Source organism: Genypterus blacodes, unplaced genomic scaffold, assembly GCF_046128005.1.
Source record: "Genypterus blacodes isolate CSIRO-AG114 ecotype Tasmania unplaced genomic scaffold, CSIRO-AGI_Gbla_v1 ptg000076l_1, whole genome shotgun sequence".
In the NCBI taxonomy this organism is placed as follows: Eukaryota; Metazoa; Chordata; class Actinopteri; order Ophidiiformes; family Ophidiidae; genus Genypterus; species Genypterus blacodes.
The window spans coordinates 4,968,996-5,112,843 of record NW_027466885.1 but is presented as its reverse complement, the minus strand read 5'-3'; the positions used below and the strand labels follow the sequence as shown (position 1 = coordinate 5,112,843).

Sequence of the window (143,848 nt, the reverse complement as noted above, 5' to 3'; positions counted from 1 at the left end):
GAGTTTTTGAAAGTTCAGGTGCAGATTCCTTGTGACACACACACACACACATGACAAGTGGCATGATGTCACTTTTTGACCTTAAACACATTCACCTCACATTCATTATAGTTGTGTGTATTGTGTGTGTCCCGCTCAGTGTGTGTTCAGGCATTTCTGTGGTTTGTTTTCGTTGTTACATTTTCACATTTGTTGGGTTGAAAGAATGAATTGATGACAAATCAGTATGTGTGTGTGTGTGTGTGTGTGTGTGTGTGTCTTCATGTGTCTCCATAGCAAACAGACTTTGATAGTGTTAGAAGTGAAAACGCTCCACATTATGTCATTGAAAGCGTTCAGATTCTCAATCTTAGTTTTTTTATAAGCCGGCATGAGTTTGTTCACTCGGAATTGTTTGATGCTGATTATCGTACAATCACAGACACTTTTGCAGTAATCAGCATCAACAATGGAGACCTGGCAACCCGCTGGTGATGCTGAGATGTAAACAACACGAACACCTCGGTACAAAACACGTTATAATGACTGAAATATAGTTGTTTTTTGAGGTATTCACTTCGAATATTGATAGATTTGTAGGTATTTGTTCAGTTTCTATGTGGTATGTTTCCCTGGTGGGGGAGGGGCTGGGGTTTGCTTCAGGATTAGAGCTTCCAGTCACATTGCCGGCCTCAGCAGGTCGCCTCACCCTGTTTATTCCTTCCTCCCTACAAAATGATGGATGACCATGTACAACAATGCGGCCAAAACGACGGCAGAACACATCGGAATTTGTTTAAGTGCGGCCCGGCGCTGTATTATGCTCTCGCGTATCCATTAAAATATTGCGTCGAGCGATAACACAGCGCAGGGACGTGGCAGCGAGTCGCCTTCTGTCTCGGTAATGAAATGAGAGAGAGAGAGAGAGAGAGAGAAGACGAGGGATTCCCCTTCGCCAACAGATGTTTGTGAAACGAGGGAGCGAGTTTGAAAGAGGAGGAGGTGGAGGAGGGAGAGGAGGGGTAAGAACAGGGCGAGAGTGTAATCTGGAGATGGAGGCGAAGTGTTTGAATCCTCTCTGGGCCTGCGAGTGCCTGGCCTGAGAGCACAATGGACGAGGCGGATTTCTGCATTGTGAGCGTATTAAGAGGAGAGAGCCGCAGTCGGGATCAGGACTGTACAATGCCGCCTCGCCTTTATCTCGCCGCCGCACGACCCGTCCGCCGGGTCCCCAGAAACGTGCCGCCGTCCTTCGAGTGCAACTTCATTACTGTGTGAAATGTGCAGCAAATACAAGTGCAGCCACAGCTGGACTCACACGGGAGGAGAGGAAGGAAGGAAGGAAGGAAGATGGAAATTAGATGAAAAGACGACAATAGCAAAATGAGGGCATGGAGGGAGGAAAGAAGTAGTAAGACGTTCAACCTGTCCAGCAAGTTGACATTAAACTACCACAACCTCCCTTTGGTGGAGGAGGACCCTTACTCAGGTACTAGTACCTCAAATCTCCTTGAGGTTGTTTGTTTACTTCTCTCCTGTCACGTCCTGTGGCAGAAAGCAGATGTTTGTGATGCTGAAAGAGTGTTTCAAGTGTGTGTGTGTGTATTAACCACGACCTCCAGCGGCTCAGCTTGACCTTCAGCGACGAGGGGGAAACATCAGACGAGGCAGAGGAGACGGAGGAGATGGAATCACGACGCCCCCCCCCGCTGCTCTAACTCAACCAAACCAACGAGAAGAGGAAGAAGAAGAACGCTTGTTAAAGTACTCCACTTTACTGGACTGCAGCTGTCACATCTGATCAAGCTCACACACACCGAGAGAGAGAGAGAGAGAAGGAGAGAGAGGGAGAGCGAGAAAGAGACACCCCGGGGGGCAAGCGGGAGATTATTGGGTGCCAAACCTGTGTGACATCTCGATGACAATGAAGATGATGATGATGCACTTTCTTGACTCTGACCATCATCTCATAAAACGATGATGTTTCAATCCACAAACTCCAAACTGGTCTAACTGGGCTTTATCTGGGATCTGAACACAGCGATCACACCCGAGGGAGAGGCGCCCAAGTGAGTCTGGATCAACCACATATTGATCTATTGATTGATCTAGAATCAGATAGTTTGAAGTGGTTGACGGATGATTGATTGACTCTTTGTTTGTCTCTTTCATTCACAACCTAAAGAGCAGCGATGAATGAAATCCCAAGATGACAAACTTTTAAAATTTCTGAGTTACTTGTGAAAAAACATTTCTAAACAAAAAAATTCAGCTTAGAAAATTTGCAGGAAAAAAAATCTTAGAAAAAAAATCTTCAGAAAGTGAACTGTTGACTGATTTTCTGCAAAGTTCGACAAAGGGAAAACAAAAGTTGACATAAAATTCTACAAAACCAGAAAGAAGAAAAAGATTGAAATTAAAGAGAAAAAAACAAGCAAAACAACAAACAGGAAAATAAAAGGAAAGGAGAGAAGGAAGAAGGAAATGAAGTAGGAAATGAGCCTCGCCTGTTTTATTTTCTCAAAAAAGAGACTACATCATTCATAAATTATTCATAGGCATTTGGTAATTTGCGGCACGTTATGATGATTCCTAACCTAATACAAGAGTCGGGAATCTGTGAAATGAGTTTCAAATTTTTACCTTTGATTCCTTCACAGTGAGCGTTACCGTTATGAGACGGAGCACGTTCACGCACAAGAATTGGTCTGGTGGCAAAGAATGACAAATTAATTAAAAGTTTTTGACGGTTTTGCACCTGTGAAGTCTGAGAGGGAGAGAGAGAGAGAGAGAGAGTGTTGGATTCTTCAGATTCGAGTATCACAACTGGAAAAAAAGGCAAATAATTAGATGTAAAAGTTACAAAGACTCTCCTGCATTCCTGGGAGAGCGACGTTCCTCGCTCTCCCCGGAACACCTTTGGAGTTTTTAATGCCGGGGCTCGTGAAAAAAAACCCTTTAAATGAGCGAGTGAGGACCGTTGGCGTTGGATGTGGAGTGAACGCATTAGCGGTGTCTGACAGATGAGCCCTAATTGTTTCCTCTGGCAAATGAGACTTCACAGGAGAGAACAAACGCGACGCTCCCAGCAGCCCGTGTGATGCAATGTGACCGTGACCTTGCTGCATTGCACCCGACCGCCTGATCCTTAAGAGTTTATCCTGACAGACTCCCAACCACCGTCTCTCTCTCTCTCTCTCTCTCTCTCTCTCTCTCTTCCTCTCTTTCTCTCTCTTTCTCGCTCGCCCAGGTGTCGCGCTGATAGACCAATTCATTTAACTCTGTCACGATCCGCGGCTTTGGAAGCTGCGGCGTGATGAATCCCCATTGTTCCTCCGCCTGTCTGGCTGCTGGAGGCGAGAGACATTACTGCTTCAATAGCCCCTCAGACTATTACCGCCGCAGAAACAACAGGCCCATTTTCAATAAACAGTGCCGCGGGTCCACGGCGGCAGAAATGATACAAGCCCGATCCTCCGCCAAACACAGCAGAAGATTTCAGGCAGAGGCGTCTCAGAGATGACGGGAAACTCTTAAGGGTGAGATGACCCGAAGCAAATCTGATGAGGGATTGACTAAATCCCCTTCAAATCCTCAAATATCTCCACGGATTTGCTCATTTTAAGACTCAAAGCTGACGGAAACAAGTTTATTTGTCTTCTAATTCTGCTCATCGACGGAGTTGAAGTCACATAAATCCCATTATCAGATTGTTATCAGTGTCAGATTAGTTAGTTCAGGCATGAAGGCGTGATAATGGGAGTCTGCAGCACGTCATGTTTTACATTCACAACCTAATCTGTAACCATAGAGATGTCAGATCATCTTCTAAACGTGCGTGTGAGTCTCATTTTCTTGATCAATGATTGAGATATTTTGTCTCCTTCCAAGAGATGGGGGAATTCCTAAAACAAGTTTGGGAGTTGTATAGGGGATAATGATTCACCGATTTTGGATTTTGCCACTGCTGTTCAATCCACTTTGAGCTCAGACGTGTTGTTGTTAGCTGTTTATTACATGTGGACTAAACGTCACTAAGTGCCACTTTAACTAAAAGCACTGACCGTCCTTAAGCTCATTAAGGCACTTTGGGCTCAACGACTGAGGCTCTAACATTGTAATAGTAAACAAACATGTCCCCCCCGCCACTTCCTCTGGACAAACACACACACACACATCCCCCCTCCCCCCGCTGCTGCCTCACACACACTTTTTATTTCGCTCTGATTTGTCACTTTCATTCGCCCGCTTTCACCAAACCCAATTTTCTCAGCAGCTAATTTTCCATTGGGGAAAGCAAAGCAAAAAAAAAAGAAAGAAAGAAGCTCAGACTGGTGGAAACACATCTTCCCTCATTTTGTCGCCATCCTTCCTTGTAATACATCAACACGTCGCCACAAGTGGCTGCATCTGGCTGTGCAAACTCATCTCCCAGCAGCTGGACGGCCTCATTGCCAGGCAGGGGGAGTGTATGTGTGTGTGACTGGTGTGAGTCGGTCTCGCCTGTTTCGGCAGCGGGAACGCGGGTGTTAGATGAGGCATTGATCCTTCCCAGCCGGCTCCTCCCTCACAGGCGACTCCTCTCCCCTCCTCTCCCCTCCCCCCACACCCAGGCATTGACTTTCTGCCACGATGTTCCGCTGTCACGCCGGGACCTGACATTTAATGATCCTCTGATGGAGTAATGTCACATTTATCTCCCCGCCGGGCCGAAGTGACGGAGCGAAATCTGAGGGACGGGTGCGGGGCCGGAGTACGGCACAAACAATAAGGAGCTGAGCTGTGAGTGACAGGTGGGGGAGTAATCCAGGGAGAAAGTAGCCCAAAATGACTCTGCAGCCTCTGTGAAGACCTCAAATATGACAGATTCCACCAGGAGAGATGAAAACAGAACATCAGGAGACTCTCCAGACCTCTTTTGAAGTTTATTGGCTCTTCAGGCAACATCTAAACTGCATTATTAGGCTCTTTCCCAGACGACTGCTATCGATTTGTTCCTACGCTGGAGAATTTACGAAATCTGATTTTCAGGACACAAGATCACTGATATTGTTTTTGTTTTTTTTCCGAAGTTGTAGCATTCAGGAGATATTTGGCTTTGGCTCGCCAGATCCTCTATGGATACAGACGCGGCCCGTTTAAGCCCCAGTATTTATCTTAACTTACACCTCTATGTAAAGGAGCTTAACAGGTCTAAAGCTTGTTCATGGATCTGCTAAGTGAACAACTATCTCCCGAATTTTACATATGAATTGACAAATATGCAAGAATACGACGATGGATGGATAAATGGATGATGTCATACTTTTTCCAGAGATTGAGCAGATCAGTTGGAGCTGAAAAATGGATTGTAGTTGAAACCTTCACGTCTCAAACTCACTATTTCTCTGTTTTCCAACTGAAATGAACTTGTTTCTTGAATTTCCTTCACCCAGCGAGGCTTCATTGATCTCCGATTGCAAACCGAGATTTCAATGCAGTGCAGCGGATCAAAGGTGTCAAGCTGGGAACATGGAGAACAAAACGTGAAACTGTGAAAGGAAATTAAAAGCAGACATGTACACGCTGGTGCTAACTAAGACCTTTCGTCCTCAGTAATGGACGGGAATGACAGGAGAATACCGGACATTGTTCCTATTTGAAGTTGTTCTATCTGAGTTTCGACCTGAGCTATGCCGGTGCAGGAGCGGCCATGAAAGCACCAACAGCTCCGGGTCTCACTTAAGTGCTGTGTGGGAGCAGAGCAGCAGAGAAAACTCAATAATATATATAATATGTGTGTGTGTGTGTGAGGGGAGGGGGGGGTTCCTAAGAGAAGTATCTGTGCTTTTGTACACAGTGGGCACGGACACACACACACACACACACACACACACACACACACACACTGATCTGAGGCTACAGCCAGGTTTTCCTCACCTGAAACACAGTCCCCACATTCCCCACGCAGCCGCTGTGACTACAAACGCCTCCCGAGTGACACCCCGCCTTGAGCAAAGCGCTGCCAGCCCAAACACATACACACACACACACACACGCGCGCTCTTGAGGTCGAATCATTATACTTCCTTCCATGTGGCACATCTCCCCCCAAACCCTCACACACACACACAACCTGCCTAACTAATTCAGCTAAAGGAGAACGAGGGGGAAAAACACAACAACATGGAAGGACACAGAGAGAGAGAGAGACAGAGAAAGAGAGAGAGAGAGAGACGTGTTAATTTAGCAGCAGCTTGAGGTTGAGTTAATTAAAGCAGCCGGGGGAGCCCAGAGAGAAAAGTGCTGAGTCCTGCAGACACACAATATTTATTCATCAGCCCATTAATGTTTAATTCCTTTATTCCTATTTTTAACAAAGGAGGGAGGGAAGAGAGCAGAGGAATGTTTGAACACTTTGACCTTTCATATGGCAAGAGTGTGACTCCTGGAGGCCTCGGGCTTCGTCTCAATCATTAAGCACACGGGCAGGAAAAGGTGCATCCGTGAGAATACACACCCGGGTAACTTTCACCGCCGTGCCAGAGCTGGGGATCATCGTATAGAGGCGGCGGATGAGGTCGCTCTCTTTTCATTACACGGGGATATTCTTACAGACTTTTCACCGGAGTGTCAAACCTGTGTGCGGTGGCATGTTACTCTGCAGGTGACCTCTGCCGGGGAACGTTTGATAATTGCTCCGACACAAATGAACACACGGCGGAACACGTTAGAGATTAAAACTCCATCAGCCGAGTCGCGTTACCCCCTGTCCAAAAAACGGAGAGAATCGCTGAGGATGGGGGAATTCAGGGTGGCGTGGATATCGGCGAGGAAAGATGCAGATGGTGAGACGATTTGGGAGACGGTTTGAGAGAAGCGCAGATGTGGAAATGTTCAAATCCTGCAGAAATGTGAGGATTACACGCGTTCAGATGGGTGTCATGTGTAGAGACTGTTACTCACCGCTTCTTCACACTTTATAACCTGAATCTCTCAGAGAATTCACAATGTTGAGCTCTAGAAAAGCTTTAGAGAAAAGAGACAGAGGTCATTGAATGAACCACAAATCTGTTAAGTGGTGAAAAGGAGTCATTTTAAAAGGAATCATTCCCTCAAAAGAATCAAAAGATATCAATATACTGGAATCTGTGTGAAATAGCTGAAGGTCTTCTTTAATTTTGTAAAAGTTAAATAATCATCCTGGTTTCGAGTATGAAGATTTGCTGAGACCTCAAACAGGAACTTTGAAGACAATTTATCCATTTAGTTTTGAAAGAAGATCAAAAAATCTGAATAATTTGAAAATATGAAAGATATTACATTTATTTTCACTCAACAACAACTTGGATCGTTAACTTCTCTGTCGGATTGCTATCGGATCTCTGTCACAAACGCTTCTTTGTCCTTCCTTAACCACAACAGGTGAAGATGACTTTGATCCTCCGGTGGTTGACGCAGCACCTGACCTCCGTTAAAGGCGCGGCGTCTCAGGCTTTCCCCCGCGTACGTCAACGACGGTCGCCGGGGCTCAAATCCATCTGCGCGTTGTTGCTAAATACGTGGCAACAAACGAGTTGCCAGTCAGGAGAACACTAACACATTGTCTGTCCTTATCTCAGGAACTCATCAAGTCGACCCAATTAAAAGCAGCAATGAGAGAGACGTCGGCTGGAGAACGTCGGGCTCTCGTTCACTTAATTCATGATTGCCAATTAAAATAGAATAGCGTGCAAAGTTGTAAAGCTGTCAGGAGGGCCAGGCTAAATTACCCTTTTCCACTTTGAATGATAGATGCGTTCATTGCTCTCTCCCTTATCTTATTTATTCTCTGGGAACAGGAGAGGTGGGGGAGTGGAAGAGGAAGAGGAAGAGGAGGGGCGGCTTATGAAGAAGGTTTCCTCTTTCGCAAAAAACAAACAAAAAAACAGGGCCAATAATGGAGCGCTGTTGTGTGAAAGAAATCCTCATTATATCTCATGCAGATGGTGTGATTCCCGTCACCGCGCCATTCAGAACCCTGCAGATCCGGGACGGGAGCAGATATCCCAGATAATATGAGGCAATTTACGACTCTCCGCTCGTGTCAGGAGTGGCGGCGTAGAAGGCACAGCGGCGGCCCCGGCGACGGCGACTCGTCCTCGGACGCGTCTGTCGCTCCATTAGCCGCTGTTGCCGCACTATTGATGGCCTAATTAAAATGTGTCAGGCTGAAATATGTCATTTTTTTTTTTTTTAAAGGCTTGAAAATTGATAGCTCACATTAATTTTCACTTTCTTCAAAATGACCTTTCATTCCGCTCTCCACACTGTCTACAGTGGCACACCCTCCCGTTCCCGCCACAGAGAAAACAATATGTCAGAGCTCTTTGACAACAGCGACGTCGCTCGTAAAGTGGAGCGGCGGATCCTCAGACACGAGCCAATCACAATCCAGCTGAGTGAACTCGGCATCACTTAGAGGCCAAAGTATTCAAACAGCATTCCTGTATTGAAATTAATTAGAATTAGGATTTCATCTAGATCCTAATTTTAAATGAAGAACATCCACAAATTGATCTTAACAGAATTGTGGTGTCATGTCAGACCAGTTCAAGGATGACGTCGTTATCTTCAGACAAGCGATTTCACACACTCGTCCTCTTATTGAAATCTCTCTCTAACATCAGTCAGGCTCAGATACAAGGTTTTTATCTGATGTTTACAGCCATATAGTTCCATTCTGCCCTTCAAATGTATCAACTGTGATTGCTCTTGGGTTTCCTTCACTTCTCTTCTCTTCATCATCATCTTCAGGATTGTTGTGCAGCAGCGTCCAACCAGCTGCTGGAACCTGATGGAGTTTGTCCCGGTCCTCTGGGGAGGCGCTCGGCGGGTCCGAGCCTCTCAGCAGCAGATCAAAAGAGGGTGTCACTAATGTCACCCACCCACCCAAGGGGCGGAAATCAGCGGCACGGGGCGTCGGAAATGAAAGCTGTGACGGACGCGGGCGACCACATCAGCTCCCTGTCACCGCCCGGCGCCTCTTCATCCTGGCAGCTGCCCAGACCTGAGGGGAAGGGGGAGAGGGACTGTCAAAGGGGGGGGGGGGGTTACAGGGCCGCACACGCTCAGACCCTCACCCTTCAACTCAATCAGCTCCTGCCACTCAGGCTGAGCTCCGCCGCCGCCGCGCCGCTAAGAGCAGAAGGCGTGAACGACGTCTGCCGCTGTTAGAAATGCCGGCTCGCTCTCACACACGTGGCGACAAAAGTGGAAGGAAACAGAGGGGAACCGACGCTCTGTCCCACCAACACCTTCACGCTTCATAATTTAGCCTTTATTTGTGCTTTACTCATCGTTACTCAGACACTTTTGCTTTGCGTTTGTAGGAATCCACCCCGTCTCCAACTGTAAATGTTAATAAGTTATTAATAAATAGATAAATGGACTTGGTAAGCTGTGCTGAAGGAGGATACACAAGATTTTTCACAATCTGGCAACCAAAATATGATTAATGGTTAGATTATAAACGGCTTGAAGAGAATTTAAGTTATAATAAATGCAGCTTTCAGAACTTCAGGAACCCACGATTTCTGTCTCAGTTTGCTTCTTTTACAAACTGACCATGTATAAAGAAAGTAAATGTAGCTGGGAAGCGAGCCGAGACCCTTCCGGTGCTCTGAGGTGTTTGTGACTGATCATGTGTGATTAAAGGACAGACAGTCTCTTGTTTAGCGTCTCGGCAGTGTTATTATCATCAGACGAGTCACTCGCTCTGATCTGGGTAATCGTCACGGTTGTGATCTTTAGACCTTCTTCATCAACCGCTACTTTGTGCCGTGAATTGTGACATATTCATTATCGCAGCGGCAACGTTATGGACGATAATCAGCGGCTCATTGTTAATCATTCTTAATTTCCAGACGCTGATTGCAGCCGTTTCTCAGACGAGCGCTTTTTAATCGTGATTTGAATCTGAGAAAGAGAGAAATTGTGCTCGTGTGCGTTTGTTGTTGTTTGTGCCGTTCGAACGGCTCCATTAGTAGGGCGCCACATTAGGAATCGCCATCATCATCATCCTCGCCCCTGCTTCTCCCTCCGTCTCCCTAATGTCTCTCACTTTGTGCCTTTCCCAAAGCGACGCGTTGCTTCATGTTGGCGTCGTGTTTTCAAGAAGTGCTTTTTTGGAAAAGCGATCGTTTCAATCCGCTCGCCCACTGAGTCTGCAAGCGTTCACCATCCCATTCACATAAAAGAGAAGAGGAAGTTTAACGGATGGAGGAGAAACTCTGGCGCTTAATGAGAAAAATCTGAACTGTGCCTCCGATTGTGCGAGCAAGTAAACCTGCACAGCTTCTCAGTATTCCCGAGTTTCCTGCCACTCGTTAGCCACAACTGCAGTCGACCCGGCTCTCCTCCTCGCCGAACCATTAGATGATCGCTACTTCTCTTGAAATTAGACTCTCCGTCGTGTCACCGGTCAGCTTCGGCAACGTTTGGTCTGACGCGATGCCACCTGTGCTGCTCGCTTTGTAAGTGAGGAGGAGGAGGAAGCAGAAGGGGGAAGGAGCTTGCTTGCTTGTTTCCTTGTTACGCGTTGGCCGGGGAAACATGCCGGCGTATTGAAGCAAACAGGATGCAAATGCTGGAGCTGTGTGTGTGTTTGTGTGAAGAGAGATGTAGAAAGTAGAGGAACGATCAGACGAGGGGATGGGGGATAACAAGCTGTTTGCCAGCCAGGCAACCATGAGCTCTATTGGAATGAATGCAACAGGCCTGCGTGTTTCTGCCTGACTACTGGAGCACACACACACGCACAGACACACACAGACACGCGCACACATGCGGGAGAGCAGACTGTCATGACAAAACCGATGCCTTTGCCTCGTTATTCCTTTTACTGTCCCGTCCCGCTGACGTCTCCGTCTCCGTCTCTGTCCTGGTTCCTGTCTTGTCTGTGTTCTCGCTCTCTCTCTCTCTCTTTTCTCCGTTTCCTTCCTTTCTCGTTCTGTGTAACGCGACTTGACACTTTTTTGTCTTGAAAAAATAAAATAAGAGGGAAGGGAGACAAAAAAAAGCGTCTGGCTGGCTGTCGGCACACAGCAGCGCTCGCCACCTTTCAGGGAAATGCTAATTGAAATGCACAGAACAAATGAAACAAATGTAATACAGAGGCAAACAAATGTTGCGCAACCACCGGGGAGCTTTTCAGAGGGAAATGTTTGACTTCTTACTTCACTGCAGAGATCTGACAGAGAGTTTGAGCTCTTTTAGGCTTCAGATTTGCATTTTGACATGAGATAAACTGACTAATGTATCTTTTATCTGTGAAATATCAAAGGAAACAGATTAACAACACGTCTTTAAGTGATTCAATCCACTATTTCCCCCCTTGCTGGCTGTGCACACTGAGTGAAAACAACCCATTTTGCCAGTGACTGTCCCTTTGACCCTGTTCTATCACAGGCCTTGTCCTCAATAGTCCTAAACTATCAACTTATTCCATAGAAACCAAGCAAAATAACAAAAAACAAGCATAATTAATAGTTGTATCATTTCCCTATTTGATCATCTGTGTGATTGCTGCTGTCTTTCTCTGGTGTTTTTCCTCACGAGCGCCACTGCAACATATTCCGCTCAATTACAGTGAAAAGGCGATCAATTATTTAATCTTGCCTCTTGAATCTGCAGCCTCGGAGGGAAACAAGCCGTCAGCCCCGCGCGGCCCTGCGAGCACACACAGTTCCTGCTTTTACAAAACGAGGGAAAAGTTTGAACGGCGTCCTTTGGCAGAGAGACATTCCCTCCCTCTCTCCTTCCTTCTCCTCCCTCCCTCCCACTGCGCCGTTGCCGTGTAACTTTACGACTGTGTTGACAAGGAGATTCTTCCCTGACAGCTTTACTGTATTTTCCTTTTTGGTACAGAATTTGTAGCGGCACATCCGAGTGGGGATTTGAAGGAGCATCCCGGAGCTGCCACGGATCTCCCACTCGGTTGACACGCCAGACAACTGAGTCGGAGCGCCATTAGGATTCAGATCAGGATCCTTCCACCCCCTCCACTGCCTCCCCCCACCCCCCGCCTGAGTCGACACAAACCGAGGTGAATGAACACGTCTGTCTGCGGAGAGAGAGAGAGAGAGAGAGGGAGGAGAGACGGAGACAGAGATGTTTCCTTCTTCAGAACCTGCTGTGACGAGTCTGGAGGGAAATTGCTGCGAATGACCTCCGAACCTCCTCTCATCCGCCACTGTTTACCCACACTTCCTCCTTTTTTTCCCCGACCAAACGACGAGGAGCGTCTTCGCCGGAGTGATGCGGCTTGATGCAGCTATATGAAACATGCCACAAGTTCATGATAAACTTCCCGCGACATTGATTATTCACACCGGTGCGGCGGCTTGTCCTTGAAGAATGACTTCCCTCTGCAGCGCTGGCAGCTCGGTGTCACCCGCCGCCGCCGAGTCATAATTTTGCCTCGGCGCAAAAATTGCATCTGCAAGCATGACATTTCCAACGTAACCGTATATTAATGAGGATTAAGACAATCTATATACGGGGGAGGGGATGCAAACACCCAGTGACTGCATGTTGCCCAATCCCCTCCTAATGGGAAAATGTAGGGAAAAATTATCTAAAAGGGGGGACGAGTAAAGTTGATAAAAACCTGTTCCGGTAAATTATTCCGAGTCGAAGTTCTAAGCTGCAACTCAGCAAGATTGCCAATTCCTCCTCCGTAATCTATTTAACCCCCGGGGGAGAGGGAGAGAGAGGGGAGAGAGGTCCGGGCTAAATTAGTGTAATCTGAATGGGGGGGGGGGCGTGGGGGGGCGTGAGTGTGTGCCGGTTTGCAGCCAGTGAGCGATCGCATCCGCCCGCAGCTCCTGTGGCCTGACAGACAATGAGGATATGAGCGTCCCGATCGATGCGGCCAATCCCCCGTGATTAGGTCGTCCATTAGTTCACTTGATCTTTTGACCCTTGCTCGCATTGCGTCTGATGAAAATGTAATCGCTCAATGCTCGCTGGATGATTAGTCTAAATCCCTGTTTCCACCCCTCCCTCCAAAAAAGGGAGGAGCCACGCTGGTTTTGTTAGTGGCGTATGCAAATGAGTCCGGTTTTGTGTATGGGTCGTGGTCGCTCTGATCGCTGGTTTTACGTTCAAAGACGTCACTTTGCCTCCAAGCATCTGGAAAATCGATAAATTGAAAGAATTAAAACAAAATAAAGAAAAATTAAGAGGGAGCATTTCAGGCTGGAGCTGGAATGTCTCCGTGCCATTGCGAGCCGGTCGGAGACGGAGGGGCGAACTAAATGGAAATCCAGCTGCATGATAAATCAAGATCATACTGTCAAGATCGCGGTGTGAAAAGGTCACTCGCTGGGAATCATCGCCGCCAGACGACAGAGGAACGGCGAGACCAAAGCGTCCGGCCCGCAAATTCACTTCCGATCAACTTAAATCTCTAAATGAATGAAGCTGCGAGTGCGGGAAAGTGTCAGGAACGATTCCCCCCTCCCTCCCAGGCAGGAACATCCCGTTTACAGCTTGTGATTGAGTGCAGCCGCTGCTTCCGTGTTCCGAAAGGTGAAAGAACATTATTATGAACGCCGCCGCCACATGTTCCTCCACATGGTCGCTGAGGGAATCGATACCTGGTTTACAGCGGAAATAGACCCGTCATCTCTTTCCAATGGCAGTTATTGGAATCATAATGTCAGTTTTCATTTAGCAGGTGTTTATTACTTATCTCTATCTACCGTTACCTTGCTGTTGTAGCCATGGATCAATAAACATGTCCTGTTGCTGCTGCTGCTGATAGCCGGTGGGCAGCATGTTGTTCTGCAAGACCACCAATGGAGACAAGAACGTCTTAAGATCAATTTTTAAGAGGATTCATTGTTTGATTATTGATTTCACCCTTTCAAACATTGCTCGTGTTCTTTTAATATTTGACAACTCCCCCATGAGTAGAATCCAAAACTATCAGTCATCATTTCAAACATCTCTAACTTGACTTTATCTCATGTATCCATCTAATTGTTTACATATTACTATAAACTAAAATACTGAATACAACTTCAACATTTTTTTCAATATTTTGTAACTGATCAATTTCAGCTCCGACTCCTTTATTCCCTCACAAAGAATTCTTCAACTAATACAGACAGAAAATACAATATGTACTGTGCAAAGAGTGTGAAAAGTAAAGTAATACAAGAAAATACAAACCCAGACTTTCTCCCTACTGTGCACATGGGGTGAAAACGGGCAAACGCTGGCTTCTGTCTGATTGTGTGAGAGTGTCTATGTATATACGTGCACATTTCCACTGACTTGCATCTTTTGTCTGCAGCTTGATTAATACGTAACGCAGCATGAAAGTCAAACCCGTCCTGAGCGTCTCTGCGTCCTTGAGGGACACGGTCCAGGCCGCCGCCCCCGCCGCTGTTTCTCTTGTTAGGCTGTGGACAGAAAGCCCCATCAGGCCCGGTGTCACAGGGGAGCTGATAACTGTGGGCCAGGTGAGCGGAGGTCAGAGCATCCATACGCCCGGTGCGAGTGTGTGTGTGTGTGTGTGTGCGTGTGTGTGTGTGAAGGGGGCAGGGCGGGCTGTAATAGAGGCATGGTGGTTAAATGCCGGGGCCGGCCCTGGGATCCAGGGGGAGCGAGACGCAGGCCACATCACCTCGGGCGTCTCCTGACCGCGGAGTGATTGATGGAGAGGAGCTGACGAGCCGAGAGCCCAATGTCACTCTGCAATTAAATAACTCTCACCACTGAACTGCAGCCTCCCCCATCCCACCTTCACCTCTCTCCCTCTCTTTCTCTCCCTCCCTCTCTCTGTTCTTACTCTATTCCACCATCAACCCTCCCACTCTCTCTCTCCCTCCCTCTCTCTGTTCTTACCCCACCCCACCATTGCCCCTCCCTCTCTCTCTGTTCTTCGCCCATCCCTCAACCTCCCTTCTCTCCCCCTCTCCCCTCTCTTGCTCTCGCTCTCGCTCCCCCCCCCCCCCCCCCCCCCCCCCCTCACACACACACACACACCCCCTCTCTCTGGTCATCCCCATCCCATCATCAACCTCCCCACCCTCACCTCTCCCTCTCTCACACACACCCTCCCTTCCTCTCTCACTCTGTTCTTCCCCCATCCTACCATCCACCTCCCTCCCCCCTCTCACCTCTATCTCTCGCTCTCCCTCGCACCTCCTCCTTCCCCCTTTTATCTCCATTCTTCTCTCCCCCCCTCTCCGGTATCATTATCCTCCCTTCTTTTCCCCCCTCCGTGTCCCTGTTTCTCTCGCCGTCTCTCCGCTCTCTTCTGTCCTGTGCATTGTCCCGTGTCTCCAATTTCATCTTTTCTAACTGCTTTTCCAGGTATGACAGACAGAGGCTGCTCTTTCTATTAGTTTGGGTCAGCGCTCCCTTCTTTGGCTGACAGTCCAGAGAATGCAAGAGGAGCCAGACAGTTGTAATATATGTCTCGGAAAATGCAAATGACACGGCGAAAAAAGAGATCATCCATCCCTGAGTTTCTATACTTGAATGAAAATTCTCTGAATGTTTCCTGGGTTTTTGGGTTTATGTGATAACAGGAGTGCAGCCTGGATTCCGGAGACAAATGTCCTTTTATTGGACGTGATATCCTCCTCATTTAGCCGCCGCGACATCAGCACAGGGCCCCCGCTCACACACTGACACCGGAGATTAAACGGGTGTGTTTTGCATTCTGTGCAAATGTGTCGTTAGTGGGAAAAAAGTTTGATCTGCTGTCATTAATTTCCCAAAGCGCTTAATAACTTTGTTTGTTTTAAAGGTCTAATGCGGCGCTGCTGAGGGGGTCAGACTGATTTGTATTCACTCTCACCAAAGCGTTCCAGGTGTGGCTAATTGGAGGGAAAACAAATCTCCCATTCAGAGCAGGAGACCACAATATCCACGTGCCACTGGGCTGGAAATGAAGATTCTCCTTTTAAAAAGTCGGAATTATGCAGAAGAAACGTGGAATCGATGCAGCGTTTGAAGATGCTGCTTGATTAAACCTTTTGCACCCTTTGCACATTTTAATACAAACCCCTTGGCGTGCAACACATTTATTTCCAAAATGATTTAATGGACTAAGAGGGTCACGGGAGCAAAGCCCAGTCCCTCTCTAGGTCTGGAATCCTCCATGATTTGAGTCTTTTTTGCCTTTTTCTTTCAGGCTGCCACCAGAAACAAGGCTCATCATCTGACAGCACACATGCCATCTGCTGACAAATACTTGGCTCGGTTTGGGAATTGGCTTCTTCATCCCTGCTGCCAAGTGTTGCATGTGTTTTTTGGCTCAATCCCGCCAAATTATTTTGGTCAAACTCATCTGACAGACTCGCTCTACTCCAGACTGGAAGGAGAATTTTTTTTTTCAGATTTTTTTGGCACAGATGGAAGCATCTCTCTCTCTGTCTCTCTGTCTCTCTGTCTCTGTCTCTCTCTCTCTCTCTCTCTCTCCCCATCTCCCTCTCTCTCTCTCCTGTCCCTGTGTCGCCTACGTGGAGAGAACATATACCCAAAACCCTGCAGCTGGGGTTTCCTGCACACGGGCAGCACTGCGCAGAATACGGAGGGAGAGAGAGTGTGTGAGCGTGAGCGTGTGTGTGTGTGTGTGAGAGAGAGAGAGAGATCACACTCGCTCTCGTCGCATCCCAGCCAAAGGTTGATCCTTTTTACGCACGATCCGCGCCGCTGATCCTCCAGTTGATCATCGCAGCCGCCGCGGCTGCACCGTGGGACTAATTTTCTCACCCGCTTGAAACTTTCTAAGTGTCCGTTAACGGAGCGCATCGTACCCGCGAAACATCCCAACTTTTCCCACCTGACACGGTGCGTGGGCGGCTAAAGTTCCGTCTCCTTTTCCCGGTGAGTAGAACCTGAAACTAGCTGTGTTTGTTGAGTTGTGGAGTGACCGCGACCGTCTGCAGCTGCCACGATCCCGCGGTGCATCTCCGGCTGATTGACGCTCCGTGTTGTTGTTCCAATCCGTGTTTGTGCTCCCGATGCTTATATTCGGTCATTAGTATTCCGTGGACGCCGGTTTTCATGCGGCGGTCGCTCCGACATGTTTACCGGCTCTGCGTTGACATTATTGCGCGAATTTGCGTCCCGTTCCCCCGGTATGTATCTGCGAATTCTCCCAAGTTGACGCGGTTTCCGTTTCGTGTTGTTTTCCTGATCAGTGCCGATTTCCCGATCAGATCGATCCCGAATCAGCTGCGCCTTCAGAACTTTTCCTGCGTCTTGCGTTTTTCTCTGCAGGTGTCTGCAGCTGATGCGTAATGATCACCGGTTAAAACGAGTCGAACCGAGCGGCTCAGTAGAGCTTGAGGAAGAGGCGGTTTGACCGGTAACACCGCAGAAGAACCAGCCGGGGGATCGTAACTGAGCTGACAAATCTTTATCTTTTACCACGAAACGCGTGAAAAAATTAAGCTCAGAGTGAGAAACTTGAGCTGGTTTGTGTCTCCGCGTCGTTCCGGAGCGGATCCCTCTGCTCCGGCATGCCAAACACTCCTGGAAATTTTGGAAACTAATGACATTGCGGTGGAAACAAGTGGGAGCTGAAATCGAGCCATTTTTGTTCAATTTCGTGGCCCAATTTAAGACAGAAATGACGGAATAAAGCCCCAGATTTCTTGCAGTTTCTCCTTTGATTTCAGAAAATTAGAGCTCATAACTTAAAGCTCATAACTCACAAAGAGCCAAAGACTGCGGAGAGAATTCAGACTCTGTGCCCTGTCAGGCTGGAAGCTGATGATCTCTGCCTACTGAGTGGAATTTGTGATCTATGACGAGTTTGATTTGGCACTTTGCTGCTTAAAATAGCTGGAAGTTGTTGCGTTTGTGGTTGGAATTCTGTGTGGGAAAACAAAGTCTCCAAATAAAGGGAAGTGTTGCTTTTCCTATATTGGGGAAATGAATGAGGAGTATAATAACGCATATGTTTATTTCATTCTCTTGGCATATCTCAGCTGTTTTAACTAAACTAATTATCCAAGTGTGCTTTGGAAGCCACTTGTGGAAATCTGGTGTATAAATTAATAAATAAATCCGTTGCCATCTCCTCTCTTGATATCCCTTTACAAAAATGCTGCCAGATGAATTGTAATGTACGTTGCTGTGTCAGTGATCAGCTCTCACACAGCTCAAAAGGGGGGGCAGCTGCCTGGACCACCCTTCAACCAAGCGACCCCGGGTTTCAAACCCCTGCATCAGCCATCGCCTGGCCTACTTAAGTGTCCTTGAGCCAAACCCCGACAGAGCTGACTTATTGTTCTGTGCAGCTAATTTTCCTCCAGAAGGAGACAAAGCAAAGTGAAGGTTCCCAAAGCCAAAACTGCTGCTTTCATTCCGACCAGAGACTGAAAATGTCACTGCGTCCACTCACGTAATGTTTAATTCAAAGACACTTAAGAAATAAAAGCCCTAAGTATGAATGAAAGCAGCATGTCTCCATAGTTACACTCCGTACACGCTTTTATGTTTCCTTGGTCACATGGTCTTTGATTTGTCTCGGAGCATTAATGACTTCAGGTCACTGCTGTTTGTGTTTGCGTCCCTGGAAACATGCGGCGAACACAAACAAGCATCGAACCCAATATGGATCAGAGTCTGAATGGTCACTAAGCACTGCGACGCTGGTAATCCTGTTGTGAGACCGCCAAATTGGATTAGAGATGTGTCTCTGTGTGTGTGTGTGTGTTTGTACGAGGAACTGGTGGGAGGAGGTTCCATTCATGGCTTTATGAAAAGGGTTTTCACTTAATTGAGCGTCGTCTCATCAGCAAAGTAGATTAAGCACGTTCATCCACATGTGAGACGGAAGACAATAGGGAGAGGCGAACATGTCGGACAACGCCAAAGTGCTTATGACTAAACGTCTTTTCCAATTTCTCCTTTTGACACCAGAACTGTTCATGAAATATTTAGTTGCAGTTGTGGCCGGAGGACGATGTCAGAGGTAAAGACAAAAGCGAAATGACAAAAAAACACAGAAAGAGCCTGAAGGCCTCAGTGTACAGAAGAAGTGGGAGTAAAGAACAGAGTGGAACACACACACGCACTCACACACAGTATACTGAAGGCCTCAAAGGAGCCATATCACATTGAACCGTTCTCTCCTTCACCTTCTGCACACAAGTCGAGTCGTTCACCCTGAAACCCTAATAGAAGACTTTGTGAAAATGTCAGTTTCCAAGGAGTTTCCGACCAATCACAGCTGGGTTCATTTGCATACGGTCGACGCCCACCCTAATCAGCTCTGAGGGCCTGGAACAAACATCATAAACTCTATTGCAAGAGCAAAAGGTAGCTATACTAACTGGCTAAATTGGAGCACAATATGCTCAAGAATCTCCTCTCTCCAGTTTCTGATGTGTGTTATGTGGAGCAGCGGCGGTCAGTGGGAGGAATGGCAACTATAGACGGACCGTAAATGAAAGCACAGTGAAGGAGCCTGGGTAAGTGTGTGTTTGTGTGCGCGGAGGCCCAGAGCGTGCCGCACCAGGCAACGAGATGAAACAACGAGCTGGTTGAACGCCACGCTCGAGAGCCCACCGCACTTCAAAAGAACGCGCCGTCGAAGTCGTCCTGGAACTCTGCGTGAAGTACAGTCCCGGGTTCCTACGCCCCCTGCTGGTTGTCCCTTCCACGACCCCATTACAGCCCATATAGAACGATGAAAGTAATCGCATCTTTGAGAAGACGCCAGGTTGCAGCGTTTACTCTTCTGATCTGTCAAATCTCATCACTTCTGTCTTTTAATCTCAGATTTGGTGCACATGCGGGAAACAAGTGTTAAAAAATGTGATTTTCTGGGTTTTTGTTTTCTCGCTCTAGATTACTGAGCTGTTATGAATGTCAGTGAATCAAGTTAATGCACGTTATGGTGCCGTCCTCATCTGTAATTGAAGGCATCATTCCTGCTTCTCTGACTTTTACACCTGAAGTCATAAAGCTTTGAATGTTACAAAGCCAAATAGGCAGAAATCTGGCGATTCGTGCAAGGATCTACAAGCTGGCCCCCCTCCTCTCTCTCTCCCTCTCTCTCTCTCTCTCTCTCTCTCGTCGCTCTGGATGTGACATGACTTGTTGCGTGGCAGCATCTCGAGCCTTCTAAGAGTTTCATTTCCCAAATTACCTTGCCAAAAACAAAATACGACAAATTCGGTTTCCTCTCTGGCTGAAAAGCGTTTGAAGCTGCACACACACACACGCGCACACACACACACACACACACACACACACACACACAGACACGCGGAGCCAAACCTTTAAAAGCACACTAATAACATTATCTGAGGTGGGCTGCCAAGCACTTTTAATGCACCTGTTCAAAGGAAGAGAAATGTGGCTCACAATGAAGAGAAATGGACACTAGCGACTGTTGGAGATGTGACAGTGAACGCATCATCGTTCAGTCGGGCGATATCAAAGCCGCCATTCAATCCGCCACAAGCCGGATAATCGCCGTCAGCCCTGAGCCCTCATTTGGTTTCTGCTAATGTGTCCTTGTTGTTGTTGTGAGTCTGAGCAGCGTTTGCATACGGGCGCCGCGTCACGTTACCAGTCGGGAGTCTCGGGGAGGAAGTAATCCCTCCGTATGTGTCGCTTTACACACACTTGTTACGCCCCCCTGCTGTCTTTGGCGAGATTCGACACCGTAAACAAAACCATTTCAAACAAAAAAAAGCTGTAAATGTTGGCGAGTGATCGGCACGCACATGTACTGGGCCGCTAAATGAACAGATAACGGGCAGTAAATCAGCAATAATCGACACCTACACAGAATATTGATTTCCTCCTTTAATTAAAAGGCAATATTGGCTCGCCGATGCATCGCCGCGCCGCTGCTCTCTCGTTATCGACGCGCACAGCATCTGCCGCCACGATTCCCACCTCGCCTGTAGTGATGAGGATTTAGCAAAATGAGAGGCATTAACTGGGCGGCACGGCTGCGGCCTGACCTGCTGCCATCGCCGCTAACGCTAACGCTACTGCCGCCGCCGCCACGGTAACCTGCACTCCACTGCTCCCTCTGCCCTGCAGCCAGATCTGCTCCACTTTCCACCTCGACCATTAAAATCGTCAAGCACAGGCAGTGACTTTGAATCCGTTGCTATAAATGTGTGTGTGTGTGGGTGTGTGTGAGAGGGTTCCGCTTGGTGTATTCCAGGTCGTACTGAAATATAAGCGGAGCAGGGGTTGTGTTTTCCGTGACTTATGTAGGGAAGTTTCGGCTCGAGGAGAGTTCGGGAGCAGGCGGACAATAGAACTTATTTGGCTAATATCGATTTCCGTGTCAATTATTCCGATTTTTTCCAGGTACAAAATCCTCCAAACTCCAACGGGCTCGCTCGGGATGTGTGTGGAGCGCTGCTTTCATTTGGCTTGAGGGAACGGAGTGAAATGAGAGGTGGAGGATCCGTGTGGGAAGAAAGAGGTCACTGTATGCCGAAGCAATTATCTTCTCAGTCCACCGCTCTGCTAATACGCCGCGTAGTCCAGAGCACGAGCGAGGTCAGCGTCGGAATCGGCACACGCGTGGTCAAATTCTCAGTTTTTTCGCAAAGTGCCTGCTTTTCCAGGAGACCTTGGTGAAGTTCTAGTGTCAACTCGGACTTGCCGCTGAATTTTCTATTTAAATTAACTGACTAATCAACTGAGCGGGTTAAAATGTCTGATTTAACGTCAAGATTGAAACGTGTGCAAGTTTTACAGAACTTTTGGCCGTGTTTTACTCCGACATGAAAAGAGGAAACCGCCGCATCTCTAGCACGTGATGAATGACCCCGCCGCGGAGGCGATGACACGATGACGTGTCCCGCGCCAGCTTGCTGTGTTGTGACACAAGGAGCGTTATCTGTCACGAGCCGACACCTCACTTTGCTTTTTTTTGACGCGTCGTCATCTTCAGTCGTCTTGGGGAATCTGTCAGATTCCAACCCCTCCCCAACCCTGCCCCCCCCACCGCACCGCACAGCCCGTGGAACAGAGCGCAGGGAGTGGAGGTCAGGAGCGCTTGGTCCATCAAGATGCTGACAGCTCAGATTTATTTCTAATCTGGGCCGATGAGAGCCGGCCACACAGATCATGTGGCTTGTTAGTGTTGAGTGGCGAGCCCGGCCACCATTATGCCTTGCTCTCCTACAAAGAAAATGTGACAAAATGACGACCTTGGTAAGGTAAAGCCCGGATAATTGCCAGCCTGCTGAATGGCGTTTTGATTGTTATTCCACACGCCAACCGCAGCGCCGCCGGGTGTGAAATCTCTTTGCTTATGTGCAGCGAAGAGTCAGGTCATCTTCCTCATTTTTAGCCTTATTAACATTGTGACCTCACCCGCTCTCCTTGGCGTGTGTGTGGGTTAGTGTGTGTGTGTGCGGTTAGCTTTCTTGAAGGACGTTGTGTTGATTGTATTTTCCATATTTACTGTCTTTTCATTTGTAATCAATTTCCTTGTGATTGGTGAAAGATGACATAATGGTTGCCTCAGCAGGCTCATGACTTGCTGTCTAAAGTGACTGTGCGGTCACTGAGGTAATTCTGCTGACGCCGCCGTCTCTCGCTCGTCCTCACTTTGTCTTTGTCTCTTCTCTCTCTCTGTGTGTTCTGATAGGTGCCAGTTATACACCCTGTGCGTTGACGACTCCCCCCTCCCCCTGCCCGCCGCCGCCGCCGCCGTTGACCCTTTAATGACAGCTCCTGGGCTCCAGAGTGGACGGAATTATTCCATTTGTGTTCTTCAATCAAGACAGAAGAAGAGCAACGGCACAAAACTCTGATCTTCACCCTTGTTCAGCCCTCGTTGTCAGTATTTGGTGAAAGACGTCGGTCAGGACAGTGTGGATAAAAGACGTCAGCGCCCTTTTTTCCCCCCGACTTTTGTTTACCTCGCTCTTCCTCTTCCTCCTCCTCCTCCTCTGGCCTGGGTGCGCTCTGGGAGAGGCACAGATGCTGCGGAGGTGTCGCTCAGGCGCGTGCCGAGCCCTGGCTCTCCTGGCGCTCCTGTGTCCCCTGTGGGAGAGGGGCTGCAGGGGTTTGAGTCCCGCCTCTGGGGATACGGAGATGTCTCCTCTCTCTGATCCAGACCCCTGGGAGGTCCAGAACAGGCAAAAACGCAGCTGGGTATGGAACCAGTTCTTCGTATTGGAGGAGTACACCGGCAACGAACCGCTCTACGTGGGCAAGGTAAGCATCCACGTCACACCTCGATGCCTCTGTATCAGTCAGCAAGGGTTAAGAACACGCTGGAACATAAGGTTGAGAAAGCCGTTTCAAAGGTGCTGTTGAGCTTATGCCTCGTTAAAAACACTGTGATTAAGCGATTCGCACATTCTCACATTTGCTATATTTATATTCCGGCTGCGGCTTTATTGCACCTGTACAGTAATATCACATATCAATAACCTCAATAACCATAATGGCCTGCAAAATCTGGGACACGGCGGGGTTTTACGGTGTTGTACATCTTTTCAAAGCTCTATATTAAATCACAAACCAATGCAAAGACAAAGTGCAGGCGTGGCGGTAATCTATTTAGCATTTTGTTCTGGTACAAATGTGCATTTTTAGGTGTAAGCCGGTGCACAGCGTGAGAAGGTAATTTATGCTCTAATCACGCCAGGCGAAAGCTCCATGTTTGCTCAGCTGTGCCTCGCTGCTGCTCCGAGGTTGCTCTACAAGCCGAAGGATGGCAGAAACCCCCGAACGCCGTGGGAAACTGTGTTTGTGTCTGCGTCGGTGCTATCGTCGCCCGACAAACTTTGCAGACTCGCGGCAACTCGGCAACTCAATCTCACCTCGTCTCTCAGCGGTGGAATTACCGTATATTACAACATGTAATGAAACATCTCATTGTAATTCCCCCCCGCTTCCAGTGCCGGGGCGTGCAAATGGACAACTCCTGCTTAGCGAATGGCTGTTGCGCGCTCGTTGCGGGGCCAGATGGGTCTGGGATTGGTCTCCAGATCCCTGTTATCTTGGAGAATTTTCTGGTCTTATTATTAAATTACTTTTCATCTTTGCGCTCATCCGCGGGATATTCATTCTCATCTGCATGTATTTGCCAGGTCTGCTCTCCCAAGCCCATTTCCTCGCCGTCTATGAACTGGATTAGCGTCTCCAGCTGGAATTATGGCACATTTGACTGTCCTATTGTCTATCTATTTTTGCCAGAGGAATGAAGCGGGGGAAGGTTATAAATCACACTGAGCATATTTGTGACACGACTGGAGTTGAACTAAAGGTCATTTCTTGTCCAGGCATCCACATATCTCTAACAATAATGTCTCGTCCGATCTAAGCGGCGCCACATATCAGTTATATTTGACTACAGGGGAACATATATTCAGTCTGTGAACACTTTCCCTTTCTCGGATTCAGATGTTCCGTCCCTGTCCTGTGTGTATTTCCTGTGATATTACATGCCTGTGTGTGTGTGTGTGAGGACGGTTATCTTGAAGTCTTGAAGGGCGTGAACACACTGATTACCTATTCATGGAAGGGGAAGAAATCGCCATTGACATGCACAATACACACACACACACACACACACACACACACACACACACACACACACACACACACACACACACACACACACACACACACACACACACACTCCTGTCCAAGCCATCACAGGTAGTGGACCAGTTTAAGGTGGACATGTCGTGTGGTTGGTTATTTCCCCTTATTTGCATAGTTTAACATAGCAGGCAGCTCAGTCAACATATAGCTGAGCTAAACTGCCCTGAGAGCTTCACATGTGATTGGTCCTTTGATTCTGGAACACGTTTGTTGATGTAGGCCATGTAGAAGCACGCCCGGGTGGACACGCCCACCGAGCGTGAGGCCAGCAAGTGAAGCGCTAAGGCAGCTGACCAATCAGAACAGACTGGATAGCCTTAAAGTGACAGTACCTCAAAGTAGCTTGTATTCACTCAGTGTGCACAGTGGAGGAGTCGAATCAGATGAGTGTGTTGGGAGGCAGTGGCTCAGTGGGTAGTGCTTCCGCTTTGGAACCGGAGAGTCGGTTCGAGCCCCTGCTGAGGTGCCCCTGAGCAAGGCACCGAACCCTCAATTGCTCCCCCCTCTGCGAAGGCTGGTAATGTAATGTAAGTCGCTTTGGATAAAAGCGTCTGCCAAATGATCGTAATGTAATGTAATGTAATGTGTTGATGAGAATGTTAGCCTATATATGTATTGATTAGAGGGGCAGGGTTTGTTTGTTCTGCCCACTTTTATCAATTGGCGCAGGTATAGATCTTATCCTTACATCCTTACTGTATGTCTGACCTGGTGTCCGTTTCCCATCCGAATCCGTTCAGAAATCTGATAAATCAGATTCATTTATTCCCCGCAGGCGTCGCTGGCTGCCCGGGAGCTGCCCGAGCTGCCCGAGCTGCCCGAGCTGCTGGAGCTGTCACAGTATTTGTTCCCTGACATCACAGTTGTCACGTAGAGTGTTTGTTTGGTACCGCAAGGGCACGCAGCTCCGGCGGCGCCTTGACCCCCCCTGACTTGGCGAGAGCGACGCAGACGACTGTGGCGCGTCGCACAGACGACCTCAGTGGAAATATGTTGTTTCTATAAACAGTCAGTCGCAGGCAGCTGGTTGCACTTTTTTCAAACATCGCAGAAGGTTATGGACAAAAACAGCAGAATGACAGGGACAGTAATTGCCTTTGTCAGATACTTCCAGGATGCTAAAATCTGACAAACAAGAATCCGTGTCCAAACAACAGTCACACTCGCTGCACACTGTGGTCATTTGTTTGGCTGGAAGCAAAGAGAAATATCATGTATTTGCCTAGAAAATGGAAAGTCATCGCTTTGGCGCGGCTTCTCTCCTCGCATCTGCAGTCTGCTTGGCTTTAATGCATTCTGTCAGATTCTGAATTTCACAAACCAAATGTCTCATTAAGCTTTGGCACGCCGCCTCGGGTTAGCGCACCGCACTGGAATCAGCCACAGCCGCGGCGGAGCCAGTGGAAACATCACAGTAAAAAGGGGGGCATTCGAAAAGCGGCGCCGCGCTTATTCAAACAAGCCAAACGCACGCCGCAGCTCATCCCACTCAGCAAACACTTCCTGGGAAAAATGCCGCCGTTAATAACGTCTTCGGCTGGCTCAATATTTGCAAGAGTCGGGAAAAGGCTCTGGCTTGTGCTGAATTAGTGATGGGCGTCCATGCTCGCTTAATTTTTAGCAACTATTCTGCTGTCACGCACAAATCTGCCACCTGGCCACTTTGCTTCCCAGCGTGGGGAGATTTTTTTTGCATTTTATAACTTTTCTGATTGGAGTGAAGCATTTATAGAATGTGCTAAAACGCTGCCGGGCAAGAATCTTTATTTTTAAGTATATTTATGAATCAGTAACTCCAGAAATTCTCCCATTAGCCTCCAGGGCAGATCGCAGCCTCACATTAGACACAAACGCTTCGCTCCGTATCTACTTATTTAAAGGGATGTTTTCGGAATCGGCTGTCTGACTAACCATCCGAGTAATGGATGGACTCACTTCACCCCGCGATTGGGCAGCATTAACCATCGCTCCCCTGCCACGCTCACAAAAGGATTTATTCCAATAAAAACCCAAAATAAAAGCACACTCTCTCAGGTTTGGCCGCCAAGGCTGTAAAAAGCAAACGTGGTCATAGATCATAGGAGTAAACAGGATTTGCCTTTTTAGTAAAGCCGGACCTCTGCCGGGGCTCTTAGCCTGATGGGAGCCTGAGAAAAGCAGGAAAATATATAAATAAATCAAATAATAAATAGTACCTCCCGAGCGGTGAGACTTTGTTTACCTAAATCCTTTGTAAGGTCATAAGTAAAACAATTATAATATGAGCAAAACCTATCTCTGCTAACATACTGTACATGCTGATGCAGTTGTATGTCATAAGTGGGCACATAGCAGCGTTCCGACGTGTTTCATTGGTTGAACTTGTTTGTCGTAATAACCGTTCGACCTTTAGAGCAGCGCCTCTCAGACGTCATTTCTGACCCGGTCGCAGGAACCTGATGTCCACCGTGACAGTTACTCAACTTAATAATCAAACAATATGCATCACAGGCGTCAGGCGCGGCCCCACAGATAATTACATCGGGCTGGACAGAATGCGTTCCGCTGCTGCGCAAGCGAGTTCATTAGCATTCAGTGAGACCGTCACTGTCAAGCGGGTTAGAATCACGGAGCGCGGGGAGCTACAGCAAAGGTCAGGCCTCAGTATAGCATCGCACTCGCACTCGCCGGCGCCACCAACACGCCGCCGCCGCCGCAGCTTGGGGAGTGGCGAGAGCAGCGTGTTTCAGATGGAGAGCGGGGTGATGCAAGCTGACGGGGGAAGGAAACAAACCCACGGTGCACGGGGGAGGAGTGAGGTGGGAGGGGAGGGGGTTGCTCATCTGGCATACTGAGGGTCTTTGGTGCTGGGGGGAAAGCCTACATCTGATCCAGGGTATCAAAGCGGATGAAACCAGCAGCGCATTCTGCACTAGAGGGTGCAAGTCATCTAGGGGGGAAAGAACAGACAGAAGCATTGTTTGCGCTTGTGCTCACGCTAGCAAGGGGGATAACACACAGCACGGAGGGGGGGGGGGGTTTGTCCTCAGGTCCTAACAAACACTTAATGACACACAATAGAAAATAACCAGCACCATACCGCCACGTTGCCATAGTAACATAATCATACGAAAAAACCGTGTTCTCACCTGCAGTGATGTTTGGCAGCGTGGGGTTCACACTTATGAAGACAACCCGAACTAATGGAAGAAGTTTGGTTTGTTCCACGGCGTTACTTCCAGCGGCGCGCTTTGCGTCTCTGCCCGTCTTTTTTTTATTTATTTAACTTTTATTATTTACCGGTTGTACCTCCGCCTCACCCTTTGGCAAGGTTCTGCAACTTCATGATATTCAGATGATGGGTTGCTAAGTAACTGCGGTAGATCACGTCGGTGTTGGGATGCACTGAGGAGGGTTTGTATGATTTAGTGATATTTCAGCTCCATTAAATATTGAATTGACTTTCGCGGGGCGCGGGCGTGACGCTAAAGAGTTGTAGCTTGTGTTTTTATTTATTATTTCATTTTCACGGTCTCTCTTTCACGCGCTTGTCTTTTTGGCCGTGGCTTTGAGAACACAACGCGGCGTTCCCCTGAAGTTTGGCGATACCGTTAATGTATTCAGATGCAGACGTCCGCAACAGGTCTGATGTTGAATAATTCACCGGAGGTCTTTAGCCTGTGCTGAGATCGCCGACCTGCCATGAATAAAGAGACACGGAGACACAGGAGTGAAGTTTTGGACGTCTCTGTTTTCTCCCCTCTGCTAAATGGATAACAGTTGGCCTGGAGACAGTTGCGTTTGGTATAATCGCTGTTTCCGAGCCTCCCCGCTTCCACGTCGATGAATAATGTAACCACGACACGCAAGCAGCCTGCATATATCAGGCTGCAAAAGAGGAAGAACGCAAAGAAACACTCCGGCCGCAACATCTCTCAGTATTAAGATTGAAGGGGTGACCAGAGACCCGTTCGCCAATTTCAATTTGGGGAGAATGAGAGAGGAGGCAAGCGGTCAGGTGGCATCCGTGTAATGAGGCCTCGGTGTGTTTTCAGGTACCGATCGAGCGTCTTAATCCCGACACTCCTCAGAGAGAGAGAGACTTTGTGTTTCTGACTTCTCAGACACGCCGACTTCGTTTGTTTATTGTCCCGGCGTGTGTTTTGATTCATAATATATCAGATTTAAAGGGGACTTGTGCTTTGTAGTGTCAGCTATTCATTCTGCTCAGCGTCGGTGTTGAACGCGGTCAAACTCGCAGAACAATTGAGACACGGGGCTGAAAGCCTGAAATCAATTCGTAGTTGTTGTCAGAAACGCCGCAATTTGTGATCATTGTAATCATCCAGGCAGGTGACGATCGCTGTGGAATAAGGAACCAGTTAACCTGTCGGGTCTCAGGTTATTATGTTTCATTTGGACGATGTGTCATCCAGCGTATTAAAGGCGATACGGCTTCGTCAGCTCACGCATGATTCATCGCGGCAGCACTACGCCCTGACAATTTGGAGCAGCGGACTTCCTGAAGGCCCCGTGAGGCAGATTACCACCTTTACCCCAGTCGCTCCCGCTCCTCCTACATAAACACAGTGATCGTACAAATTTAATGAGTTTCATTAAATCACAGCTTTTTTTGCCGAATGGTAATGGCCTAATTACAAGTTTGAATTTCAATGAGATGAATTGTGCGACGCTACAGTGGAAGCTCAGTTTGACTGCTGCTTTACTTTGATTACATGTTCACATCGCGCGGTTAGACACGCCCACACTACAGCCACCGCACAGAAAACAGCTGGTTTTTCTGAAGTGAGGGAGTCAATACCCAAACCGCCTTGTTTCACTCAGGTTGCCCTGTGGTAGCAAAGTGGATCACTGGTGTTTTGCCGATTAAATCACTGAAAGGACCCACGCCAAAATGAGAAATTGCAAATCTGTTTAATTTGTGATGTTGACTGAATTCTGAGTGGAAAATTCAAAGTTCTTTGGCATAGTTGGATTCAACTTATCGTCAATTAACTTGAAGACTCATTTGTCAAAGCGTGCAAAGCTCCAACAAGTTCTAAACTTCTGCTTGTATCCACTAAAAATGATTGGCATGAATCAAACATGCATGCACACATCTGTATGCAGTGCAGGAGGGTTAAATCCCACCTGTTTCACTTCCATCTGCTCGTGCACGAACAAGAGGCTCATTTACATAAAGCAACGCCCCCAAATTACCATACAAGGTAAACAACACCCCGATAGTGGATCTGGTTGCGTAAATGTACGGCTACACGATGCTGAGCGCGAACAAAGACGCGGCACGCTGCGAATGTCCCGTCACCTGTAATCACCGGAGCGGCAGAGGTGAAGTAAAAACGGTCTGACCTGAAAGTGACGGTGAAAAGAAAGTAAATGTCAGCACACAAAAGACGAGCACATCGTTACCGCGGCGCTGATGTAGGCTGACCGCGGCGCTGTGTGCCGCAGGAGGCCAATTTAAAAACGTTAAGAGCGAAACATCAAGCTGACGAATGTTTGATTTCTTTCTTCTGGCAAAATGCGGCGGTGCGACCTTGTTTTCATTTCAGAGCAGCAACGTAGACACAGGAATTACATGAAACTCAAATCAAAAATCCCAAAATCGACCCATGAGTGCACTTCAAATTTAAGATTGAGAAGCTGAATGTTTTCAAAGAAATACCTTGAAGGGTTTTTATTGCTCACTCCATCAAAATGTGTGGATGACACGGCACTGCAAGGCCAGGGACGGACTAATGTTTCTCTTCCATTATTATATATAAAAATGTATTACACAGTTCCATGATTGAATAGTTCGGTCAGAGAAGCTTCTGGTATCTCAGCAGCGGCCCTGGTTAGAGGTCACAGGTCACCAGCATCACTCTCGCTCGCATCGTTGTTTATCTGATCTGAGAATTCACTTTGTCGGCACATAAATGCATAAACAAATTTTTTCCCTACCTTAACCTGATAACTGACAGTAATTGGAGTACTATGTGTGCGTGTAAGCGTGATCAAATGTGTTTAGAATTGCAGCTGTGCCCAAGTAACCTGAAGCCTTATACCTTCTCCCCACACACACACGCACACACATAAACACTCTCCATCCTACCCCCACACCTTCCTCACTTAGCATGGACTGGATGAAGGGACGGTAATATGCTAAAACCAAGAATGCATCGGCCACCTCGCCGTAATTAAATTCACTCATAATGAATCATAGCCTGTAATCCTAAAACAGGCTTTATTTCCACAGGGAGGAGAAATGACCTACATGTAGAGGGGAGGCTCTTACTATAGCCGCTCTGTGCTCGCTCTCTCTCCCGCTCTCTCCCGCTCTCTCGCTCGCCGTCGACCCTGGAGTCACAACAAACACATCGGCTTCATTCAAGGCAGAGTGGCAGACGCGCTTTCACATCAGCTTAGATTAATTTCCGTCGCTTATTATCTCACAGGTGACATCACACCGTTCCCGTAACAGCAAAGGCCTGATGAAGACATTCACCGTCATATGGTCCAGTCCCCTTTTTTTCCTTTCAATACTTATCCCGGCTCGGGGTCTCAGCTCTCTGCTTCGTCGCGGCTGGCATCTCTAATCAGCCGCTTGCGATGTGCAGATACCTCCGTTGCTCTGCAGAGGCGAGGGCCGCCGCGCTCAGCAACACCAGGCAATTACGCCATTGTGCCCCAGCCGGTCATCAGACTAATTTCGCCCCGTTCACAATAGACGCTCCTGCACCTTTTTTTTTTTTTTACCTCTTGGAGGAGTGTTTTATCTTCCTGCCCGGTCCGGTCGGTTGCAGCCCCGAGATGCTGTCGCCACTTCATTGTGTGAAAATGAGGCTTGGCAGCGGGAGAACGAGGAGATACAGACGTCGTTAATTACGATTTTTATCTTCTTTTTTTTTCTCTCCTCCCCACTGTGTTGAATTTATTAAAGTTGTTTTTTATTCAAATACGCATAGTCAGTAATTACATCATAGAGTTAAAAATTTCGCCGTTTAATTACAGCTTTGAGCGCTCAAGCTGGTAATAATGGGCCACGCTATTAATCATATCATGCTGCAAAACAGATTTTTCATGTTTGTTAGGGCGGATTCTCCTTTTTGGCAATAACATATAACCCCCTCGCTAGGATTAAAAGTGGAAATCTATGGAAGGGAATGTTAAGATTCTATCATGCAGCTTCATTGTTCTTCACTCAAAGCGCACGCAGGAGGGCTTCACGCCGTAATCGATAATCCGAACACGGGAAAACGTGACCTCCTGCTCTCCTCCGCCTCCTAATTACATAATTCCCAAAAATCAGATGCACCTGCGGACAAAACTAACCACTCATTACTCACTACACATTTTGGAAATTTGATCTACTCGCACGCTGGGAGCCCCAAGGCTAATCCATGAACACACACACACACACACAGCCACACACAGACACACACACTCACAATAACTGCTGGCTGGATCGATTCTGTTTCTTTTGAATCTTTTACCCTGAAGCTTTTCTTTCCATCTCAGAGAAATCCAGGATAAGTTGAATTTGGCTTTCGCAGAAAATGTTAAGCAGTCAGGTTCTGTTACAGCGCGGCGCTTGTGCATTCCCAGTTTGTAGCGATCGGCATCCAAAAAGGAGTAAATGTCCTTTCAGTTTCCTTTCCTCTGTCCTTTCCTCATTTTTAACAGCATAATCAATGACATTTTGCTCTCATTTTACCTCCTAAGTGTTCCCTTAAGCCCAGGCGATTGGTCGTAACCTTTGCACGACGTAAACTTAAAGCGCAAGTTTTCCATCCAGGTTCATATTTCACTTTCTTCCTCCACGCAGCCCCCAAAAAGATTGAGCCAGGGCTGAGAGCGCTGCAAAGCACTCTGGGAGGAATCCGTGAGTATCGGCGTTCCTTGGATCGGAGCCCATTCGTTTTCCAACGGAGGAGATGAGTTCATAGTCTGACAGTGTTAAATGACGCCGAGCGGCTCAGGCTATGCAAAGACCATAGGATGAATCAGAGATGGATCGGGCTATGATCTGAGGTTGTTATTGAGTTTGGCTCGTGATATCCCTCAGAATGAAGAATGGAGGCAGGGAGGCGATGTGCTCCTTTTTCCGAGGGCGGAGACTAAATATATTCACTACTGGAGGGATTGTGTACACATCAGAACTGGCGCGTCCCAAAGGCCCTCTCATGTTGGGGTCTAATCAGGTACTTTATTGTTTGAAGTTGTGCTGTTTGTTTGAGTTGTTTCTAATCCCTTTGGATGGGAGCTGCACGGTCGGCAGTGTGAAAGAAGCTGCGTTATCCTCACATTGCCTCTTCAGTTACACGGATAATCCAGGTTTGTTGTTTTGTGCGATGTGTTCCCTCGGTGAACTGGAGGGAAAAGCTGGGCCAGGAGTCCATGTGTGGACTTCAATGAGGGGGGAGGGTGTGTAACATGTGTATCACTTATGGAGCGTAAATACAGAAAACCCAGGAGGAGATGAGGCGTTCGCTCTATTACCGGAACGTGTGAACAATCCGAGGCCTTCGGATCGACGGTGCAGGCTGTGACCACTAGAGGCGCCGTAAAGCAACGTGTGTTTGTAGAATTCTAGCATGAGGCAACTGTATCTGTATCCCCATCGATCGGTGAAGGCAGCTGTAAGAACACGTAGAGGAACTTGAATTAATGTAACGTTCAGGGGACAGGACGATAAACTTCACTTGTTCAGGAAACAATGGCGGGCAACCGGCGCCGGCTGATATACGAGCGAGCGGACACCACTACATGCATCAGCCTGTGTTTACTGCACGCTACAGGCTTTCACCGTAATTACTTGTGGACTTTGTGGGGTCATTTGCCTCCGTTTTATTTCCCACCGATGATCAGATCCACTTTACATGGTATTCCATCAATTAAAGTACATATTATAAAGCTGTCCGACCGCCAAGCGCATTTACATACAAACTGTGTTTAAGCGTCTATAGTGGATTGGCTAAATGCAGGATGCCTACAGGTGGCTAATGAATCACCATGTTAAAGCCAAAGGGGTCCTCGCTTCTTATGAATTTAAATAATTGATTCGAGGACGTGCTCTGTTTTTTTGTGAGATTCAGCACTTTTGTTCACCTTGCAAATTAAAACCTTTAATTTCATGTCATTATCTGGAACGTCTCCTATGGAATCTGTTGCCCCGGCTCGAACAGCACGGATGCAAACAAAGGAGACAAAAAGCTTTGTCTCCTCACCTGCGGCTTTGTTCTTTCTGGTGTATGTCTGTGTTTTTCACCGACAATTGCGGTGGTATAAAAAGTGGCATAAAGCTGTGACATCCCTGTAGTGGAATTTAATAATAACGGTCAGCAGTAAACAAACGGGAGAGGAAGTTTTTCCGCGGTCACCATTTGTCACCAACACTCAACAACCATACAAGGAGGAATCCATCAAAGAGACAGAGGTACCAATATCTGCACCGTCACTAACCTCCGTAGACCAGAATGCACTGCAGTGACAGATGCAGCCCCGAGGAGCCGGTCCATCCCTCATCTGTCCGTCTATCACTTTACACATGAAGTCATCAGATCAATCAGAAAGGGCTCAAAGCGAGATGTCTGAGGCATTCTGGGAAACGATTCTTCGGTGAGAGCGTGCGGGGCGGACGAGGCCGAACGCGGGTAAAAGTAATTTACGACGCATCGTTACAAAACAGATCTGGGATGCGAAGGACGTCAATGATTGATGATTTGCCGCGCGCGTTTTGCGTAAGCGAGTCGGGACGTAATGAGATATTGAGCTCTGCTGCGTTTCTTAGTTTTGCGTGCGACGCCGCCGCCGTCACACGCTGCACTTTTGGCAGAATTTATTGATATTTTTAGACGCGTCAGCTGCTCGCTGCGAAAACCGAATCAGATTATTCCCCCAATTCCAAACAAACGGCCATAATGCTGAATTCACGGCGCATTAAACGCCCACCAAGCACGTCTGAAACTCAGCTTCCTCTCCCGCGGCGAGGGACAGGCGGGGAGAGAGACGGAGCAAGAGGGGACGATTTAATCTATTCATGGTTCCGTCTCAGGTGGCAGGGAGGTAAAGCGAAAGAATAGTTAGAGGTGCCAAGTCGTGCAGTTCTGTCTCCTGGAAGAAATGAAGCTTGATTTGAAATTACCGACCAGGAGGAGTCGTAACCAAACTTTTGCTGACTCTTCATCTGGTGGCCTCGGGGTCTTCTTCGGCAGACAGTGACATATACGACACAGGAGTCACCATCACTCTCCTGCTGTCTGGCACACTTAAGCCGACGGCGCTGCAGCAGGAGCAGCGCGTCGGCTCCCCCACCACAGGCAGGCGGAATCAAAGTTGACTTCTTCCTAGCAGCAGCAGCATTCCCACACGACACCTGAGGAGCAAATGCAATATCCATAATACCAATACTGCGGCTTATTTACCACCGAACAAGACACACACACACACACACACACATACACACACTGCAAGTATGTCCAAGGGGCCAAATCTTAGGCTTTAACCTGAAATCTATCAACAGAATAGCAATACTTTCCTTCAGTGACAGACTACTGCTTTGCAATTGTTCCTTGAGTTTAAAGAGTTATTAGTAATAACTCGTAATTTAAGGCATAATGTACTCATTCATTGAAAGTAAAATAAGGAAAGAAGGGCAAAAGTAATGTGGGAAAGAGACAAAGAAGGAAGGAAAGGATAGAAAGTAAATGAGGAGGAAGAGGAAGACAAGTCATATCTCTATCTCCGTCTCTCTGTCAGATGAAAGTAAGCGAGTGAGAGGTCTTCTTCTTTTGCTTCTTCTTCCTCGTCTTCTTGGTGGCTGTAGCCCGTAGGAGGAAACGGTGCAAACGCTCCTTAAGTGCAATTATCGGAGTCAATTCTTGCAGGTTGTGAGTTGTTGTACTTCATTACTTCCCACCTTTGCTCTTAGATGAAGTTGAGCTCCTCGTCAGTAATTAGCTCTAAATATAAACACACACGCATACACACACCTGATGATGTATTTTTTTATTATTATGAAGTGCTTTTTCCTCGCACGTGATGTCGTGTAGTAAAAGTGTGTGAAAACATTAAATGTCGAGCTTATTTACTCTCAATTAGCTGCGCGGCTGATTAGCATACATGCTATTTGGAAGTGGTGCTGGTAGAGATTGGACATTGCAGCCTGGGAGGTTGCTTTGACGTGAACTTCCTGACTTTAACGGCCTATACGACTCACGGGCTCATCAGGAAACCTGTCCACGCTTCAGCTATGACTTTTACTAAAGGCCACTTTCAATAAATGTCAGGCTGCAAACATCGGTAAACAGTTAAAGCTCTGATCAAATTCCGGAGGGACGTGAGCGGCGCGGCGTGGCGAGCGTCGGCGCCCGCAGGATTACAAGGGTTCCACTTCTGAAATGGCACTTTAGACAAATGGAACATCTCCCAGCGGTGATGATAGTATTTATTCCCGCCACTGAGGAGTCCTGCCCTTTCGCTTCTCCTCCCACTGCTGGAGACTCTTGCACTCCTCCTCCTCCTCCTCCTCCTCCTTCACCCAAACATTCAGCCCCTTGCTTTGCCAACTCGCCAAGTTAGAGCAGAATAATCGTGCTCTCATTGCATTTCAGTGTTGTTCTCACACCCATTCCGCGGTGACTTTAGGTTTGGATGTGACAATTAACGACATAGAGATTGCGTCGTGACAAGACTATGTGATGGAGGATGAAGCGGAGAAATGTTGTTTTCAGCGTTGCAGCACAAGAACAAATCAAACAAGCCCTTCACAGAAGCAAAACAACTGTAGGTACTTTTACCAAGAGTGAAGTTTACGTCTCAGCTGTCAATCTACAGTCTGTTTTTAGCTTCTTTTATCAGGAAAAATGTGTTTTCCTCATGTTATATTTCGAGAAAATGTCATGAAACGCTCTGTGTTTCATTTCCAAACTGGCAACTGCACTCCAGTCAGACCCCGCATCTGCGTGGAGTTCTATAAGGTTTCGTAAAGCCAAGTTGATGAATATGTGCGATAACAATAATTCTATTCATCTGCGTTGCTGCTCGTCTCTCGCGTTCGGCTCCGGCGTAGTCGATTATGAACCTGGCTTTTCAGAGACACGAGTGCTCTTCAGTCAACAGGTATCTAATCACGTCCGTGACACATCGCGGACCTGTTTTGTCGCTGAGAGCACTCCAGCCCACGTGAAGGGAAGATCTGTAAACAAACATACGCCATTCAATTACCCTGTGTAGTGTGACATCCAAACACCAACACGCCAGCTCCTGCTCCACATACGGCCACTCAGTCACTCTCAGGACCTTCAACAAGCACAATTTAGGATGAAAATATCTGAAATATCCTCTTAATTAAGACCAGGAAATGTTTGTTTTTACTGCACAAACCTTAGATTTTATGATCAATTCTGCTAGAATTGTTTTTCATCATTTCTGTATCCAGCTATTTTATTTAAATCGCATATAATAAATACAATGTATATATTTTATACACAAACACATTTTATTACTCATAAGAAATAAAGACATAAGGTAAATAAGAAAGCAGGAGAAATAAAAAAACTAATTAAAAGGAAACAAATAAAAACCAACAACAAAGAACTAAAATTGATACTGCAGAAAGAGAAACGTCCCAAAGTTAATAATAATAAAAAAAACTAATTCCAGCCGAGAGGCAACATAATAATAATCTGGATTTGAGAGTTCAGACCTCTGACCCCCTGGACGTTTGTTCCTGATATATGGAGCTTAATAAGTGAACGCTGCTTCTCTGCTGTTCTTTGTTTGGTCCCTGCAGGCTCACGTGACCCCTGAGGTCTGCAGGGGTCACAGCACAGCAGCAGATCTGTTTTGTCCCTCAGCCTGCACACCGAACCTGGACTGAATGTTTATCCCACCTGCGAAACCCTTTTTATGAAAGCCAATACCTGCTTTTGACAGCTCTTCACACTCTAAAAGCTTAATTCCGACTCTGTTTTGAAGGTGAAAGCAGGCTGATGCTGTAACTATTCCAAAGATTTCTGCTTCTTTTTTAATTTTAGTTTTTATGACAGAGTGGATTCAAGGTGAGCGCTGCGGTTCAATCGCTTTTCTTTGATGCTGAAAATGATGATTTCAAGCTTTCTGTTTCCGTGCTTCACCGCAGGAAAGTTTGGTACCTTCCAATCACCCGTTTCATCGACGTGCACTTTCACTGATTCTATGGTGCTGTAATCACTTGAAGTACACTCCCCTTGTTTATTGTGTTCCACGTTAAGACACTTCGACGTGCATTAGTGTGTTTACATCAGCCACTTACACCGGGCAATCAGGCTGCATTGACTCTACAGGGTTTGATTTTCTCTTCGCCAGGCTCTTTACGTCTTCAGAGACGAAGCGCAGCGGTGGGTTCAATGACGTCACGTAATCACCTGTAAACAATGATTCAACTAGCAGCGAGCGCGGCCACTTCAACCCTATATGAGAACAAAGAAGAAGAGTGTGTACGAGCTGGAAAAGGACACGTGAACCTGACGTGGAACCACTTGCTCACATGTCTCACATACATGCTCACATGTCTCACTCACTGCGTCTGAATTGGCATCAATCGATCAATTCATCAATCACATTTAGCACAGTTCAAAGACTTTACATCGTTAATTGACATAATAAAAAAAATAAAAAATAAAAAATAAAAATAAAAATAAAAAATATAAAAATATAAAAATATAAAAAATATAATGTAGAAAGTGGAAACAATAATACTGAATATGATAAAATGTTAAACACAAAGTCAAAATAGAGTGATAAAAAATGTATAGAAATAAAGAACAAAATCAGAAAGTAATAATATTTTCAGGTGAAAGGAAAAGAAAGGAATAAAATGAAGAAAGATGCAAAGTAATACAAACTGATTTGTTCAGTGATTCTCTCACTGACTCGATGTCTGACTTGCTCTCTGACTTTCTCACCAACCCACTACTTGACTTGCTACCTGACTTGCTTCCTGACTCCTCGCTCCTTGATTCGCTCTCTCTCACTCACTTGCTCACACTCGCTCTCTGACTCGCTTCCTGACTTGCTCTCTGACTCACTTCCAGGTCCATACGTGGTCCAAACACACTGCTAAGTGAAGGCCAAGCGTCTCCAGACTGCTGGTGCTTGGAGCTGTTGTCCAGAGCTGCAGGCTGCCCTGGTATTGATCTCCAACACACACCTACCAATCGATCTGTAGTTTCTGTGGCTTTAAATTCTCCTACGCGCTACAGAAATACTCCACTCCATCAAGGCAAACGCTTTTCGGGCATTAACACCTCCTTTCATACTGCCAGGGCTTTCTTTTTTTTTCCCTGCGTGAAAGCCGACGGGGAGCGGCCACGAGACAGATGGAAAGCAGCCACTTTGGAAAGTTGTGTTCCCTGGCACGCCGGAGCACTTTGGAAAGTTAAGAAGTTCTTAGAGGAGACCAGAGCAGGAAAGGGACAGGAAAGCGTTGAGGATTCACCTCACGCAGCTCCGAGATGGCAACAACATCAACGAGCGGAATGAAAATGATGAAAGTCATTAATGCGGGAGACGTTTGTACTCGTCACTTTGGGACTTTCTGGTCGCTGCTCCACAGAAACACCTTGTGACTCACGTTTGCATCGTCTGCAAATAGGAGCGAGTGAGCGGTAAACAAATATCCGAGAATCCAAACTCAAATTAACCTAAATCATGAAAGGTTCTCGATGGCAGGGCAGCGTGATGTTGTTATGACGACCGCTTGGGTTCAAATGCAGCTGCCAGTTGATGTAATTTCATGTTTCTTTATGAACTTCCCTCTGTTTTTGTTGTATTTCTCTGTTATTCCTCATCAACTATTCACCGATCGTCTCCTTCTTCAAAAACCTTCTCAAATATATTTATCTTCAAAGGTCCCAACAGGAAACAAAGCAATGAGAGCGTTTTCATCTAATTCCGTTAAATGTATTTCCTTTTCTTTGACTTGTAATATGTAATATGCCTTTCATTTACCACCTCAAAAGCTGCACTGTAAAAAAAAAGCCCGAAAACGTTGAGTTCTATATCAAGAAGGTTAAAAGAAGATTTTATTGAATTCATAATATTTTTCTAGTTGTATTTTTTTTAATTCTTTATGTTTTGGTGGGGAATAACATCGAATGATTTATTAATGTGAGAATTGACTGGATCCAATCAATTCCAGACGCTTCTTCTCTCCAGCTGTGACTTTAAAATGTGTTTTTGAGTTTTTATTTGCATTAGTGGAATTTGATGCCTGCAGGGACGAAGATATCAGGCAGAATGTGAGACAGGAATGAAGAAGAGCGGTAGGATGGCAGTCAAACGAGGCTTTAGAAGGGAGCCTGTACAGGTCTGAGCTCTCCTCTTTAAGCAGGTAATCCTTACTTTGGTGCGACACAAGAAGTCAATTTGGACAGAATTATTAATATACGGGGGCGTGTGGCGGTAATAGGGCGAGATAAGGGACCGCAGAGAGGCAGAGCGGCGGAGAACACTCGATGTTTGGGTGAGTTTCAGCACGAGAACTCACCTGGGAGCCGAGGTCAAGAACAGGATGTCAAGTGGTATTTATAGCTTCCTGTAGCCTCTTATATAACACACACGCAGCACTAAAAATCACTAAAGCTGGGTCCTTTGCCTGGTCGGCTTTATACGCTTCTATATGTGTGTGAATTCACCTCCAGCTGAATTATCATCCAAATTAAAATGTTATGCGGCGGACATAATGTATTATTCATGTCTCAGTGTTCTTATTTACATTAAGAGGACGGTTTTGAGACCTTTGCAATGCTCTAACGTGCAAAGAAAATCAATTGCTAGTCTCCCTCGTTGGAGACTGGGTTTCATACATGTAGCATGTTACAGATGTAAAGGAGCGATCAAAACAAAGCTTTCACAGGACCTCTGGGTTGTTTATGGGTGATTATTGCCATTATTACAGAGGTAATCACTAATATTTTTCACAATAAAACAGATTTGTGTTACTGGATGGATCTAAAAGCAATTTTGACAGTATTTAATATGTACATCCTGCTCTATGGTATATATATGTACTCTACTACTGCTATGAAATGAGCACATGTCCACTTTAGGGTTTTGATCAATGGAAGGATGCCAAATCATTCTGATAAAGTGAACAAAAAGCACATGTCCCACTTTATTATATACACAATATTATATACAATATTCACCTTTATTAACTGAGATGAGATTCGATCCTAAACTTCATCTCATTATCTATCGATTTGTTGTTTTCTCTGCTTTTTCAGTCCTTATCTGCGTTCGCCAAAATGGAACCTGTGGAGTCAGCCAGGTTCCGCCAACGCTAATTGTATATCGACATATAGATTAAATATGTTGCGACACATGTGGCGTTTGCATGCGAAAACACTGTGGCCTTGGCGCCGCCGCCTCACGTGTCAGTGTGCGGAAAGGCGCTTTGATTACACCCCCGTAGCTCTTTGAAATGGATGCATATTATTGTCATCTACGTCCCTGTGATGAGGGCCAGCTGAATGCCACACACACAAATTAGTAGAAGAAGAAAAAAAAGCTTTGCTCCCCCCTGATTGCTAGCTTGATTACTTTCATTGATGTGGATGACAAATCGGCACAGCGGCGAGGACGGCACAGCGGCGGCGAACAGAGGTCCAGGGGCGGCGTGTTGAAAAGGCCGGACGGAAGCTCCTCTGCATGTCTTTAATTAACACGTGTGTGTCCAGGGCTCCTCCACACAGGATGATTGTGCAAAAGTAAATTGGAAACATTTTTGATTAATTCTAATTGGATATGATATTTGGAAGGCTCGTGTTAGGCAGCTGGGGATGCAATGGCTCCGATTAATATTGGTGTATGTGTCGGTGTGTGTGTGTGTATGTGTGTGTGTGTTTTAAAGGTGTACAGTCGCCACCTGTTACCAGCTCTTCAGTGTCTTCCTTTCCATTTGGCATCAGGTGACGGATTTGTCTGACGGCCCAGCCAACACTTTTAATGACAAGCCTTTTTATGTAATGAATATCCTCCCGTCGCGAGCATAATCGTCTCTCTCTTGCGGAGATTTAGTGCCTCCCGTTAATCAGTGAACTGTTACGCCATCGATTTAATTTCAAAAAGTGCGATGTGCGGCGTGTGGGCGACTCTGTTGCTCTGTAACTTTCGCCGCTTATCGTGTCATCAGTCTGGGTTTCAAGTTTGCTGAGAGAAACTTCATCATCAATCAATACTTTATAAATATAACTTGAATGTGATGCGTAACTGTGTGTTCTTTTATTTAATGTATTCAGGTAATTGGCGGGCAGATTCATATGAGAACAAATTGTGCTTTTTGTTATTTTCACTCATTTTTGAAGTTTGATATAGCAAGACGTTTGTCAAACTTGAGGTTTCTGCCTACAGAAATGCATCTAGTACGTTTTTCATCAGTCAAAATTACTGTTTTCCCTCAGTGTGCAAGGTGGTGCTGCAGCCAGAGAGCGTAGAAGTGTAAATGTGTTGTTTTTTTGCACATTAAAGTTGAAATGAAATGTCATTGACAACACTAATCCATACACTGTTGTTGCTATTGTTTATTGGTTCTGATTGGGTGTCAGAGCGCCTGAATGAAACGATTCAGATGTGAAGTTTCAAAATCATCTTCTCCGCATGATAGAAGAGCGATTGTGCCTCTGGTGTTGTGAGTCGGGCAGCAGGTGCGGACAGGAGCGGCTGGCGGGCAGAGGTCAGAAAACCGCTCCCGACTCTTTGATTGAAGGGAACCTGAGACGGGGCCTCATGTGTTTTCACTGGTTTGTCCCCCGAAAAGACGGCCGTCCCCAGGTGCTTCGTCCCGGCATTAACGTATATTTGCACGTTAAGTAAAGTAAAGTAAAGCCTATATATATTCTGACAAAACACAACCTCAAATACGGTCACAAAAGCTCATCTCGTCTGAGCCATCGATGCCAAACGCTCCTGTTATCGTCCCTTTCCTGTAAAATATCTCTTAATTTGCTTTTATTGCTAATTTGATTAATGTTCCGCTGAGTCTGCTCTTAAATCCCCCCCTTCCCCAGCTAGGTTGTGATAAGCAAAGCAAATCGTCTCCCCTCATCAGCGTCTGATATCAGCCTGTTTGATTTGGGGCAGGGTCTCACAGTCATTATCGGGAAATTGACTGATTAACTGCAAATGAGTCAGAAAACAATGCCGCTGCCGGGAGGATGCAGAAAGCCTCTCAGACAGCTGGAGGCGGCGCAATTTCACCCAGATTTGGCATCTTTCGATAAATCTATTAATTTGACTCCAATTGCGGGCTGGTTTATGTCGTTTTGCACGCCGCCCGTTTGTCTTTATACGCCGCAGCCTGCTGTGGAATCCGCCCTAAATCAATCCAAAGTGATTTCATTTAACGTTTCGCGATACGGAAGCGGAATGTGCTCGCGCTTGTTTACGACGTAGCAGCGCGTGTGTGTGTGTGTGTGTGTGTGTGTGTGTGTGTGTGTGTGTGTGAGAGATCCCTCCATCCGCATACAGGCTTTCGCAGTTAATGAGACAGGATGGCGGTAACTAATTAATGGGTTCATATTGGGAATTTTGTTATTTTTCCACATTTTTATGGTGTAATAAAGTCGGAAATGTATGTCGACTATTATAACAGCTGTTAAACTTGAGGATGAAATCAATAGAAATGCATCCAATAAGGCCTGAAAGCTTAAATTTAATTGGTCGTCCGTACTCCTGTAGCACGTCACTGTCCCCGCACAGCTGGCCAATCAGAACAGGGGTGGGGGGGGGGCCCTTAAAGAGACAGTAACCTTTTTCACTCGCAGCAGTGGATTGAGATATTTTGCTTTGTTTTTTTTGCACCTCAATACATTGTAAAGGCTTCAAAATTGACCCTTAAATGGAGAAAGAAGACGGAAATCTACGACGCGGTTCCTTTAAAATCCCGTTCAATTAGTTTGTCATTGTATTTTAAACTGAAGGATAAAACTTCCGTGACACTGAAAGGACGGCAGCACTTTAAGCATTTATTAAGAATGAAGCCTCGAAGCCCTTTAAGTGTAAATCAGTGTAATACGTCCCCTTTCATGCAGTACACCGTGTAACACTGCATATCATTTACACAGTAATCAGGTTATTATTGTGTCCAGGTTCCTGTCTCCCTCTAAGGAATGGATAGTCGTCCGTCTTTCATGTGTTGTTTTTGACCCGTCTGTGATACCGCGCCCGGCTGGCTTCGATTCTCTCGGCGCTCTGAACCGCACGGTGAAATATCCAGAGGGCGATTGTTGATTAAGGGCTCTCGAGCAGCAGCGGCAGACAGGATGGAAGTATTGCTCACAGGTCGCCTGTAGGTACGGACTTCTTCATCCATGCTGGATTGTGCGGCCCGTTGAAAGGGAGAAAATGTGCTCCTTCTCCCCCTCTGGAGAAACGGAAACGCAGTGCTTCAAACATGCGTCTTGGGGTTTGAGCCTTTTTATATATAGTTGTTATTTTGTGTTATTTAAAGGCCTGTGCTACTTTTTTTTCTGCTATGAAGCCGAATGTGTGTAAAAGAGCAGAACATAGATTTGCACACCTCAAAACTATGAATACGGCGTGAAACTGTAAATTTTAACACTGTCACACGTCGACAACTGTGTGCAACAGTTGTAGATATAGGAAATGCTTTAATTAGCCACTATGTGATTGAATATTTCATCTTTTATCATCAACTCAGAAGAGACTTTGGTCGCCTGCATAGAAAGCCACGATCAGCGTCAGTGTTGATTCCAGAAGGGTTCGTGTTCAGGTAGCGCCCCCCCCTCCCCCACAAACCCCCTGCTGTGCCTTTAAGACACACACTCTCCTGTGCAGTGCCGCTTGACTTCCCACATTACACACAAACACACACACACACCTCAGGGGAAGCAAAGGAGCGAATTAAGAAGAGTATTTACATTTTTGCCAGTGAAGCAACCGGGCTTCTCTCTCTCTCTCTCTGTGTGTGTGCAAGCAATAGGAGCGGAAACTTCAGAACGCACCCTGAAAATGAGCGGCGACAGTTTTAAAATAGGCTGGAGTAATGAGAGAGGAGAAGTATTTAAGCTGCGTATACGTTTAATAAGCCCTGCCAAGTTATACATATTTTATGTGGTCCTCCATGTTGATTAGATTTAGAGGTAAAATAAGTGAGGCCAGATCCTGCGCCGCACCGCACCTCAGTCTGGCTCCCCTGAGAGCCTCTGGGCACAAAGCTGCAATGAATTTGATGAAGGAAGTAACACTTTAAAGGTACACGACACCCCGAGTAATTACTAAGGAACATATCATGCCTGGCGTGACACTTGACCGCTTTGTTTTCTGAACTCTTCTTCTTGCGTCACAGGAGAGATTTGGGAGATCGTCTGGGCCGTTTGTCCGGCTTTTGCAGTCGGCTTCGACCTGCCGGGCGTCATTCAGCTTGACATTGAGAGGGATTGGGCCGTCTGCCACATTAGGGCTGGAATTGGGCTTTATTCGTCCGTTCTCTGCCTGCCTTAAGGAACAAATGAGGAGCTAACTGCCTCGTGTGCATCGTTAAGTCGTTCTTGTAACTCGGATACAGGAATTAAACAGCAGATAGGAAGTTCCCAGTACTTAGACTTCTGTGAATCCTGCATGAATATTCCCTCATCAGTTCATCTTTAGTCCCATCACTGACTTCTTTCTTATCTATTATGCACCAGCCAACTGCATCTGAAACATGAACTAACTTACTTACACCAGCATCAGTGTTCAGGATCATTTAAAGGATCTTATTCTGAAGTTATTTGGGGACTTTGTGTGTAGGAACCTATACTGTAGTGATGGTGGAACAATAGAGATGTGCCGTTATTGCATTCTTGAAGGGAAAGCCTCCCTGCCACTGCCGGGGAGAGAGAGAGAGAGATTGAGGAATGGAACAAGCCAAACAGTTCACTGAAAAGACCACATAGTGCGCTCGACCCCTGACCCCGGCTCCCATGATTCGTGGGGCTGTCAGCTTTGTCCTCCTTGTCCGCGCCGTTTACCGGAAACAAACGCGCCACGGATGGCTTCCTCAAGATTAAATGTTGACTCTCGCCCGCTGCTGGCTGACAATTCACCTCAAGTTCGCCCCTGACAGCAGGGGATGGTGAGTAAACACGCCGACCTCGTTAAAGGGGGCCGGAATATGCAGGCGGGGGACTGGAGCGCGGAACTGCCGGGGTCGCTGTCGCCGCGCCCGACCTAGCATCCATCAAGGCACTGACGGGTTCCATTAATAAAGCATCTCTGGTGTTGTAGCATCTGTCCAGAATGCGAGGCTGCAGCAGAGCCTTCATAATCCTGAAGTAATCACTCTCCACCCCTGCAGCGTCGTCTTAGAGACAGGAGCGCCGCCGTTATTCACTCTGTAATGAGGTGTTGACATCCGCAGATGTAATGAAAGAACAGTTATAACAATATTTCCCTGTGTTCCCTGCATGGAGACATAAAAAGACATGGCGTATACGCTGCTCTGTCAATAATTATCACCAGAGACCTGTGCTTAATTGAATAGCGTACATACATAATGAAGGCGCCCTTAGTCATACCCACTGTGCTCGCCGGAGAAACACTAACGGTAACAATAAGCTCGGCGCCTAATATTTCAACTTTTAACTCTCGCCATGTGGACGAATCCATTTTCGCCGCTTGTATCCCAGATCGCCATCTTTCTTCAACAGAGACATTGTAAGACTGTATTGCAGGATATTGATTACAGCAGATTATAAATGTGTACTCCATCCACTGGCACCTCATTTCCTTATGGAACTGTAGATGTTAGATGTTCCGCAGGCGACCCCACTCCATGTTTCAACGTAGAATATGAAGAATCAGCTAAACCTGCACGAGTTTGAGATCTCCTCTTGGCGCTCGGTCAGCAGGCCTTTGTGTTAATTGAGGTGACGTGATGTAGAGAAGATAGATATTTGCTGCGTGCTGATGTATGAAAGTCACGAAAGGAAGTATGGGAGTTTCTGTCATTACTCTCGGTGGCGTTCTGACACACTGATGAGACTCACGGCCACCATGCAAACATTCCGCTTTACCGCCGCGGAAGCATCAAATGTTGTTTCTGTTGACAGGTTTTGATTTGGAGCAGGAGGTCACAGAGTCGTCTTGTCCCGTGTGATGCGTTCCTCCTAGATTAAGATTCTGTCACATGTCTAAAGTTCCTGTGGTGACACCAAAGGTTCAGTGACAGCAGTGCATCTCCTCTGATTTTCTTTGTCTACAGAGCACAACAACACCTTTTTTTAATACATATTTTATCCTATTTTTAGCGAGTCAAACAAACAAGCCTTCACATGAAAGTGAGATATAGCAATATTCTGTCTGGCAGTCGTATCAAAGAGGAAATAAATAGAAATTATAGTATAGGTGCATCAATATTTGTGTGTATTTTTGTTTGCTAACACAGCTATAAGTGTCAGACTCCTGCTCGTTAAAACCAACAGCGCGTTTCTCATCCTGGTTTCAAAGTTTGATGTGAAACTTGGAAGCCTTTTGGCCTAATGCGGAGGACAAACTTTCCCCGAGGAGACGCTCTATCTTGACATTTTTAATAAAAGATTTCTGGACAGAAAACAAGTGAGAGTTAATGGTCCGATTAGCTTATCTTCATTTCCAGCATTGTTTTATTGATTCAGACATAATTTATACTTCAACCACAGCTCTGATCTAATTTCCAATGAGACGAGCTCGTTATGGCTGCAGGTTTTGAAAGGAAATTGTTAGTTTGATTGTCGAAGGATTCGATATCACAGAAATAGGAAATATGTGAATATTTTTGGAGTGTTTGTGGCTGAACTGTATGAGACAAGCTGGACTGAACTGCCTCCAACTTTGCCCGACACGCTGCTTCTCCATGTGGAGCAAAGGTCATGTCCATAATTTTGGTGCATTGTGGGCGTTTCTGCAACCCACCTGGCTTTGCCAGAGCCCTTGTTGGCCAGCGTGTTTCCAGCTGGTCTCCATGGCAACCGTAACAGCCCAGGTAGTAAATTACTTGCCATGCATCGCCCCAGACCCTCCGTTTCTACCTTCTGCAATGAAGAGAAGGGGGTGGGGCTTTAAATGGGACATATTCCACTTTTTCCACATTATTTTCCCTCATTTCTGCACGTTTACATAGTAAGAATGTCTGGAATATGGTCAAAGATACAACACTTACAGCACATCAACATACCTGTTGGACACACACACAATCTTGTCGTCCAATCGGAACTTGGCACTCATTTGGAGGAAGCGTTGGATGGATCTGCGAGTGTCTTTGGGCACGTTAAAGCAGTGCAACGATTCCAGAATAGATCTCTAAATGAAAATACCAACACGGAAATCAGAGCAATACGTCCCCTTTCAATCCCTGCTGGTTCAATCTCGCCTGGTATGTTTCATTAAATGCTGAAATGTGCAAGACGTTTAAGTGAAGTATCAAATCCGCTTGTGTAATCAATACTGAAAGGATTGTAGCACTTTAGCATTTATTAAGAGTGAAGCCCCGAGGTCATTCTTTATTAGATCTGGCAGTAGCACTTAGAAAGGTAAATTATTATTGTGTCAGGAGATGGTTATTTACATTTCCCATGTGACCCTTTTCACACTCCTGTGCTTCATCCTCCCAACAGCTGCACTCTGATGTGGATAAAGGAGATGGCAAGGTTAAGTACGTGCTCTCCGGCGAGGGCGCCACCTCCATCTTCACCATCGACGAGAACACGGGAGACATCCACGCTACGAAGCGGCTGGACCGGGAGGCGCAGGCCTACTACACCCTCTCAGCTCAGGCGGTGGACCGGATCACCAATTTGCCCGTGGAGCCCCGGTCTGAGTTTGTAGTCAAGGTGCAAGACATCAATGATAACGAGCCCAAGTTTCTGGACGGACCGTACTTGGCGGGCGTGCCGGAGATGTCACCCTTAGGTAAGCCGTTTCATCTGTCTTGCCTTTTGTCCCACATCAACTCTCTCCTTCTTTCCACTTTAACCCTCTTTTCATCTCTCTCGCCCTTCCTCTCTCTCTCCGTCGCCTCGGCTCGCCCTCGCTCTAACGTCTGTATTTGATAATTTTCCACCTCGCTGAATTTCTCTCCATCTCTCTCTCCCTCGCTCTGCTCAGGGTCATGTGGGGTGAACGGGAAGTTTGCGGGATTCATTTCTATACGGCGTCGGTTCACTTTTCGATGCTGGAAATGTGCTCACCGCGTTGGTTCCATTATATCACACTCATTATTGGAGAGCCGGTGCCTTTCATACCTCGGGCAACTTGGATTTGGCTATTCCTTTTGCCAAATCGTGTGGGTTCATTGGAAACCTTGGGCTTGTTTTCATCCTTTTCTTTTTGGCGCGGTGCTCGACGCCGCTATTGACGTTTCTCCTTTTCAGGCCTTTCTGCTTAGGTGTTGCTTTTAAATACCTCAGATTCATTTTTTTGAAGGAGCCGTGGTGCACAGAGATTGAACTGGCATAATGCCCTTGGAAGGTATAGTAAGGCAAGGGAACTGTGTTCGAGAAAATAATTCACACAAAGACCCAGGGCATGAAATAGAATATAACAGGATAAAGGAAGAAAAATCAACTCAAAAAGACACAAAACTAAAGTCCAAATTTAAAAAATAAAAGTTTATTTTCAAGGGATTGTGAAGAAATGTATTGACTAAAAAAACTACATCTTCATGATACAAACAACTTGATAGTGTTCTTAGCGCCAACTAAAATCATGAAATGTCTTTTTCTCTGAAACATTATTATGCATTATGCATTCCTCCGACGGCCTGAATGAGGTTTTGCAGCGTTGTGCCTGGAGTTTTCGCCGCTAAATGTTCCTCTTTTGTTGTAGCGATCTGCTGAAGTCAGCGTTTGTATCAAATAACGTTCTTCATCGGGGAGTTCACTGACCAGTCAAAAATGTTTTACAGCCTAACGAATTGCTGCCAAGGTGTGCTCAGGACTTAGCCATTCATTTTCTATTTATAACTTCTGTATTTATTAATGTGGAGAATGCTTTGCCATTGCATAACTAAGCTGAGGAGAGAATGAGGAGGATGGCAGAGAACAGACCCAGCTTTCTGTTTGTGGTGCATTCAAAGTGGATTTCAACAACTTCATTAAATTCCTTTGTTGTTGTATTTTACATTGGTGTGTTGTAGGAAGGAATTTGAATTTTGAGTTTACTGAGAGCGGCCTCAAATACCTTTCTGAGTGAAGGGAAGTTTTCACTCAGTTTGCTCAATTGTGCTGCAGCAATTGAGAGAAGAATTGGGTCCAATGCAATGCAACGTCTCAACATAGACCCCTAAATGCAAATAGAAATAAGGATATCTATGTTGTATCTTTTGTTTATGAGGGCAACAATGATCAATAGGTAAAATAATCTAATAGTCCCTTTAGCACCTGTTAGCTATCCTCCTGCCTCAGGTGTGGCAGGTTACAAGACGTGGATGATGTGGAACATGTGGACACGGCAGCTTCCATATGCCGAGAAGCAGAAGGCATTAAATCTTTAAGAGCAAGAACAATAAAGCTTTGATAAAGAAAAAACAGATCATCAAAACCACCTATTAAAAAAAGAGTAAAGAAACCAGATGCTCTTAAAATGGCTTTTAATTTTCATGGTGATGTTAAGTCGGTCAGGATCTGTGTCTGCTCCGTGTACAGTCAAATGTGCCCTAATTTGCATATTTATCACCTCACATATGCCAGCATAGACCTCAAGGGTTTGGGAAACGACGCTGCTTTAAAAAAAAATCCAACTCCAGCAAACGTGTCTGAATCAGGATTCAGGGCCACAGGCGCTCCACCGCAAATGTTTGACACAGAGGTCACGGCAGTCAGTACTTGGAGTACTTGGAGGTACTAAAAGTGTCTTGACAAATTTCTATCCATCCTTTTTCTCGCTTCCTCAGAGTGGCAGCAGGGTAAGAGGAGCAAAGCCCCACAGCCTGTTCCTCAACAACTTTCCTGCTCTTTTCAGGCAGACGTTTGAGGAATTAACTTTTTGCTGTAAAAAAAAAAAAAAAAATAACCCAAAGATCCTGCCTGGCATGTGCGATTGATACCCAAAGATTGAGATAAAGCTGAAATTATGTTTGCGATAAAACAGATTTATTACCAGTTGAAGTGTTCCTGTTTTGGGTTGTTCATCATTGAGAGCATCAACACATTTCCTTTGTTCATTTACAAGTTGAGAGAGTTACGAGCTTTCAGAAGTGCGCTGACAGCTTGCCTCCTCTGCAAGCAAAGTAAATAAAATATCCTCATAATTCTCTGTGTTTGGTATAAATAGATGCTGTCCATAAACCAAAATCGCTGTGTTTGGCATTGAAGTTGGACAATTCCAGAGAAACGTCATCTGCATAACGACCTCCATTACTCAACTCATTAGCTGCATCAATTAACGGTCTCCACTCCTGTCCCTAGTCCTGTCTCAATTCCTGTCTCTACTCCTGTCTCTACTCCTGTCTCTACTCCTGTCTCTACAACTGTCTCCAGCTCTGTCTCTAGCTCTGTCTCTATTCCTGTCTCTACTCCTGTCTCTACTCCTGTCCCCAGCTCTGTCTCTAGCTCTGTCTCTGGTCCTGTCTCTGCTCCTATCTCTACTCCTGTCTTTACTGCTGTCTCTACTCCTGTCTCTACTCTAGTCTCTACTTTCCACATGCACCAGGGGTTTTGTTTCGCTCTTTGCTTCTTCAAAATCAGTCGTGGGCAATAATCCAACATTTGTACCCTGAGAGTCATTTATTGGAATCCTTGAGGCGTCTTAAATGTTCTCTCCAACTGTAGAAATGGGAAATTGTCTCCAAACAAACTTTTTAACTTTCTCTCCCAATGCCCCAGCATGGATACTTTTTCCGAATGACCCCTCACCTCCCTGTAAACACAGTTACTATTCGGCATTGCTGGATGCCAAGATTCTCTCTGAGAACATCTCTGCGGCCTATATGAAACCGGACTGCAGCTTTTGTTAGATGACTGAGTTTGACTCAATGACCAGTGGAAGAAGCAAACTAACTATCATGAAGTCTTCATCACATCTAGTTTGTATCAACACGTCGAATTTTCTGACTAATGGCAAGTAACCAATTGAAAGCATGTGAGAGAAGGTAACGTTTTACTAGCGCTCCCCTTAAAACCAAAAACCAACAGTAAATCCCTTTCCAACTCCCTGTAGCACCTCAGTACCTGAAACACACCAGATCCTACGCAGATAGAAATCGACAAAATCAAAGGTTTATGGCCGTTTTTAGTGTCTTTTTAGTGGAAATGATAATTACAGCAGACATACAGTAGCAGTGGGAGTCTTTCCGGCAGCAGTTCTTTGCTCACAGCACACACAGCGAGATCTCTGAAGGATTACATGCCGAACTGTCGACGGGGGGTACAGAGCTCAGGCTTTAAGGAAGTCATAGGATTAAAGTACAAGGACTTAGAGTTTGGTGTCCTGCCCGAGATAAGACGGAAACCCGTTGCATCAACCGGCGAGGAAGTTGTGATTGCTGCCAAGACACATGCCGGGTCGCCTCGCCGCGTTGTTTACCCAGCAACTTCCTGTGAAGGTCTTGTTGCGTCATGTCGCGAGAACAACATGTGAATAATGTATCATTTGCCCTCTTTGTAAATATCTGCTCAAAGCAATTATCAGCGCAGTAAAGAACAGGGACGGGCCAAGCACCTCTTGTCCTCAATAATTCCTTTATAGATGTCCTTAAATCATTAATGGTCACAGCCTCACACCGCTGATGAATGGGTTCAATTTAGAGGAAATCATGAATTTAATTAATTAAAGTAATTAGAGGCAGCTCTCCTCCGTACACAGGCAGACCTTATGGCCCCGAGGATCTCTGAAGGCTTTTGTCTTAATCACGGCGGGGATGTCAAATAAAAGACAAGAGAGCTCGAGGACAGTTGGAGGTGTGACAATCTCCCTCTCTCCCACCGCTCGGAGACGAGGACCCGAGGAGCCGACCGAGGGCTCATTACAAGCGAAGAGAATGTAATGTCAACCCAAGGCCACTGCTCTTGAATTTACTACTCCCCAGCCCCTATATCCAGCTGTCATTGTTCCTGTCTAATTCATGAGACCCCAGATCAAGGATGGTGGAGTTGTTTCATTCTGGAAATGAAAAAGGTGTTCTGGCTAAGTGATGGGGAAAACACATCTGCTGTTGGGAAAATTGATCCAAATTATGCTTTTCTTCAGTGAGTAAATGTCTAATCAGGAAGTAATTATAGGCAGAGTCTTTGTGTCACGATCTGCTATTTATTTTTAACTCTAAAACGCACTGAATACACTAGGTGATTATTAAATGTCTTTGGAAGTTCTCCATTCATTTGCACACTGGCTATTTAAAAATACTAAGCAATGGTTCGACGAGCAGGGAGCAGGTGTGAAAGTGAACGTACACAATCAACCTCATCAAAGGGATCAGCTGCTAAGAATATGGGTAATTACTGCGTCCAAATTGAGAATTTGATCAAAGTTCTGACAAAAAGTGACAACATTTCTTTAAAACAGTGACATTTCCGGCATTTCTTTTTGATCCAAGTCCGTTGTGACTCTAGCGAGCAGTAAACTGTCATCTGTCCTCTGAGAGTCATTCACACTATGGGTAGGGTGACACCTTCGGTCAGATGGGAGTCCTTTTAGGGTCGTTAGAGTCTCGCTGCTGTCCTTAGAGTCGCACCTGGCAGGAGGTGTAAACGACTCTCAGAGGTTTCCTGCCCATAAACCGAACAGAATCAGCTTCTTGTAAGAGTGTCCAAACTCAGCAAGCTAACTCGTTGTAGTGAACTACTGATGTTACATATCCACAAATTAGACAGGGCGTGTGCAGTGTTGCAGTGGCTACTTTGAAAAGCTACACATTTTCTGAGTATATTTTCAAAGCCACTCAGAAAATGTGTACTTTTGAAAATGTGTAGATTTGAAAAGCTACTGCTGGTAGCAGAAGGTAGCCACAGTGTTTTGAGAATTCGTAAGCTAGGGGGAACAAGAAGCTAAGTTAGTTGCTGAGCTGATTGTAGCTAATTAATCCCCCAACCCTGGAAATATACAAGTTAAAATGTGTTTGTTTGAATATAGAGCAAGTTTACATTCATATACAAGTCACATCACCATTGTCACATTCCTGAAAACAAGCGGGTAGCGAATTTGCATTGAGTGTGCATTCAGAGTGCCGCGTTGCACTTGACAGCTGGATGTGGCTGCCGTGTGTGTGTGTGCGAGCGGTTGAAGAATGCCTGTCTCCTGTTCGTGTTAAGCACGCCACATTTATTTTCATTACGAGCAGATGACAGTTGCTCAACCAAGATGTAGAATTGATTAGGAAACCTGTTCTGTACACAGCTGCTCGGAATGAATGAAATAGGGAAAAAAAACGCAAGGGTCTGATCTGTCATGTCAATGAAGACGGACGTACAGTATATTGATGGGATGTAGACGGGGCGAATTGAGGAGCGGGTGACAGCGCGGCCAAGCAGAAAGAATCTATTCTAATTCTAAGATGTGCATCTGTTTTTTGACATCTTGCTGGTTTTTACCTTTCAAACTGATAATAGTTGTCGCGAGCAGCATGGTGTTGTTGTTGTTGGACTTTGGTGAACTTACCCAACTTGACAGACAGGCAGGGCCGAGCGACCAGGATGTAAATCTCTGACAGCTGTCCTCCACCTGACTCCACATTTAATGCTAAGCTACAGCCCGTCGTCTCCACCGAGCCTGTGCCCGGTGATTTTAACTATCATCCTGTAATAGAGATTTAGGCGTCGCCTGAGTTCTCTTTCACACAGAGTCATCCTTTGACCTTGACGTTTTAAACTACCTGTAATATAACCTGTCATGACTAAGAGGTGATGATATAATCTAGGTGTCCTTCCACAACCGGCCCGGTGATAACTTCTCCAGCTCCGCCGCGCTTTTTTTCCCCTTCTCGCCCCCATAACATTGTTCGCGTCCAGGGCCAGAGCCTTTTAATTCTGCTTTATGGCTGCAATGGAGGACTCTAATCTTCAATTTCCATGATCACTTCATTCTGTAAAAGCCCGTAAAATACATCTCACGTTAAAAAGTGAGATTTTTACGAGAGTGTTTGCCTCAAAGTAAAATATCGCCAACTTGTAAGACGGCAATTTCTCTCATATGCCACAAAGCAAGAACAAACGCTGTCATATATGTGCAGGTAGCTATAAAAGTGAATTATTCCAGCATAAATCAGCTGTGTCTGTTCATGTGACCAGACACAACTATAAATAGCTCACTGGTGATAAAATGAAATATGTTTATTTTACAATAACTCCAGCAGTATGTGTTGTGATCGTTTGGCTGTCGCCAACTGTGAGACTACTGTAGACGTCAGACCAACAATGACGTATGGTCTGATAGCAAAAATAGCCTAATCCCAGCAGATGTTTGGAGGGCGAGTGCTGTTTGATAACTTCTGAACCTGACACAAAGAACTGAGCAAGTGTGATGTTTTTTCTCTGTGGAAGTAAGAGGATTCTTTGGCTGTGTTTCTGTGTGTCGGCTGCATTCCATTGAAGACACACCGACGCTCTGTGAGTCATGTAAGATGGATACAGTATAGATACAAAAGCAGAAACAAAGATGTCTGATACCTGCTGGCTGCTTAACCTGAACTAGATCAGCATCCACCCTGCCCACCTGTTTGGGATACGATGATATCTGCGTTTGGAGAGAATTGGCAGAAGTGTGAGAAGCTGGGAGACGATGGTATTGAAGAATAAGACAACTTGGCTCAAAACTTATCATTCAACTGTTACATGACGCCTCCCTTATTATTACATGACTATAAATTCTTTCACCAGCTATGACCCAAATTGCTTTGCCTGCAAGAAATTCTATATTCACCAAATTGAGCCCAGCTGGAACAGCCATACAGTGTTTCCTACTGTAATGAATGACATATTGAAATTGAAAATCGTGTGATTGGCACTGATGACAAAATGGAAGCATTATCTTGCTGGAATCATTAAATGCGTTTCTGTCTCGCAGCCGTCAGCATGAGTCACATTAAATGGCAGGAAGCGCCTCGAAAGGCTAAAGATAATGGTAGGTGAGCTGGAGGCAAAAAAGACTGAAACCTCAAACTGATCAACATATGGAGCATTATTGCCTCGGAGGAAGAGTGGGAGAGGACAGTGTGTGTTTGTTGCAGAGCCGAGGGTGAGAAATTAGACGATGAAGAAGCACATACTGTACTTACTAATCAGCTAAACAAAACACCCATTAGGCAAATTATGCGCACATAAACTATAGAGAGTTTGGTTTTCAGGCGTTTTACAGACTTTGATAGAACAAAAACCATGATAAAGTCACTACAATTATAGACATTTAAATACACATGCTGACGGTGCAAAAGTGTCAATGAAACAACATGAAACTCTCAAAATTCCATGTTCATGCTCATTCGTGCCATTTTAGGTACCGTCTCTTTAAGGCTCCTCCCTAAAAGACCAAACCTCTTCCTATTGGCCCGTCACATCTGGCCTCACCTGGCCACAGCCACAGACTGTGAAACACTGAAGTAACAAAGTGAGAATACCTGAGTAGGTTTTTGGAGAACTTGTAATGTTGAACACAAACAAGAGAAAGAAGTAGAAACAGCCTTAAAAAAATAAAAAGTATCCTTATTATATCATAATATATTATGCAGTATTTCTTTGATACAGCACTTATACTTATCAGTTCTATTCGAGTTTGATGGTACAAAGGAATGCTTAATAACAAAGAGTGAACAGAGGCCACTGCGGTTTGTGTTCCATAAAGCCTTTGTACCTCCAAACCTCTGATTTTCCTCTGCTCATGTTCCGTTTCCTTAAAAGCCACTTCACTATAAACACAACAGCACGACCATTAATGGAGCCAAACGTTTTACCATCCACATGGGGGAAGAGTTTGGCAAACCATCCAAAACAAAACAATACTCAAAGTTGTGCTGCAAAGCTCTCACCTTCAGATCACCTATTGTTTTCATTGTTTTCATTGTTTTCATTTTCACCTCTGCAGTTCATCGACCATCATCCTTTACAGGGTCAGACACTGTCTACTGAATGGTTTACAATCTGTGTTTTGCCACAAAGATCGGAATTTCAAAGCGATTTCACTCCATTGTCTTACAATTCAACCGGAGAACAAATTCAAACACTTTGTCTCTCTCAAACTCTGAGGGCAGAATTGGGGAAACAAAATGTTTTGGGGTGAACATAAACAATGATTTGATTTTCTGTGTGTTTTTGAGTGGTTCTGAGTGGTGGCGGCCCTCTTTAACATGCACAGATGGATCTCAGAACTCATTTGGCTGCCGATTTAGGATCAACAGATTGACGTTAAAAAGAAAGATGCCGCTAACTGATCTGCAGGAGGAAAATGGAAACTAGGAAAACAAAACGACCTCAGAGGGGCTGGATGTTGCATTTGTAATCCTGCCGCACACAACCCGGGAAAATTATGGCAACAAGAAAAAGTGTTACTTGCGCAGACTGATTGACAATTCTGAGGATTCCAATGAAAAACGCCTTTAAACGTGCAATCTGAGCTCAATATAAACTAACAATGAGAACAAAGAAGAAGGGTATAATGACTAATGCGACTACTTTCCGCCTCAGATGGCAGATCTTCACCGCCCTCCGTCTCCTTGCGCTCAAGTGGAATTGGTCACCCGCTATGTTGATATGATGACTGTATCCAAATTTAGCTCTGTTTTGATTTGGCTCCTGCTCGTTGTCTTGGAAACTAATGAACGCCTGTGTGCTTGCAGGAACCATGGTCGTGCAAGTGGCGGCCACGGATGCAGATGACCCAACATACGGGAATAGCGCCCGGGTGGTCTACAGCATCGTGCACGGGCAGCCCTACTTCTCTGTGGAGCCAAAGACAGGTGGGTCCCACCAGAAGGTGTTGATTTCCTCACTGCTGCTTCAGGTTTAATGTACAGATACGCCAGATTGCGCTCAGGGGTGGACAGTAACTAAGTATATTACTGCTAATTATGTTTAGTTTATCCACTCCTGAGCTGTGGAGGGCAATAGAGTGTCATTTAAACCCACACCTCGCACCGTACGACTCTTTGGGACCTCCAAAGCCTCACAAACGAGTCCCCGTGTGAGGCTCTGAAGTTGTTGCAGGTACATAAACGAAAGGAGCCCGAGTTTCTGCCAGTTGCAGAGAGGCAAGTCGACCAGGAGCGAGGCGTGAACGACCCTCTGAGGGGTTGTCGGGGCTCGTGTGCAAATGTGAGGTAGCAGCCAGGAGAAGGACCCTCATAGGACTGACGTGTCGCTCTTGACAATGCTCATGTGACTCCCACGGGACTCAAAGAGTCACCGGGTGCAAGGTGTGAACGAGTCTCTGAGCGTCTCAGAACAGAAGACGCTCCCAGAGATTCAACTTTTCCATCGTACTTGTAGCTGAAGTAGAGACCCCCGTGCTATTTCCATCTTGGTATTCACATGCTGGAAGAAAACACCTGACCTAAGTGCCTTGATGCATACCGCAGAAACATTCATTGACACTTTAATGTGGCCATCAACAGCTGAGAGGAGGCCGAAGCATCGATTTGGAACAGATAGCATCTCCAGAATGCAGCTGACGACCAAATTCTGTCACGTATTGTCACCCGGTGCAATAAAGATAGCGGTAATTAAATTAGAAAACCAGGCGGAATAGCTCGGAACGAGGACTAAAATAAGTCGGGAGATAAACTGCAAGCGGCGTCGGTGTTTTTGGACTGAGTAGTGCAGCTGCAGTCTTGCCTCAGCTCCGTCCTCGGCTCATTAGCCGCTGCCCTGCTGAGGCTGGGCTACTCAACGCAAAGCCCGCTCAGAGAAGGAGCAAAAGACCAAATATGAGACATTCACACAATAATGGGATTTATCGCCTGTTTCAAGAGCAGCACACACACATACGGCTTGGATTCTGGAAACCGCAATGCAGAAAACGCACACAAAAGACAGAAAAATTCAAGGAACGCTCTGCAACTTAAACATTAAGTGACCCCTGAGTTTCATTTTAAATATTCCATAAACTAGTGGAGTCAAGCAGGAATGTACATCAGGAACGACGTCACACTGCATTGTCATTGTAGCTGCAGGAGGAAAATCATTGTTGGGATTCAAACTTTTGGCCGAACACAGCAGTGAAGCCTGCACGGCGCTCCAGAGGCCCCGGCTGCTGCTTCCTCTCTTTTCTGGAGGTTTTCTCCGGACTAATGAAGGCTCCTGCTGAAGCTTTGATTGGAGAACATCCCCTTTGCTTCCATGTTTTGGGTGAACACTTGCATGTTTCATGAGCTCTAAAGGAACAGAAAGCGACTCATGGGTAGTGTGTGAGCCCTGGCAGCTCCAGCGGGACGTCTTTGAGGCTGACATCTTTGATTTAAGTCGAGGCTTCCTTGTGGTTCTTCAGAGGCTTATGCTGGCTAATTAATGGGTTAAAATGCAGCAATCAGCTCACTAAAATGAGTTGTTATTCACTGTTTGGCAAGTGTGTGAGACTTTAAAGAAGCAATCCTGACTGACGGGCCATCTTTTGCTTTTTTTTGGTCTACTTTTTATCTAATTTGATAAAGTATTCAGAGTGCTGCTGGAACAATTATAGACCTGTTCACTTGTTAATTATAATGAATTAGCCTGTCAGCGAGTATGTTTAAATTGCTTTGCCAAATTTGCATTTCAACGATGCAATAAATAATAAAAAACAAATAAAACGCTCACTAAACGTGCCTGTTAGCAATTCTATTTCATTGTTTCCATCATTTAAATGCAATTTTTAATTCAGCAATTTATAAGACGTTTTTGTAATTAATCAGTTAGATAAATGACTGCAGTTCTCCCGCTCTAAACGTCTTTATTTGTTCCAGTGCCACACTTTAGATCTTACACGGACATCCATTAACACACGGCGATGTCATCAATCATACAGGATTCTACATAAACATCCAGTTTTACCTTTAATGTGCAGAGCCCAGGTGCTTCCTTTAAATTGTTAAACTGAACTGAAACCTCAGAAGCTTTTCAAACCTCCTCCTCCCTATTAAAGAACTTAAACTTGTGATTTAACTTTTTTAGAATGGCTGTTTTCACCCAGTGAGCACTAGGCAAATGGCTTGTTTTCACTCAGTGGGCATTGGGCAAGTTGACTATTTTCACTCAGTGGGCACTAGGCAAATGGACTGTTCTCACTCAGTGGGATCGGTCAAATTGCCCGTTTTTCCTCAGTGGGCACTAGGGATGTCACATTACGAGGTTTAGATGACGCAATCATGGTTTGACAATTTCTTATTTTGTAATGTTTGTAACATTTGTTGCTCCTAAAAATCAATTATATTACTGTAGACTCAACGAACTTAAATAAAACTTGATTTTGTTATTATAACATGATCAAATGAACAAACACATCATCAATAATCAATTTAGTAGTTAATTATCAAGTAATTTGTTTTACAGTATGTAGGGGTGATTAGTTTACAGTCAATATAAAGTATAGTTTAAACAAATTGGTGCATCACTTAGAGGAAACTGCTTCTTCTTCTTCTTCTTCTTCTTCTTCTTCTTCTGAGCCTTAAACCTGCTTTAGCTTGACTGAGGCTGCATGTTAAAGCTGGTGAGTGTAGACCGCCGCCATCCACCAATCAGAACTGCGTTTTACAGAGAGCTGTAGTATAAGCGTGATTAATAGTAGGGGGGTTAATCTCAACATCCCCAGTGTGCACAGATGTGCTGCGGTGCGACGGCTTTTGCCCATTAACGCTTTCCTAAGGTCTCAAATTGAGCTCCGAAATGAAAACATGGAAATCAGTCTGATACGTCGGCGTTAAAGCAAATATGCAGCTCCTGTCAGTCCTTTAGTGTAAAGCGTTCAGTTTTCCTAATGGTGTAAACTGTCACCCTGCAGCAGCCGTTTGAAGCTGTCAGCACCCAAAGTTTCTCGCCGAAGCTTTAACTTTAGAGCACGTACAAGGAACACACATCGATGCTGTTTTGTAGGACAATGGCTGCTTTATTAACCTGTCAAACCACGACACAGACACACAAACACACACACACACAGAGCCCTTGTGCCTGCGCCAGCCACCCCGCTCCCCTCCTGCCCATCTCTCCTCCGATGATGTCGTCTCTCTCTCTCTCCTTGTATACGCCGGCGATTGGCTCTGGCAGCTTACGAGACACGATATTGGCGTCAGAGCGCAAACGGCATGGCCGGCCATCGGGGGGGGTGTGACCCCCCCCGGCGCAGGGAAGCATAGAGACGCCGTCCTCTTGTTTGACAGGGGGGGGGGGGGTAACCTTAATAACCCGTCCATCGCCGCTCGTAAAGGGGGACGATGATAAAAACAGCAACCTGCGTGTCAAGGCAGGATGCTGGCGGGCGTTTATAGCTCCGGCTTTACAGTGAGGGTGTGTCTGCAGGGGCCTCAAGTCTCCCCAAGGCTCCGCTTTTATACGCAGAGCAGAACTGTAGCCGGGAGAAATATTAGGACGCGTTTCGCCGGTTATCTTCATTTGGTTACCTTTCAAAAATAACTACCTCGGGAAATAGAAATTCATTAAAATGTTCCATCTGTTTTCTTGTAAAACCACAGCGAGCTCTCATTCTGTCATCACGTAGCGGCATTGCAGCACCTTTTTTTTTTTTCGTAGATATTTGTACTGTTTTGTGTTAGATATTTCTCTTCTGGAAAATCTCCTCCGCAATTTAACATTTGTCACAAAGAATCCATTTCATCGTGACGATTCATCGGGCTTATTGTGACATCTTCATTTCTCCTCCGCGTTATCTTAAAAAAGATCACACGAATGCGATTACTATCATCAAGGACGGGACACCAAAAAGCTCCCCCCTGATGGTGAGACACCCAGCAGAGGGGGTTGGACCGGTCGCTCCTCCTGGCTGCTCAGTGATATTTAACAAAGTTTGAACCCATCAAAACGACTCGAGCAAGACGCCGCGACACCGAAAACCAATCAGAGCGAGAGCAGACATTTACTTAAGTGATGTTCAAACAGGATGTCTGCCCCATAAAGTCGTCATTACTCCAGCTTTCCAGTTTTCTTCCGTTTTTTTTTTTATTTTTCCTTTTCAGACCCATTCAGCTCGACGCCCGGCACTTTCACGGCCCCCAGAGTCGACTTGCTTTTCATTAGCTAAGTGGATTATTGAAATCCCAAGGTTGATATTTCAAACACTTTTAATGGGTTATGATTTCTTAAGTGGTGTGTTTAGGTACAATGTGCTGCTAACCCTGATTTAATGTGCGAGGGGTGTCATAGTGCGTACCGAGCTCCAAATGCAGAGGGAAACAATATTAATCAGGGTGACAGATGAGGATCTTCAAATCTCTGACAGTCAACTCGCATTCTGTCGATCTTCATTCAGGCTGTCGGTGTGTTAAAACGATCAGCCACATCCTTGAATACGGAGAGCGGCGTTCCCTTACATGTGGAGGCGGACAGGTGTTTGCATCTTGACACCATTTTGCTTTCAGTCAAGCAGCGTTTTAGTAAACACGGTGGGAAATCTGCGGCGGAGAAAACGATGAGAAGCAAACGCACAATGCGCCGGGAGTGAAGCGCCGTGAGATAAGACGGAGTGGTACGTGCCCACTTTGAGCCTCCGGAATGATTTTCACTCTTCCCTTCTCCTCCGCTTCTGCTAACACCAAAGTCACAGCTGCCGAGTAATTGTGTTCAGAATCAAATGCTGCACCTGAACAATGTTCCTCCTCTTTTGCTTTCGTGAACCTTCTGTGATTATTATTGCACATTATTTCCATTCCCTCCTCTCTATGCTATTCCACTTGAAATTGCTGCAAGTATTTGGGACATTTGCTCTTAGCCGTTCCGAGGTACCTGACCTGCATGTACGGGTGAAAACCAGAGGCACCATGAGGTCTTTAAGGTTCCATCCGGATTCAAACCCAGAGACCTCTATGCGCATCATTCATGCAGGTGGTTCCCTTCCGTCCGCCCCCGCGTGTTTGTTACTGATTGGCCGTGAGATGAACAGCGACGTTAGTGGGGGATGACACGTTAGCCATTACTTCTAAACACCTTGTCAATAGCGTGTAAGTCACAGGGAAGAGTCGCCGCCTCTGAGACGGCGGCGCACGATCGAGTGCTGCGCTTCTCTCTTTGCAACCTACTAATTAGTCCCATTTGCAGTGGCCGCCCGGTCCATCGTTGAGGGTGACTTTGACAGAGTGCCTGAGCTGGAATACACTCCGAGGCCTGCACGCTGCAAAGCCACAGCCACGATTAAGCCGCAGCGGGCTAATGGTCAGAGGGGGGGAGGGTGTGTGTGTGTGTGTGTGTGTGTGTGTGTGAGTGAGTGACCTGGTGTTAGTTGGGTTGCATCCTAGCTCAGATTCATATAACAAGTCTGCTTCACTCTGCCTCTTAATCCCAAATTGAATCTGCAAGGTGCCCTTGAGAAAAGTACTTAATCCTGAAAATCTCCTCTAACTTGCGAGCGATGCACAACGCCGGCAAAATACACAAGTTGCCGGCGCCTAAAGGTACTCAGTTAAGACAGCATTCTGTAATATATCTTGATTGATAGCGTGTAGTTTAGTTTGAAGGTGACGCTGGAACGGTAATGGCGGTGAGGTCTGCGTTCTAATTGATAGCAAGCTGAAGGAGCTTTGAACAGCTGCCTGGAGCTGCGTTCACCTCGGCGATACGGCGAGTCTTATTATTCACACACATTAACGCCGTCAGGCATGCGTGCATACTCACAAACGCCGATGACTGGAATAACAAGAGGGGAATCTAGTTAGCAGGAAGTAGCAGGTGCCTGAATAAGAGTGTTAATTACATTGTGGAGGGTCTTTACGCCGCGGCGGGCAGGGCTGGACCCCGGACAGACTGAGGGTGGCCTGGACGGACCATTGAATTAAAGTGAAAAGGCTCAAATAAAGTCTGATGCCAAAGTAAACACGCTGCGGAGGTCAGCAGGTTTACACTGACTCGCCTGTGATTCGCTGACGTCACACACAGGCACCGTTTCCAAGAGGTTCCACACCTTGATTCTGATATACGGACATAATGCACTGTTCTCCAGCCTAAAACCTTTAGTTTTCCACGTTAAGCTTTTTCAGGTCTGCATTGTTTTCAATTCATGTTCATTTTTACATAAAGTTTAAGTCTTTAACCTTTTATTTTGTTACTTTTTTACTTTCATTTTTATGGTTTTCGCTGTTAATGTGTACTGTAACTATTTTTTATTTGTTTTTGACTTTATTTATTTAATGTTTTTTATATATGTTAGTTATTGAATCTACAAGTTTCTTAATCTTTAAAAAAAATATGTATTTGTGCATGGATCATTGATTTGATTGTTTTAGAATTAATATTTGATCAGCAATGTATTTATTTTGAGTTTGTTTATCCTCTCATGTTAGAGTGTAACACTTTGCTCTCATTGACTCACAGTTTTCGCTGCGATTCACGTGACACGTATTTACATTGATAATCATCGGTGACATTAGAGCCTTTATCAACACGTTTTTTCCCGCCATCCGTCTGCAGCAGGAGTGTGTGCGTTTGTTGTTCCTTTCCGCCTGCATTTGTTGTGTCGACTGCACTAAATCGAGAACATTACAGCTGAAGGCGAGATATAAATCTGGCTGCCTCCTGCTGCTCAGGCAGGTAATAGAGAGAAGGCTGTGCTATTTCTTTTCTTTAATTCTAATCAGAAACTCCACACGCAGTTGCACACACACGCACACGCACGCACGCACACACACACACACACACACACACACACACACACACACACACACACACACACACACGCGCACACACAAACACACACACACACTCCCTTCAGCTTAACTCTATAAATGGATGGATCCTGTGTTCTCTACTGTGCTCCAGTCTGTATTTGTCATGTGTTTGAGCACCGATGTCACGATGATGTATCTCTGCGAGAGCTTTGTGCTTCCTCCGCTCACCTCGGAGGATCCCCGGATAGATATGCCGCCCCGCGACGGGAGTGCGACTCCGCAGTGTCACTGGGTAATAAACTACCTGGCAGGAGACTTCATTCCCTGTTTGTTTGAGCGGCTTTTCTGTTATGGGACCTGTTCCCCGTAAGTGGACCGCCTGAAGCTTTGGCGGCAAATCACATCCTGCGCCATTCATGTTTAAGTGTTCATCACCTTCATCATTACTTCTCATCGCAGCATACACGGCTCGAGGCCTCTACCAAAGTCTGCACTTTTTATTTCCTCCCCGCTAAGACAAATGTCAAGTATCCGGGGCTTTAGCAGGGAGCGTGGCCCACCCGTCTGCCGCCAGTGGTGTGGAGACAGCTAGATAAATGCGCGGCTACAATGCGTCTGGCTTGCACCGGAGGCGAGGAGTCACGGCGCGATGCGAGGCCGCGCCGTGATAGCGACAGAAGGGTTTTAATCATCTCCTCTCCCCAGGAATGACACCGGCGCCGCATGGGGTAACAGAGATAGAGAGCGAGGGGGCTGGCACCCAGCAGACAAACAACAGCCTCGCAACACTGCCGGGTGGATTAGCAGTGTGTGAAGCATGTGTGTGTGTGTGTGTGCGTGCGTGTGTGTGTGTGTGCTTCTGGCCAGGCAAGAGGAGAAACATGTCATTGTTTTGTTTTTGTTTTTTTTTTTTAAACTGAGCTGGAATCAGAATTCATTGCATCATTAACCACAGCCAATATCTCTCAGACTGCAACACGCCAAGCTGATATTAAATAAGTGTATCAGACGTGTATGAAGCTTATGTGTTGTTAAGTGATAGACTCCATCAGTCCGTCTCACTGCTGGCTGCAACAAACCCCGACGGCTCTTTCCCGTGCGGGTTTACGTCACCTTTCTCCACAGCCTCTCCTGTTATCCTCTCTTGTTATCTTCTCATGTTATCTTCCCGTCATTACCTCTGCATTCCTGCTCAGCTCCTCCTGAATGTTTCACTCTCAAACGGAAAAACAAAAGTTAGACTTGTTGTTTTGCGCCAAGCCGGCATTAAGGGGAAGCTTGTGGGATTGGAGGCTTGAAGGAACCCGTTCTGATGCAACACGGGTAAACAGGGTTCACAGGTGTCACAGCGGGAGACACCAGAGCAGTGGTGCTGCTCTTTAATTGGCTACTGGGTTGCACAGTGGGGGAAGCAACAGAGCTCTGATGAATGGATGGATGGATGGATGGATGGATGGATGGATGGAAGAAGGATGTGAGGGATAAACAGAGCAGATGGATGAATACTCATATCTGCCGCGTGCAGACGGATGCTTAAATTCTGCACATAAAAGCTCCAGACGTGTTTTTGACTTTGTCGCCGAGGCCTAACGAAAGGAGAGACGGAGTGCCGGCGTTTTTCTCCCCTCGGTGTCGTGTGACAACTTCCACCGTTCATTACTCGATGCGGGGTTGAGACGTGTGTGTGTGTGTGAGTGTGTTTGTATGCGTGTGAGTGTGTTGGCGGTTGTGTTTTTTTTTCTGCAGAGCACCAGCAAAAGATTATGGCTTTATTGAGCCGCCCCGGCCCACGGCGTCAGCCCCTTTGGCAGGAGGGCTGGGATGAAGGAGTGGACAGCTCGCTATAATTTAGCTAAGCGAGCCATTTAGTTAGAGCAGCCAATAATGTTTTTCAGCTGGAGGGAATGTAATGACGTTAATAAAGTATGGCAGGGGGAGAAAATTAAACACTTAATGGAATTGTTTATTTTCAAGTGCAGCCACGGTTTGACGGTCAAAAGACATCTTCATTTTTCTCCCGAAGTCTTTTTGACACACTCTGCTTAATTTGTTTGTCCTTCATCCTTTGTGCCTGGTTTGGGTGTAATTGCAGAGTGTGCGGGTGGGTGTGAGCGCTTACTACAGGCGTCCTCGCGCGAACCACTTCACTCCGGCATTAGAATGTTTTGACACCAGGAATGAATTGCATCCCCCCCACACACACACACCCCCGCTAGAGGAAGTAGTCTCTGTCAAACGTCCACTTCCTGAGCGCGTCTCGTCTTTATGTACAGTAGGAATCAGGAAGGATTAACGTCTCAGCCCGTCACGCTGCCCCCTGATGGATGTAATGTTTAATCAGGCAACATGGTGGACAGATGCATAGGCATTGTTAGTATCTACTATAACATTACTTTCAAACTAGGTCGCTGATGTATTCTTAGTGATATTTAGCGCCCTGTACAACAAACCCACAGGGAGCCACAGAACACCGTCCACACATGGAAACACCTGGAAAAGCCACTTAAAGCTCTTCTATGTGACGTTCTGTTAGATCCTACTGGATTTATTGTTGCCTCAGACCTTTAAACGATTGTATTTATTTACCAGTTATAGCTAAATCATAGAAGTTGTATGTGTTCTGTGTGTCCTCCTTGTTCTCCAGTTCAATCAATCAGAGCAGCAACATGAGACTCTCAACGGGAGAATGAACGTCTAAGTTGTTCATGTGCTCAGTTAGGACAGAGATCAGAGTTAGTTGAGCCGTGTAGCGATGATGGATTGGGAGTAAAGGTGACAGGAGGTAGAACATGTACAGGGTGTTTGTTTATGGTGCATTTTGTTGCTGCATCGTCAGTAGAATGAAAGAACAGATGATGACGCGCTTATGTTTGCCTCGAGCCGACGTGCGCAGAGTTCAAACAAAAACAACAACAACAGGGGATTTCATTTATTTGCTGCTAAAATCTACTGAAGACTGGAATTAATCTCTGTAATTTCACATCTAAAAACAACAAAGTCGCTGTCAAGGTCGACGTTTCCGTGCATAATGTGCAAAATGAGTGCGGCGGTGGTTCGAGTTCTCTGCCTTTCCTCCCGGGAGCAAACCTCAATTACATGTCAAATTCCTGTGTAATTTAAAGGATTATAAGGAATTCTTCAGGTGCCAACTATAACCCTACACACACACGCACACACACAACACACATACACACACACATCTCCACCCCCATTTGATCTGCTCCATCAGCCTCTAAATGCGATAAAGCAACTCAAAAAACGATTCATTTATTCAGGAACTGTGTGCAGCGGCTTTGTGCGGTTCTTAATGAGTAATCTTCTACGTTCTGTAGGAATCTTTAATAAGTGCCATTTAATGAATGAAACACATTGTGTGGTAAGTCATTAACTTTGAAAGCAACAGTGATTGCTTTTGAAGGATTAGGACGCTTTTCTTTGCATTTAAATGCGTTAATTTTTGTGGCATTATCGCTGTCGTCTTCGAGAGAGAGATAAAGTTACGATCGCCAAGAAATGTCATTAATGGAAAGATTTTGTCGCCGCCGCCGGCTTTTTGGTGTTTTGTGGAGACTTTGATTGGCGCTTCACACGAACAGCAGGTGCAAACTCACCCGCAGACAGGTTCCAGGCAGCGTGTGAGACAGACAGACGGGTGACGTCTGACATGACAGCTAACGAAGTCCGACATGAACCACACATGCACAGACACACACACACGCTCTGAGGTCCCAGTTACGTAGCAAAGTGTGACTCAGATCCATGATTCATTTGTGAAGAGCCACTGACATCACAAAGACCAAAATGATCAGAATCAACCTGTTTACTGCACAGTGTTTATGACTGAACTGGTCATCGAAAGGCAACATGAGGAACAAGGACTGAACCGTACTGGACCTGGGGTGAGATCAGGGTCTTGTTGTTGTTTGGGTTTCCGCAGTCTTCCGGAGAAACTGCAGCAGTTGTAGTTTCTTTCCTGTATTGTGTCACAGCAAATTCCAAAAGCTTCTGTGACGCCGACTAAAGCCTGGAGGTAACGATGTGTAAGAACTGGAACTGGATCTTAGATTTAGGCCTAATTTCAGCCTCATGGGACGTGGTTTGATGTGAAGGGTGAGAAGAGAAATGGAAGACCAAGCAGAACACTAAAGTGTACCCTCTCTTTCTCTCTCTCTCTCTCTCTCTCTCTCTCTCTCTCTCCCTCCCTCTCTCCAGGCGTCATTAGGACGGCTCTGCCTGACATGGACCGGGAGACGAGAGACCAGTACGTGCTGGTCATCCAGGCCAAAGACATGGTGGGTCAGATGGGCGGCCTGTCGGGCACCACCTCCGTTACCGTCTCGCTCACCGACGTCAACGACAACCCGCCGCGCTTCACTCACAGTAAGACGCCTGGTTTCCACATTTCTTCTTCTTCTTCATTTCTTCCCCTACTCAGCAGCTCCCCGAAGCTTTTGTCTAGTCGGCTTCTCCTAGACGAAGCAGTTTGTTTCAGGTTTCTGCCGGAGAACCACTTAACTACGAAATAGACAGAGAATTCGATTTCTTCTCCGGCTTTAGTATCAACAGTGTTTGTAGAGCTTCCCAATTACACATTACAGCGTCAACTTAAAATCTCAATCCATTTCCCAACAAAGAACAGTGAAAACAGTGTACAGTGGCCGTGTACTCAGGGCTTTACTTAAATAAATAAAAGGAGGAGAAGAAGGAGAAGCGTGACAAACAGATTCCCACTAAAGCAAACAACAAAATCAGCACAGTTGACTCTGGTATTCCTGTTCATGTTTTACATTGGACTGAATTTGAATCCCTCAAACGTGAGATGCAAGTTTTTTAACCTGACAGGACGGAAACTACTTCAGCAGTGAAACAATGAACAATTTGGACTAAAGAGCCTAAAATCCATTGTGATTCAAATCTAAAAGAAAGCAGCGTTTGAAGAGTTAATATGCAAATGAACTGGCAATGTGGTGAGATGCAGCTGAGCACCAAATATACAGTAAATACTCGAACACAAACTCAGATACTGCTTTGTGTTCTGATTGTGTGAATGAGGGGTTCTGACCATGCAGAGCTGTTGTACCTCAATGGGACCTCATTGGTTGAATAATGGATAAATACTGTAAAAGAAAAGTACTATACTATACTGTAGAAGATTAAATTACTTTCCACTCTTGAATACAAAACCACAATCAATAAATGCTCATTAAGCGACAAATCCCCCCGTTAGCGTTCCTCTTCATCCTCCTTATTAGCCTTTTATCTTTGTAAATTCCTCGCATGTGTATTTCTCAGCACAGCGTTTCCTCTTTTATAGCCAAATTAAAAAGCAGCTTTTCTGCTAAGTGTGGACCTCCCCGCTTGTGCTCCTCATCAGAGCCGCGGCGTCGGATCCCAGGATCAATCAGCCTCCGTTTTTTGTTGTCAGCCTATTTCACGGGCTGCTAATGGGTTCCAGGCCTGGCGTCGGGATTCAAAGGCACGAAGCTCCTCTCATGATAATCCGGAGCGCCGGCCAATCGGTTTTCCCGCCGATAGCTGGACCGCTGTCGGTCGGCCCGCCTGCCTGCCGCGCTCGCCACTGGACCGCCATGAAGCCGAGTCAATTTGCCATCCCCCGGGGGGAAGAAAGGGTTGAGTTTGCACAACAAGTCATCAATGCGGTTTTAACCCAGTGCTGTCACGCTGGGAAGAAAGAGACTTTGGAAGAGTTCTGGGGTTTTTCCTCCCACTGTCGCCCCGGCGGGGTCACGGGTCAGAATCGATAGCCCATTATGGGGGCCGGGCCTATATCGAGTCCTTGGAAGAAAGCAGGGAAAGGAAACCAAGGTTAGACGAGCGAGAGGGGGGGTGACAGGTTGGGTGGTGGTGGGAGGTGGGGGCAAAATGAAGGGAAAAGAGCTGGAGTTCTTTTTTTTTTTTGGTCTTTTAAAGAGCTGCTATTCCACGGCAAATTAAAAAGCCATTACAAAGATTACACGGCGGCAAACAATGTCAGCCAGATTAGCATTTAGACGGCGGTGGAGGGAGACACTGCGAGGAACACAGAAAGGTCTGTAATGAGCTCGGCCATGGCGTTTGGGGAGATTATGATTATGAATACGATTCCCTTCTTTATGCGTATGAAAGTGCTTTAAATCCAAAAGGGGGGGTCAGACAAAAGCTGGCTGGACACAATGGAGGATTCCTCCCTAATAGAATCTTCCCAAGTGGATGTTTTATCCCACGAAAGGTGCGAAAGCGATCAGAGCACCAGTTGGATTTTATTGTTGCAGAAGAAGAACCACGATCACTAGACAGGGTTCATACGTTTCCACACCCAGAAAGTAACTCAGTACAATTATACTTACAGTACATTTACAAGTACTGCAGTACAAGTCAAGTCAATTTTATTTGTATAGGCCAGTAACACATACAATGTCTCAAAGAGACCCACGAAATTCCCACCCCCGCCCAAAGCTCTTTAGGAAGACGAGGATAAACCCCTGAGAAAATCTTAATGTACAAGGAAGAAAACTTGGGAGAGGCAATTCCAAGAGCGATTCCCTCTCCACTAAGAGCTTGGTGTGCAATAGGAACTTCCAGTGGGATTATACAAAGGTACAAAAAAGACATGCAAAGCAGTACACACAAACAGTCATGCGTTAGGGCAGTGGTCCTCAAACTTTTTACATCAGGTACCACCTCAGAAAATATTTGGCTCTGCAAGTTCCACCACTATGGCCGATGTTAAAATACAGTAGCGTAGGCCTACCCTATTCTGCTGCTATGCAAAATGCACACAGGAAGCACATTTCTCCTCATAAAAATGTATTTTGACCTTTGTTAGTCACAGCCACATTGTACAAATTGGTACTAGAACTCTCTCATATGAACAACTCTCCTATATGGGGCAGTCCCTCTTACACTCACAGCGTGTTCACACACACACTCACACACACACACACACACACACACACACACACACACACACAAAGACACACACAGCATGTGAGAACATTAATAACAACTGCATTTCATTCACAAACACGCATACATACAAACACACACACATGCTCATATCTGACATAAACCAGTAAATTGGCCAAACCTGCAATATCAGTAGTCTTGTCCAGTTCTAAGGAATAATAGCGACAATTTTTAATGCGTTCAATTAGTGTCTTCCTAACGTCATCTGCCATAGCTCCTATTCTCTTCGACACTGTGTCATTTCAAAAGGGAACCAAATGTTACTGTTTGGCGACCTTTTTGCCACACATTATGTGTACCGTCTCTTTGGCTAATGGTAGACACTGCTGTTCGCCAATTGTGTACGGCTTACCGGCTTTCGCATGATACGAAGCCTCCTGTGCTTAACCACAAAACTGAATCGTGCATTTGGACTGCCTCAGTTCATCACGTTTACGTACAAAAAAATCCACTGGTGTGGATTCTTTCAGTACTGTGTGTTTGGTTATAAGATGCTGTTTAAGATGTGATGTGTCATGGATTCATTGCTGAGAACATCACCACATATCACAACACTGTGGCTTTGGTTCTTCCTCCGTCCTGCTCCAGTTGAATCCAAGGTTGATGTAACTCGTGTCATATTTCTGTAATGTTTTCGCGCTTTTTGCAGCCAGCTACCGGTGCTGTGGACACTTCACTCCCAGTACTGATGAAGCTGCTAATGTTAGCACTTAGTTCACAGTCGTCGGGGCTGCTTGAAATATCCTCCTCCTGATCTGCAGATTTCATCCTTTTAGGACGAAAGGAGGACTTTACCCTTAGATGAGACACTGTTATGTTACGTACTGTCATGTGCCCCTGTCTGTCCCCTTCCAGAGAACTATCAGTACACGGTGCAGGAGTCGCTGCCCGTGCGGTCTGTGGTGGCCAGGATCAAAGCGGTGGACGCAGACATCGGCTCCAACGCGGAGATGGACTACAGGATCATGGACGGAGACGGGCTGGGTGTGTTCAACATAACCACCGACGAGGACACTCAAGAAGGCGTCATCGTCCTGCAAAAGGTACGGCAACAAGAGTCAGAGTGACGACCCAACGATCGCTGTAGGATCAAACCTGTTACACAATAATGGTTGAAGCGGTTGGAGATGATCTGGAGTTTGACCAAGACGACCTACTTAACCTAAATACTAACATACACTATGAGCAGATCCTACACCTTTGCTGAATTCATGTAGCCTGTGAAACATTGTAGGTTGAAAGCTGGATTATTGTCACTGAAACACTAAAACACAGAACACTCACACCGAAAAAACAAACTTTTCTTTATTTTTTCACTTTGGAAAATGAAATTATGTTATTAATAATAGAAAAGCGGCTTTTGAACACGTCTGATGTATTGAGGCATAAACCCCTCAGTCACTTCAAAGCTTTCATACCACAATAATGTAGATGTTTGGGAGGCATCATGAAAGGTAACGCTGTGAGGAGACTCTTCACAGGAACACAGGCTTCCTCTCAAAAACACACCAGAACCACGGCGCTATAAATAACGCTATTGACTATCTGCCTTGGGGAATAAATAACGCTTAAGTTAAATGTGTAATGAAGCTATTCTGCTGGTTTCCAGAGGGATTCATTGGACGGGAGAAAGCGTCCTGTGGTCTCTTTCTCAGATTCATACTGGGTGTTGAGGCTCATGCTTCACATCTGAGGGCTTTAGAGGCCTGAAATGCTCTCGGCCCAGATAGATGTGACACTTCATTGCCGCGGCTCTTTTGTCAGAGAGAGAAAGCCGCCCTTGGCCACGAGCCACGTTTGTCAGATGGGCCGGTTAGGAATATTGTTGGGTTTGTTTGTTTTGCACCAGACACAGACACTTACAACGTTGAGGGGAGTCACTGACAATGAAAGTGTCAAATCAATGTTGTTCTGCACTATGTTATGCCTCACAGTGGGGAGCTCAATAAACCAGACAAAACCACAAAAACACTACTCACCTCACAATGTCTCTCACAAAGTTGTGCATCTTTCTTTAAAATCAATAATATTGCTTTTACAAAGTTTGGATTATGTGTTAGAGAGTTTTAGTCCGTCACTTGGCGTCAGACCTTCAGCATTAACGCACAATCAATGACTGAAAAAATGTAGAACAAGCATTGTGGTATGAATCTGTCATGGAAGCATTGCAGATCTATTCGAGCCTGAAAGGGGAAACCTCTCATCCGTGTTATCCCTTCTTCACGCTCCTTTCTCCCCGTAGCCGCTGGACTTTGAAACCAAAAGCAACTTCGCTCTGAGGATCGAAGCCACAAACAGGAACATCAACTCCAACTTCTTGAGCTTGGGCCCATACAGCGACACGGCAGCGCTCAAGCTGACGGTGGAAGACGTGAACGAGCCGCCCGTCTTCTCCACGCCCCGCAGCAGGATGATCGTTTCCGAGGACGCCAGAGTGGGAACCTCCATCGGCAGAGTCGCCGCCCACGACCCGGACACCTCCAACAGCGGCATCAGGTACCGCAGATTCGCTCCTCAGCTATGAAATCACTTTACACCCTTTGTTCTCTCAACCCCGGGATTAAATCTGATACATTGTCTGTGTTAATCAACGGGTTAACATACTCCGTTATTACACTATATCTTGGAACACTGCAAATGTGTGTAGTCTGGAAATGGCAAACTCCCACGTGGCAGCCTCGCAGACGGTGCCAGATGGCGGCGGCGCCAAGGAGTGCAGCATTTGCAAAAGTGAAATGCCATCTTGAACAAGAGAAGGGCATTCCTGCAAGAGGGTCAAGGCTCGGCGCTCCTGCTATGGCATTTAGGACTCAAAACAAGCACTCGCACGGCCAAATCTGCACCCTGCCCACTCCCTGAGGTCCCTGACCGCTTTTTGCATGAATCCGAGCGAAGTGCGACGTGGCGTGCAAGCTCGAGCCGTTAGGATTGTTGGTAATCTTAATCACAAAATCAAATTACTGCACCATTGTAGCCGCAAATTGCTTCTTTTTGCTCTTGTGACCGTTATCGCCGCCTGCAATTTACTGCAGTACATCTGTCGGAATTAAAATGATTGTGGAACTAATGCAGCCACAAGAGTCAAATTACATTACAATAATACCCTTTGGACGTCAGCTAATTGAAGTTGTCATTTTTCCCGAGAAATATGAGTTGCTGTGTGTTGTGTCAGAGGAAAAAGCGCATTTAATATGATCAGAATTGAGTATAAGGATTCGTTTCCAAAGCTGGAAAGTTTGAAACACACTTTTGTTCTCTGCTGCGTTTATTAGTTTTAATTGTAATTATCAAGTTGTCTTAATCTTAAGTCTTTTTGTCTTGGAGCAGGAATGCTTTGCTCTATTTAAAGTGTAATAATGGATTATACTGTATGTTAAAACACTTAAGTAAGATGATTAATGCAGCGTTGATTACGTCTCACATTTTAGAGATGCACAGTGTGAACAGAGACAACTTTAAGAAAGGTTCCCTGCTTTTTTTTTTTAATCTGTGTGTGTGTGTGTGTGTGTGCAGGTATTCCATCGACAGGAACACAGACCTGGAGCGCTTCTTCAACGTGGACGCTCTGAGCGGGATCATCAGCACGGCAAAGCCTCTGGACCGGGAGGCCAACTCGCTCCACAACCTCACCATCTTCGCCATCGAGAGCCGTGAGTCCGAGAGGAAAACCTGCTTAGCTCGTTAGTGTCACACACGCACGCCCGGCAAGGAGGAATTAGCCTGGGACGCCTGACGGTGATCTCTCTCGGCCCCCGTCGTCTGCCTCCCCGCCCCCCTTCTGCCCCGCGTCCACAAACTAGGGAGGACATGTTAGGGGTCGCGTTGCAGCTGACGGGGAATGTTAATGCGCGCAGGCCGGGCGCTCTGACCTCCAGGTCTCCCTGAGCCGTGGTGTGTGTGTGATGAGGTGCTGACTCAGGGCAGGTGAACTCACACACAGGTGATCTATGGTAATGTGATGTGGAGGATCTCTGCATGCCGTCTCAGAGGCTCCAAGGACACACATGGCCTTTCTTTCCCCCCTTTTACCACCATCGTACCGACACAGTAGACAACCTGAATACTTGATACTTGAATTCATTGACCCAGAGTTCACCAACATGGATTTCAATCAGATTATCACATTCATAAAGATTATTTACTGCCTTCAATTCAATAAACGCACTGATTGAAAAACCTGTAATGGAAGATATACGTAGATCCTTTAAATAAAACATAATCCATTACTCGGATTAAGATACAAGTTATTAGCAGTAAAAATGTAGAATCCAAAGTGAAATGATCTGCAGATTGTGATGGAGAAAGAAGAATAAGAGCGATAAGAGCGAAGATGAAGGACCTCACACATGTAACTGTACCAGAGTAAGGTGTAGTTAGTTACCCAGGTGTATGTTGACAGACAGACCCTGTACTTAGCCGTGGCTGTGTGTGAGGTGTGTGTGACAGCCTCCACGCTGCGGCCAAACACTCACTCTGCCCCTCAACTGCTGTGCAGAGCTCAGTGAGAATTTGATGAGAGCAGCACTTTTTTTTTGCTCCTCCCTTTGTGATTGATTAAAAAACACAAGAGAAAGATCAATATTCCATAATTTGGCTGAGTGCATCAAGCCTAAGTTAAACTAGAATTAAAGTGTTTAAAAGAAAGTTAGCTGAGTTCCTTTGACATGCACACACTCACTTTCTCTCTCACTCTCTCTCTCTCTCTCTCTCTCTCTCTGATCTTCATCTCTCTCTCCCCTCCAGAGGACCCCACACAAATTGGTAAAGGCATCGCTCTGGTCACGGTGCTAGACGTGAACGACAACGCGCCGGTCTTTGCCATGGACTACGAAACTCTCCTCTGCGAAAATGCCTCGCCGGGACAGGTGAGGCCCTTGGGGGAACAAGCGGGGGCGGGGGGGTATTGCAGTTAGTCCAGCTTCTCTGCCCTCCTTCCTATCTTCCTCTTTGATGTCTGACTCAAAGACAACCTGCTGACTCTGAAAGCCACGGAGGCTCTTTCACTGTGCATCAAAACAACTTCTCTGTTCATTGCGGGTCATTGCAGGTAGTTGCCATCATTGGTATGAGATTCATCCTAGCAGGTTTCGCAGGTGTCACCGTTCAATATCTTTCTCTCTCTCTCTTGCTCTGTCCCATGAACGGTGCCACTTCTGTCCGCCTGCGGTCTTTATCCCAAGCGCGACTACCATGCCTCGCCTGGATGGAGATGCTTTCCGTCTCCGTCTGTAGCGGCTTTCTAAAATTAGACGACACCCACAGAGGGCAGCGGTGTAGAAAATGCATCACAACAACGACGCAGAGAGAACAAAGACTTATTCAGGGTCCAGGTCCACAGATTGCACCCCCCCCCCCCCCCCCCCCTCCTTCATATTTAGCATTTGGCCTCATTGTCGCTAAATGACTTGTGTGTCCGAGGCAGCGATTCGTCTGCTCCTGGCATTTGGAAAATACAATCAGAGGCGAAGGCTAAAGCAGGCGTGCAAGACCTGAATGAGGACAATTGATCAGAGTGATGCATTGTATTGGAAATGGCTGTTAGGGCCTTTTTAAATATGTTATTTGCATTCATACGTGTCCGCCGTTAGTCACTGCGCTCACAGGAGGCTGGACAAGAATAGCAAATGATTTCATTAGCAAAAGAAAAAATCCACAGAGAATATTTCATGTGTAGTTTTTTCTCTCCTCAGTACCTTTGGCTTGTCCACACTGTGGTTCTGGTTCCTATTAAGGTTGCACAGGTGCACAGAGCCGCTGGCCTCTGCTGCTGCGTCAGGGTTCCCTGGTATTTTTATGTCTATGTCTCTTTTTTTTGTTTGGAGTTAAAATCACATAAATGCAACGTGAGATATTTGCTGAGACCATATTTCACCATTGTCATCTCGCTTTGTGTGTGTTTCAGAGCAAACATTGACCCTCTATTAGCTGGAGACGTCACTGCTTTACAGAAGCTTCCAGAGCTGAATGCACAATACGTTTGAGTTTACAGCAATGCTAGCGGCTATTATCCAGCCATTCTGATTAAAGACATCATCCTACACCCTTATTGTTAACCTTATTGTTATTTTCTCAGTAATAAGTGGCGGTGGTAATAATAGGCCGCCGTTCACGTAGCATAAGAGTTTCTGCCATTCCAAGCTGGCTTCAAACTAGCATTTTCTTGATGTTTGAAAAGTAATATAGTTGTTCTGTGCAAACTAGATAAAACATTTAAATAATTTATAAAAACAAAAGGAAAGTAATAGTAAGTAGAATAAGTAAGAAAATATAGAAAATCATCATACTGGAGATAATTAATCAAATCCGTAATATAGTGGGCTGCTCCTATGTTGCTAAGCTAGCAGGTTTGACTCAGCGCTCTCAGTGTTTACATAGCAGCAAAGAAGCAGCAATGGGACTAGTTTTACTCAGAGGAAGCTCGTAATTAGCAATAAATTGATTTTAAATGAAGTAGCTGGATAATAAGAGGAACAACATATGTGTTGGCGGGTGATTATCACGGAAAATAAACAAGACAACAATGGTGGCTAACAAGACCTGATGGCCCCGCTGGGTTTATTACCTGCTTAGAGTAGGTTACCCCTCACACACACTCTGACTGTGGATCGTTACAACATTTCCACCACACAACAGCCGCCGAGAAATAATGGCGCAGACACGACGGCAACACTGAAACAAAGTCGTTCCCCACATACAATCAGCGCGGCTCCCCCCGGGGGAAACGGCAGCAGCAGCCACAGCCCATGACAGCATCATCAGCAGGAAAGGGTTATGACTCAGCCGGAGCCGACAGATTGCTTACTGGATGCCAGTGATAGCTGAGCCAGTAGCTTCTCTCTCTCTTTCTCTCTCTCCCCCCCTCCGGTGTAGCTAGGAGCTACTTGGGCCTCTCAGAGCAAAGACACGTCGCTGCATTCAAACGGCGGTAAAGAAACAAGCCTGAAAAGAGAGAAGGATGCTTGACAGACGCTGCGCTAATTAGGCCCTGTTTTAACCCCCGACTTGAACTGGAGTTCAGGCTGATCAGTTGTGCTTTAGCCAGATTTGCTCAAGGAGCGAATTGCCCAAATGATGTACAACTGAGCGATTCAACGTTTAAAAAGTCTTTGTTTTCTTTAAGCCATGATCAGAGTTCCTAAAATGAGTTCTTGCTTTTAAATTAAGCCTTGTAAAGAATCTGAATTAAACGACAAACAGCACCTTTGACTCCCATTTGCAGTTTCTTTAAGCGATGCATCCTTAAATCCACTTCTTCCTTTGTAGTTTTAAGATCAGATGGTGTTCGCTCCTTTGAAGAAATCTTGTGAAGTTATTTTGTTTACCAAAGCAGTAAAAATGTTCTCTAAATTCCTGAATATTCTCCTTGTTTCTATGACATGAGCTTTGTAGCATTCTGCTCTAAACTCGTTTTCAATGTGCCGACACTCAAGCCTCACTCAGTATTCAGCAGCAGTATGTGTGTGTGCGTGGGTGTGTGTGTGTATTTGTTGAAGTATTTTGCTCATTGTTCTCACATTTCTATTCAGGTAAGATGAATTGTTTCTCGCTCTTCTCACAGCCTAAAACATGCATGCAGGCATTTAGCCAATTCAATCCCGTCCTTGATTACATAGAGACATTAGTTTGCTTTCACGTCTCCTCATTGTCACAGTTAAGAATGATTTTATGCTTTACCACTTCCAATTTATTATTACATTCAATTTAAATACAGTATAAAATCCTCTTCGGGCAAATCCAAAGTACCTTTGGAATGATTGATGAAGTCATGCCAAATTTCCCCAATGAAACTTTCACCCAAAAACACATTTATAGCAAAGAAAAGGCGAGAGATTTGACATTTGAATGCAAAAACGCTGCTGGAATCATAATCAGGTCGTGTGTGTGTGTGAGTGTTGGCAGACAGGCTGGGTGGACGCGTATCCTGTCAGATGTTCACCCACCGCCTCCTCACTTCCTTATTAATTAAAAATGTCCCTGTTTTACATGTGGAGCAGCAGCGCCGATCAACATGCGGCGGCACTAACCGTGGCGCTCAACAGCAGCGTTGTTGGATTTGCGGGCCGCCCACTGGCCGACTCGTCCGCTGCTTTCTGATAATAACATTTGCCAGCCGGGGCCACGGGTCGACTCGGTGACTCGCTCACTCTCTCAGAGTAACAGTGAGTGCAGGGTTGGAATAACCTGCCGTTCCTCAGGCCTAATTAAGGCCGTCTCATGGCCGCCGGCTCTCCCCGGGATGCCGCCACCGCTACGGATCAGCGGTGTGTCTGTCTTCTGCCATAATATTAATTGATATTATGATGGGGTGGAGGGAGCAGGGGCGGCGAGGATGAGGGGGTCAGATTGTACAACCGCTTTAGTGTAACCATTACATACATGAGTGGTCTTGGCATCTGGCTGCCCCCAATCTGCTCCTCGGCCCCTCCCCCACAGACCCTCAGCATCCCCTGGGAGGCCTGGGGTTGCAGGGTGGTCACGTTCCTCTAATCAACACTAACTTTACTGACACTTCAATCAGGAAAAGCGTCATGAATCGCAAATTCAACAAAAAGTCTTCACAAGTCACACCTTCTCTCAATTAGCAGTTAATTAAAGGTGTTGCATCAAAGCTGAAAACAGACATGTGGAGGCGCAAGGGACGTAGGAAACTGGGTGTGTTTCAACATATTGACTGTTCTATAAAAAATATAACACGCGGAGCAAATTTAATCTCAGATCTCACCAGGAAATCACTTTAGCTTCAGCAGTTCAGACTTGTCATATCACGCCAACAAACGTGTTCTCAACAAGGAGGAACTCAGCAGATGATTTATAGGATCAATATGGAATGAGAGAGCTGGCATATAAAAATGAAAAGAGATTGAAAGATGACATTTGTCGGACGGGCGTATTGATTGGCATCAAAATTGATATGTGTGCGCTGGCGTGCGGCGTTGACAGCGAGAATGGGTGCTCTGCAGGGGCTGTGGGCGCGCTGCGGGTGTTGTGGGTGTCACACACACACGCAGGGTGGTGTTCGGGGCTCTAACGTCAAAGGAAACCAGAGCACAGCAGTGACTGGTGTGAACACCGCAGGCCAGCCACTTCCCTCATCGACACAACCCCTGGTGACAGCTGTCGCATCACCATGGCAACAAGTGCCGCCCTTTTGGATGCAATCCTTATTTATTCTCCCGAGTTCAGCTTCCGAGTGCTGGTTTGATCTTATTGTGTGACTCATCTGCTGATTGGATCTCTGGTGGCTTAAATCAAATATTTGATCCATACACACACTCCCAAGCAGCTGCACTTTACATTCAATAGAATGTGAGATACACTTCAAGCAGAAGAAGGCACTTTGTAATGACAGCTTGACTAAAACACCACTTGGTTGCCAGATCATGAAGAATCCCGAATAAGAAAGTAAGAAATCTATGACAGTGGTTCATTACACAAGGTTAGGATAGAAAATAGTTTAAAACTAATTAAAATTCTTTGCAGGGTAAAGAATCAAAATATGTATATTTTAATTAATTTTTTTAATCATAAAATTGTAAAAAAAGTATTTAAATTTTGTAATTAATCATGTTTCTATTCACTCATTACTTACTAGAATAAGAGAGTTATAATTGTTAGTAAATCGTCAAACCGTTCCACTACGGTAATCAATGCAATCTGCTGTTGTAAATGTTAATAAGTTGTCAATTATGTCCATTTAAGGGTCCATAAAGCCTTAACAACCTCACCCATAACTAGAGCCAGTTAGTATAATCTAAGCTCTGTAACTCATCCCATCACTCTGAACAAAGTAGCATTCACCTGTCAGTCTGACTCACTGTTACACTTTCGTTTTTATGGCCGCCACATTTCAACCCGTCACACACACTCACACACAGGCCAGCACAGATGCGGCGCGTCGCAGGTACGGTGAGTTATGATCGCTGTAGTTTGCTTACATGCGGTTTGGAAAATTAAATCTGTATCGTTTGAACGGCAACAGCTTGGATTTGACACAGTAATTGTCGTGGGATTTGTGCTTGGCTTGAACGCTCAGCTTTTGTTTGGCTCTGACTACAAATTACGGTTCAATGCAACACTCCTCTATACTTTCTTCTCTCTTCTTTTTTTTGTGCTCCTATTAGACACGTATCAGTATATGTCATATCATCATAAACAGTAAATAACCCATGGAATCTGATATTCCCAGAAGATACACCGATACACGGAGCAGAATTTCATTTCCTTGTTAGAACTCTCATCGCAGTGGTTACTGAAGCATCAGACAAGAGGCCTGGGATGTAAAGTGATCTGCAGTGTGAAGGCCCCAGTATAGTTCAGAAGACAAAGGCAGAAAGGATGAACGAGGAGGCAGTTAAACACTGTGTGCCCTGTAATCCAGGAGGAGTTCCTTCCATCCATCCATCAATCCAGGCATTTTACCGCACCTCAGCCAGATCAGGCAGCGAGCAGAGCAGCTCAGACGTCCATCTGCCTGACTGCAGAGGGGAATCCCAAAGCGTTTCCTTGGCCAGATAGGTCTTTCAAAACCCTCTAGTGCATTCTGGGTCTGCCTGGTGGCCTCCTAACAACATGCTTGGGCTTTAATTTGTCCAAATCGCTGCATCTTGAGACTCTTGAGGCGTCTCTTTGCCCTTAGAGCGTGCCAACATCGCAGGCAGGGGCCACTTGAACGCACAGAGAGCACAACACGTGTATCAGCTGGTGATTTGGTGTGAACGTAGCCGTTAGATTTGCACGCCGTTTCCTCAAAGCTCAAAAGAGGGACGGCTTTCTTCCTTTTATGTCCTTTTGATCTGACGCCCCTGCATGTTTACACACAGGAAACTTTTAACTCCGTGATTCATTGGCCTCCTTCGTCTCGCCCGGCGACAGGCACCAGTCTGCCGCCGCCAATGTAAACGTCTTTCAGTCAGGATTTATGTCCACATCCATGCTTTCTCTCCTTCTGTCTCCCTACTCAACCCATTAGAGAATACCTCAGTAAAGGTTTCTCCGGAATGCATTGCATCAGAGGCTCACTAATGAAAGGCATTATACATTACAAAGTGTTTGATTTAAGGATGATTTACAGTCTGTTCCCCGGCAGCGAGGGATGGAAGCCTTCCTCGAAGATAAGCTCGGGAATTCATCTGCTATATTCAAAGGACATCAAAGGGTTGAAATTGTGCATAGGATTTGTCGTCGGGCGTAACAAACGTATCTCTCAGATGTGAAATTTCAATCATGGAGTTATTATGCTGTGAGAATGGGCGGCAGCTTCTCGTGACAGCGCGCCGGCACGGTGCGTGTTCAGGTGCTCGATTGTTGCTCCGCCGCTGATCTGTCTGCGAACGCAAGATAGCCCCGGAAACGCTCCTCGCCCGCAGATAACCTTTGAATGGGCCGGCATCTGTGCACTGAAACGCCCGAGAGGTAAACAGGAAAGCTGATGAAAGAGGAACTATTTCACTTTTGTCAAGACGCAGACTAAAATATTCATGAGTTTTTCGCCCTGTCTGCCAGTTTTAATAATTGGCAGGATGACGTTTGCCACCTACACCAGCTCGTTATACCTGACAGCGTGTAACCAGCAGCGTTTAATCACAGCTGACAACTGATAATCCACATCTCTGCTCTGATGGATCTCTGACTTTTATTTTCTCCCTTCCTGTTTTTGTCTCTGTGTTTGGGTCCCGGGATGTGTGATAACTCGGGTGTGAGTCTCCTGGATGGCGTCCACGAGTGCCAGTTGTCACCGGTTTGGAGCTTCTCGACGGTCCACAAAGGACGCGGATGGCTTGATCTAAATTTATAAGGACAGCGCCCACTTCCATGGCCGTCACGGTGGCTATCATTCGCCGCCCATATGGCGTGTTTGTGTGTGTGACACTCTTCTCCTGTACAGCCTGTACTCGGTTTATTTAAGACGCTGGGAAGAAAGCAATCTTCCACAAATATCGTTGAAAAAAGAAAACTTCCCTTCGCCTGTTTGAATAAGAAATCATCGCTGTATCTGCTCGTGGGTGTCAATAAATGGGTTTATTTTGTAATGTGATTTGCTCTTGTTGCTGTTGTTGTTGTTGACGCCGGCGTCATAAATAACGGGGCGGGGGAGAGATCCTGTTTCGTCGTTCAGTCTTCAGAGGGAAATAAAGTGGAGCGAAAACAAATTGCTCTCGCCCGTTTAACGCTCAGATATGAACGCGTGTCTGGCGTTGCCCGGGGCGACCTACGAGCGCCTCTTATCACGACTCACTTTCATATGTAATAATCAGCAGGAACGCCTGAATCCACAGAATTTAAAACATAGTATAACACATTTCAGCGCACTGACCTCATGTTATATTTATTTCCAACACGGTGGTGATCACAGGCACTCATGTCTGCATTTAACCCTCGCCTGAGGAGCAGTGGGGAGCCCAAAGGACCCACACACTAGTGCCTTGGTCAAGGGCACTGGGGCAGGAGTGATTAATGTGCATGTTTTTGTGGGTTGGGAGAACAAGCGTACTCCACACAGAAAGGAGGACCAGGGGGGATTGGAACCCTGGACCTTGTTGCTGTGAGGCAGCAGTGAAAGATGAAGTGAGATGAAGCAGTAGATATTAATATAATAATAAAGTGTTGTCGTATTAATATAAGATTGGAAATTATTGCTAAGCGTGTCGTGGTGTCAGTGCGGTGACAGGGAATGGAGTCGGGTAAAGCACTCACCCAACACTTCGTCCCCACAAGGTTGCCAAATAAGCACTTACTTCGAGTGATAAGTGATGTAAACTGTAAGCCAAACATTATAAAACAAAATCTTTCATTAAATCATGAGTCGCCGCCATTTTTTGCGCCTCACTCACGCCGTCGCTCGGGTGTTTTTAAGGGAGATTTATGAGGCAGCAGAAATTAATCCACGACCCGGCGAAAAGTGATGGGATGGAAGGTTTGACAGGGTGTTTCCAAGCGGATCCAAGCTTCTGTAAACACACACACACACACACACGACGAACAAGTTGCGACCAAATCGGCCAGCAGGTTCACATGAGGTGGACGTCTTTGGAGAGATATTGCAATTTAGATCCATCAAGTTTTGGACTTTGGAAAGGAATTTGGAATCAACCTAACTCGAGGCCCGGGTCGAATAAGTAACCAATCATAAACGTGTTTGTGTTCTATTGTCCTCAGGTGATCCAGACCATCAGCGCGGTTGATAAGGACGAACCTGTCAGCGGCCACCGCTTTTACTTTTCCTTGGCTGCGCCCGTGGCTGGCAACATGAACTTCACCCTGCGAGACAACAAAGGTAGGAAGCTGGTTTCCCTCCAGGGTGCCTCCAGGTTCACTATACTATATGTTCTAATTTAATTGCATAGCCTAACGGTCAGACTGGGGGCTCATTGAGGACTTGGTTGGAGACCTCTACGTGATCCTTGGTCTGATGTGCTTGGAATTCCAAATTCCCTGCTACAAGGCAGGATAGAAACCCTGCAGGGCTGAGGCTCATTTAAGGGCTGAAGGTCAAGACCCCTGTACCTACGCTCATGTAAATGTGACCAGTAACTGACCTTCATAGACATATTGCCTGGAGCTGATGGTGGACTGAGTCCTGGACCTCTGCTGTAGTATATATATGATATTACATGGAAGGTTTAATCAGTCCTCCATCTCAGTCCCAAGATCCTTAAGCAGACAGCAAAAATCCCTTTAGAAGTCACAGATCCTTAAAGTGGCTTTGTGAAGAGTGTTAAATTAAAGAGTCTATATACAACCTGAGGTGAAAAGAGGCACGTGGTGGCAGTGTGTCAGCAGGTGTTAGCATGTGGCTGTCGACACCACGACTCGGTATGACATCAAGGTTTGGAAGCTTGGCAAGGGGTGTTTCAAGTCGGGAGAAAAAGGGAAAAATATCAAATTGCCGCAGGAACTACATTGGTACCATTGATTCATTCACTTCCTCACTGATCCATGTGATTTTATTCATCACAAGCTCTGTTCACAATTTCATTCATACACCTGTTAGTCTGCCGTCTAATTGAATGAGCTGCTTGTGTGCAGCTGCGACATCATAGTCTTGAAGTCCCTTTGAAGGGGTTCCTGGTCGCCCTTACACAGGTTTCATACAGTTTATTACAGCCCTGTAGCCATTGACACTTTGCCCATTGCTCACTGCACAGGTCTCTGCGACAGACACGTTTGTAGCCGCGTGTCACAATCAGATGCAAAAACAAACTCCCCTGCGAGAGGAACGCATTCAAGATCAGTCAGTCGATCTCTGACACCTTCCAACGCCCCACGATACTTTTGTTTGCTGTCGAGATTGCATAACAGCTTTAACCTCAACGTGCTTGCTGAAACTGCCTTTGTGCAAGCGTAATTGTCCCAACACCTACACACACAGCAGCGGGTGGAAAAGGAAAATTAACTTCCCCTATAGGGAAACATGTAGCTATACAGAACCTTGATTCCTTCAACAAGTACTTGCCATTTCCTGCTGCTTTAGAAACATTGCAGAGCGATTAGAGGCTCTGTGAAGGTAAACACCCTGTAACGAGTGGACCTGACTGCATTTTAGCATGTGGCGACGTCTGTAAGGAACCTTTGGCTGGATTTAGAGCAGTTTGTGTTTTTGAGAGCTTCATCAAAGAGAAGGAGGGTTGTTTCCACTCAAGGTTTGGTTGGAGTCGGTTGGTATTGTGAGGATTTGCTCCTGGGACAGTGGCCTAACAACAAATCAAACGCAAGGATGCAAGATCAACCACAGAAGAATTCATCAGGTTCCTTTTAAAGCTGATATTAAGTTTCATGTTATTCTTCAACGATAACTCTCATTTAACCTTTTGAGAGCCAATCGAGATAACAAACCGCCAACACAGTAGTTGCAACAGCCATAGACGAGACTGAATGTTTACATAAATGAATATAAAATAAGGAAGAGAATAAAAAGGAAAATAAATAGTTTGCCGATGTTTTAAAATGCACATAGATTTACTGTTTTAGTCATTTTTATGCCTCATACCAGCCTGCAGGGGTTCAAACATCTTGAACCAAACAGAAATCTATACGTTGGAGCTGTAAGATGCACACACACACATCTAATGTTTGATAAACTCCATCGACAATATTCCGAAAATATCCCTTGAATATTTTGAACCACATTGCTGTTAATTTGCAGCTATTAGTGTTTTCTTCTTCACACTAACCCATCATGGTTGCAGAGTTCATCCCACTTTTCTGCCGTCTCATCTGTGCCACATTTGAGGCTTTGACATCCTCTCTCTCCGCCTCATATGCCTTGATTTCGTGAGGGATCTCAGCGCCAAACCCAAAGCTGTTATGAGCCGACAGGTGGTCAAGATTGGGAAGCGACACCACAGCGTGTGATAATATGAATTGTGTTAATGACACCATCTGCTAACATGCCTGCTTTTGATCCTTTACGCCGAATTTGAGCTGCACAACTATGGCAGCGCAATCACGGCGGGATGGAACACAATCCCCCTGATGCTCATACGGCAAATGAAATTATTTGTTCAATTAAAGTCATGAAAGCTGAGGTGTAAATGAAATGTAAGAAGTTGGTAAATAAAGCTTTTTTTCCTCCATATGTCTTCCAGACAACACGGCGTCCGTGCTGACGAAGCGCGGCGGTTTCCGGAGGAGGGAGCAGCCGGTGTACCGCCTGCCTGTGTTGATCGTGGACAACGGAAGCCCCGCCCTCAGCAGCACCAACACGTTGTCGGTGCGCGTGTGCGACTGCGACTCGGACGGTGTGGCCCTGTCCTGCGGCGCCGTAGCCTACACGGCGACCGGACTGAGCACGGGGGCTCTCATGGCCATCCTGGGCTGCATCCTAACACTCCTGGGTGAGAGTAAGAGCAGGATGGTGTGCATGTTACCCCACTCACGATTCTGCCCTGAACGCAGCATGGATATATAGTCGGGGTACTCACATGTTTGCGAATCTTCATCCAGCTGTCGAAGAAGTTGCTCGGATGTAAAGCAAAAGTGAATAAACAGGCCGGGGATTGTATTTAACCATACAATCTATTCATAGTCTGAGAACAATCTCTGGTCTCTTTGCTTAAGTCTCAAATCTATATGATTATTACAACATTTAAGTGTGTGACAGCCCAGCAGCTCCTGAACGCCATAATGTGGATTTTCATTGAGAGAAAGCAGCGCCTGCAGGCAGTCTGAGGCGATGATGAGATTTCCGATTTAGATCATTTTCCCTTCATAAGAACACGGCATAGATGGATTCCCACTTTTAGCGTATTTATCCACTTGATTAACTGCATTATTTCGCAGAGGTCACATGAAGCAGCAGGAAGGAAAAGCTGGATTTCAAGGACGGGGACTAATCGACTTCTTTTCTAAGTTTTACCCCGTCTTGTTGGTAAAGATGGGCATAAATGAGAATTTATGAACGCGAGTACCGATGCAGCAGTGAAGCAGCACCAACAGTCTGCATTAATGCTCGTAAAACCCACAGACAAAGCATTACCCATCAGGCCAGAGTTACCGTTTCACGCTCAGGCGACCCTCAGTGAGAACGCAGAAGGATCTAAACACCCTATACAATAACTGAAATGAGTTTCTAGATGGGGTCAAACTTTGCTTTTTATTCCGCTCCCCTTGAAGTTGGCCGAGGCTTATATTGCCACGCAGAATACTTTTGGGTGATAAATGGAAACTTCGCAAAGAGCAACAGAGAGGGGAGGCGGGGGAGAAACCTGCCATCGCAAATGAAAGGCGGCTTGAGTCTGCCTCCGGCCACAGGCTTAGAACTAATGTCCTCCAGTTTAATATAGCTCCAAGTCACCCCCCCCGTGTGTGTGTGTGTGTGTGTGTGTGTGTGTGTGTGTGTGTGTGCGCGCGTGTGTGTGTGTGTGTCCTGTTCTGTCCCCTATCGGTCTGTTTTGCTCAATTGGACCGGCTTCCTTTCTCTTCCTTCCTTTTCTGTCTCCTTTTGTTCCGTCTCCTTGGTACCCTCCGCCCCCCCCTCTGTCCCCCCGCCCCCCAACACACACCCTCGCATTAACAGCCAGCGCACAACCGTTCAGCCCCAATCCATTATTCTCCTCCTTTCCTCGATGTTCCTCCATCAAGGCCCCTTTCAATCGGCGAGGTGGCAATTGAAGCCGTGATTGCGCGAGATTGTATTGTTTAGGTCGAGAGAAGAGGAGAGAGAGTGAGACGGTCGGAAAGACGTGGCCGACCGACGTCATCTGCGCTTGCCGTCCGCCTCCTCTGATTCCTGTCATCTGTCTGTATTCAGCCTAATGATCCTAATGTTACACCTTGCTCTCCGGTCATCGTCGTATCGGGCGCCCACTGTTGTGTTTGTGGAGCTTTGTGCGCCTCAGCTTTGGCTCTGTGCGCTCTCAAGTGGATATTTTTAGATTTAATGACTGAATATTTCCTCTTTTCTTGCTTTAAAAAATGTTTCATAGACTGTATATATATATATATATATATATGCAGTATATATTGTTTGAAATCTCTTTAATGATATAGCCGGTTCTGGATGATGCGTTCAAGTACTGAGACAATCATTATCCTGTTCAGATCTGGTACTTTTTCCCCCAGCACAGGTCAGGTATGGCTCAATCCTCCAGAGGGCCAATTAGGAATTTTGAGCACACAAAAGCTCCAGACAGTTATTTCTGGTTTGCTTATCAGACACATTCTATAACTGTGTATCTATTTGTCAATGCATTCTTATTGTCTGCGTTTAAGTTGGAAGTTTTTAAAACGCTGTAAATGTTCCCAATGTAACCAGGGAACGAGTCAGTTAACACCGGCCAAACGAGTCAATTAAAAGCAATTTGTCATCGTGACAGCCCAGCAGGAGCAAAAATTGATTTAGAAAGGTAATCAGGAGAAAGGTAAAATAGAAACACAGTGGCGTGTGGAGAGAATGCAGAGAACGCAACGCAGACAGCAGTAAATAAGCGCAGCCAGTTTGAAGAGAACGCGGTTAATTGACAGCTAACATCAGCAAGAGAGACGCGCAGAGGCAAAGCAAAACTTTCAGGCAACCATACAGCAGCGTTGGTGGAGAAATAAACAAGGCGATCTGGGCGGTTTGTGGAATCTGACAGTTTGTTTACTGCCGCTTATCGAGTCCTGGTAAAGGAAAGACGTTTCTGCTGTGTTTCCTAGGACATCAGGCGTGATGAAGTGTCCTGGGCGCGGACGTGGAAGTCACAGATTGGACCTGAGACCCAAATCTATTCGAGGGCGCGTGACTAGTTCCCGTTCGTGTTACTACCAATCAAACGGCAGAGCGAGTTCATAAGCAGATAGAACGAGACAGAAAACACGAATCATTTGATACGAGCTTAATGATTTGTTTAGGACTCCAATCAAAAAGGTTTGGACTCGACATCTCACAAGTCATCAGAGCAGTGGAGAGATGGCAGACTCGAGAATCGACCCGACGCAATCAAAGAAAGAAGTTTCGCAGCTTTCACTTTGACACCACCGACTTTGCTCGGACTCGACTTGTTTCATATTGGAATGCATTGATGCCGTCAACGAATCTCAGAGTAAAACTTTTGTAATTTAATGATAGCGACACATTTGAAACAGCTGAACTTGAAAGTTGAGTGAAAATCTGTGCTGAAAATACACGATTTTAATCAGAGCAGGAAAACCAGGAGTATTTCTGTAGTAAATTCTGTTTTTCACATTACATTGCTGCTGTGTTTTGTTTTTAACTTGGTATCTTGGAGCGGAGCAGCACCACAGACCTCATAATTCAACTTCCCGCCTTGGAACGCTGCTCAAACACGAAACTTCCCAGAGTTTCTGCGCACTCTGCTGTCGCTGATTTATGTCTCGGTTGTAAATCGCGACGGGCGCACAGAGATGTTGGAAGTGTGTGGGTGACAAAACGACTGAATAATCAGTCCCGGGTTCACCGGAATCGCACGGAGCGTGAACAAATTACTGTAATGAGAAAGTGCATTACAGTGATGCATGCTGGTAGGGAAACTGGCTCGCCCCTCTCTCACCATCGATTGTTCTGGATGGATCATTGAAACAATTCAATTACAGCAAATGCCAGAGAAACACTAGTGCGATTTCCTTTAATGCTGTTTTTCATTTATCATAGATCAGTTGTGTTATCAACATTTGGGACTGGAGCTGCGTTGTGCAGATACACAACAGGAATCACCAGGAACCGATCTGGTGTTTGCAGGCCCATCCGTCCATCCTCCCGTCACATAGGACAGGACATGTCTGGACTTTGGCTCGCGTCCAGGCATTGACGTAGCCTTCTTCTTCCTTCAGGGCATTCAAACCCCCCAAAGAGGTTCTCTGGACAGCATTGAGAATATTCTATTTCTCCCTGCTGCTTTGTAATTCAATTTGGACACGACTCCAGCTTCTGAAATCAGGGAGATCTTTGACATTCCATCTAAGAAAACACGTCGGGTGTGTTGGATGGGAGGGAGCGCCCCCGCATTCCACGAAAACACGCCGAGCAGCCGTGTTATTATTAGTGTAGCCAGTGTTGTTGTTGTTGCGTCGCAGTCATCAAATAGCCTTCAGAGGGCGACCCATTCATCAGCCTTTCCCTGTGACACTTTCCTCCCTTCCATCTCCTCCATTTGCTCCCTTATTAGGGGTGTGAAGTGGTGTTTGAATGTGGTTCCTGGGCCTCCGTCCCTCTCCTGCCCGTGGAAGCTCGACGCAGCGCAGGAAAAGAAATATGGGCCGGTGGAACGATATTTCACTGGCACCGGCGTGACAGTGATGGATAGAGGATCATTAGACATTTGCCAGTTTGCTTGGGCGTAGAGTTATTTTCAGCGATAATGTATGGGAGAGGGAGCCGCGGCTGGAGGAAGAGGAGGAGGGAGGGGGGGGGGGAGGGGCTCTGGTCGGATCTCGCCAAGCCCGTGACGGTGGAGTTTTCTGCAGGTCTCCAAGCCAAATGTAGGAAGTAGAAGCCCGAGAAGAATCCAGATGTCATATGTTTACATCTGTAAATAAGTTTTAATCTGCTAAGCACTGTCATCAGATTCAGCATCAGGCTACCTGTCATGTAGGCACGTACGCACATATATGCCACGATAATTATCCACTGACAGAAAGTAACCCTGCATGTTGTGGCAAAGAAATACATAATTTCACACTGTATATTATTTTAATTACAAGCTTTCACTTCGAAAAATGTGTCGGACAAGCAACTTCACTGCTATGTAAACAACGTAAACAACAGGCTATTTAGAGTTCAAGTTTAAGTGCATTTTCCCATTAAATGCAAAATGTAATATAGTGAATCTGGCGTCTTTAAGATTGTTGGCCTTGGCGTCTGGTCGTTTTTCAGTTGAAAACCTGCCACGTCTTCTTGAAGGCAAAGCTAGTTTGTAGCGGCAGTGTGAGTTTGTGGATAGCGAGGAATGTTGGCGGATGTTGGCATGATGATACAAAGTGGCTGGGCTATGTGAAACCGCAGTGAATACTCGTACTCGGTGTCAGTCGGCGAGGATGAAAGAAGAACTCAAAGTACCACTTCCACCATGGACAAATCCTCAACTATTAGTACATGGACAGAATACTGACAGGAAGCAAAAGAAACTGACTCCATTATCACAAGCTGATGTGACTTTTCAAAAAGGCACGAAAAGCTCATATGCAGGATGTCAACGCAGCGAAAAGTATCAGTGTTTAGACACATAACTCTTCACAGTACTTCAGTTCTTGAGTACTGTCGGCCAGTATTGATTGTCATCTCTCTTTTCTTCTGCAGTGATGGTTTTGCTGATTGTGACGATGCGTCGGAGGAAGAAGGAGCCTCTGATCCTGGAGGAGGAGCGAGACGTCAGGGAGAACATAGTCCGCTATGACGACGAGGGCGGAGGGGAGGAAGACACGGAGGCCTTCGACATGGTCACCCTGCGAAACCTCAACGTGATCAGAGACCCCAACGTCCGGCGAGACGTCACCCCGGACACGCCCACGTTCTTTCACTACCCTACGGCGGCTCGTCCGTCCTATAAATCCCTGCCGGATAACGTGGTGTTCAGAGAGTTTATCTGGGATCGACTCAAGGACGCTGACGTGGACCCGTCGGCTCCCCCGTACGACTCTCTGCAGACGTACGCCTTTGAAGGCAGCGGCTCCGTAGCAGAGTCATTAAGCTCCCTGGAGTCGCTAAGTACAGACTCGGATCAAAACTATGACTATCTGAGCAACTGGGGCCCGCGCTTCAAAAAGCTGGCTGACCTTTACGGGAACAGCGACGGCACCGGCGTGTTCTCATAGCCCCTGAATATCCCTCTTAACATTTCCTGGACTTGTGAAAAAGTGAAAAAATAAGAACAGTAATTTATTGTCAGCTGAGAAAATGAGTTTGTCTGCCTGAGCGCAACACAAGAGAGGGCGAAGAAACACTTTGACTTCAAAGGTTGGGGTTTGTTTACCTCCTTGTATGGATTTTCAAAAGCGCTCCGTGGCGAGTTTTGACACTAACTTCAAAAGTTGCTGGAGTGAGGAGGAAACCTTGTGCGCAAAAAGACATTAAAGGTTTCAGATTCGGGCCGGAGTCCAACCATCGACTGCAGAATGGATACGTGTCAGAGTATTCTTCTGGGGAGCTACCTGTCCTTTCATTCCAGCGATGGGCACCAGCCCAGCACTCGGGCTTTGATCCATTCCTTTGCTATTTTTGTGCTCAAAAACAAACCACGGAAGTTTCTCAGTTTCCCTGGCGGATAATCAGTGGTGACACCGTGCAGTATGGGTTTGTTCGCTTTGTTCGTTTGCTCGTTTTGTTGGTGGGGGTCGAGGCGATGCGGAGATTGGGTGGGGTTGTTTTTCACACTCATTTAAATAAAGATCTATTATTATTCATGGACTCAGTCATACCTCTCAACACTATATGAAAAGTGCAATGGCACATACAGTATAAACAAGTAGCTGTTTGATGTGCTAAGGAAGTGATGTGAAGACATAAGTCGTGCAAATAATAAAAAGAATGACACTCTCGTCAGTTTGATGTCTCCATGGGGTAATAACAGGAAATTTGCTTCTATCCTCCTGGCGAAACATTCTGCAGATGTTGCAATGTAGTGTTTGTCTGAGTCTGTTTTCTTCCGCCTTTCTATTGCCAAGTTCAATGTTTGATTTCCGAGCTGTAAAAACATCGGGATTCAGTTGTTCCTTGCTTTTTGTACGAGGAGGCCAGGGAAAAAGCGCCCAGCCAAGGATCGGCGCGTGTTTGTGCTTGAAGACTCACGCCGCACTAGAAACTAGACGAAAAAAAAACAAAAAAAATCACGTGTTCCTGAAGTGACCAAGGTGAAGTTATGTAAGTAATGAATTTTGCTTCTGTAGTTTGCAGAGTCCAGCATATATCGTCATCCAGCGATGTCAGAATGAACTCAATAATGTCCATGTTTTGTTTATGGATGGTGAAAGTCACACTGTATGATAATCATATTGTGCAGATTTCTTTTTCAGCCGTTATGTTAAACTTGGGTGTCAACATGTACAACAGATATGTATTATTATTTATTTTCAAGAAGCAGAACTGTGCAACTGATGTTTTTATCCTTTTTGCTGAAAATAAAATGAACATTCAGTTCCTTTAATACTGAAGGGCTTTGTTATTTCAGTCCACTTCATCATGGGGTCGTAATAAATAAAGGATTTAGTGTTATTATTTATTCAAGAACATAAGGAAAAAGGAATAGGGAGACATAAATTTCACTCACCTGAAATTTCCTAAAACTCCAAATTCCAAACTGAACGTCAACATTTTCCACCTGTAGTGAGCCAATTTAAAATGAAGATAAAACCATCAAAAACCTGCTTCTGTTACATCAAACGCCTTTGAACAAACACACTGAATCACATCTTTGAAAATAATGAAGCAGGCGTAAGTGGATTGCATTTTAGAAGTGATATAAAGACACATTTTGTTTGTCGCAGCAGGGAAGTCAGGTGTAAATCATCATCACATTGACGATGTGTGAGAGCAGTGAAGCAACTCACACACGTCGTTAATGTGATGAGTTACACCTGTGTTTGGACAAGCTGCAAATCCTGAAGAATGCAGGACAAAGTCAGGGAATTCAATAATAAATCATCATCATCATCATAATAAAATTAAAAATGAACAAAGTAAACAAAAGTAAAACAAAAGTATATACATATATATATATATATGTATATATATATATATATTTGTATATATATATATGTATATATATATATATACAGTATGTAAGCTTTTTAGGAAATATGGCCTCAAGGACATAAAAAAAGGGTATGAGCAAAGGAAGGGCTGAAGAGGATAGGAGGGAACTTATTTAGGACTGCAGAAGACAAAGAATAACGATGAAAAGATATAATTTCATACTTTTGTGTCATTTTTTAATCTCCATAATGACTGTTGTCCACTGTGTCAAGGTGAATTACTCGACAGCACTCACACACACACACTGAAGGTTTGCGTTATGGAGACTCCCACTGCATCACAGCGTTTCTCTGAGGTTGAGGAACAACAATTGACAGTTCTAGAATCCACCATGATGCAACCGTTTGCAATGAGCTTGTTATGCATCTTCACTCGAGCTGGTAAATATGTTGCCTGCTTACAGGTACTGACACACTTTCCCACGCTTTGAACACAGGCGAAAGTAAAACGTTTGAGAAGTTTAACAGCGAGTCAGTAGGGACCGAGACCACCGCGTGTTCTAATTATGATGCAGACCGTGCCAGCCTGAAGGAACGGACGCCTTCTCCTTCACAACTTCACTGCTCATCATACATGATGGTCCCCAGTATCACTGACTCCAAACCATGCAGATTAGATTAGAGCAGAAGCAGATACTGAGCTATGTACTAAACAGAAGGATTTGTCTAGGAATCAACATGTAAAACTTCCTGCCACAATAGTGCAATTCAAAAACACTCTAAGTTAATGAAGTCATCCATACTTATGAGTAGTAAGCGGAAAACAGTGAACAATGGGATCTTTTGAGGACAAAAAGCTCTATTCACCAATTCCAAAACCTCATCCTGACTGGAAACAGGATGGAGCTTTGGGGCTGCTTTGTGGCCTCAGGGCCTGGACAACAGCCTACGGGGAAAGTGGATTCTAAATTTCATGAAGACATTATAAGATAGAATGTCGGAGTAGTTTGCTCACTCTCTATACTGCTGTATGTATATGCTGCTACAAAAAACACAATATAGTGTTTTGTTTTTCAGGAGAGTTTGACCTTTCATCCAAATCTTCCGCAATGTTTACGTATTCATGCCAAACGTCTGTTATGTTCTGTTATGTTGTTTTAGTTTCAATGTCAATTTACGTGTAAATCAAGTCTTTCCTCATAAAGCTAGAGAGAATTTTTGCAACCATCGTCCTTCACAAAGAATGCTAGTCAAAAAGAGCAAGTCCATTTAGTATTTGCAAGCCTGTTTTTTTTTTGCTAATTCTGATTTATTTTTGCAAGACTCACATCAGCACCTTCAGCATTTCTCATTCCAAAACATTTTCAGCTTTCAGATTTAAAAAAAAGAAGATGTTTGAATGTTTGGACAAGCAATGACAGTTTCAATCAATATTAAAGGCATCCAAACAAGGCTATTTGCAAGTATTTGAGTGTTACATTAAGCTCATATGTTCACCTCCATATATTTTTTGCTCTGCACGTCAAAGCTTTGGATTATTTAAGATTTAGACAGATGGTAAATCCAAACCTGAGAGCTCCTGTGGCCAGATGCTGATTTACACTACCAGCTGTCTGTCAAAATCAGCAGAATGTGTCTTAAACGCCTGGTGCCTGGGGCTACTTATGAGCAATCAGAGACCCTCTGCTATCAGGGGCTCAATCTGGACCTGGGCTGATTACTCGTGTTGGCCCCGGCAACGCGGCGAGGGACACCCTGGGCAAGTACCGACACTTCACTCAATTCCTATCATAACTGTGGATCATCAATAAAATACCCCCCCCGATAAATGAGGAGGAACGCGCTCTTCCTCAGATTGTCTGCGGGAACATCGCTAATAGAGTTTGACCTCTCGGCTGCAGAGAAAAAAAAAATCATATTGTGCCGTCGTCTTTGGTCTCCATGCGACCACAGGTGTCCCAAATCATTTATCGTCCAATTATTCTCCTGCTTTCATAAGGCTCTGGAAAGAACTGCAATATATTATATAATATGAGCACTTTGATCAGACGCATAATCAAGATGTTTAAGTCGCTTTATTAGAAGGACAAGATAATATATTCATCCAGCAGCTGAGCGCTTCCTGAAAATTTGCACTGTAAAGGCCAATCTCAGCGTGCTAATATTGCCGTTTATAAGACCACGTTTGGCGTTTACAGAGGGAAAATGAAGTACTCAATTTATGGAATTGATTGATTGATCGAATTTCTGAGAATCTGCTGTCATTTCCTCGGTGTCCATGCCGTGATCTGCGTCATAGAGCAGCGGGGGATGACATCATTACTGTCTACTTCTTGTAAAAGCCAAACCAAAGATTATAAGAGCGTCTCAATCAGAGTACTAGGGCCAAGAAAAGAGAGATTTTAAGAATAGAATCCTCATCTTTTTGAGAGAGAAAGGTCATAATGTCTCAATGTCTCAAAGTATTTCCTTACTGGAGCAGTTCAACTTCACAAGAGCTTTCATGTGCTTCAATTTTTACGAATCGGAACAATGTCAACGTGTAGTTTTCTTCAAAGATCGAATCATATTATTTCCTTTATTTCAACATTTGTAACTTTGAGACATTTGTCGGTGCTGTATGAATGTAAGAGGAACTTTGTGGTGACCTGAAGAGGACCCAGGTGCAGGTGTGTCCACTTACTGATTGTCTAATTGGAAGCACATGGCAGTGTGTGTGTATATAAGATGTGTGAGTGACGCACGCGCTGCCTAAAGAAACACAAATGCAGTGCTTGCTCGTGTGAATGGCATTGCAAAAAAGCTTTTCATTTTATTTGTTGTTGAATATTTTTTGTAGAAGAAATCATTTGACATGCCAACTGAGCATGCAGTTATGGGACATTTTTGGATGTTTAGCTTTTATACATGGAGGGGAAGAAAAGAAAAAGGAGGAATATGAATGAGACCATGAAAATGTGTTACACGAGGACTGGGTGCAAAAGGAGACATTTTAATTTCTTTGGTGTTGCAGTTACTGAGTCACGCGTGTGTTTGGCAGTTTCACAAACAAACCCGAAGTTTAAAAAGGCTTGATAGTCTAGTTAAACTGGATTAAATCAATCTGTCCTTAATATTTCTTGGATCTGATTGGGGTTTGTGCTTTTATGTTAAATTCAAGAAATGTTTAGTCATAGTTCTTGCGTGGTGAAAGCATATTTTTTGCGTTCCTCCAAGTTAAAGCTCCTCTCTCTGGCCCTGCCTCTGTTCAGCTCAGAAATTAGATGAAATATAAGCCTGACGCCAAACCAGCTGGGGATTTAGTCCTCACATATTTATGCATGAGGGTGAATATTTATTTCGGCGATTACCCAGCATGAAACAAAAACTCCAAAGCAAAGCCGCCTCCATTTTCTTCCTCTCACAACAAATACGCCATATCACCCATCTGCTGTCCGGCCGTCCTGGCGAGCTCGTCGGTGGCGGCTAAAACAGCGGCGCCATCAACTGGACGACTCCTCGCTGCTGCTTTGAAAAAGAGAAAAGCAGCGAAAGGGAGATCAAAGTGCCATGTGGCGCCATGTTTTATTCTCTCTTTCTTAAAGATGTCAGACCTGAAGTTTGTGTACTCTATAGTTCCACCCAAATTAGACTGGTCCCAGACCTGGGCAGTATAAATAATTCTCTTGAGAGGTGTGTGTGGGTGTTTGAAAGTGCCACAGCTTGCTCCTCGACTGCCTGGGGAGCACAGGCAGTGTAAAAGTAGGTCAAAGAGGCAGGATTGGGGTAAGAGGGAATGAAAGAATAATAACTTGGGGTTATAACTTCAAAAGAACTGTTAAGTGATTTATCAATGATCCAAAAATATGCCTGGAAAAATAAGAGGCCAGTGGAAATGAAGGCATTTTCCATCATCACTGTCACTGAAACGTTTCAGCTTTCAAGCTCTGCTCATCACAAAAAGGTCAAACACAACGAGATGATGGAGAACAGTAAAGGGCACGTTTACAGATTTAGCTTTTAAGAGGAAAAACACATCGATCCACCTCTCCTCTCCATTTGCTGCATCGCTGTGCACACTGAGTGAAGACAGCACTACGACTTTCTGGAAACCTTGTCAGAATATGGGCGGCTGGTAACAAAACACTGTCTGAATACTCACTCTCTAGCCTCATACTAGCTGGGTTTCTCCACTGTGACGGACCAATCCAAGGCCAAACATTCCTGGTTGTATTTCTGTAAATAAGAAAGTTTACATCAGAATTAATCCAATACTACCTGCTGCAGTGTATTGGATTGTAGCAATTAGGGGGGGGGGGTAACAATACAGAAAAGCATTACATGTATTTAATTCAGAGTTTAATCTTAAAGATGAAGTCCCATTTCTCTGTCAGTTAATCATTATTGTAAATGTTGCTCTTTGTTTACGGTCTTGCAATAATTACTCCTGTAAATGAACAAACAGCCTGAGTAAATGTTAGTCCATTTAGCTGCTGTGTATTGTTAGCTTGTGTCATAAAGAGGCTGTCTGCATGTTTGAAATGGCAGATTGCAGCTTTCGAATTTTAAACCGCACCTCCATCCAGTTCAATCTACTGTAATCAAAACGCAAGTTAGGCCGTGACGACATGTATGTTCTACTCTCCTCTTCCCCTGTACACATGTGACCGCTGGGCCAATCCAAACCTATCTGCGCCGGGAGCATCGGTACAATGATGAATTAAAGTAATTAGAAAATGATGCACTGAAGGCCTCCACAGTGATGATTGGCAAAAACATGTCAGAGCAGCATCAGCATTAATGAGCCATAATCGACACAGACCTAATTAGCTGCGCTTTGTACTTTTACGTAGGTTTATCATCATTAGCCAAGCCTGGCTTGATATAGCACTGAATATGTGGGTGGCATAAGTGTTTGTTTATTGTGTCGACATGGAAAATAGTTACATGCTACAGCAGCTTCAGTCGACTGTGTTTGCATGTGTGTGTGCGTGTGTGTGTGTGTTTCCGTAGGCCTACATCTGCCATCACAAGGTGCTGCAGGGCTAATTAGATCTCAAAAGACTGAAAAGTGTGAAAGGAAACATGCAGATTTAAATAAATGTTTAAACTTGGGGTTTCTCTTTGTGTATTTATTTTTATACTTTTTTAATGAAGGGGACTAATAAGATCGTCAGTCACACACATGAACCTCTAACACCACCACAGCATCTTATATGCATGTGTTTGATGCTGCTTTACAGACAGAAGTACTCACTCTATTAAAGTAGAGTAACAGTGCTGGGAAGTAGTCATGTACAGGTTGGGGGTGGGGTTGTAGGAAATGAGTAAAATTAATGTAGGACACTAGGACAGGACAGAAATATGTGAGGGAAAAATGAAGCGCAACAGAGAAGGAAAGAAGCAAATGAGCAAGTAAACATAGTGGCAACAAAAGGATGTTAAGAATGACAGTAGGAAGGAAAGGAGCTAAAGATTAAACAAACAAGGGAGGAAGGAGGAATCATGGAGGGAAGGAAAGGGGCAGAAAGTTAAGACACATGCATGAAAGGACGTAGAAACCATGGAAGGAAGAAAATAAGTAGAGAGGGAAGATAATAATGAAGTAGGGATGGAAGGAAGGTGAAGTCCAACACTTACCTCTAAAATAAAGTCTCCCAAAGTGCGAATATACATGTACATGAGCTTTAGTACATGCCTACATGAGTGTATGAGTACGTGCACTTGGCCCTGCACAGTGAATCTCAGATGTCCCCTGCTGATCTGTGGATGACAAAATGAATGCGGCTGTTCATCGATCAGGCGTTCCTCCATTTACTAATTAACATATTTCTACATTAAGCAGCCGTCCCGACCCGAGGGCCCGGCCGCCGTCCCTGCTTAATAATTCACCAGCTGTTGTCCCTTTTGTGTTTGCAGATCTGGAGGTGCGAGAGGCGCCCGGCTTTATTTTCCTAATAGAACCAAATGGGCACGATGAGAGGATGGAATTATCCTGCTCGTATTTAATTGAGTTTGACCAGGTCCCTGCTCGGTGTCTGCCTAATCTCCCCGCAGTGCCCTAGTCTCTCTCTCTCTCTCTCTCTCTCTCCCTCTCTCCCAGCGAGACAGGCGAGGACGATAAACTTTGAAGCCGGAGCCGAGAACCTGCTCGCCGCGCCCTCTGCATTATTCATGACGCAGGGACGGGAGCATCTTCAAATGGCCTGTCATTTCCTTTTATCCTCCATCACAATGGCCATATGCTGGAGACACTGGAGAGGGACGGAGGGGGGGAGGGAGGGGGGGAAGCAATCTGCAGCTAAGCCAAGCCAAACAGGATCACATACATACTAACGGATGCATTCGCAGGTAAAAACCCACGCGGGGGGAGACGTACAAGTGCTGGAGGATTCTAAATCTGCTGCAGCGTGTTTCAATCTTGTGTGAAAGCTAACCTCCTCCCACTGTCTCCCCTCCCCACTCCTCTCTTCACCACACACCTCCGTCTGCTCAAGTAAACACGCAGAGGTTGCGATAGCTGTGCATTCAGTGACGGGAAAGAAGAAGAGAAAAGTTTGGAAAGATCAGACGAAGGAAACAATAGGATGTTTATGAGGCAGATTTCAAAGAGCCCAGAGTTCTGTGCTCCATTGTTCTCGTGTGAAACAGAAGACGCAGTTAGTTTTGATGGTTTTTTTTTTATCCCTCAGCTAAACGCAGCATTGATGTGCGATAATCATCACTGCAAACAAGTGTAAAGTGGAGGAAAATAGTTGTGTAACGATTACACTCACAAATAATTGGTTTCAATATGCAAGTTATTTATTCAGCTTGAGTTAACTAGAAATAAGTCTGATGTGGAGTTTGGATAATTAATGCGCTAAACCAAATATTTGTCTCAAACCAACATTTGGTCCAGAAAGTGTGTTTTGCTTTGACTAAGAAAAGAAAACCCTGATTTTAACTTTCTCTCAAAGCATTTCAACTTGCTCTTAAAGTTGCAAAAACTTGTCAAATCCTTTTTTTTCAAAGTTATTTATTGTGCTTAATTCAAGCTTTTCTTATTTTCATCTTTAGGATCATTTTGAAACCAATGCTTTACAACAAATACAAATTCCTTGCAGTGACACTGCTGTGCACATTGAATGAAAACATATTAATTTAGGGACTTCCCTGAGAAGTGATTCCGTGTGATCTGATTGGCCAGCTGCACCCACAGGCTGGGAAATGCGGGTGCACATACTAAACACTCACATAATGTGGCTCATTTTCTGCGTCTGTAAGTTTGTAACATTCTGAGCATTCCCACCAAAAAGCTTATTGGTTCAGTACTTAAAAAGTGAGAATCGTAGCTGGAGAAAGATTAAATTGTGTACAAACGCATTGTATTAACATGATGCAGCTTACATGGTCAACAGGAAATTGTTAAAAACCTCTAGAGTAAATATATAAATAAATAGATAAATCAGCTTGACACTATTCCCGGGGAAAGAACAAGAAGAACAACCGTTTTACTATCCCACGACTGAGACATTTTGGGAAATCAGTTTGCAAACACATGATGCAGTTACACGATACAGTTACATGAATGCAGTCGATGCAATCACATGAATTTGATGAATTCACGACCCCTTCTTAAACCCGTGGAGCAGTTTTGGGGTTCGGTGCCTTGCCCAAGGGCATCTCGGCAGTGCCCCGGAGGCAAACTGGCAATTCTCCAGCTGCCAGTCCACGCATGGTCCACAGGGGAGTCCAAGTTTTAGTTTTTTTTGTATTATTCTACCCCCCCAACAAAATGGTGGATATGCGGGCCACCTGGCTAGATGGCATCTTGGCAGTACCTACGGATACTGGGTCGTATTTGTTCCAGAAGCAGAACTTTTTAGTTGGAGAAAGCAGCAATTTGTGTTACGGAAACAAATCAAATTAAAAACAAATTAGAACCAAACACCTCCAGCTGCTGCACTCCCTGCTGTATTACACTCAAACCGGGGAGAAAATATGGCAAAACATTATATTTCCCCCTTTAAAACAAGTTACTGTGGAATGGAGGTTCTTATTTAGGTACAAGCTAACGTCACATCTTCCCACTTTACGGTCTTCAGCGTCTCTCCTCTCCGACATGTTGTCAGCCCCCCCTGAGCTCCATGCGTTATTTGTATTTACCGAGTTTGTTTGCGTGACCAAACCACACCAGGCACGTCCCTCAGAGGTAATTGGGATTGCCGTCATTTAGCCTCCCTAATGTCTGCCATTCAGCATTAACATATCATTAGCTCTTTCTGGGACCATTCACTCAGAAAATTAGAGGTCTCAGCAGACCCTCGGCTCCATCAATATGGCAAACCGGTTGACACCTTTTTGTTTTGTTGTTCTCAAGAGATGCCAGAGTGAAGCTGGGTTGAGGCAGGAAGACGTGTTTTCTACATGATTATTGATGAAATTGATTGCGTTGTGCACTTTTTGACGGCCCGCTGAATGGATCCCAGTTTCTGTTCGAGATGAAAATCCATCACGTTTCTTTATACTGACCTTCACTGTGACATAAAAAGATGGAGCAGGCAGATTGTGGAACATGATAAAACTGCATAACTGTTCCCGGGGGCTGACAGGGGGGGAATTCTCCTGAAATAACATTAAGATTAAATGATTCATTAAACCAAAATAGTAAAATCCTGTCCTTTTGAATGGTTGAGAAGAGCTGCATTGCTTTCGCTACCTGACAAACAAAAACATCTGGTCGATCGTTTTGGCGCCGTGATAAAAATTGCTGCAGCCTCCTCATTTAGTCGTGGCAAACGCACTGTTTTGACACCTTTTAACAGCAGGAAGTGTGACTTGTTTGTGTTTTTGGCTGGCACACTAAATAGGTAGCTGTTACAAAGTGGGGCCGTTGCTCTCTGAGGTAATTAAAGGTTGGAATTAAATCCAAGTATAAATAAAAATGTGCAACGCCACAAATAACCGTGTCTAATGGGAGTGTGGCAGCCCAGGATATTAATGTGAACATTCCGCCTGAATCAGAGGTCTTGCTTTGTGCTTGGTGCCCGTTTCAGCCTCCTCACTCTCCTCTGCTCAACATATCACTTAAGTATTTGAAAGAGGAGGGGGAGTTGTGGTTATGAGAACAGCTGGAGTGGCAGCCTTAGTTAAAGTAGTAGGAGCCTTGGTAGGAGTATTAGCCTTAGTAGTGCCCTTGAGAAGAGCAGTAGCCTCAGTAGTAACCTTGGGAGGAATAGTGGCCTTGACAGTGAGCTTGGTAGAGGCCTTTGGTGTGAGTAGCATTGTGACTAACACAGCAAACCACTTTGTTTGCAACGTTCCCCTCTTGGCCGTTCCACTGCCAAGTTCTGAAGTGTGTCTGTGAATAAACTCAAAACAGTCCAGAAGGCAGGACTCCATTTTATAATTTTCTATAAAGTGAAGGAAGGAAGGAAGTGATGTTTTTTGATGTCCAGCAATCAATTGTCAGACAAACTGCAGCAGCCTCTTTAACTCTTTCTTGCTGTGAAGCACGTTCTCTGTCGTACAGTTTTGCTAACATAGCCGTGATACAAGTAATGATGGAGAGATGCAGAGCGAGGGGGCTGCCCCTTGCAGCAATTTGGGGGTTAGGTGCCTTTCTCAAGGGCAACTCAGCAGTGCCAAGGAGATGCGCTGGCATCCCTCCAGCTACCAGTCCATCTTCTCTTTTTTGATCCTTTAGCAACCGGCGACACTTCGGTTCCCAGCTAAGTCCCCTGCAGACTGCGCCAAAGACAAGAGAAGAAGCCTTTGATGTAGCCTTGGTAGTGGCTGTAGTCAGAGTAGTAACCCTGGTAGGAAGAAGAAGAACAGAAGAAGAACGATACTTTATCTCACAGTGTGGAGATTCTGTTGTTACTGAACATATACAGACACAGGCCTGAAATACATGCAATGATGCAATGGAAGTGGGGAGGGAGAGGGCTGCTAATTGAAGGCGCCCGGGAGCAATTTTGGAATTAGGTGCCTTGCTCAAGGGCACCTTGGCAGTGGCCAGTTCACCTTCCATATTTCAGGACTGGAATGAAAGAAAGCCCAGGAAGCACAAAGGGGAGGAAGAAAAGAAGCAATCATAGAAGGATGGTAGGAAGGGAGGAAGGAAAGGGGAGGAGACGGGAAGAAAATTATGAAAAACTGAGGGAAGATGAAGAATACTGGGAGAAATGTTCATATTTCATGTGACATTTTGAACCTGCAATGTAAGAAATAACTGCTGGTTCAATATCCCCCCCCCCCCTACCCAAAAGGCTGCATGTGTATTTGTGTGTGTGTGTGTGTGTTATTTCAACAGTTGAACATTTCACTACATTTCAGTTTATTTTGCAGCGTGGCGTCATTGATATTTCATTCACTAACAGACTGAAAGAAAGGTCAGGACTGCATAGAAATCAAATCATCAAAATATCCTGGCAGAGAGCGAATGAAGCTACGGCACAAATTCAGACTCCTGATAGACCCAACAGACACAGGCCCACCAGATCACCTGTGAAATTCCCCGTATACGAGAGGCTGTGCGATTCCTCATGCCGTGTGACTCAGCAGACAGAGGGAAAATTGATCCAATTCCCAGAATCCTGCAGGACACGGATGCGTATTTCCTCCCCGCGTTGATGAAACAGAAGCCGAGCCGCCCGCTTCCATTAACAGCCCCTCTGATTTGACGATGTGCTCAACCTGGTCTGTGTGTGGGTGTGTGAATATGCAAGGATGGAATGTGAGGCAAAGCTCCACAACCAGGAAAAACTGTGGAAACCGGCTAAATCTTCTGTATCCTGTCATCTAATGTGATTTAAGAAAGTTAAGATAGTTTAGCCTCGAATTGGGAGTTGAATCAGGGGAAATTCCAATTAAATTAGATTAAAATGACATCATTTGTCTAATTCTGGTCATTTTAGAAAACATCCCAAGGTGACAATAATGAGCTTCTTGTCATTTCTGCCTCAAATCTGGCTGGTGTTTTTAAACAATGAACGATTTAAGACCCATAGTCCTCATCCGTGGACAAAAAAAGCCTTATTGTGTGCCAGATGAAACGTTTAAGGTCCAGTTCTGAAGTGAGAAGTAACCTGACCCTGTAAACAGTAGGTATTATAGGAGTGGGGTCTGTTTATAATCCACCTTAAATCATTTCACAGCTCTATATCGTTCTTACACGCTGGAGGGTCAATGCCAAGCAAACAGTCGAGTGCCTCAAAATCCTGTTTTTCATTTTTATTCTGTTATACATGAATCTTTAATGGAAAAATAATTGGACTCCTTTCACCAGCTCACTACTCTTTTTTCTATTCTTGTTTCTGTTCGCTCTATTAATTTTGAAGAAAATAACAGGATAACAACGAGGCAGCAGCGATACACCTACAGCCTCCAACTCCTCTACATGAAGTTACGTTCGATACAAATGTGCTCGCCTCAGAAAGTGCTGACCTTTGACCCTGAATGTCTGTATTTGTGATACGTTTCTCTTAACTTCAATCTGTCTCTTAAATGCTCCAATGTTCAAAACAAAAACACTATCAGGGATCTTGTTTAGACACAAGTTTTGGCACATCAGGAGTGAACTTCCCCCTGCATGTTATGACGTGATGTAATGTAGAGCGGCCCTGCTGCTCGACTTTCCCACATCATCGTTAACCTGCGTCAGAATCCCGCAGACTCCAGGCTTTAGCTAAATGCCACAGCGTGTTCGTCTCGGTTGCGGCAGGACCAATAATCCACGCAGCTTGAAGGGCACGACAACCAAAACACTGTCACATTCGCTCCCCCCGCCCACCCACCTCGCCGCCGTGACGTTACGCACACAGGATGGTTAACTACAATAAATGGCGGGCCGGAATTCCGACGTGCTTGTAATGGCGGCTTGAATCTGGTGCCCTTTCAGGCCCGGGGAACAAACCTCCTCAATGTCAGCGCTCTCTCCCCACATGTTGACTGCTTAGTTTGCCATGCAGTACAAGATCTCCAAGCCTGTTTAGTATTCATCCACTTGAGTTTCCTAAAGGTTACCAAACCTAATTAGACATTTATGCAGGATCTTCAAAGGTCCCTCCGTTATTAATGATGTGCTACTTCTGAGGACTGCATCGATGGATTTTTTTTTTTCTTTCTGACTCCGAGAGCACACTCCTCACAATATGTGCATACACAATGGAGGCACACACACACCCTCCCTAAATGCGAGAAGAGACAGGCGGCTGCGTGATTATTAAACACACACAACATATTGGATTTGCCTGTAACCTGAAATCCCTACAAACAGATTTTGTTGGTGAATAGTTAATCTTAAGTATATCAAAACAGTATTGTTTGCAAGTAAGTGTAAGAAAGGTAATCAATAACCCGTTTTTGGTACTAGAACTCGCGTCCTTGAACCATCCAGCATCTTTTCTTTACTTCTACACCGAGCTCGCAAGGCCGAATATTGCCGATAGGTCCGACTCAGGCGACCCCAGGCTGTTCTCGCACCGTGCTGACTTGAAATTAGAAGCTGATGGATTCCGAGAGTGTCAAAGCGAGATGCAGACACACTCAGCAAACTGTGCGACAAGATGTTTGCACATCTCACACATGAAAACACGTTTGACATCCACATAAAGTGGGGCTGATGTGGTAGTTGGTGTAAATCCTTTCAAGGTGTTTATAGAGCTCACAAGCTTGACGAGAAAAACACGAAGCTCTCGCAGGCGTCCGTGTTGTTCCAATCAGAGACTACGGAACGCCTTTAATTAACACGGAGTGGGAAACTCACTCTGGAAAACAAACTTTCAAAGTGCAATCGGAGGCATCAAAGCTCTGTAGTTTACACAACAAAAACGTTGCATTTCAGTTCTTCTCTCTGTTTGCACTTCTCACCTGATGATCCAAATCAAGTCATTGACAAGACAAGTTTGAAGTATGCAGAAGTAACACAGTCACACAATCTTCACAGCAGCTGAAGTGTGCTGGGAATCTAACAACAGTTTCCCCAAAGACAATAGTTCCTTATTTTGCCTGTTCATGCGTTTGGATCGTTCCTGAATCCAGATCCCTTGCCGGAGAAGTCCAGATCGGACTTTTTCTTCCGCCCCTCGTGGCATTTCCAAGAACTTTAGGGTGGACTGGGGAAAGCAGGACAGACAGCAAAGCCAGGCGACGACTGCAGGCTGCCTCTGCCCTTTAACATGATTAACTAAATACGATTGGCAAATTATCAGGCAATTATGCAGCCATGTTTACATCCAGTCTGATAGAGCCCAAGGTAAGTGTAAATGACACGACGTTCCTAAATAAAATTCAATTTCCATTTATTATTTACATTCGGACTTTAATCAATTATGAATGACAGCTAATTAGCGGCGTGCCAGAAGCATTCCTCTCGCCTGGTGTCAGTCTGCTAAATGCACTGTATGTCACGCCGGGTGGACTTTGATAAAAAACCTTTCACCGCTTTACAGATTTGGGTGTCTTTGGGCTGAAGAGACGTCACTAATCACCTGTGAAAGCCTGCATGCGAGGCGCAGGCGCGTGTGTGTCTGTGTGTGTGTGTGTGTCTGTCTGTGTGTGTGATAATAATAAGGCCAGCGAAAATGAAGAGGAGCTAAACTGTGTAAGTCATTTCTCATTTCCGTGCTTCAGTGGCTGTCAGAAGAAAGCCCGGCATTCTGAGTGATGGCGCCGACAACAAAAAGTGAACAACAAACCCTGTGGCGCTGAGGAGAGAAATGGAGGAAAGAAAGAGGGGAAGGAAGTCGAAAACCCCCAGAAAAAGCACATGAACACGCTTGGAAAAAAACGGCGAATACCCACTTGAAGAAAATAATAAAAAAGGTAGAAACAGATGTAGAAACAAACAAAGTGAGAGATCCTGCCATCCGCGCCTTGATAATTCCTCTTTGCTCTGAGAGTGAAGCGTCTATAGTTTGGCATCGGTGCAGTTTGGAAGAACCTTTCGAGGGGCTGATTTAATGTGAGGGCATCAATCCTTTAGCAGCACAGGGCCCTGACAGCCAGTGAAAGTAATCTCTCCTTTATTAATGGGACTTTTCACTTTGGACCCGAGGCCTTTGGTATTCCATAATGGTAGTTTGGTACTACAGAAAGAACAATATGAAATTAGATCAAGTGGATGTGTTGTGAATATTAAGTAGAAAGTGAAGAAGAGGAATCTAAACTCTTGAGAAGTCTCGCGGCCTTGAATAATCAAATGTGACTTGTCAAACTGTTTCTTAGTTGCTTTATTTTGAAATGTTACTTCTTGCTTTTAAATTTGACTCTTGTTTCTACTGATCAGAAAAGTGCTTGAACACTGCATGGCATAAAAAGCAGCATTTAAGATGTGCCAAGCTCCCACTTGAAGCCTTTGAAAGTGAAAACACTTAAATTCAAGGGACTCTCTCTTTGAGACTTTGCTTAAAAGGCGCAAAGGCTACAAAGCGGAGAGAGCTGAAGCTTTTTAAGATAGGGGGCCGGGTTTAATGTCCAAATGATGTAACCATGAAACACAAACACGAGCCTAGCTGGACCGTAGACGCAGCCTGTTGGGAACGCTGGTCGTAATTGAAGTCAAACCTCTGGTCTGTGGTCTGAATCGGAGAACGAGCAACAACATCAAAACAGGGTGGAGTTACAGAGTCTGAAAAAGCATCAGACATGAAGACGCTGGCACCGTGGGGCATCTCCGCGTCTGCAGAATGCGAATACCCTCCGAGGCGACGTCTCGAAAACCACTTATTGCTCAGCGAAATGCAAAGGCGAAGGCCCGAACAGGAGAGCGGAGAGCGTTGTCTCCCGGGTTTACCCTGCTTGTCGCTCCGCATCAGCCCAGAAAACAATCAGCAGCTTGCTTAGATCGACACTGCGGGGCGTTCGGGCTGGTTCGGCGGCGGACCAGGTAGACTTGCTTGGGGCGAGTGAGTGTTCAGACCTGCTGAAATGACCCAAACTGTCCAAAAACGTCCAGTTAAAGCTCCCATAACACTCATTGGGCCTCATTAGCATCAATCACTCCACTTTTCCTGAATCTACATATAGTATTTTGGGACGTACCGATTGGATTGTCAACAGTTATTGGCCACATACAGTATTAAGCCACTACGATGCTCAGAACCCCCATCAATAATAACACTCACACTCTGTAATTATGTTCACATTACCACAGTGCATAGAAATGATTTGATCTGTCTTTAGCCGAACCTTCAGGCTTCTTTGTTGCAAATGATTTTATTTAATGGGTCTCAAAATCCTTTCAGGCATCTTTTCAATCAGACCCGCTGTCTGCTGCCAAATGACAGCCCCCCCCTCCAAAAGACCCTCTGGTGAGCATTGTGGTGCTGTGTGATGACTGCGGCGCCGGGGTTGAAAGGAGGAGTGGAATCTATAACGCGTGGCGGCGAGCAGAGGACAGAGACAGTTGACGGAGCGAAATCCTTCACACAGCTGTAATGGATATAATTACACAAAGAAAAGGGCTGTTAGGTTAAATTACCCGTGATATTCACCACAGGTAATGACAGAAATCCAGAAGGTTAAATGACACCAGGAGCTGAATGACTTTTGACATTAAGGTACTGTTGAAAAGCGAATTATAGCGGCACATCCAATAGCCCACATGTTGGACTGTCGAGATCCATTTGAAAGGAATTTAAAAAGGCACTTTTGGTGAACACCCGCGACTCCCAGACATCATTGTTGCGACAGTGATTTAGTCTAAAGAGCTCCGGCGTGATAGATTGTTTCCAACGGCGGAAGCGTCGAGAAGAGACGTGTCGGAATTGTCTCACCGAGCGCCCTAGAAAAGACTTTGGCAATTAGAATGTTCCAGCCATCGAAGTCGTCGCATTCCAACCACGTAGCAAAAGGGGTCGGCGTGTGAAATTCTGTTATTTTTGCGGGGAGAAGTGTATTCTCTGTAGTACAAACGCTGACCTTCGCAGACAGCAAACAGCCCAATTAGTTGACGAGAAGGTGAGGAGAGGCCGGACCTTAAGTTCGCCGTGCGATTACCTCCAGTCACCCTGTGAGCAACCGCCCACACATCCAACTGCAAACAATATACATTTACCAATAATGCTACAGAGGACGTAGAAGAAGGCGTCGGCTTTGTGTGTGTGTGTGTATATCCACTCTTTCTACACGTCCCTTCCAGCTGTTCTACTTCTCTACAGTTTCCTTCCCTTAATACGTTTCCTATCAATGCCCAGCTAACTTTTCACTCTAAATCTCCACTTTGTTGAAGTTTTGCTGCATTCCGCTGCTTTTCGTTGAGTCTAAACACTCTTTGGCTCATCAAAACAAAGCAAGGAAGGAAGTCACACATGACACAGCACATATATATATATATATATGTTAAATCATGATTTAATAGATACACAAGGCTAATTAGAAAACGGTACAATTCTTAGAAAAATAAGTCATCATAGACATATCCATGGGAAATATACATTATTATCATTATAATCATAATGGAAATCAGTACACATGTAACCATTACGACCCAATAGGTAATGTGATGAGAATGTATGGATCTTCTCTTGTAAATATGCTAGTGTCACATGCCGTCACAGGTCAGTAAGGTGTATTATACAGTCAGCGTTATACTGCCACACTGCATTATGCGTAAGAATACCTCACATTGTTTCCACACACACACTCCACACCCACACGCCGCCTTGCTATGCATTTGTGTTCAGCATCCGGGGGTGCGTTCCAGGTGTGAGGTCGAGCTGCTTTTGATACGCCGTTATTTTGGTTTGTGCCTTTTCAAACATCTGTCAAAGAGAGAGAAAAAAACCCTTCTGACTCCAGCTGCGGTGTGTGAACTCGCTTCTCTCAGCGACGGGGAGAGGAGGCGTAGGAGGACGGAGCGATGATGAAAACAAGTGAGAGTTTTAGAGGAAGTTAAGAAAGTCTGAGTTGTGTACGGTCACCTGTCTTGTTGCTGTATTACATAATGTTTAACTGATCCTATATGCGGAGAAAAAGATCAAGAGTTCTCCCTGTTGATGAATTATGACATGAGGTATCGTACTTCATTGCTGTACAGAAACTTTCTATTAAAGGAGGAGATGCAAATCATTCCAAATGCACGTTGAGAACAAGAATCTGTCAGGAGTTTACAGCAGAGTTTCTCAAACTGTGCGCCATGGCTCTTTTGGGCGGTATGACCACGTCTAAAGTTTTAATCTTGGGTTCGCTGTTAATTTGGCGGGAGAGGAGAGGAGAGCTCGTTCCCTATTCATTGCCCCTCGAAACAGAAGTGTGTTGGAGCAGATGTCATATAATAATAATCATTTGTTGTGATTACTGGAAAAGCACTGAACTGATTGATTAACCAAAGGTGGCAGCTGTTCAGAAGAAGGTGTCCTCGCCTGCTCCCCCGTACCACGGCGACAGTCTGACTAAGTAGGGTTTGGGTTTGTTGTTGGGCTGCTCGGCTTCGGCCTCCAACGTGAACGACTCCAGCGAGCTCAGGGACCCCGTGGCGGACCCCGAGCCCTCGTACGCGTAGGTTCTCAAGCAATCGAACGGGGGCACGTATGGATCCTGATCGGCCTCTTCCAGCCTGTCCAGGATGAACTGGCGGAAGACGTCGTCGTCGGGGTCGATGTGGTGCGACTGTCGGAGGGACATGCGTATGCTGGCGGCGACGTCCTCCCTCCGCAGCCTCCTCTCTCTCCTGCGGGGGTGGGATCGCAGGGGGACGGGCTGGCCGAAATCCAGGCCCGCCCCCCGGCACCCCGGCTCGCCGTAGCGCAGCACCTTCTGCGACACCCTGTCGGGAAGCTCCAGCTCCGTCACCTCCAGCGCCTCCTGCTGCTGCTTCTTCCGCCGGTGCCTCCTCACCATCAGTAGGAGAACAGACAGCACTGCAGACACAACACAGCAGGGGGGGATCATCACAGTTAAACACCAGGGCCGTGAGCTTAACATGGGAGCGTCTGATGGTGCACACACACTTTGACTGTCTAAGTGTGGTTGCCAGACAGTTTTGATTGGATGCAACGAAAAGAAAACATGAAAACAAGCGCAAATTAGGCTGTAAATGATCCTATTTTAATTTCAGCTCACACATAGAAGAATGATTTATTGGCCTGATGTTGTGCAGAATGCTAAACAGCGATGTAAAAGCCTTTATATTCCAGCTTGTTTTCTGCTGTATTCTGCTGCTCTGACAGTGTTAGCATAGCAGGTATTGTCATTAATCTTTCATGTGATGGGCGCGGGGACGACACAAAGCAGCCGAGGTCATAATAAAGCTCTTCACTATGCAAACCCATCAATGTCCCAGGGTGGCATTGCTACTGATGTATTGCAACCAATATGCTCATTACCTGACATCATTGCTCTGCAAGCGCTCAGCATTTTAAAAGTGTGTGTTAGAGGCACGCTGGTGAGTTTTAAAAAAAACGGGGGGGGGCCTCGGAGAAAACCAGAGCGGAGTTTGTTAATGAGAATCCTGCTGGTTATCACACACACGTACAGTACCTACTTGGACGAGACGATGTGAGGTGGATCTGCTGTAGCTCACTAACACAACAGATCCGCTGGAAGAGAACAACTCATTTACAACCAAACACCAATGAGATTACGACTCGTTTTATTGCTTCTGTCCGGAGATTATTCAAGGCTTTATCTGGAGATTTGGCCCATCGATCACCTTTGTTCATGCGGAGATAAGAAATGTTAGTCAATCAATACTTAAATAGGACTTAAATAACCTGGATCACACTTCAGTCCCATTTTTTTTCAACCCTTAAAGTCACCCAAGATGTTTAAAAATGTAAATACTGTATATCCAAATGAGACGAGGGCTTTAATTCCTAAAGAACACACAACCTGAGAAGGAATCGCCCATTTCTTTATGTTTGATAGGTAGATTCAAGGTTCATAACTTGGCATTTGGATGAATTATGTGGTTCTGTCCAGGATCATGTGGGTCTATAAGGGTTAATTCCTGAAAGACAAATCATTTCCTGTGATAATTTACCCACAAAAGGTTCAGATCCTACAGTATAAAACTAATTGCGATACTAAGTCTAGCTCAAGCCGTGTTTACCTGTGATTGTAGCCAGGCAGATCACCAGGCCCAGCAGCGTTTGCAGGCTGACCCCCATAGTCAAGGCCAACGCCTGGACCCCTCCACTGGGACAGTGGCCGGCCGGCTCGCAGCTGCACACGCTGATGGTCAACGTGCTGGTGCTGGAGAGCGCCGGCGAACCGCTGTCCGTCACCACCACAGGCAGCAGGTACTGGGTCCGGTCCTTGCGGGTGAAGGTGCTCCTGCGCGCCACCACGCTGGCTGTGTTGTCTGTTGTGGGACAGACAGAGCAACAGCTTGGACAGGGAACAGTCACGGCTCCATCAACTTCAATTTAGCTCTTTGTATTAGTTTCGATCTGAGCGTGTCATAATTTTGAAGGGACTAGGGGACAATGATTGGCTGGTTATGCTTCAGCCAAAAAATACAAAACAGAATCTCCATTATGCAGCACTGAAGATTTTGGCCTCTCCAGAAGCATTTGTGTTTCTTTGACTTGCCAATAAACCTGATTCCCGTCTTTTCAAAAATCCATTTGAGGAGTTGCAGCCAAATGAGCTTGTGTGGATGCACAACTTTCCAGCTATGGACTTGAAAATAAGCCCATATCCCCCCCCAAACATCTCTGTGACTTGCTGTCAAAGCGCCGTGATATCAGTCACTGTCGACGGGAGAGATTCATCCAGGATGTGTCTCCGGATGACAAGTTGTGACATATTCAAATTCCCAATATAAAAACCTAGCCCTGCAACAGTATAGAAATCTGAATCTGAATGCTATTTTTAAGGCGTATTGTCCCTTTAAGCACAGCAAACGCGTGTGATCAATCATGCTCTTGCCTCCTATTGATGTTGCAGCATTAACTCAGCTTTGATGTGCGCGCAGGCACAAAGCTGCTGGTATGGGCTGACATAGGATACGATCACTGGAGGATACAGTAGGTAAACACACAGAACAAAGACAGCCTGTGTGTGCCAGTGTGTGATTGTGTGTGTGTGTGTGTGTGCCTTCATCATCTACTTGAATGTAACCTTGATTATCTCTGATGGTGAAGTTGGGATTGATGTGCTTGTCAGGCACCATGGAGAAGTAGAAGTGGTGTCCCTCTGCCGGCTCGTCGGGATCTACAGCGTTGAGCATCTGAACAAGCTGGAAAAACACGGAGACGTATTACAGCGTCAGAAGATCGCAATACACACACACACGCACACATCAAATGCAGCGTCTTTGACAAAGAAGGTGGCCTGTACATAAACCCACACATGTTGAACAGTCACACATTTCACTTTGAGTCGTTTTAGCTTTAGAAAGACGCACTGCATCACACGACTGCTTTGATAAAAACACAATATTAGAAGTGTTATCATCCATCAATGCATCCCATCCAATCCCATCACATCAAACACACACACACACACACACACACACCTCTCCCGCCTGTGTCCCCTCGCAGATATATGGCTGGTAATCTCTGGCGAGCCTTGGCACGTTGTCGTTTATGTCCAGCACTTTGATGAACGCCGCCACAGAGGAGGATAAATGGTTCTGCGCTGGGGTAGTGAAGATAGACATTTGTTGGAGTCCACCGGGTGCATGTATCATCAGCGTTAAAGCTCTGTCCAGGTAATGCTTTAGGACTGATAAATGCCTCCCTTGCTCACATCTGCTTGAATCACACACTATGGCAGAAAAAACAGCTTTTGTTCTTTTTACAGGGAGCGCTACGCCGCCCGGATTCTCAAGTTCAGCTTTGGGGCCGGTCAGCATGGTTGACCTTTCCGAAATCATCCTGGCTAATAGCTGCACGTAATGTAAAATAGAGCAAACAGGTGGCAGCGTGTGAAGAATCGCTTCAGTCATCTGGGGGAAGAGATCAAATTTAAACACTGACTCATGTCTGCATCCTCGCGGGGCCAGGCTAGGGTTTACACCTGATCATTAGAACTAGTTTGGCTCATTTTCAAACCACAATGGAACCTTTCCCAGGGATTGTTTGGGTCCTCCAGGGTCCAAACTAAACACAAATGACACCCTTTCATGGGAATTAGATGTTTCTGTGATCTGTAAACGTGTGAAAAAGATGTGATTACATAGGACAGGAAATTTGCCTTACTTGTTTCCTTGGCGACAACAGTCAGGTTGTGCCAGTTCCAAGTCTCGCGGTCCAGAGGTTTCGCAACGGTCACGGTTCCATTGTTTGAGTCTATTTTAAATGCTTTTGTTGCATCGCTGCTTTTGTCAATTGAATATCTGCAAGAAATATCACAGACACACACATTTAGCAAAGCAAGGTTGTTTTCCTGAGCGAACACAGCGGAGCGATAACACGGGGAGATAAATTACGCAAAGTTTTTTTGTTGTTGTTTGCTGACAGATATCCAACAAAGAGACGACACACAAGCTCAAAATCCTACGGTGAGAAACGCCGCCGTGGGGACAAAAACATCACGCACGTCACGGGATAAACATAATTTGTTTTGTTGTCATTCTAGTTTTTAAAAATTGAGTGTAATTCTGATTTGGAAAAGTGAAGAAACACTGATACTATTGAGACTTTTCATACTCTGAAGGAACAAAGCAAAGTCTTATGTTATGTTGCGGGGATGGACAATTGTAGTGACAAAAGACGTAAATGTGTTATTGTGTGATTGTACATGATGAGTAAGGACCCAGAAGTTAAGTTTGCCTTGTCGAGTAATACCGAAAACAGCTATTTATCAGGTTCAGGCTAAAGCAGGAATGTTCATGAAGGAAATATTTGCATCATTGCACAAGTTAGTCACACTAGAGTCCCCTTAGCAACCATTAATGAAGGTGATTATTACACCGTAGTGATTCAGGGGGCACAGGAATGAAAACAGACCTGTAATGAATCATATCTGCCAGCCAATACTTTGGTAAGTAGACCAATTTGACCCCAGCAAACTAAATCACACTCGCTCCAACTGTGGAAACAACTCGGACGTGAGGATTGAATTTAACAATCAACAAGCCGTCGTCTCCAAAGGGCCAGTAATAGAAGTCAGGCGGCGGATGATGTGCAGCAGCTGCCACTCTTAAGCTCTGCAGAGATGGACTACAGGCACGAGTGGCGCCGCTGTCTCCTCTGCAACGTGCCACACTTGCAAATGACTGCAAATCTCACTTCCATATGCCACCTCGTGCGGTTGCTTTATTACATTCCTGCGTCGCGGCCACGTCGCTTTGTGATAATACGGCCGCAATAGATAGAAAAGCCTGTGAGGTACAAAAAAAAATCATCATGATTTATTCAGCAGGGCTCATTTCCTTCTAAAGTAATATGAGATAAATATGAGCGTGTACGGGTGTATCCAGAGATCAAGGGTAAAAATGGATGCAGCGAGCCAGCAACACTATTTGAAATGGAATGATTTTTCACCCCGTGGAGGAACGCGTCTCGGGCAGCCTGTCTAGAACGTTCCGCCCCCGCCAGCCTGGGCTCTGCTTCGTCATTATCATACTGGCAGTTGCTTTGACATGTGCCATTCTTCCCGCTGACTGCACACAGAGGTCATATTACCTGACGGGGCTGTTGACTGTGTCGGTGTCTCTGGCGCTCACGGTGCCCACCACCGTCCCAACCGCCGCGTTCTCCGGGACTTTCCACTCGTACAGCCGGGCGAGGAAGACGGGCGGCTCGTCCACGTCCTCCACCACGATCTTGACCGTGGTCCTGTCGGTGAAGTCGTGGAAACTCAGGAAGCGGGTGTCGATGTGAACGTTGACGGCCTCCGCCGCCATCACGAAGCGTCTCTTGCTCTCGTAGTCCAGCGGCTGAGGGGGGAAGGAGAAGGTGCGAGGCGTGAAATGAAGGTCATGGCTGTGATGCCCGTCATAATTGCAGCATGTTCATCATCATTAAACAGGTCGAAATGCCAAGTAAGATCAATTTGTGCAAATAGCTTTTCAGATACGCTATGATGAGAGCCGGACGCCACTCTGGACTATTAAAACTTGTTTAGTCATTGTCAATAAGCCACCAGCTGTGAGAGTGCACTTAAATAATACTGTGTTTTCAATTAGCATTGTGATGCTAGTAATAAGAAAACAGCATGCAAACAATTACTGAGTTCCCTTAATGATTTAGGGTCTGTAATGATTGTTATCATCAACTCTCTAAATTACAATCCTGCGCCAACAAGAAGCAAACTGCGTCTAGAACTAAAGTAAGAAGAACAATTACCTGTCAAAGAAGAAGAATTAGTACTAAAAGTATTAGAAGCTCCCCTCAAAGACAAAACAAAACATGAATATTGTTGTCATGGACACATACAGCAGGAGTGTGACTTCACCTTGACTAGAACAATCACCCCCTCCTGTGTCACTGGGTCTCTCTGGATGGTGAAAGTGGAGCTCTCCTCCAGGTCGTCCTCCAGCTTGTACTTCATTTTGGCGTTGATGCCGATGTCCCCATCATCCGCCATGATCCTGCCCACCGTGGTGCCCAACGCCGCGTTCTCGGGGACGGAGAAGACGTACAAGTCTGTGAGGGAAGAGGAGCGTTTACACACGCGCGCCGTTAAACCTTGTCAGTAAAGCTGTGTAGAGAACGTCAATAGAGAGGCTGATAATGTGTTAGAGGATAAGAGCGTATAAGATTGCGGCAGACGGTCAATTTGTGTAAGTCAAAGATAAGTTGTGGCGTCTCCGCTTAATCCTGGACGAACTCTAATAAGAAGATGAAGGGACGTGATTGTGTCTTGTAGCGGGACGACCACACATGGGAGGACCTCAACGGGCGAACAAGCGCTCCTGGAAAGACATTTTTTTGCAATTTCGGAGACTAAACATATTTACAAGGCCCCAGTGCTGGAGTGGATCCATTCACCAGATACAGTAACACAAGCATGACATTGAAAGTTAAAAGTACAACCCCTCGCTGCTTCGTTTTTCACAGAATTGATTTCTTCCCTGAGCATTAATTCGGTGAGGTTTATCGCTGAGAGGCCTGGCTTTGTTTCCAAAGGTCATGACAAACGTCCTTTCATGTGTGAATGATTAAATTCATCCAGTGGCCAACACACACACACAAACACAGGCGAGGACACAAACTAGCATGTGCCCATCGCTTCCCCCCTCCCTCTCTTTCTCCCACTGAGTCCTTTTAATTCGGGCTGCTGGCTGAAAAGCGAGATGTATACAGACGAAACTAATACCTCTTAGCTGCAATATTAAACATCTGCAGCAACGCTTTGTGCTTCCCGTGCAGGCGTGGCGGCAGACTCACGGTGCTGGAATACAGGCCCGTTGTCGTTGACGTCGGTCAGGCTGACGGTGACGGTGGTGGAGGAGGAGTAACCGCCGCTCAGGCCGAGCATGTCCTTCACCTGCACCACCACCAGGTACTCGTCTCGGGCCTCGCGGTCCATGTTGGGCCACGATGTTACAATGATACCTGAGAGGGGAGCAGAGAGAGAGACGCAAATGGATAGGACCACTGTGTGCTGGAGTAGCGTGCACTTCAGATGACAACACAGAGATGATTTGTTGAAATTACTCAGTTTGCCAGCTGAGTAGTTGGCAGCAGAGAACAACGCATTCATGTTTCCCCTTCATTTCTACAGTGTGGTATAGTGGGGAGTCTGTGTTGCTGCAAAAATGGTGATTGACACCTCCAGAAATGCATCCAGTAAGACAAACCCATCGGTCGTGAACTAACAAGTATTTGGTCGGTCCCTTACTTCCACAAGACATATTTGAAATCACCACCTACACACCCACAAAGCACAAGGTCGGCCAGTAAAGCCGCCTGTGTTTGCCAGCTCAGGCCTGTTTCAGCTGGCAGAGAGAGACGGGGCAAGATTTGAGGCCTCTTTTTTGGTCTGTCGTCACTCAGCGTGCACCGCAGTGCTAGATCAAGGGGTGTGTCGTCATGATTACAAAGCAGTATAATGATGATATCAGTGAGGTCTCCTGTCTCCAGTCCGCTCTGGTGACCCCCCTCAGGGCAGACAGGACTGTCACTGGCATTACCTGTCTTTGGCTCCACGGAGAAGTACGGCTCCCCCTGCAGGATGGAGTAGATGAGCTTGGCGTTGTTTCCGAACATGGGATCATCAGCATCTGTGGCTGTCACCTGGGCCACCGTGGTCCCTGTGGGGCAGCAGAGTCGGGCAGTGAGCGCAAGCAGCAGCTCCGCGCGACAGAGGGGGAAATAAAGTGATTATGCCACAGTCCCGCAGGGTCTATCTGTCTGGCTCAGAGGGGAGCGGTGGAAATGGAGGAAGAGGAGGAGGAGGAGGCGGCAGGGTTAGAGTATGTTGTTGACGAGGGTTGGGGGGGTGTGAGGGGTGCAGGAGGCGTAGCGGCAGCCTTTCACAACTCACCGCGGCTGTGCAGGTGTGCGTGACAACCTCCCCAGCCATATAGTGACATCTCTCTCGCCACCCACCTGCCCCTCGTCCTCCCTTGTCCTCTTCCTCCTCCTCCCCTCTCTCTCTCATCTCCACTGACCACATCCTTCTCTTTGCCTCCATGTCTCTCTCCTCCCCCCATCAGGCATTTACCGCAGCGTTTCTTATTCGCAGCCCCCTGCACTCCAACCTTCGCTTCTCACTCTCTTTTTTCTCTCTCCCCCAAGTCAAACGCATTATGATTTATTACGAGGGGGAAGATATTATGCTGCAAAAGCAGATTGCATATAAATTGAAATGGTAATGTATGTGGTATAAGAGGGCAGGGGTTATAATAACATTATTTAAGAAATGTATCCATAAAGGCATCCAAGCAGTGATACCAAATCCAATACTTTTAACTTCCTGGAGGAGGACAGATGACAGGCGGCAGTGTGCATTTTCTCTATTCAGTATTTAGCTTAAGTGTGTCCTTGAAATGCAGCAGCAAAGCCACTAAAGTGTTTCTAATGTTTTTGGGATCAATTTTACCACAGGGATCATGAATACAGATTTGGATCTTTGAAGAGATAATGCTCAATTGTTCTAGTTTTATAAAAATCCAACATTCCAGAGTTTATTTCCTTTTCTTCAACTTTTATTGCGACTTTTAATGACGCATGAGGACGATTTGCTCCTCTAACCCAGTAGGTGGCAGCTTTTGTATTTTTCCTAGACTCCAGACTAAAAATTACATTGAACAAGAAGAATGTCTTCTCAAACTTCTATTTACTTTCTATTGTATTAAATTTCGATTTAGACTCCAAGTTGGTTCATCAGTGTGGTAGCTACGGAAACGATCGTCCTCTCTTCGCTGCAATATTTACATGCTTTATCACTTTAATAATGTCAGTGTTTGAATAAAGAGGTTATCCTGCTGCAGGGCGTCTAAGCAGTGTGGTTTGTGCGGCCACGTCCTCCTCCATTCTTGTAAATAAACACTTTCCCCCCTTGGCTTTCTTCTCCCCGGACCTACCAGTGGGACACATCTCGGGTATGCTGGACACATACGGTTCATTCTGGAACTGCGGGACGTTGTCATTGATGTCCTGCACCTTGATGATGAACTCTGACTGGGGCTCCACGGGTTCGTTGGACCTCCTGTTGATGGCCTGAGCTTGCAGGACGTAGAAGGCCTTTTCCTCCCGGTCGAGCTTCTGCAGAGTCCGGATCTCGCCTGAATATTCGTCTATCTCAAACACGTCCCCGGCGCCCTCCCCAGATAAGATGTACTTGATGGAAAACTCGCCCCGGTCGTAGTCAGATTTGAGCTGTCGAGACAAAAAGAGAGAGAATTTGTGTTGTTTTTCAAAAGGGGGTAAAGCGATGGAGGCCGTGAAGGACACAGGATGTTTAACGTGGAGTACCTGGCCAATAACACGAGGAGTGGGGTCCTCCTCCGGGACGAACAGCTGCTTCCAGATCCATCCTCTCTTCAGGCGGCGTGGCAGATGAGTGGACCCCTGGGCCAGTTGTTGGGCTTCCAGACCCTGAGCCCCTCTAATATCGCTCAGCACGCCACCGGGAATCATAGAAAACACAGTGACCACGGCCAAAACGCTGGGCGTGCTCATTTTCAAAGTCCTCCTTTGCATTTCCTCCCCTCTTCCCATGGTTTGGCGAGCAGGTAACAGAGGTGTCACCGGTGCAGTAAAACCATTCCTTCATTCAACTGCGCAGTAATTCAAGACATTGGCAGCGCCGCATCCCATCTTCTCATTATGTGGTTTCTATGCGTGCTCATGTCTCTGAAATAAAAGTTAACAGTTTCATCAGCGCTGAGGCAAGAACGGCACGCAGCCATCGCACAATACGGCAGGGATTTAAACCCGACTACTACAAAACCTTCCATTATTTACAAAGTGTTTCATTACGCAAAGCTCTGCATGGATTCTAGGAAAAAGTTGCGTAATGACATTCAGAATTAAGTATTTTATTAGAGATTAAGATCTCAAAAGGACGTATATGACACGTCTGCAAGTATATGAAATGTATAGAAGAACCAGCGATGAGACCAAGTCACTGCTTTGCGAGACTCAAGCACTTGCTGATGATGTAAAAAAACTTTAAAAGACGTGTAAATCGACCTGATGGTGGCGCTATAACAGTCATATATTGTCAACTTTGGGAACCAAACATGGCTGAATCAAGAGACATTATTGGAGGACTGCTCGGCCTTGCCGGAGGTATGAGCTCACTGAGCGGTCTTTGGTTTGCTGAGCTGAGCTGGAGGTTTATTCGAGTCTCACATTTGTGTTTGGAGTCAACACCACTTACACTAACGTCATGGTTTTCCACGCTGTCCGCGGCAAACACCAGGATTATTATGGATTATTCAGCCCCATTGTTCAGTCTATGATGACATGATTCTCTCTTTGTCTGAATAAGCACTTCGTTTTCAGTCAAATCAGGCTTTCAGTACAATAGATAACGACTCCAACGCACTGTATAACAAATTCAAAAAAGGCAGCCAGAGGAGAGCTGCGTTTTACAAGATAAGCCTTTGTCTGCTATCGCTCGCTCATTCCTTGCATCCTGCGATCCTGCATGGGCAGTTAAAAACAAGCCTCTGTTTTAAATTCACACAAGGGCCTGCATTGTGTTTGCAGAGCCAGAGCGTCATTCCTTCGGCATGACACTGCACTCTGCAGCTGACTAATGAAGACTGCTAATTTGATCAATGTCCACCCAGACATGGAAAACGGAGACACATGCCTCTGACAAACTATGAGCACAATCGATGCGGCAATTACATTGTGCATCGCGATAAGGGTCAAGAGAGAAAGGACGAGGAAAGTCAGGCAAAACATTGAATTAGACGTCAGTCGATAGTGTCGCTGCAGCCACACAATATCACACAAAACACACCAAATTTCAGCAAATTCAGTCGTTCCTTTTACTTAACCGTGTTGTGGTTGAGCAACATTTTTTTTATTTCACACACCACAGCAACTGTAATGATCCACCTTGTGCAAACATGTCAGACAGAGAGTAGATTTGCCATCCACAGGTTACCATGGGTGACCAGGGGACTCCAGGACTCAACCACAAATCCATTACTGTCAATAGACAGGAAGTGGACCGGAGACACCTTTCTTTATAAGGCTTTTGAGTGGTTGAATGAACATCTGAAAATAACTCAAAACATCAAAGTAATAAGTTGACAGGCTGAACTGTATCAGAAAAAATAGGCTAATAATTATAATGAAATTCCTTTAAGAGAAGCCTCACATTTGGCTCAAGCTCCAGCTGTTTTCTGGTCAATTTAGACTTTTATGTTAAAATGTTAATGTTTGAGATGGATCATTTTTGCCGACGGCTCTTACATTACATTCAAATACTCAGAAATGTTGGAATAATTCAGTATTTTCCACATCTGAAGCATACGTTTGTTTGGCATCACAATGAAATGCACACAAATATAACCATTAAGACTTTTCTCCTCGTCTCCAGGGTAACCAGCACACACGCACACACACTCAGAGGAGCAGAGGATGTCATGTTATTTCAACATAGTTCGTGAAGTTTTCTGATACTTTGACGGCGTCGTAACACATTGTTTACTCCGCCGCCGCACGGATGCAGGAACTCCAGCGGTGACATCTTTCGCATTGCTGACCCCGCGGAAATTGAAGTTAAAGAGAAGTTAAATCAGCATTTCTAATGATTACAGTATTAATACTTAACGGCTAATAATCTTCATGTTTAATGTTGTAAAAGTGAATTAGCTGTCAGAACCCATTTGTAATGAGCTGGTAGGAATCAATTACCAATGCCAGGTTTGTTTCGATGGCGAATGGGATTGAGCTCACGCGCGTCTCCACAAAACGTATTCATATCTCCGAGTGCGGCGGAGTGACATTTCAATTAGTGGCCAGTGAATCGTGAGCCGTTCTGTTCTTTTATAGTCGTCGCTAAGCACACATCGAAAACTCAAACGCCGCCGGCTGAAACCAGACAACAGCACCGCGGCGACGTCACCCCCCCCACTCCCAGCAACCGCTCGGCTGCTGACGAAGAATCTTCCGGATCAGGAAAAGTGTGCAGGTCAACAGATGTTCAGGTGCCAATTAACAAGACGGGGGCCAATAGAAGGAAATAATGAAATTCCAGGCAAAATAATGGCGACGTCCCGGTTCAGTAAACAGCGATGGGTTGTTGTCCAGATGTGACAGCTGTGTTAATGGTCATCTTGTCATCACGATTTCAGTTTGCAACCGCGGCGGCGAGACTTCCCAAGGCCTCCGCAAATCACTTCCAGGTGTTTCTGCCACCCAAACAATAAACACACCAAAGCTAAAAATACAACAAAACACAGTTGCACTCGGTGGTCAATTTCCTCCTTCATAAAGAAGCTCTGGTTGCTCAGTGACGTGCAGCACATGCAGAGTGCCCTGTGGTTGACAGCCATTCATTACCTCTAATAGGCCTTCCTCCCATTTCCAGCAGACCTCCTGCAGCCTGTACACACACACACACACTCCACTCTGCCACATGACAGGATGACAACGCAGTCTCACAATGTTGAGCACCAGATGCGCTGAGACCGTCACATTATTTTCCTACACGGCGACGCGTTCTACCTAATAAAAGGCATGCGCTGTTGTAGAAATGATCTCGGGGTGCTTTTCAAACGTGGCTAATGTGCCGATGCAAACGTTAGAACGCAACGATCCCGGCCGGAGCAGGCGCCGCTTGACATTGCGGACGACACTCTTAAACGTGCGGCGAGACTCGTGACTCAATTACGCTTCAACTCACTGACACTACAGGAGGGGAAAAGTGTCAAATGCTGAAGATGCAACACCGGGACTAAATATAGTATTAGCTTTAACTAACGACAACGGATTAGGAAGCCGCGGAGAATCCATCTGGTGAGTCTCCGCTTCTTTAAACTCACCCCACCGCCACAAAATGTCCTTAATTGGTCATTTGGGAGCAGATCATGGGACTTGTTGTTTACCGTTCGGCTCCATAAAGCAGCAGCTCTGACATATACTGCACATTTCCTAAATCAGGAAGCCCCCAAACGAGCCCAGAGGCACCGACACCATGTACTCGTTTGAAGCAATTTGTGATTTTTGTTACGCACGCTCCTCAAAATCATTAACTGCTGACATTTATCGATATTTGTTTCTTTTTCTGTTTCCATCTCTGCAAGTTAATTGACGCCGCTAAATAAAATCAAAATGAATTTCTGCGGAACTGCAGCCAATTATCTTCTCCAAACGCAAAGACTTCATTTGCAAGTTTCAAATCAACTTCTGTTCTATTTTCCCCTGCTTTTAAATGGAATTGCCTGGAACGCGGCGGCTGGGCGTTTCCTTCCTCTGCTCGTTTTTACACGTTTGCAACATTCAATGGCCTCGTCAAGGTTTTCCTCCAGCGATTGACGAGCGGGGTTTCTGTGTGTGTGTCTGTTTATCGCCCCTGAATAACGGCGCCGCGAGTAATGAACGAGTGATTCCCCGCCGAGCAGATGTCTGAAATTCTCCATCCAGGCAAAAGGTCACGGAAGCTGTCAAACAGTCCATTTCATAGCATCATTTTTAATAACCATCAAACCCTTTCACTCTTCCACTCAACGTTTTGGACGCTGAATTCGTTGACCCCTGCGTGCGCCGCCAACACACATCCCCCACTTCCTGTGTTGCAATCCAACTATTTTCACTGCGAAGTTGACATATTGGATAAGAATTTGTTGACGGAAATGGAGAATATCAACTAAATCTTTCAAAATGTGCGGAAAGATCATTTTGGGGGCAGATGAACAAATGCCATCTCAGCTGTTTGAGAATGTTACAGAGAACTAAGTGATGTAATCAGACGTGTCTCTAAACATTTCACATCGAACACTTGGGCTACTTGTTGACAAGCGCATGTCCTCCAGTGACCTCTGACCCCGGAGCTGTGAAGCCTCCTGACTGCCTGACGCCTCCAGGCTCCGGTAGCTTAGACAGAAATGTTGGTCTAATTTGCTGTTTTCCTTTTTGCGATGTTTTAAAATATTTGTTTCAAATTGATCGGATTTCAGTCAATCTTGTCAACAAGGACGAAGCTGAGAGGGACAAACAAATGAGGATGTGTTTTTATTCCCTTGAAATCCTCTCTGGTATCGTCCTCGGTGTGAAATATTGACTTTGCAATTACTGATTTTTCAAACTTTATTAGATTGGAGCTAAGTTGAAGTGCCTTGTTCTCCTTATAGCCTCACAGAGTTTTTAATAACGCCCAGCTGTCGACCGCAAAATGGCTCCTCTGTGTTAGCAACCAGCAAGAATTTCGATATCAGCATAAAGTGTGAAGCGGTCCTCCAAAGAGGGAGAAGCACACGGGACAATGAAAGGTTTCCATAGAAACCAGCCCCTCTACATCCGTTACCTCAAACGTCGAAGCTGCTCAAACAACAAAGTACAACTTGCAGAAGTTATGTGGGCAATCTGAGTTAGTGCTTCACTTTGAAACACAAAGTTTTAGCGTTTTTGAAATGTTAAAATCCTTCTAACTATAACAACAACAACAACAACAAGATCGTTTGTTGTTCGAGCGGTTTGTTATTTCAGGCAGCACAACGCGACCGAATACAGGTCTTGAGAGTCGGCATAAGCGCTCGCACACACACTCTTGAGAATCTCCAGTTATAAATGATTGCGGCAGATGTTGCAGCGTCCTGGAAGCAGCGGAGGTTTGGGTTTCCCTGCTGCCACACACACACACACACACTCCCTGAACTAATTTAGACGCCACTGTACTCCAGGTTTCATTCCTTCCACAGAACAAACTGAAATTTATGTTCCTCTCTAATGAAATAGCAATAGGATGCAGAGCCACACCGACCTGTTTGCGTGATCCCGCCACCACCAGTTGCCTGTCGCCGACCACAGCCGAGAGGAGACGCACACACAACAGACACACACGACCTGCCCTGACTGGACTCCCCTGGTACTGGAGAGCAAATGTGCCTGGACAATGGCAGAAGTGAAGGCGTGTGTTTCTCACAATGTGTAATCCCTTCTTGCTGACGACCCCCCCCCCCCCCCAACCCCCCCAACCCTTCTTTCCTTCTTCTTCTCTCCCCTCTTTCTGTCCTCGTCAAACTTCCCGGGGAAGAACAAACACAGGCGCTATTGTCTGTGCCCTCATCTGAGCGCCTGCAGAACACTCGGGGCCTTCATCGCCATGCAAATAGTCCCAGCCCGGACTTACAAATGGATTTCTATCTTTTGGACCCCCACCACTCTTCTTCTTCTCTTCCCCCCTCGTTGTTTTTTTGCCAAACAATCCGGCCGCTTATGTGAACCTCGGGCCGGTCGACTCATCTCCAAGTGCGCTCGCTATACGGCGGCGACAGTCTGTTTTTTGACATTCAAGCAGAGGGAGTGTGCTGTTCCTGCGCCCTGACACGGTCATGACACCGGCCTGCAAAATCACTCAAGCTACTGTTTGTCCACTGCGGCAAATCATCTCCATCACTTTCTGGCTTTGTTTGCGTCGTTCATACCAACTTCGGCCGTTAAAATTAGTTGGCCAGTCTCACACATACACACACACACACACACACACACACACACATTCCAACATGGTAACCTCTGAGGGCTAATTACGTTTCCTAAACAATACTAATAGATTCAGCGGTTGGAAGCGCCTGGAGAGGAGCGACCCCGGCCTAGTTGCCCGGTTCGGTGTAAATGGCCTCCAAAGCGGCGTTCCGGGCCTTCCCTGGGAGCCTGTGATAGGGTGGGATTTGTTATTTTCTAAATTGAGATTAGTTCTCCCTGTGAACTCCATGACTCCCATTCTGATTCCGTATCAAACAGGGAAATGTCAGGACCTGCACTGTGACATTTAAAACCCCCATTGTAGACCTTGTCTAATTGAGCCTCCCTCATTATAATGATGGAGTGGAGGCCAAACTGCGGCGAGAGAACATCGCAGATGAAAGCTACGGTTTAGTGCACAGTGGAGATTATTTACGTTCCCGCTCGGCTCGTCTCTGCGGCTAACAGGAGAGGAAACGGCGATCTTTCTGTCTGCCGTGACATTTGGGGGGGGAGGTGATGGTGATGGTCAGCATATTTGGAACCCGATTAAAGGTGAGCCCGGTCAAGTCAACGTGCGGCCTGTTGTTGTTTTTGTATCAGGAAACAACCGCTGTGATCGTGATAGATATGAATTTGCAAGAACGTGTAATAGTTGCGTTCATTTCGAAGTCTTTTGTTGACTATTCCGCCGCCGTCACGCTGCTTGTATTGTCTTTCAATATCTCCTTGAAACAACAACTTGTTCTCTAATTAAACGTTACCCCTGACGCGATGCCACCGTTGACAAGTTCAGGACCGACATGAAATGAAGCAGACAGATTGCGTCATGTCGGAGGGAGATGTGTGTCCTTCACAGCTTTCATCATCTCGTCGTATCGTCCTGCTGTAATTGGAAGAGGAATAAAGCGTCATTGGCATTCTGCTCAGTCTGCTGTGGTGAATTTGATGAGGATGTCACATTAAAAATGCATGTTGCTCATACGTCGGTTGGCCTTTGTCTTTAGCCGTGGGAAACGGCAGACACTTATGACAAATAAGGACGACAACGACGCCACCGCCCTGAGGTGAATCTCTCTCTCTTTTAGATGGGAAACATCAGCGCCTCCTCCTGCAGTCTGCCTCCCTTCACGCCGGGGCGACGCATTTGTCAGCTGAAAGCAAACGAAAATGGGTCACAATAGGAAAGTGCAGTGGAGTTGGATTAAACATTTTATATCAAAAGTAACTGCCACCTAAAGCAACATTTTGACCCGATGTGTGAAATTGCAAAATGGTGAGCGACATAAATCCTGCCAACGTCCTGGAGCGACCGAGAAACTAAACACAACGTAACAGCTTCCTGTTTGTGCGTTGTGTTCTTTATGTTTGTATACAGAGCAGATACTCTCTCTTTAAGGCTTGTGTGTATATAAAGAAGTGCATTTATCTCATTTGCCGGTTCAATTTACAGAAATGTTATCAACTTGCATCTTCCCTGTCAGATACACTAATAGAATAAATTAGAAATAAACAAGCGATGCAGCAATAAGTGACAGTCAAATGCTGCTGGAAAACCTATTAAGCAGCAGCAGAGGTTGGATGGAGGACTTCTGCTGGACTCCTATGATGGAAATCTGTATGGAAAACTCTCAAAAGTCCTAAATTCCAATTTGAAAATGGGATGTTTGGTTCTTTATGGGTTGATGTTGGATTACGAGCGTCTCGTTAACACTTTTGTTCCTACTTTTTAGTGGTTAATTTCTTTACGCCTCTCAAATTCTACTAACTTCCTTCCAAGTAACACTCAGCCAAAGCAGATTCCAAGTCAATAACAGTGTCAGAAAATTACACAACCGGAATGCATGACCTTAATTCCGCTTGAGTACACAATTACACACAGACTATTGCTAATATAAACCTTAATTACTAACAAGAGGATGAGGACAGAGCCGGTGTATCAAAGTGCAGCCTCGTAAAACGCGGCGTCGCCCTCATAAAGGTAATGATGGTGCTTGGACGGCAGAAGGTGTTTATAACAGTTCAGATGTGAGTTGTAAGTATCTGCTGCACTTCTTTTATTGTTCTCACAAAATTACCTCACACTTAAAATGACTAAAAGAGAAACTTATCTGTGTTTACCAGAGTTTGTTTATTCCGTAGTAAACAAGAGGATAATGCCACTGTTTTTCATCTGGTGTCTGCAAAGTTTCATCTTCCCCTAGTGCGAATTCGCGGCGTCTCTCAACGGTTTCACTCGGTGGGCGAGCGAGCAAACAAGCGGGCGAGCGAGCGAGTGAGCCGGCTGCTTGCTCTTCTCAGGGGAAATATGGCTTTGAGATGAACGTATGGTATCCATCATTCTGATGAAATGCATAATTAATTCTCATCATTCCTGTAATCCTTCGCCAGACTTGACCACAAAGATGAAAATTACAATCTGGGCCGGCTGACTGGCAGGATGTATTGTAGTTTTCTCACTAGGTGGCAAAGAATCACAGATGATAAATTGGCAAGGTTACAAAGTATTTACACAAATAAGTTGAAAACAATCGATCCGGTGCGGCACACTGTCATACCCTCAGGGATGCAGTTTCCCTGGAAGAATGCACAATCCCCCTGGCCCGGGTTCATTTAAGACGCAGATTGTGTCTGATTGATCAATGAGAACCAGTGCTGAGCCATCAATCTCACAGGAGGAGAATAGGAAAAAGGGAACATTAACATGTATAAGCTGCCTCGTCCCGACAATGTCCTCTACCTGGAGTTGGTGGGAAAGCAGCCACCTCTGGGGACAACCAACTAAAGTGGGAAGCCTAAGACCTGCGACAGGAGCGCATTTGTATAAGGACAACAGGGACCATGTCAATAACTCGGCTCCTGTGTGATCTCGTCCCTGTCACAAGCAGAGGCTCCTTACCTCGAAATCTTCACGAAGAAATATCCATGTCATAAATCTGCTTCCGTGCGGGGAGCAAACTTATTAATCATTATCGCAAGAACCTGAACGCCAACCTTCAAATGTCCTCCACGCTGCCGACACCGCCGGCAGCTAATGAAAGCATAAAACCGCTGGCACCTTTCGGGCCACCTCTGCGCAGCACTATTTAAAACAAACAGGAGATTAATGAGTGATTGGGGCAGGTATTGCTTGCAGACAGATGTTCCATATTGCAGCAATGATTGGGCCGAGCCGTTATAAACTGGCCCTCAAGGTCCTTTTTTATAAGAACGGCTTCACTGCTGGACTCGGAACTTCCATACCAATAGAGCCTCCTAAATAAAGCGCACAATGAGTTCATACTGTGTCCTCAGTGAGTACATGCACTTACAGGGTCCAGTAGGAGCTTGTCCTTCCTTAATGACATTTGAACAAAATATGAGCAAACCAAGAACAGGAGGACCAGGATTACCAACTCACTTAAAGGCCACTTCACACATCTGCAAGGTTTAGCTTCATCTTGAAGTAAGCAGGGGGCAGAAAATGCTACACTTGATTACTGTACTTCATAATTTCCCTCCGCTTTACCCGTTTTGTGTTACTTTCTAATTCGGGTCCATCCGTCTATAAGAAGGCCGCAGGTGCTAGGTTGTCTGAAGATTACGACTCAAAGTTAAACATTAGCTAGCGAGAGAGGGGTCAGCCCTATGTTCCCTCAGCCCAATGGTCCCACAGCCCTATGTTTCCTCATTTCTAAGATTTTTTTCAAAATTGGGCCCTATGTTCCCTCAGCCCTATGTTCCCTCATTTCTAAGATTTGTTTCAAAATTAGGCCCTATGTTCCCTCAGCCCTATGTTCCCTCATTTCTAATAAGGCCCTATGTTCCCTCAGCCCTATGTGCCCTCATTTCTAAGATTTCTTTCAAAATTAGGCCCTATGTTCCCTCAGCCCTATGTTCCCTCATTTCTAATTAGGGTTAGGGTTAGAGTTAGGGTTATCTAATCTTTGAAATGAGGGAACATAGGGCCTAATTTTGAAAAAATCTTAGAAATGAGGGAACATAGGGCTGAGGGAACATAGGGCTGTGGGAACATAGGGCTGAGGGAACATAGGGTTGAGGGAACATAGGGCTGAGGGAACATAGGCATGCCCCCGCGAGAGATGTAGCCGTTTTGGGGTAAACATCTTGTATAGCAGCCTTGCTTTACGCGACGGTGTCATCAAACAAGCTGAAGATAGTAAACAAGAGTGAGTTTAATAGTTAAATGGCCAAAGTTGTAAAGTTTGTTTTAGTGGAGAGGTTGTAAAGTCAACAAAACTATCTCTGTTTACCTGTTAGTTTGACAAAGAGTATCAGAGCAAGACAGAAATCCCACACCATGACTAAGCTAAACAAGAACTTCAGGTCCATATTAGGCTGCAAATCAACACACAGAGACATAAATAGCCGCTTTACTCACTGTTCGTGTCGTTTTCACTGAATTCAGTCAATTCACCCTTCCTGACACGATACGTTCACTTGCTGTGTCCAGTGTAAACATTCCTCTCTAACATGGCCTGATATGACTTGTAGCTAGCATGAGAAGTAATGAAGTGACATTAGATTTTTTTCTTCACAGGGAGTCGAGTTCTTCTTTACATTCCGGTCACATCCGAACCTAACCATCAAAAATAAACATCATTGCATTACAAACTAGAAATGTATGAATTCAACATCTCTATTAGCATACACTGTGCAAATACAGGAAAAGGTTGCTAGACTGAGAAGTTTGTATCACTGCGACCCGTCTATAATAAATTATTGATGAGTTTACAATTTATACAGATTCTGACATTATTTCCTAAGCCTGAGAATAAATGTGGGGTTTACAAATGTCAATTCGGGGGATGAATAAGCTTAAATATCGACATCCAGATTGCAGCAGAATCGGTCTTCATTGCAGCGACGCAGCATTACTGGACATTATTCATTCAGTCCTGCAGTCATGCATTGGCACGGCGGCTAATCTGTGGCCCCGAGGCACTTCAGCAGTAATGCACCTGTTCCCATCCGTGTCACTGTGAGTTGTAAAGAGATTAGCTAATATTTTATAACAGTTTGGGGATTTATGGGCCGAGTGTGTGTCTCTGCAACGGCACTATTCAGTTCCTCACCATTTTCCAGACCTAGGAACACAGTAAAGTTCTTAAAACATATTACATAATGAACTTATCTGAACTAATGAGCTAATTAAAGTGTGTATAAGAACCTTCCTTATTCTAATTTACATGACGTGATAACAGACTGCCGGCTACACCCACAGTGGTGTAGTGGGGCTATAGTGTTGCCAAGCGTGGGCTGCATGTCGCCGTCTTAACTTATACCACAGTTATTTTTAGAAAAGTATTCAATGTGCATGCAGATCCTTCGGTCCACTGAGGAAAATCACTTCTCTTGTTTGTTTACCCCGAAGTGGGTTCTCCCTAATGCACAGTAGTTACACTCGGATGGAGCTTTGTGAATGCTGCACATTTGCACCTGTAGATGAATTGTTTTATATTAGTGAAACAGTTGTTATCTGCTTCCAGTTTGAACCTCGGCCGACTAATTTCCAGCACAAACCTGATTTCCCTCCGGTGCGCCGTGCTTGTTAGGCAAAGCACAGGCCAGTGTTGTTAAGACGACTGAGAGAAGCTGTTTATGTACAGAGGAAAGTGTCAAAGTGGGGTCGGAATTTGACACATTCAACTATGTTTACCGCATTCATGAGTTAAAAGTGCATTTCTTTCATATTTGAATTCATTTCACCAAATCCTCTCGTCTCCTCTTCCACTTAATGCGGTTTCACTTACCTTATTTAATCAGTTCATTTAATCAGCTTCAAGAGTGTAGCAGTTCCTGGGGCATCATCAAGCAACTACATTGTGATTTATTAAACGTGATGATCATTCTTGTCATTATGGAAACCTCATAAGCAGTTTAAATTGAATTAAAGTAAACGCTTGGAGCTGATTTGAACACATATCCTGCTTTTCCTTTGAGTTCTTAGCTGTGTTGTGTTGTGTGTGTAAGACCTTGCAAACAATTTCCATTTTGATGATGGTTTTGTATCGCTGGAGAAACCCACACTGGTGACCTTTTACAAGGAGGCGCATGTGTATTTCTAACCGAGCTCGAGTGAAGCTGCTGGGGAGGCTGAGCGTCTCACAAAGAGGAACACCTTGACACCAGGTAACAACCGGGGGAGAAAGGATGTCTTGTTAACGTTTGCCTCTTCCCCAAGCCGCAGAAAAATGTGAAATGGAAAAGTAAATATGGTGTAAAATAGTCCCAGCAGGAGTTCTGTGGTTAGAGACGCTGAGGATACGAAGCTGTCGGGCAAATTCACTCTGAAGTTGCAGTTGATTTCTGGGTGAAAATGAGTCAAATAGTGTTTCTCCTTGTGCTCTACAGGGCGGCGCCGGGGTCGTGCGTCTGTGAAAATCACAGAAAAGTGGCACGGCTAAAAATTGCACGTTTGGCTCGTCGTAGCATGCGATTTCCATGGCGATCTTGTTTAGCACAGCAAAATATGGACAAGGGAACAGAAATCTATATAATTTTGCCTTTGCAACTGATTCGTTGCGGTTGACTGAGCGCTGGAAACAGCGTCTGTTATTTAACAACCAGGAACAGCAGGTGGAAGATTCATGGTCTGAATGAAGACACACACACACACACACACACAGGAGAGGGCATCGACATATCGGTAATTCTGTCCCTTCTTATCATCCTGCAGAGAGATCGAACAGCAGCAGTTCAAGGAAATTGAACTTTCTCTTCCGTCTTGAAGCTTTCCGCCACTCGCCCGAGCTGCCTGTTCAGTTCAGGGTCGATGTTGGGTAGTGAACTGTGCAGTTCGAGTCGTTCACACCTTCGGTCAGATGACTCGAAGACCCGATGGATACAAAATACTGCAGCAAACCAAAACGCCTCAATCCTTCCCCTTGTTGTATTATGATCAGGACACACTGCAGTAACCTTGGAAACTTACTTAAAGAAAGATGACATCCAAGGATTAATTTAAGCCCAAAAAGGATCATAATTCTTTAAAATATAATCAAATAACAAAGACATCCTGCTCCGTCTGTGCCAGTGTTGAAAAAGCTCATTTGGTTGCGCAAACAAATGTTCAGTCCAAAGTGAAGCTCAGGTCAAATATGGTTAATTGCTGAGGAAGCAGCTCGGGATTTGACTCTTTCTGTCTGAACTGGAGGTGTTGTTTGTTTGAAAGTTGAAGAAGACAAAGTTGTTGCATCTGAGATGCGTTCACTCCTCAGGTCACGGCGGGAAAAGTGTGTTTATTGAACGGCTGGTTAGCTGTGGGGTTCTCCTGAATAATCTCTCCCACGCTTAAAGATATCCTATCGTATTACACACAACTAAATCTCATCACGTGTAAGACTTTGACATTGGACCTCCATTAAAAGTGTTCCACGACTGTTTAAAGACACATTTTTTCCCAAAGCCGTGAAAACGCCGCCGGGCTGGAAACTGAATGTCAGTCTGGACAATTGATACGATAAACCCCAATGAAACTTTCAATCTCCCTCAGGCTGATAAGGACAGAGGGAGAGCAGGGTCATGGAGGAGGAAGATGGCGAGGAGGGGGGGAGGGGGATGTTCTCCTTTCTTGACAGTCTAATGTCAAAAACAGCCGAATCTCCATTATGCTGGCGAGGAAAACAACACTTACAAGCAGTTTGGCATCACCGTGTCTGGATTTTAAAGGAAAGATTTGTGATTTATTGTGAGTTTGTGTGTAAAAAAAAGCTCCACACAATGCTAATAAGCAATCACGCCAATCCAGTCAAAATGATGTTAAGAATCAATTACTCTTGATTTATGTGAAATACAGCATTTTTTATGGTTGCTGTGGCAACGCTGGACAACCTTTGACCGCTTTGTGCCACTTTTTTTTCCAAAAATATACAACGGCTTGTCAGGCGCCACACTAAACCCTGACATATCTGCAGACGCAGCACTTCGCCAGAGAGAGAAAAGTGCCAGAGAATAAACTGGGCTGACTTTAACGGTGCAGACGTGACTCCGCTCGCTTTGTTTGGCCCGTGAATGATAGAGGAGTCTCATATTTCCCATCATGCTCGCTTGTAACGCGCCTCGGTTGGACGCCTCTCCTCAGCCTTTACTAACTCCACGCCGTCGATCTAGGTTTTTTTCCGGGAAAAAACGCGGTTTAACGCACACGTTAACTGACAGAGGTCATCCAAGGTCCAACCTGATGTGCAGACACTTCCACCTTCCGCGCAGCACAAAGGCTCCTGGTGGTTTGAGTGCATAACCAGTCTGCCTCTGTCACCGTGTCCATCAGGGTATTGATCCAAAGACCTTATCAAGCTGTGTATCTGAAGCTAACAGGGTGGTGGGATTGACTTTGCAAAGCTCTCCCCCTTCTAACTTTCCTTTTGATCTGAACACGGCCTCTTTGGTCTCTGCTTTAAAATAAGACGGCTTGATCTCGCCTATGTCGGAGTCTCTCGGGGGGGGCGTGGGTGGGGGGATGGGTGTTGTCTGTCTTGTCTGTCTGTGATGCGTTTAGCTGCAGGAAGTGTGTGTCTTTAGTAAAGTATCTGACATCACGCTGGCGTTTACGCCGCTGTGATGTTTTATGGATGCGCCTTGTGTAAGCGTTGCATCATAGATTACAAAGAATACAGATGCGGGAACATCAGTCGCCGTCAAGAGTTGGCGGGATAATTGTGATAGTTGTTCCGTCTCCTGTCGTTCATCTCACCGTGACGAGCGACAGCAGCAAACGCAGCGCCTCATGTCTTTGCATCTAAACCGCAAAGATGCCGCATAAGCTGTGTCAACACGCTTATGGACGCCTAAACCAGACAACCTGCTCAGGTTTGATGAATATTCAACAAAATACCAACAGAGAACTGTATTAAATTGTTGGTGAATTGACAATTTACTAACTGAGATGGAATTGATGAAACAAGATGCAGCTTTATTAGATAGATAGATTTGTAGATATACTATCAGCGAAGGTGTGAAGATGTCAGTATCAGTTTCAGTTTATACGCTTATATAACACATTTAAGGATCAGAAACCATTGGGAGTATTTAGGCAGGATATCAGAAGTACCATCGATTTATGTACCACTATCAGTCCACGTCCTACAGTTTCAGAACCCGTGCTGTCAGTCTCAGTTAGACACGTGTTCCTGTTTGTTCCTAAAGCGTTACTCCTCTGAAAGTCCGACACCTATGATGCAGCCGGCTTTGATACAGGAACATGTTCACATCCCCGCCGCGACCCATCAACAATTGATGGAGCTGCTATGGATCCAAGCCTGCCGTGTGCAGGTGTGGAGGGTTTGAGATGTGAGTATGGTTCTGTGTTTGCACTGCAGGAGAAGCTGTGTTTTGCCACAGTGTGTGTGTGTGATTCTATTAATGGGTATTAAAAGCTTTGCAAGCAGAAGAAAACATGGATTTGGATTTAAAATTTTCTCATCTGTTTGTCAGTTTTAGGATGATCAGATTACACCAAAACGGCTCTAATGAATTTCAACGAATCGTTATGCTAATACTACTTTAGAAAATGGGTTTTTGGTATTTTTATTAGCAGATTGTGAATGTCAGTCAGCAGGATCTCTCCAGAAGTTGGTGGAGAACCTGTTACATATTGGTACTGTGATACTCAAATATGTTACCTGTTTCATTTCATCATTGGGAGTCATAATTGTGGGGTTGCTCGGCCTTGGTGGAGGTATGAAGCCTCTGAGTGGCTTCTATATTATCTGTGTGATTGATCTCCTTGTAAATTTGAACTTCCTGTAATGTATAATGACGTGGAAAATGCAATAATAAAGATCAAATTCGCTAAATTAAAGTCAGTTTAAGACAGATTTACCATCTCCACGTCACACACACAGACACACACACACTCATATGAGAGTACGTCCAGGCAGTGATCAAACCCGAGCTGCGGCATCAGATGAATAAAACATTCCTTCATGATTCACGGTTTGGTTCACTCAATTTGAACATTTCCAAACCCCGTCTCCTGAAAAGCGCTGTAAAAGTCGACGAAGCGATATTTATGAAGTGGAGGGCGAATCCTCTGAGCCTGCGATTGAGACATCAGAGCGTTCACGTGCACGGCTCAGCGGCCTGTAAGCGGACACCGCTGCCCGCCGCCGCCGCTGCTGCTGCCATGAAAGGCCCACGTATTGATCGGCGGCGCTGCTCTCTGATTGGCTGCTCTGGCTTCTCGCTCTCCTTTCCTCTGCGCTTGGTTGACCTTTATCGTACGGCAGCCCCTTTTGTTTTCAATTCATTATTTGATGCGGGGCAATCATTCAAACTGTTACTTTCATGTAAAATTAAATGTAGAGAATCATAAATGTCCCCGTAGAGAAGGACAGAGGTGAACATTGAATACAGCAGAGTCCTATTACTATTTATACTATTTATCTATAATACACACAGAGAACACTCTCTCTCTCTCTCTCTCTCTCTCTCTCTCTCTCTCTCTCTCTCTCTCTCTCTCTCTCTCTCTCTCTCTCTCTCTCTCTCTCTCTCTCTCTCTCTCTCTCTCTCTCTCTCTCTCTCTCTCTCTCTCTCTCTGATGGGGGGAAGATGAATGTAAACTGAGCTTTAAATTGAGACAGTAGGAGGTGAATCCAGAGTGGCGATGAGATGAAAACAGGCACCGATCCAGCGTGTCAATCCTCTCCTCCCTCCTGGATCCCATCCTGACGAAACAATGGATGGGATCTGATTGATCAAAGAGGTTTGAGGATTCCGTACGCGCTCCCAGCTGTGCAGGTGAAAAATCCTCTCAATTATTAATTCTACGCATCCAAACTGCACTCGACTAAAACTTTACCGCATCATCATCATCATCATTGGGTTTGAGGGGAAACAAACACCAGACTGGAGAATTCCCGGCCTGTTTTGTGAGGACTCGGCTCTTTCCGGGTTAATCTTCGTGAATTGCCAAGCGCGGCTGAAGATGCAGATGAGTTCGGTCTCCGTCGCATCGGCATTAGCATACGGCGAGACGGCATCAACCGCGTCTGCACGTTTGGTAGATAATTATACATTTGCATGAAAATGAGTCTCGCCCGCAAATGCAAAGCCGGCTGTTTTCCCTCCAAATGCGTGGGGGGGAATCAGCCCGGAGCCGTGAAACAATCCCCCCCCCCCTTCAGCTTTTGTTCTTCGACCCCGTGGGGTCAATTACGCTCGGCGGGGAGGAGACGCGGAGGCCGCCGCGGGTCCGCTGGCACGTTGATCGATGGCGGCGACGCTTATCGGGGCCGCGGTGTGTTACAGACACCTAATTACAATTGATCCCCTTTTGCTGTACCATTAATTGTGAATCGTCTCTCCATCACAAACTTCACAGTGCTCAGGTTTGTACTCTGAGCTCTGAAGCTTCATTCATCACTGAGCGACGCATCGGTTTCCGATACACAAAGCTGCAGGCGCGCGGAGTGTTTAGCTCCACTCCACTGTATGTAAAGGTCAAGGGTGAGCGCTGAGTCCTCACACACGCTCGCACTCAGTGTACACCTTAAATCAGGAGTAGAAGAAGTAATCAAATCCTGGCCTTAAAACTGATGTTCCTCAAATATACATTTACATATATATCTTATATACTGTATGTGTGTGTGTCACCTGCTGATTTCACTGGTTGTGTGATAATTAGACTTTCACTGCATTTGCCACATGATGTAACTTGTCACTTTATGTTTTGTGGCTGGTGTGTGTGTGTGTGTGTGTATTGTAAGTGCTCTTTTGCTGTATTTCGTTTGACTTTTAGCCGTTGTGACATCATGAGGGGTTGGAGGTGTTCCCCCCGGTTGGTGCCACACCTGCGGCGCATCATAGAGTAATCGGCAGGACAACGCGCCACACCTGGGGCGCATCAGAGGGTAATCACAAGGAGAGCACAAAGGACGGCTGATTGGGAGATCCCAGAGAGAGACAAGTCAGGCAGAAGGCACCAAGGACTGAGGAGCGAGATTCGGCAAGAAAACCCGCTACTGGCCGGAGGGAAAGGAGAACAGAGCTGGGGACGGGCCTCAGCGGTGATATGAACGCCTGCTACTTATTATACTTTGATGTTTATGGACAGATCTTACTTTGTGTACAAGGAGACCTTTTGTTAAGCCAATTACAACCTTGTTAATGCCAAAAACCTCTGTGACGTGTATGTTTGGACACCAGAGCACTGCCTGAGACGGACATCGAGGAGGAACAGCCCCTCACGGTGTCACAATACCGTTTCCAAGCAGATCAGAGAATTTCTTCAAATCTTAATATGTACCGCACTCCGAGTGAGGGGGGTGCGGAGCGTCACACACATGCAGAGGAATGTTCAGGCTTTTATTATAAAATAAAAATAACGTTGACCCACGAGACAGACGTGCAGCTGACAGCGACGAGGGGGCTTCATCGCTCTGGCAATGGCCTGTGCATAACTAAAGAGGCGGGCAAGTGTGTGCAGAGAAGGAGAGAGAGAGAGATAGAGAGGCTCACTCACAGGATCCTCTCCTCCAGGAAGGAAATGGTTATTAAATAAGGTGGACGGGGGATAAAGACGTCAGCAGTAATAACGCTTTTCATTTTGACTGTGATCTTGTTTGTTCAGAGGGGAGGCAGAGACTTGAGGGTTGGACGAGAGGGTGAGGCGTGAGGGGGGAGACGTGTGGCCGCGCCCGCTTGACATCAGGGTTTCCTCCTGCCGCCGCTGCCGCCAGATTGATCTGTCAGCAGATGCACACCGACGCCGCCTGTGTCACCGCGGCCCAGGTGAGGACAAACTAATAAACAGGAAGTGCAGAGGTGGCGCTTTCAGACGTTTAATACTCCGCACACACACATATACACACACAAGGGCTTACAGTGCGAGGTGGCAGACCCTTCGTGCGGGAATGTAAATTGACAGGAATTAAATTTTAAAAACCATAAAATATTAATTTGTAAGATAAACACACAACATGACAGGACGTTAAATCACCTGGAGACATCGTTCCCGAGGCCCTGTGGGGGACAAATTAATGGAATCGCAATAATTAAGAACATCTGCATAATTGATGTTGCACTTCTTTGAGTAAACGGACACACTCACACACAGGAGTGTTAAAGCCTCTGGCACGCTCCTTTGTTTACAGTTGGGGAGTTTACGTTCACACTGCGCTCTTTGACAATCCAGTTTCGGATCGGGTTTCCTCCCACATTCCGATCCAATCATGGAATTCGGTTTGAATCCCAATTCTGATGTTCCAAGCACGGAAGAGGAACCAGTTTCTTAGATTAAATTCCCGCGTTGGTCTGGTTTGTCTCTTCGTCAGTCCCTCCCTGCATCTTCTTCTTCCGTTTCTTCTTCTTCCTGCTCCTACACCTTGCTAGGAGATAATTTACCGCTCCCACTGTGATAATTGCGTCACCTTCATCAAGGCTCCTCGGCGACGTATGTCAGACGTCCTCGCCACTTTGGTGTGAATCTCGGTCTAAATAAAGAGGTTTATAGGCCATCGCAGGCACTTGGAGGTGTTTTGCCGCGGCTGCATCTCTGTTAACACACTGTCAGAGACAACAGCGCTTAATTAAAAACAACGCACTTATCAAACTCATTAAGGCTGCGAGTTTAGACGAGTCAACTCAGGCATCTCATTAAATTAACCAGGCTGAAAAAAGCTGCTTAACGCCGGACACTCGCTTTTCTTAATCTGGCTCTTCTCTCACAAACACACACACACACACACACTGTCCTCTGTTCCCATCTCAAGGTTACCCTCACCTGGGTTTGTCCCATTTCGTCCATCACTGTGTCGATCTCAGTTTCGCTCAATTGGCCGAGGAAGCCGTGAAAGTAGATGTATGACAGAACTGGATGGCGTCCTGATAAAAACGAGGCGGTTGCCGTGTCAACTGGCGACACCTCTGAAAGTCTCCTCGTTAACCTTGACTGGGCACGCCGCCGGCACGCCTCGGCCGCCCGCTCCCTAGCTCGCCCTTTGTGTGGCCCGAGCGTCTGGCCGTCGTCTCTCACATTACACGCGCTTGATAAACCGCCCCTATCGATTAACGGGTGTTTTCAAACCTGCTCCACGCTTACCTCTCGGATAAATCAATGTTCACACCTCAGCCGGACGCCGAGGTGACACCAGACAGTCAATGCCCCCACCACCCACCACCACCTCTCACACACACACACACACACACACACACACACACACACACACACACACACACACACACAAACTAGTTGACCGACACTCACCTCACTGAACCTGCCACAAGCATTTAGCTCTGCACACACACACACACACAGGAGCCCCTTTACAAGGTCGGCGAAGCCCGACTCCACACACACACGGACACACACGAACACACACTTTTCATTGTTGCTTTTTGCTTTGATGCCGTTAACATGAACACAAAGCTTCCTCATGATGATCTGATGCTTTATTTTTCTTCTTCTTATTCTTCTTTTTCTTCTTTCATTTTGATCAGCACCGGCCCCCCCACACACTCGCGTACACTCCTGCCAACATGCTAACGAAAGCAGAAGGGCGACTGATTGAAAGCCTGTGAGTCATTATTTATTTTAGATGTAAGATACATACAGTATATATAAATAAATGAAAGAAAAAGCAGCTGGAGAAACTCGACTGCGTTTACATCCTCGCCTTTTTTCTTTTTTAATTACACGTCCCCAAACAGTCGTCTGGGGGTCTCAGGGCTCCTTTTCGGCTTCGGCTTTGTCTCCGCCTTCACCTTGGAGTCGGTGTAATTACGCGTTCCATTCTTCCTCAGGAGCCCGGCGGCGTCATCAGGGGCTGGCGAAAATGTGGGTCGTGAGTGTTTTGTGTTCTTTTTTCCCTTTAATCTAAAGTATATTTAAGGGAGACAGGGGGTCCAGACAGAACACGGCTCTACATCACCCAGCGGGGGGCCTGTCTGCTGTAGCCACGGGGTCCAGTCGGGTGATTTATACCACAATAGCAACGGCTGTGATGGTAATATACTACAGGTAATTGAAAAGAAAATTGAATTAGGTCAACAGAAGCGGTGACAGCCATTGGATGTCACACAAAAGGCTTTACAACTACAACATCATTCTGCAGCTCCGGCCCCATTAAGCATCCTGCTGCCAATTCTAATATCAGCCGAGCAGATAATTGTCTCCATATTTCACTTGGACTCTCCGCGTACTCAAATTGTGTCGTGGCTCCATTGTGATACACAAACCGCGGCGCTGATAAGCTTTTATATATAAGTTGTGCGGTTGTATAATGCGAGATAAGACCTTATCGCTATAGAGTCTGTCTCCGGTTTGCGGCGGCGGTGGCGGTGGTGGTGGTGGTGGTGGTGGTGGGATCCTCGGGGGACGTGGCATGGATATGCTGCAAAGCTGTCATCAAGCACAGTATCAGGATTACACATAATAAACAACAGCATTCGTCAGCGCTGTAAATTCCATATCCGAGCCGCAGGAATCGCAACAAACCAGCTCATTCCTGCACTAAAAAGGCGTAAATACTAATCTGGCACTTTGTATGAAGCAAACGCCACCTCCATTGTTGGGCGGTTCAATGGAGGACCCGAGCTATTATTCATTCCAGCCATCTCTAATGACACACAATGCAATTAACAGATAACAAAATTAATTAATTTGGATTTACGGCAACACCTTTGCAGCTTTGAAGTCGCTTGTTTACGCGAATTAAGCTATTTTGTTGATGCATGGCCACAGGACCCTATAAAGTACGACGGAGAAGAAGCGTGAGCCGAGTATGAAATGAGGGAAACACACACACCCACGCGCATGCACACACACACACACATGCTGCCCATACTGTTCCACTTAGAGCAAACATAAGGGCGCTGGCACGGCTCCAGGTTTCACTCAGGGCCTGATCTCCTTTTGTTTATGGCTTTTGACATATTGCACCATAATCTACCTCGATGGTTCATAACACTTTCGCTTTCATGTGTTTGTGCGAACGTGCGGCGCTTCTTAACGCCGCTCGAGTTGGAACGTAAAAGCCTTGTTCACACATGTGGCCGTCAGGGTCAGAGGTCCCCCCATTTCCACCAATCAAAACCAAGACTCCACCGATGCTTTTGTTTCAGGACTGCCTAGAACTTGGACAGATTTAGAAAGGAGCCAGCTCCTGTCAGTCTGCGCTGAGGGTGGAATTGACAGGCAGCTGTCTGGAATAGTTAGAGATGAAAATAACAGGAATTCTGCGTGAGAGCGGCACAATCAGGCAGAAGAGCCTCCAGAGTCTCCAGTGAGCTGAAAAGTCCTCGGGAAAAAAAACAACTTTTTTAGCAAATAAATGACCACAAAGCTGGAGGACTGGAGTGACAGAGCTGCATTACTGCCACCTGCTGGACAGTCCCTTGCACAGTCCACATTGCTGCTGCATCACTGTGCACACTGAGTGGAAACCGCTTGTTTTAGGTTGTTCTAATTGACCGCCCACAGTCTGCTGCACAAACACTCTCTGGGTGTCTATAATATGGTGTGTAGGCGTAAAATGAAGCAAAAATAAAACTCATTTATACCCACAACCTCCAA

At 45.7% G+C, this 143,848-nt stretch overlaps 2 protein-coding genes across 3 annotated transcripts; one reads left to right on the top strand and one right to left on the bottom strand.

The window, feature by feature from the left end:
• The first annotated feature begins 22,935 nt into the window (after nucleotides 1-22,935).
• On the top strand, nucleotides 22,936-92,512 carry LOC143006849 (cadherin-7). Of its 2 annotated transcripts, XM_076158175.1 has the most exons (11): nucleotides 22,936-23,172; nucleotides 48,189-48,483; nucleotides 57,335-57,454; nucleotides 68,510-68,677; nucleotides 72,119-72,306; nucleotides 73,506-73,759; nucleotides 74,777-74,913; nucleotides 76,007-76,128; nucleotides 84,419-84,536; nucleotides 86,848-87,096; nucleotides 91,998-92,512. In XM_076158175.1, exons 1-11 carry the CDS (start codon nucleotides 22,936-22,938, stop codon nucleotides 92,510-92,512), a joined length of 2,403 nt encoding a protein of 800 aa, XP_076014290.1. The 2 variants fall into 2 exon arrangements, with proteins under 2 accessions (XP_076014290.1, XP_076014291.1); XM_076158176.1 differs by lacking the exon at nucleotides 57,335-57,454 and having other exon boundaries at nucleotides 23,095-23,172.
• An 18,226-nt stretch (nucleotides 92,513-110,738) lies between these two features.
• Nucleotides 110,739-126,731, bottom strand: cdh19 (cadherin 19, type 2). Its single transcript, XM_076158167.1, has 12 exons — nucleotides 126,635-126,731; nucleotides 121,165-121,545; nucleotides 120,774-121,068; nucleotides 119,379-119,498; nucleotides 118,633-118,800; nucleotides 117,698-117,888; nucleotides 116,926-117,179; nucleotides 115,498-115,634; nucleotides 114,813-114,934; nucleotides 114,416-114,533; nucleotides 113,403-113,654; nucleotides 110,739-112,212 (listed from the first exon to the last, which is right to left on the bottom strand). The coding sequence occupies exons 2-12, from the start codon at nucleotides 121,408-121,410 to the stop codon at nucleotides 111,695-111,697; spliced, it is 2,421 nt and encodes an 806-aa protein (XP_076014282.1). The 5' UTR covers nucleotides 121,411-121,545; nucleotides 126,635-126,731; the 3' UTR covers nucleotides 110,739-111,694.
• Nucleotides 126,732-143,848: the final 17,117 nt, after the last annotated feature.

Bases quoted from the DNA above. Each gene is read 5' to 3' on its own strand.
- LOC143006849 (XM_076158175.1), top strand. From the start codon at position 22,936: ATGCTGCGGAGGTGTCGCTCAGGCGCGTGCCGAGCCCTGGCTCTCCTG. The intron at 68,678-72,118 runs GTAAGACGCCTG...GTCCCCTTCCAG, and splicing joins CCCGCCGCGCTTCACTCACA to AGAACTATCAGTACACGGTG. The intron at 72,307-73,505 runs GTACGGCAACAA...TTCTCCCCGTAG, and splicing joins GCGTCATCGTCCTGCAAAAG to CCGCTGGACTTTGAAACCAA.
- cdh19 (XM_076158167.1), bottom strand. From the start codon at position 121,410: ATGGGAAGAGGGGAGGAAATGCAAAGGAGGACTTTGAAAATGAGCACG. The intron at 121,069-121,164 runs GTACTCCACGTT...TTGTCTCGACAG, and splicing joins CTCCTCGTGTTATTGGCCAG to CTCAAATCTGACTACGACCG. The intron at 112,213-113,402 runs GTAAACACGGCT...TTGTGTCTGCAG, and splicing joins CTGCCTGGCTACAATCACAG to TGCTGTCTGTTCTCCTACTG.